At 35.9% G+C, this 144,179-nt stretch overlaps 3 protein-coding genes across 4 annotated transcripts in view; 1 reads left to right on the top strand and 2 right to left on the bottom strand.

The window, feature by feature from the left end:
• Positions 1 to 11,689, top strand: part of LOC142337070 (uncharacterized) — a 12,990-nt gene extending 1,301 nt beyond the window's left edge. The window contains exons 3-11 of the mRNA XM_075386140.1: positions 6,229 to 6,381; positions 6,495 to 6,928; positions 7,395 to 7,681; positions 7,928 to 8,062; positions 8,821 to 9,080; positions 9,686 to 9,762; positions 10,027 to 10,202; positions 10,811 to 10,926; positions 11,332 to 11,689. Coding sequence (XP_075242255.1) covers positions 6,229 to 6,381; positions 6,495 to 6,928; positions 7,395 to 7,681; positions 7,928 to 8,062; positions 8,821 to 9,080; positions 9,686 to 9,762; positions 10,027 to 10,202; positions 10,811 to 10,926; positions 11,332 to 11,605 — 1,912 coding nt within the window. The 3' untranslated portion in view covers positions 11,606 to 11,689. The remainder of the gene's footprint in view (positions 1 to 6,228; positions 6,382 to 6,494; positions 6,929 to 7,394; positions 7,682 to 7,927; positions 8,063 to 8,820; positions 9,081 to 9,685; positions 9,763 to 10,026; positions 10,203 to 10,810; positions 10,927 to 11,331) is intronic.
• Positions 11,690 to 26,800: 15,111 nt separating this feature from the next.
• Positions 26,801 to 55,743, bottom strand: LOC142347574 (sphingomyelin phosphodiesterase 2-like). 2 transcript variants are annotated; one of them, XM_075398942.1, is made up of 6 exons: positions 55,532 to 55,743; positions 41,087 to 41,609; positions 40,443 to 40,466; positions 39,009 to 39,214; positions 29,994 to 30,218; positions 26,801 to 27,260 (listed from the first exon to the last, which is right to left on the bottom strand). In XM_075398942.1, the coding sequence occupies exons 1-6, from the start codon at positions 55,547 to 55,549 to the stop codon at positions 26,829 to 26,831; spliced, it is 1,428 nt and encodes a 475-aa protein (XP_075255057.1). In that variant the 5' UTR covers positions 55,550 to 55,743; the 3' UTR covers positions 26,801 to 26,828. The 2 variants fall into 2 exon arrangements, with proteins under 2 accessions (XP_075255057.1, XP_075255058.1); XM_075398943.1 differs by lacking the exon at positions 40,443 to 40,466.
• A 26,934-nt stretch (positions 55,744 to 82,677) lies between these two features.
• On the bottom strand, positions 82,678 to 103,376 carry LOC142337061 (uncharacterized). The gene is made up of 8 exons (XM_075386127.1): positions 103,079 to 103,376; positions 102,639 to 102,855; positions 101,371 to 102,363; positions 87,691 to 88,150; positions 87,053 to 87,447; positions 86,823 to 86,890; positions 86,353 to 86,546; positions 82,678 to 85,314 (listed from the first exon to the last, which is right to left on the bottom strand). The coding sequence occupies exons 1-8, from the start codon at positions 103,330 to 103,332 to the stop codon at positions 84,719 to 84,721; spliced, it is 3,177 nt and encodes a 1,058-aa protein (XP_075242242.1). The 5' UTR covers positions 103,333 to 103,376; the 3' UTR covers positions 82,678 to 84,718.
• Positions 103,377 to 144,179: the final 40,803 nt, after the last annotated feature.

Here is a 144,179-nt window from a genome sequence, read left to right as displayed (position 1 = left end):
AGGCAAAAAAATTTAAAATTCAGCTAAGGCGGTTCGGGGGCCTTAGCCTCTAAATTCTATCAAGTTTTGAAAATAATTCCTATGTATTGTTTTTCTCTAAGTTAGCCTTACAGGCTACTTTAATTCTCCTCAAGACGTTCTGCCCTAACTAACTTATAAAGAAAGACGGGCACAATCCTATACTTAGAAAAAGTTAACTTACACCAGCTAACTTCTAGTACTTATGCATACTGAGAAAATTATATCAAAAAACAAGCTGAAATCTAACTACGAACTCTCTGTTTAACAACAGAACGGAGAGACTTCGCTTACAAAATTAAGTTGAAAAGAGGCTCTGAATATCTACAAAAATTCAAGCGGTATATATACTCCGCAAAAATAAATAATAGAGGTATAATCATGTCCAATTTCTTTTATAAACTAATCTTAGGAAAAAAAAATAAAAATTCAGCTAAGGTGGTTTGGGGGCCTTAGCCTCTAAATTATATCAAGTTTTGAAAATAATTCCTAAGTATTGTTTTTCTCTAAGTTAGCCCTCTAGGCGACTTTAATTCTCTTAAAGACCTTCTGCCATAACTAACTTATAAAGAAAGACGGGCACAATCCTATACTTAGAAAAAATTAACTAACACCTTTTCATTTCTAGTACTTTTGTCAACTTAGAAAAACATATCAAAAAACAAGCCGAAATCTAAATACGAACTCTGTGTCTTACCAACAGAAAGGAGAGACTTCGCTTACAAAATTAAGTTGAAAAGAGGCTCTGAATATCTACAAAAAATCAAGCGGTATATATACTCCGCAAAAGTATATAATAGAGGTATAATCATGTCCAATTTCTTTTATAATCTAATCTTAGGCAAAAAAATTTAAAATTCAGCTAAGGCGGTTCGGGGGCCTTAGCCTCTAAATTCTATCAAGTTTTGAAAATAATTCCTAAGTATTGTTTTTCTCTAAGTTAGCCCTCTAGGCGACTTTAATTCTCTTAAAGACCTTCTGCCATAACTAACTTATAAAGAAAGACGGGCACAATCCTATACTTAGAAAAAATTAACTAACACCTTTTCATTTCTAGTACTTTTGTCAACTTAGAAAAACATATCAAAAAACAAGCCGAAATCTAAATACGAACTCTGTGTTTTACCAACAGAAAGGAGAGACTTCGCTTACAAAATTAAGTTGAAAAGAGGCTCTGAATATCTACAAAAAATCAAGCGGTAAATATACTCCGCGAAAGTAAATAGTAGAGATATAATCATGTCCAATTTCTTTTTATAAACTAATCTTAGGAAAAAAGTCTCAAAAATCACATGGTTGAATTAAGTTTATCCCAAATTTGTTAAGTAACCTCTATATTGAGACAAGAAATCTTAAGATTCGTTAGAGGTTCTGAATTCGTTCAGTTTAGACAAAGTAAGAACTATCATTAATAATCAAAATCAATATTTGTTCCGATAAACCGAACTGAGAAATGGTTCTGAGAAATAACCCAAGGTTAGTACTTTTCTAAAATTTCATAAGTTTTCATATTTTTCTCAAGATATCTTAAGATAGAAAATCCATTTCTACACCAAGTAAATTAAATGTTTTATCAGGATTGTACCATCTATAAAGAATGAGGCTTTTATATTAAGAAGGGGACTAGGCAATGTGGGTTTGAACATATTACTCTGAACGTACTCTTCGACATTTTGGTCATAAATGTCTACCAAATGAAGATGAGATAGGAAGCTTTCAGAAATTCATATAGTGTTCCAGAAAAAAAATTTTTTGGGTGGAAAAATTAGTAAAATTTGAAACCATTGACAGAATTAAATAATGCGTTGTCGCATTAGAGGGCCAATTATAAATACAGTTTAAAAGTATGTGAAACAAGTAATAACAACAAAACAAAAAATATTTGACAAAAAATTTAATATTTTTCTTTCAAAATGCTATGTAACAAAGTCAGAAAGCCATACAAAAAAATCTACACTACAGCAATTCACTTGTCGTTCACAACAGGACAGATGGACATCTAATTTATGAGACTAGGTAAAATGTCAACAAAAAAGGGGGCAAATTCAATGGTTGGTTGAATTTTTTTGATACTAAATAATTACAAAAGTCACAACGAGTATTTGCTTTCAGCTAATAAACTCATAATCGAATAGCACAAAATTTGTTACCAAACCCATAGGACCTTTATTGATGAGAATAACATTTAAGATTACAAAAAAAAACAAAAACAAGCAAAACTCAAAAATTTAGAAATAATTGAGAAGATTACGAAGTTTTCAAGCCAATAAAGTCATTAAATAATGATCAATTGATTTTAATGTTTACTTTGGTGTCATATTGTCTCATATCTTTAGAATGTGCATGTCATTGAACAGGAATTAAATAAAGTCAATAGAAAATATATTGTTTGTTCAAAAAGCAAGTTCATGCCAACTGTCATTGATGAGACCAAGTTACAATTTAAAGTTAAAATTTAATTTGAACGTTTCTCAAGACTGCGAAAAGAACCAGAAGAAAGGTAAAAACAAAAAAAAAACAATAAAAAACTTGCAAAAATTTTTAGGCAATAAATCTAAGTTATTCACCGATGCTTCATATAAACTTAGTTAAACCCCTTCTCTTTGCTAATAGGAACTTTTATTGTTGTGATAGTTTCACTAGACTTAAAAAAGAATTCTAAACACAATCAAACATTCAATATGTTAATTTTATTTGTTTTCAATAATAATTTTTGAAAGGTATTAGTACCAAAATAAACAAAACCAGAAGCAATAAGCTCACTCACTGAAATATTTTCGACAATACTTCAACAGGAAATCAAGCAGACCTCTAAGCAATTAGAACATGCCACACGAATAACACAAGAGAAACATAAAGAAGCAAAAGATAAAGATCGATTAAAAAACTGCAAAAAAGTGACAAAGCTATTTCATTTATGTTCAACTGTTCTTCCCTCTAAGGAGACAATAATTTTAAAGCAACAAGATATTACTAGAAGAACTTTATGACAAAGATACAAAAACACAAAAGCTTTTTTAATATTTCAAAAAAAAACTTAAAACCGTTGGCTAAAACTTGAAGCTGCTCAACATAATAATTCTTTTTTCAATAGCAATGGAGTAGTCCTGAAATTATTGGAGTCGAACAACAAACTGACAGAGAAATAGAATAAAAAGAATAGGAGTTCAATAAAAAATTTGAAAAAAATTCTCCTCAAAATTATAGCAGCCAATAAGGTAACAACTGAAAATTTAGATAGGTTCATTTACTCATCTGTAGGACGCAGATATTTCTCCATATTTTGATATCCAGTCATTAGACTATATAAGCCCGCAAGAGCTGTAAATAATCAAAAAAACAACTTAAAGTGCGCGATCATTTACTATCGAAACCATTAAAAAATGACTTTTCCCTGAAAACAAAGTTTTGTTTCATGGGGACGCGTTTGATCGTAAATGAGCTCTACCTTTAAAAAAAACTGACATGAAAATTAATTGGACAGCATTTCATGTGAAGAATTTTGTGAATAGATTTGAAAGAAACTGCGGTCCAACATGAGTCAAAGACTTTTCATTGTAGAAATCCATAACGACTAAAACTATCCATGTTATCGCTGCGCGTCCAATAAAAACACTTAAATAGTCAAACATTTTGTGAAATACATAGTTCGAGAGTCCAATTTTAAACAAAAAAATTTGACCAAAAATTGAACATTGGTTAAGCAAATGGTGAAAAAAGTCAGCTGAAATCACACGAACTCTCTCAAAAAACTCAAACCTCAAAAGTTCCCCAAAAACAAAACAGAACGATAAAAATTGTTTTCAATTTCGAGTTCTTTGCTGGTCTTTCAAGTTTTTCTAATGATACTTCTCAAAAAATAGAAATATAAAATCTATCTTTCAAAATACTAAGTAACAAAGTCAAAATCCCATACGAAAGAATCTACCCTGCTGCAACAGAACAGATGTCGTTTGCAACAGAACAGATGGACCTGTAACTTATGAGACTAGGTAAAATGTCGACAAAAGAAAAAAGAAAGGTTGCAATATTCAACAGTCGGTTGAGTTATTGAAACCAAATAATTACAAAAGTCAGAACTAGTATTTGTTTTCAGCTAAAAATTACATAATCGAATAACACAAGACTTGTTACAAAACACATAGGACCTTTATTTGTGAGAGAAACATATAAGATAAAATTAAAGACAAGCAAAATTCAAAAATTTAGAAACAATATACAAAATTACAAAGTTTTCAAGCCAAAAAGTCAATAAAAAATGATGAATTGATTTAAATGTTTACTTTGATTGCATATTGTCTCATAACTTTAGAACGTGCATGTCATTGAACGGGAGTTAAATAAAACCAATAGAACAAATATTGTTCGTTTAAAAGCAAGTTCATGCCAATTGTCATTGATGTTACAAGTGAACGTTAAAATTTAACTTTTCTCAAGAATGCAAAACAAAAAATATCAATGAATACTTGCGAAAATTATAAGGCACAAAAGCCTAATTTATACACTGAAACTTCATATAAACTTCATATAAACGTAGTTAAACCTTTTTTCTGTGCCAAAAGACCTTTTATTGTTGTGATAGTTTCAATAGACTTAATAAAGAATTCTAAACACAACCAAACATTCAATATGTTATAGATATTTGTTTTCACTAATATTTTTTGAAAAATATTGGTACCAAAATCAGCACAACCACAAGCAATTAACTCAATAACCGAAATACATTTGACTATAATTCAATAGGAAATCAAGCACAACTCTAAACAATTAGAACATTTCTTGGGATTAACACAAGAGAAACATAAAGATACAAAAGTTAAAGATCCATAAAAAAGTGCAACAAAGTGACAAAGCTATTTCAAATATGTTGAACTTTTCTTCTCTCTAACAACATGGAGATAATAGTTCTAGAGAGACAAGACATCAGTGGAACAATTATGTGACAAAGATACAAAACCACAAAAACTATTTTACTGTTTAAAAAAAACGTAAAACCGTTAGTTAAAACTTGCAGCTGCCCAACATATTAATTCTTCTTTCAATAGCAATGGAGAAGTCCTGAAATTTGTGGGGTCGAGCAATAAATTGACAGAAAAAAGAATAAAAGGAATACGAATTCAATAAAAACTTTGAAAAAAAAAACAACGTAAAGTGTGCGATCATTTAATGTCGAAACCATTAAAAAATAACCTGTTCCCTGAAAACAAAATAAAGTTTCATGGAGCCGCGTTTGAACGTAAATGAGCTCTGCCTTTTGAAAAAACTGACATGAAAATTAATTTCTGCGTTCCATGTGAAAAAATTTCCTGAAAAGATTTTAAAGAAACTGCGGCCCAATATAAATCAAAGAATTTTCATTCTACAATTCCACTATGACTAAAACTATCTTTGTTATGACAGTGCGTCTAATAAATTGATTCAAAACATAGTGAAATACATTGTTTGAGACGCCAGTTTTAAACAAAAATTTTGTACAAAAATTGAACATTAGTTAGGTTAATGGTGAAAAAAATCGGCTCAAAACACATGAACGCTCACATAAAGTTCAAAACTCAATAACTCCCCAAAAAACAAGAGAGAACCATAAAAATTGTTTTGAATGTCAAGTTTTTTTGGAAAGTCTTTCTAATGATACTACTCACAAATCTCTATGATTAATATATCGAACGGCCAAATTTGACTTAACAAAAAAACCGGTTAATTTTTTAGTCCCTCACCCCACTAATGTTGCGTCAAAACAATAATCTTTGAGCTTTGAACTTTTATGAATCAGGCTTTTTAGTTGCTAATTTTTACTGTGATCCTGAAAAGCGTCCGGAAATATCAGCGAGCATTTTTATTATCGAGTTAGGCTAATTTTTGAAATGCAAAAGACGCTTTTTAACACATCTCATTGTTACCTACCAACCCTTTTAATATAATTCTTGCATTATCAAGTTCGACTACTAACACTTTTTCCATAGAATTATGCTCCAATGCGTTTTCTGAGGCTCAGTTTATACGTATACATAAATGGCAATGGATAGCCTTACTTGTTATCAGGCTAAAGAAATCATTATGAACAGTGCAAAAGCAAGCATCGGTTTCTTCAGAAATGGTAATCACGACAAAAGTTTTGTTCAAGGAAAACGGAAACAGTTCCGACTGTTGTTCCGGTTCCTGCCTTACACACTTCTTTATGTAAAAAATTCTTACGTTCTTGTGTTTCAGTATTGTAAGCAGGGTTACCTCGAATTCTCTGTCGAATGACCTGTCTAAAATAGTGACGACTGTCTCCAGAGGACAAAGGTCAAACATCGATGATTTCACAAAAGGACACCTGAACGAACGACATCTGAACCCGATTGTACCTGCCCAATTGGGGTTAGTTAGCCGCTTAATACATTAGGTTAATACATTAGCCGCTTAATCGTTAGCATTTGGTATCATATTTCGGTGAAGCCCCGCTCAAAATCTGAAGTCAATACTGTTTTTAGGGATGTTGAGTTGAAATGGGGAGAAAAATACGCAAAACCAATCAAGAAAAAGTCCGAACACAAAAAGCCCGTGAAACCGAAGGGGAAACCTGCCAAAGGTGTGTCAGAATACAAAACAATGAACTACGCTTTGCAAGAATTTGTGATGCGCACAGCGGGTGCTAACAACCTACTATCGACAGTATTCGAGGACACAGCAAGCGAACAAGCACCTCCCAGAACAAGCTCAGCTAAAACTAGAAATCCACCGCCTGATCAAGAACTGGAAATTACAGAACTCGAGGAAGATCAGCTCATTTTGGGAACGAATGAAGAGATCCCGGAAAATGAGGAGCGTAAGGGGTCTTTGACGTCGGAAGATCTTGGGATTTACGAAGCTGATGAGTCTACGATCAATGAGATTTCAGTCCTGCAGAATATTCATCCGACTTCAGGTCAGATATCAATAGAGTTCGTTCAGTTAGGGTTTAGATTAAGAGATCTTAATTAAATCAAAATTCAAAGGTGTAGTTGTAAGATTGGTCGTCATCTCTTGTTTTTGACAAAAGTTAGAACAAAATAAAAAGGCAAAATTTAAACTCACTTCTAACTTCCCTTTACCAATTTTTTTGGAGTAAATTTGCTCATTTTTGGTGCTTATTTCCACTTTTTGTCTCTTAATACATTGAAAATGTGGTCAATGTTTATTTTCGGCTCAATCCCCTAATTGTATTATTTATTCAATTTATTCGATATGATCATTTGCGTGCACAATTTAAGCACTTTCCATATTATCTAAGTGAGGTCTTGCAAGCTTCCTCCACCTTCTAAGTAAGCATGTTTAATACGATATCCAATTATTAGTTTTCATATTGAATTTTGGGAGATTTTTAAACCCGTTTTTTTTTCAATTTGTTTCAGGAAGCAACTGGCACAAAGCTCCACAAGTGGAAGAAGTGAAACCAGGGGAAGTTAAGCTACCCAAAATACAATTGATTAAGAAACCCTCTCACACCCCCACTCCTCCAGGCACCCCAGGAGAAGCCAAGACTAAATTCCTCACTTCTCATTTCTATGGAGCTACCAAGAAAGACCAGTTCTCGGGATTTCTGGGATTTCAAAGCCGAGTGTTGAACTTTGAGAATCGAGAAGTGAAATTGGTTTCAAACAATATGGCATCCAAGTACTACAAAGACAAACTCAGAAAGGTTAGCAAAACAAAAACTTTTGGAAAATTACAAAAAAAATTACAGAAGTTGCAAAATATTACAATAACGTCAGTTTCGCCAAATTAGCCAGAAACCAAAAAAAAAATTTGTAAGCAGTGTAATTACTATTTGTTATTTCACAGCTTTTTTGATAGATTATCATGAGATATTCGTTGTAGATGTTTGCAAGACAACAACAGTTTCGAAGTTTGAGAAAAATTCCAAGAAAATTTAAAGTTTTTTCAGCTGCTCACTTCATTTCCTTCAAAGACTATCCGTGCTTCATCCCCGAATCTGGAAAAAGTGTTTGCCCATGGACAGATATGGGACGACCTCGTCAAAGACTTGCCTATTTTTGGACCAGTTCTTGCAGTCATTAAGGTATCCATAATTTGAACAAAATATGTTTTACATCTTTCGAGTGGAAGTCCAGTCTTAAATGACGACGCTCTTATCATACCATTTTGTACTCACTACAGAAAAAAATTCTTTGCTCAAATTACAAGGTCCTGCAACCCAAAATGCAAAGAATGCAATGATCTGGAGTTGGTTTAATCAGAAATAATTTTTTGGGTCTGTGATCAGGTGTTTAGGTCTGGTAAGATGATATCAAAACCGCGCGAAAGTCCAATCATTGGCCATTTCAAGAGCATAAAAAGTCTGATCACAGGCGGATTAGAAGGTAAAGATTCGAGAAGAGAATATTACAAAAACTGATTAAACGGAGATTTCAGCACAAGTAATGTCTGATCAGAGGTCAGTTTTTCTTTGTTTTCAGGTCAATTTGGTTTGAATTTCACATATTATAGCTACACGTTTCACCGTAGCACACTTGGTATCTCCCGCAAACTTTAAACAGACGTGATTCCGCTGGAAAAAAAATTTGGCGGCTAAGTTTTTTTTTACATTTGACCTTTAAGTTTTGATTTTAAATATCAACAATTATTAGTAAATTAATAATAATTTGTGACTGGTAAAATTTAACTCCAGGGTTATATATTCTTAATTTATCTGTTCAAAAACATCACATATTTAACATATTTAACATTGAACTGAAGCGGCATTTAGACCGGAGAAGAGTAGTTGATTTGTTTATTTATAATAAACAAAATCATTATTTGGAAAAACAATGTGTGCAGAATGAGTATGAGAACTACTTGAGACATCTTGCATTGAACGAGAGACACAAACTGGAATCCGGATCTCTGGAGAGCGAGGTGACAGGTCTCCTCACAGCTGGGACTGCTGTAACATCAGCATCAGGAGGAGGCAAACGAGGAGTAGTAGGGGGAGGTGGCGACATGGGCCATGTAATGGAATCTGACGTCATAGTTGAAGAGGAGTCACGTAACAGTGAGATGGAGGCAGAGATCGAGTTGTTAATGGAGGGCAACAGAAGGTTAGCAAAATGGAGTTTATGAGGATTAATCTGATTGCCTGTTTTTTTCTGATGACTTGATTCCAAACATGTAAAGCCATGAAAGATAACCAAATGTTTAATTAATTACATTTTCTCTGATAATTTGTCCGTATACAGTTCTGCAAAGGAATAGAACAAAATTTGTTGACAAAATTTCAAGTTAATACAAGCCAACGCTTTGTTTTTTGGTTAAAAATACAATCAGACGGACGGAAACTGTTTGTTAAATCTTCACACATGTTAAAGGGCTTAATTTAGTTTTTAAAAAGTTACGAACAAAAATTGAATTTCCAGACCTTATTTTCAACGTGCTTATGTTCCTGTGCATAAATATAATGAATAGGAGCGGGAGGCACTGGAATGGGCAGTAAATAGTCACGATCTGAATGAAATTGGTCAATCTGATCCATTTCGGAGTAACAATTATGAAAACAGACAGACCGCCTACAAAATTTTGAAGAACTAAAGGCGTATTGACCCGTTACTAGAGAACTAATTTTAACTCAAAATGCGCTTTTTGAAAATTATTCAGGTGTACGTAGCTTTTTGATAGCATAGTATCTTTATCCATTTTCATTGTTTAGTTTGCACGAGCAAATCAAGTCAGTGAGAAGACGAGTTGAGGCTCGCAAAGAGACACGAAAATTGTCTCTTCTTGGAGGTAATCATCAGTTACGTTTAAATTGGTTGTCACAAATTTGCTGTGCAAAAAATTGCTTGCTCTTTTGTTCGCAATTTTTTTGAATAGTTTTTCTTCCTTCAGCGAAAAAATTAATACTTTAATGATCAGCTCTCAACCAGGCTTATCAATGCAATAGTTTTTGGGTAATAAGAAACACCAGCGCTTACCGTAGAACAAAAAAGCCTGCTCATTAACCAAACTATTTTTTTGTCCCTTAACAAGAGATAATTTTTATGTCTGCAGAAACAGATCAAGTGCCGGATGAGTTGAAACTGAGCAGGAGTGAGATAGTGTTGGGACTGAGAGAGGAGATTCTGTCCACAATGAAGAAGATAGAAGCAACCAAGAGTGAGATGAAACATGACATGGTTCCCAGAGTTCTCAGCCAGTCCATCCACGATTTGGCCAATCAAGATCAGGTAAAGTGTTCAAGTTTTCAAAATCCATTTAGCTTGAGTTACTCTGCTTTTCTCTATGCTTGGTCTATTATTGTTTCAACCCTCAAATTTATTTAACAGTTAGGAATTTTATACTACCCTGGCGTTTCTGTTTTTGTTAAGTCAATCTTGGCCGACGTTTCGTGCGAGATACAAGTGATACAATCCTCGGACAACTATTTTTCGATATTTTGCCTGGTCCCGAAAAAAATAAAGATTAATGAATACATTTTATCAGAATGAAAATTTGAAGATTATTGTAAATTGTTGAAAAATACTCCATGAAACTTTCGATTAAATTTGTGCCCTACATCAAGTCTTGGACCATATTCAAACTTGATCAAAAGATTAACAAATTTAGCAACCGGAAACTTTTTTTGAAAATGCATACATTTCAATTCTCTAATTCAAACGAGAACATCATTTTTTAGAACTTTTGCAAATATTTTGATACAATTTTTCCTTTATAAATTTTTTCTTAACTGTATTTTGTTTCAACTGCCAACGTATGGAACGATAAAGAAGAGTAACCACTGGGTTATCAATGAGACCCTTCATGTCCCATTATCACAAAGTCTTCACATATGTAGAAACTGGTGGAGAGGTACAGTGAGCTGTGTGAGAGAGTGATTGAGATGTCTACACAAGTGGGTAAAGAGTTCAACGACGAACTGGGCAGAGCTGTCATATCACCAATGGAAATAAAGTCAGTTACACTTTCGTTAAGCAGTGGATAATAATCTGAAAACTAAGCTTGTATCTTATTATTTATGCAGTTTTTATTCGGTAAGTAATAATGTTTCACCTATAATTCGAAACCGAAGAATACAAGTTATTAAGCGCTGGTAATTATACCTTTCAGACGCGATCAATTTAATTTAAGAATGTTCTCTACAAGTTTTGAGAAATTCCGATACGAAGGAAACTCATACGACGCAATTTTCGTACAAAATTCAAGCTTCAGATTTTTAGACCTGCATACCGTTTCTCGCAAAAAAAGCGAGTGGCAAAATTGATTTCTGTTCTCTTTTGCAATTTTTTCAAAATTTTTCCTTGTCCAAATTTATATCATGGTGACAAAATGCTTTTTAGAACTCGGTTTAAATTTCAGAATGTTGTGGCGGAAACTGAAGACAATGAATGTCGTTGGGAAATATGTCTTGACTAATGAGAGACCAATAATGTCATCCGAAGGCACTGAAGTCCAATCTGAGTCAGCCAATCAGAATATAGAAGAAGCTGTCAGCATCAACCAATCAGATATAGAGGCAGTGACAGTTGAACAGAAAATTGAAGACAGCTGCAGTTCAAGCCAATCACCTTCTACTGTACATGAACCAAGGCCAGAATCAAGTCGGCGGGAAGATTTTGACTTCTATTTCTGATCATTTTCATCAGAATCGTGATAAACCTGAAAACCGTCTAGAATGTTTTAAATTTAACACTGAATTTACTCTAATGCAAGCTTTTTTGGATACAATAGTGTAAGAGATTTCTATTCAGAAAATTCTTGATGATTCTCGCTAATTCCTCAGAAAAAAAGTTGATTTACTATGTCGCTCATTTATCAGTCGGTAGTTCTACTATTCACTATAATTTTTCATTTTTTTAAGACGAAAAAATGTTTAAGTTGATAAATCTGAAACTACTTTCATGATAGAAAAATTGTACTGGCTTTTATTTGTGGATTGATTGTCATTCTATTAGCGGGACTTTTATGTGCATTTTTCAAAGCAAAAAGAAAAATTGCTGTAAATTAGCGTAAGTTGAAAAATTAAACATCTTTAAAAGTTTTTTCTAAAAAGAAAAGAATACTCTAGGAACTTTCAATATTGAGCAAACCAATTTGCTTACTTGATAGCAAAAATTTAAAAAAAAACTTTTAATAGAAAATTTGTACAAATAATTTAAATTTGAGTTAAAGTGCGGAGTATCTATCACTAGCCATAACAAATCACTAGCCATAACAAAACATTTTACTTTATTTCTGCAAAACTGCTGTAGTTTTTCTGGCGTTTTTAGGAATAAAAGCCCTGAAATTTTTTCAGGAAGTAAATGTTTCATCGGCTGCGCTCAAAAATTCCCGTGAAACTAAAGTAGAAACATATTGAAAATCACACACGAAAACTTGACAAATCGTGGTACGATCTTGGCAAGATTTTTGACAAAAACCGTCAAGACATATAGGAACCCATAAATTCTTGGCATGAAATTCTAAAAACATGATATATCTAAGACAAACCATCACATCTATATATATATTTATATAAATATATATATATATATATATATATATATATATATTTATATATAAAAATATATGTAAATATATATATATATATATATATATATATATATACATATATATAAATATATATATATATATATATATATATATATATGTATATATATATATATATATAAATATATATATATATATATATATATATATATATATATATATCAATGTTACTTAGTAAAATAAATGAGCAATGCGTGGATTGAATTGAACAATTTAAAAAAAAGCGAGAAAAAATTATTACGTAAACTCTTAACCATGTAAGCCTCACAAAAAGATTAAATGCACATAAAATCTCTTCTAATTTACTTAGAAAGGTCGGAAAAAGTTCGTTTAACATAATTTTCGTTGAAGCTAATTGCGCTCATTTTAGGCTTAATAATTTTATGTTTCAAAAACTTCTCGGTCATCAGCCTTAGACTGAGACCTGCAAAAAAAAGTTGCTAGATTTGCCGTTTTGATGTAGTTTGATTTTGCCTTGATACGTTTTGAATACAGCTGCTTACATCTTGTTTATGCGTCCTTTTTTAATACAAAAGCTTCGAAGGAGTGTTTTTAGCACCTTTTTTGTTGATGCCGCGTTATTTTGGCTCCCCACCAGGGACAAACTGCCCACGCTCTCCCTCTCTCGTACGTAATCTCACGCAAGGTATGCAAACGAAACTGTAGACAGAGAAGTGAGGAATGCATCTCAGTTCTGGTGGACAAGACGGGCAAAAAGTGCGAGATGATTGCACAGAAGGGAGCTGCCCTTGATGGTCCCGAAAACACTCTGGGGTCAATCTAAAAGGCAGCAGGCTGCTTCAATGAATTTGACGGAGTAGAACATGATGTGCAATTGACCCGAGACAAAGTGGCGGTTGTGATTCACGACGAAACTGTGGACCGGACAACAGAATGGGACAGCTATGAACAACGGCGATTGGCTATAAAGAGTATTGACTGGCAAAAAAACTGTAAGAACTATCCGAACAACTTGAACGTGATTTTTGATAATTTGATGCTGTAAATTTATATCCGCAACCGACAAATATAGTTAAGCCCCCTTAATTTGCACAAATTTATATCCACTTTTTTCGTGTATTTTTTCCCTGGTCACCGGCAACCAACCCCTTAATTTTTTCTCGGAAAATAGCAATTTTGACAAATTTTTGTCAAAATCCAGAATTAATCAAATTGCGGTGTTTCTTTGCTGTTTTTGACATAAAAAGCGAAGCAAAAAAGTTTGAAAAAATCGATCAAACTTGAGAAAATTGTGCAATAATTTATATAAAGCGTTGATGGATTGCGGATCAAACATTTGTACCAAAAAGAGTAAAAATTACAACATTTTTTTCAACATTTTCATATTTTGAGAAAAAAAATCAGATAAATGATTTTTTCACAAATAAGCGCATAATCTCGGAAAGTCGAGAAAATTGTTCATTTAGCATCAAGGTTCGGAGTCTGAGCAACACTCACATCAGCTATGTTGTAATAATATTATATGGTTTTCATATTAGCTGCCAGTTCACTGCATCACGCCATAAAAACATTGCCTCAAGCGATACAGGACCATTTTAAAAAAGGAGTTTACGCATTATCGGGTCTGAGTTTCAGTCCTAACGCGATGAAAGTACGAAAAACTGCTCAGTTTCAATTGAGTCATTTCTTCCGTGATAAGAAGAGGCTAGTTATATGGCATGATGTGGTGAACAATTCATTGTCCCGTCATCGCAGTAACAACAATAAGCCTTTAACACCTTCGCAGCTTATTGCAGTGTTTGAAACCTATCTGGAGCGTTAGCAGCCATAGTGCATTGCCCCAGAGAGGGAACTCCTGATATTTACAATCAGTTCAAACTTAAAACTCTAGTTACCATCCATATAGTGAAAGACATTTTGGCCAGACGTAAACAGAAACATCCTAGTTTACTTAAAGAGTACAGAGGTTTACATCATAATCCTACGCTTGAGCTAAAAACAGTCACTATAGTGTTAGCACATAAAAACAACCAGCGGTCCTTGATAACACGCTCCCGACCAAAAAAACTTGCTAAGCGCTGTCCTGAAACGCTTCGCACCAGTCATGCGTTCGAGGAGGCGGAACTCACTCAAGCCTGTGATAACCTGAATGTGACTTAGTCTTGCGTTGTAATGGGAGTCTACCGGCTGACTGGCGGTGTGACTTAGTTTACTCACAAGGTACGGTTAGTTTGTGGTTGGTTCTCTCCAATAGCGCTTTACTAAACGTTTCGCTCTCCCCATTTTTTGTGTTATTCACTATCGTCCGTTTTCTGCAGGTTATCTGGTTTCATTTTCCCGTTTCCATCTTTTTTGTTTCCGTGTCGCCGTGTTTCTTTGTTTTCCCCGTTTATCTGTTGTATAATACAGTAATTTGAGTTTCTGCTGTACTATTATTTTTGCTGGTATGCTGGTTGATTTTTTAGTCTCGTTCCTTGCTAGGGTTTGACTTAAGTTCATTCTGGAGTTTCCTGGCCCTTTCGATTTTTGGTTATACTACTTCGTTGCCGTAAATTGTTCTGATGTTAGTAGATAAAGCCCCATAATGTTTTGTGCGAGTTTGCTTGTCAGTAGCTTCTCTCCCTCATTCTAGGGTGTGACTTAAGTTTTTTCTGGAGTTACGGCTAGTTTGATTGGTTGATTTTGTTGCTGTGGTCTGCTAGCATTGTTCTTCACGCCTCCTCGCTCGTGGCTTACCGTCTCCCCACGTGCTATCCCGGCTTTCAGTCCCGTTGTCGTTACCTATTTGGTTGTTGCGGCTCATGAACAGAAAGGTTGGTGTTAGCCTCAACTTGACTATGTGTTTTGAGATCGAAGTGTGAGTTTAGAGGTTGAGTTGAAGAAGGACGTGAGACAATGACTTGGTTGGAAAGGGCGATAGAACCAGAAAAGTGCAAACTCGGTTGATTTGCAACATCTGCCACGTTTCTGGCCGTCGAAGAATTGACACAATCTCGAACAAGTTTCTTACTCTTGACTGAACCTATTTCAGTAAAGAGCTTGCTCGATTTGCCTGTACTAGACCCGTCTAATGATGGTTTAGTCATCAACTCATTTTCTTCAAGGGCTGTAGCAGCTACTTGCTTGCGGCCCTCTTCCTCAAACTGCTGTATTTCCAATCCCCGCAGCTGCGTTTTTGTTTCAATTTCAAAATCTTGTCTGGCAATGCGCAGCTCTGCCTCATGTTGTTTCTCAAGTTTTTCGCTTTTAAGTCTTGATATTTCTAAGTCTCGTTGACGCTGACTTGATCTTTTTTAAGAAGTCATGTGTGAAACTGATCTTGAATGGTAATTGTGAGAGGTATACTGCTCTGCTGTCTCTTTGACTTGGACCAAATTGATGTACGCGCTCGACGTTTCCGTCCCGCTCGTATCGTTTTCTCGCTTCGTCGTGCAGCGTCCGCTCGACGTTTCCTTCTCGTCCGTACTTTTTCCCGCTTAGTCCCGCGCCGTCCGCCCGACGTTTCAGCGCCCGTGCGATTTTCCCGCTTCGTCGCGCGCTTTTTGCCCGACGCTCCTGTCGGTCCGGCCGGTTTCCGGTTGTGTTTTGCGTTACTCGTTCGGCGTCTCTTCCCGTCCGTCTCGTCACCCATTCTGTCCCGTATCGCACTTTCTGCGCTCACCATTCTTTCTTTATTTCGCTGGGTACTACTGTACTCGACGAACAATTTTGCTCTTGGCGTTTTGCTAGGCAAACCGTCACACTAGGGTTTTGTTTAACACATTTGTCTTGTGTTGTTGTATGTAAGCGAGTGTACTTTGGTAATACTACTAAAATAAACTTTTGGTTCCTGTTTTGATAAGATCATGATAACATTGCAAGACAAATTCAACAAACTTTATAGTACGAGGGCAAAATTAGAGGCTGAACGTAAAAAAATCTATGGTGAAATAAACAATGCTGTGGATTTTCCAGAGAGGAAAGTTAAGATCGAACGTCTGATTGTGAAGTGCAAGGATGCCTTTACTAGAGTAGTTGACAAGAATGAAGAGCTCTTTGATCTGGCACAAAAACGGAAGATCCAGATGCTGCCTGTAAGAACCTTGAAAAATGGTTAGAGACTACAACAAAGAATACTGACGAGTTCATTGCTGCTACTCGAAGGTATATCAATTCGGTTCAAGACAAAAAGACAGCAGAGCAGTACACCTCTCACCATTCAAGATCAGGTTCAGATATGAATTCCTCAAAAAAATCAAGTCAGAGTCAACGAGACTTAGAAATATTAAGACTTAAAAAGGAAGGAACTTGAGAAACAACAGGAGGCAAAGCTGCGCATTGCTAGACAGCGTCTTTAAATTGAAAAACAAACGAAATTAAGAGAATTGGAAATTGAGCAGCTTGCGGAGGATCATCGCAAGCAAGTAGCTGCTGCAGCCCTTGAGAAAATTGAGTTGATGACAAAAGAATCAGCCGTTGGGTCTGGTGTTGGCAAAATAAGCGAGCTCTTAACGGAAAGAAGTTCAGTCAAGAGCAAGAAACTTTTTCAAGATTGGGTCAAAGCGACACCGGTCGCGAACATGGCAGATGTTGCAAATGAACCAAGTTTGCACTTTTCTGGTTCCGTCGCCCAATCCAAACAAGCAATTGTGTCATGTCCTTCTTCAACTCAGCTTCCTAACTCACACTCGAATCTCAATAAACTTGGTCAAGTTGAGGCCAACATCAATCTCCCTGTCCATGAGCCATATAAACCGAGTAGAAACAATGTAACCAATGATGCACATAATGCAAACAAAACCATGCTAGAGCAGCAGCCTCAGGCTACACCTCCATCACCACCAATAAACTTTGGAATTCCAACTCAACTAAACGCTAAAAACAAAGCCCAACAACTGTCTCAAGCAACATGTAACTTCGATGGTTCACAGTTATATTATCAATATCCTCGCAGGTTGAGCATGTCGGGACAGTTGAAATAAATCAGCCCTCCGCGTTCACTACCTTTAAATGCACTCGTTAAAGCTCCGCTAGCACCTAATCCGCCACAAGCACACATAAATGTACCAACCTACCATCCCCCGTTTTAAACCCCGTGCCACCGCTTTTCCCGTTAATCCCACCAGCATTCCGCTTTGCTCCTTCACCGCCACAAGCACTCCCACTACACGCCAAGAATCCCGTGGCAAATAATGTCAATCTGTTACCCTATTCTCTACCTGCACCATTTATTTCCTCCGCAAAACTTTTTGTACCAGAATTGATTCATCCACCGCCCCCAAAAAGAGGTTACAGCCCCAAATTTTGTCCCCATAACCCAAGTAGCCCCTGCTCCTCCTGAGCCAAGTGTCTGGTGTTTTCCCGCGGCAGTCCCATCTTATGCATTACCAATTGTAGGTACATCTGTAAACTTAAACACCGTACAACCGGTCTAGCAACCCTCATGCCTCTATATCGCTCAGCTCCTCTTTTCATGTGCAAGCAGCAACAAGGTCCCAAAACTACGAAACATCAGACTTCATGCAACCGATTCCAGTTAGTTCTTCCACAGGTACCACCCACATCTTTGTTACTCTGATCATTCGGTCAACGTATGGAGCTATCGCTTCGAAAACCGTTGTGTTGGGGTGGCCAACACTTTCGGCTCCTTCTTTGGACTCCACAGATTTGATAAAGCAGTTGGCGGACTCAATCACTTGTTAGAAGAACGATCCATTGCCCGAGTGGAAGTTGTCAGAGTACCTGCAGTGTTATGAATGGTTCGGACAATTTAAAAGCGCCATATACTCAAAGACCTTGAATGATGTTGTCAAGTTAACGTAATTAAAAACTCTTGTAACTGGAAGAGCCAAAACCGCCATCGCTGAGTTCGCATACTGCGGATTGATGTATAAGGATGCACTTAAAACACTTGAACGTAAATGTTGCCAACCCCAGGCAATAGTCAGTAAACACTTAGACAAATTCAGCTCTCTTCCACCACTTAATATGCACAATAGTGAAAACATCATAAATTATTCTGCAAAAATTTCAGTTCCTATTGGGTTCTTTAAATCACTTGCATATGACTGGGACCTTAAGAGCACCTCGACCTTTAACAGGGCAGTGAAAAAATTTCCGCCCAATATGAAAGAGTCTTGGTCAATTTCCGCGTTCCAAAAGCATTGGGTAAAACCGACACCCCTTGTCTTCAATGACTGGTTGAAACAAAAAGTCGAGGCTCAAAACCTTTGAATTACAGTTGACGAGCTCTTCTGGTAAGGATACCACGGCTTTAGTTTTGTGCGATACCGCTTGCAGTAACACTTGGCTGTCCACTGATCTTGAAAATAGACTTGGTTTGCACGGTACAGCATTGAAACTAACAGCCAAGATTATAAATACCGAGGAGGTTGTAGACACTAAGTTAGTTGAACTAACTGTAACACCACGCGACAACCAAGCAGTTGAACCATTTAAAGTCAGCCCTTATGTAAAGGAAATTTTGAATGTAGGCGCCGGTGTGATCAACATTAAAGCACTTCAGGAAACATACCTGCACCTAGCAGTTCTATACCCAGTTACATATTGCTACGGAAACATCGAGATGATACTTGGACAGGATGTGTATCATGCCATCCGCCCTTTAGAGTACTTCGCTGCCGACGAGAAGTGCTCGCCCTTCGCTGTTGGCTTACCCATAGGTTGAGTTCTAAGCGGCCTTCTAACATCATCTTCAGGTGTAGTCTCGACTTGTTTTAAAACAAATATGGAGCAGGATTTTGAACTCGCTAGTCAGGTAAAATCTTGGTACGACATGGAGTCGTACGGCGCACTTAAGCAAGTAGACCCACGATCCGCCGCGGATGCACAAGCGCTTGATATTCTTGAAAACACCACAGTAGAAAATGGAAAAAGTACGTTGTCGGAATGCTTTGGGCTGATGATAACATCGAACTGCCAACAATTACTTCTCGGCGCTGGTTTAATTAAAATCTTCGGAAAAGCGGCTAACGAAAGACCAGACTTTAAGGGAAAAGTATTCAAATACCATCAATCAGGACTTAGACAAGGGCTACGTAGTAAGGGTCAAAGACGCTTATAAGGTGGAAAGCCGCTCGGAACGAAAGTGGTACCTTCCACACCATCCGGTTTTTAACCCGAACAAGCCAAGGGCAAGGTTCTTAGGGTACTAAACGGAGCAGCTAATTTCCATGCGCTTCTCTTAATAAGTCGTTACTCACCGGACTTGACTTACTACAAAACCTAATCTATGTACTCCTACGGTTCGGACAACATCCATTTGCCGTATCCGCCGACACCGAGGGAATGTTACTCCAAGTTGGAGAGTTACCATGTGATCAGCCATCAATGCGCTTTCTGTGGCGGGAGGACCCCACGTCAAATGTTGCGGTACACCAGTATACACGCCACATCTTTGGGGCAAAAGATTCATCCACCTGCGCCAACTACGCACTTCAGCCCACGGTAAGTGATAATGCTAAGGAGTACCCAGAAGCTGCGAAAGCCGTCATTGAGAACGACTACTTAGACTCGCCCCCCCTCCCCCCCGAGAAGGCCCTCATTAGGTCGAAGGAAGTGGTACATCTTCTCCATCTAGGTGGGTTCAAGCTCACTAAGTTTGTAAGCAATGTACAAGATCTGGCTGACCGAATTGATGGGTCTGCTCAATCCACTGAACCGAAAATCATCGTTTCATCCAAGGAGGAATCAATGCACGTGCCTGGGCTTAAATGGGATCACAACAACGATACTCTGGTTGTGAGCAGGGGTACTAACAGCACGATCACAAAAAGTTTAACCCAGCGCTTGATCTTAATTCTTCTGTCAAAGGTCTATCGCACTGTCTATCGCAAGGTCTTTAGCAGGTTAGCTAACATCACTATTCGAAGAAGTTACTTTTCAGGACCTTTCCAACATCTTGAAATCCACATGTTTAGTGATAGCTCTCAGGACGTATTCAGTGCAGTAGAAATTCTTGGGGCTCAGGTAACTTGCACATCCGGAGAGATTATGACAGAGCTGCAGTCTGTCTTGTGCACGGCCCATGTTGCACCTATGAAGATAATGAGAGTTCCTGAGCTGGAATTACAAGCCGCTCTCCTCGCTGCCCGTTTAAAAAAGGAAATCTGTCGAGCATTAACGGTTACTGTGGATAAAGTATTTATGTGGACAGTTAGTACCATCGTCTTGCAGTGGATAAACTCAGCAAATAAACACCCTATCTTTATTGCAAATCTTGTTAGTGAAATCCTAGAGAACACCAGCGTTGGCCAATGGAACCACGTTGCCACTTGTAATAATCCCGCAGAAGCAGATGCTGCGTGTTATGTCCGATGAAGGTTTGCAGTGCAGTAGCAATCCTGGGACATCTGGGTAAGAACTAAGCAATTCCATTTCGTACCAAATACTGACGTCGTTTATATCATCAAGCTCGGCGTTGTAACCAAGGGACAAGATGATGAGTCCATCTCATCTTTAGCCGCATCTGTAACCACAAAAGTAACCACCCCTTAAGGAACAAAACATTAATTTAATTCCATTTGATAAGTTCAGTTCTTTTCAAAAACTAATTCGTGTCACCGCATATATGCTCCGTCTTGTGCAATCTCATGAAAGTTACCGTATTGTAGACGGCAACGTAGCGGACCCTGTTGAGCGTGACGAAACTGAGTGTCAACTCCAGTACTTGGTTCAAGGAGAGTCCTTTAACACTGAAAGAAGGGATCCTCTTGACAACAAATTCATTAAGAGGACCAACCCAATTGCTCAGTTTACTCATTTTTTTGGGCCTAATGGCCTCATCCGTTCTTCTGGTCAACTCCGTTCAACTGGTTGACTTTGACACTAAGCATTCTATCGTGCTGAATGCGCGTCATACCTTTGCTAAGCTGTTCCTATGGCATACTCATCTGAAGAACCATCATCAGGGCATCGATTATTACGGTCAAAGGTACAGGAATGTTATGCCATCCTTAAATTACGTTCCACACTGCGTTCCATCAAATCAAATTGCGTCTTGTGTATAAAATTCCATGCAGCAACCATTCAGCCGATCATTGCAGACCTCCTAAAGGAGAGACACGCATAGCAGTCTCCTCCCTTTACCAACTCCGGGGTTGATTACTTCGGCCCATTCTACGTCACTGTTCGCCGGACTAGCGAGAAGAAGTGGGGATTTCAATTCACTTGTCTGACTACTCATGCTGTCCATGTTGAAGTCGTTCCGTCCATGGACACTAGTTCCTGTGTAATGGGAGTGGAGCGGTTCGTCTCCCGTCGGGGTACACCCGCTCTGATTTGGTCAGATAATGGTACGAACTTTATCGGAGCTGAGAAAGAGCTCCGTGAATGTAGCGAAAACTCAATCCGCTCAGTGTGCCGCACCAAGGTGGCATCTTGGAGAGGTTGGTTCATAGTTTTAACAGGTTACTGTACACCATCCTCGGTACACGCCACCTGACAGATGAAGTGTTGAACACTCTTTTTTGTCTTGTTGAACACGCACTAGCACTATACGCACGTCAGTTAACACCCATAATCGCCGACCCGTCCGACTTGAGCGCATTAACACCTAATCATTTTCTAATCGATAACCAAGCAACCGGAATTCCGTCCATCGTTGGCGTCGACGATTTCGATCATCGTAAGCGGTACGCCCGTGCACAGTCCTACGCCAATGCAATTTGGGCACGTTGGTATAAGGAGTATGTACCTGCACTGAACTGTAGATCTAAGTGGCAGACGCCTGCCAAGCAGCACAAGGTTGGTCATTTAGTTTGGATCGTTGAAGAAAGTAACCCTAGGGGTTACTATCAAACTGCTTGGATTGGAGAACTCCGTTATAGCTCCGACAGCATCGCCCGCTCCGCCGTCGTACGCACGTCGTCCGGATAGCTCGTCCGCCCACTCGTTATGCTTGCACCGATCCTCCCAACATTTTCTTCCGGGCCCGAGGATGTTACTGAGTAGACTAAGTGAGCAATGCGTGGATTGTATTGAACAATTTAAATAAAGCGAGAAAAGTTTATTACGTAATCTCTTAACCATGTAAGTCTTACAAAATATTAAATGCACAAAGAAACTCTTCTAATTTACGTAGAAAGGTCGGAAAAAGTTCGTTTAACATAATTTTCGTCGAACCTTCTAATATAATAAACCGATTGCGCTCATTTTAGGCTTAATCATTTTATGTTTCAAAAACTTCTCGGTGATCAGTCTTAGACTAAGACCTGCCAAAAAATGTTGCTAGATTTGCCGAATATTTATATATATATATATATATATATATATATATATATATATATATATATATACATATATATATATATATATATATATATATATCAGGGATTACAATAATTAGCAAGTATTAAGATTATTCGAGACAAAGGAAAAAAAAATGCAAAAAATAAAATTCAGATTTTCATAAATTTTTAAACTGTGATCACATCAAAAAGACCGGAATAAAACAGCAGTTTGTCTCTAAAATCCTGTAATAATAAACAATGGAAAAGAATTTTTCACAAAACATTTACTTTTAAGAACCAAAAATTCTGGAAACGAAATTGTTGTTGATATAATTCACATGGATACATTGCAGAGCCATTGAACAGAGTTGTCAGTCAAAGTTAGTTTTAGGTCAACACATGATTCAATTATTTTAAATAAATAAAAAATTCAGAGTCAATATGAAAAAATTTGTTCATTACATTTTCCGCTGAAAAAATTGTCCGCCTCTCTTGGGTTGGTCAAGAATAAATCCAAATTTTTTACTATTAATTTTTTGCGTCCCCTTATCAATGCGTTAAGTTCTAAGTTTCATAGTTTGGGAGCTCATTTCGGCTAAGAGTGAAAAAAAAATCAATGAAAAGCATTGTTTCCTTGATCACCGAATTAAGAGGTGTTTGGGGAAAAATGACCAATAACTTGTTAACTGGTTCAGAAGGGAAACCTCCGAATTACTGGCGAAGTTTCGAGAAAAATTTAACATACTAGTTTTCGGTTTTTTGTGTTCAAAAAAAAGAGTTTCTGAAATTTTCAAAATTTTTTGAAACATGAACTAATTTTGGGAGAATTTATCTCAAACCGACTAAGGTTGGGCGAAGTGCTCTGTGGTAGTAGCCAGAATGAACTGGCGGAATACAGCTTTCGATGGGCTGGAGTTGGGGGAGTGGTGGGAGAGGACTGGGGGTACGACGGGAGGGGGTGGGTGGTCAAGCGTACGGGGTTCGGGTTGTAATGAATTGAAATCTGGGAGTCTACAGTCAGGTGACGAATGATGGGAGCCCAATCGGCTAACAATTACTTTTTGTGTGATACTTTGTAGATTAGCGACTTAGCGCCCTCCAATTTATACCTGGTTATCCCGTTTTTGAGAACGGGATAACCGTGTTGAACACTCTTTTTTGTCTTGTTGAACATGCACTAGCACTATACGCACGTCAGTTAACACCCGTAATCGCCGACCCGTCCGACTTGAGCGCATTAACACCTAATCATTTTCTAATCGATAACCAAGCAACCGGAATTCCGTCCATCGTTGGCGTCGACGATTTCGATCATCGTAAGCGGTACGCCCTTGCACAGGCCTACGCTAATGCAAATTGGGCACGTTGGTATAAGGAGTATGTACCTGCACTGAACTGTAGATCTAAGTGGCAGACGCCTGCCGAGCAGCACAAGGTTGGTCATTTAGTTTGGATCGTTGAAGAAAGCAACCCTAGGGGTTACTATCAAACTGCTTGGATTGGAGAACTCCGTTATGGCTCCGACAGCATCGCCCGCTCCGCCGTCGTACGCACGTCGTCCGGATAGCTCGTCCGCCCACTCGTAATGCTTGTACCGATCCTCCCAACATTTTCTTCTGGGCCCGAGGATGTTACTGATTAAACTAAGTGAGCAATGCGTGGATTGAATTGAACAATTTAAATAAAGCGAGAAAAGTTTATTACGTAGTCTCTTAACCATGTAAGTCTTACAAAAATATTAAATGCACAAAGAAACTCTTCTAATTTACGTAGAAAGGTCGGAAAAAGTTCGTTTAACATAATTTTCTTCGAACCTTCTAATATAATAAACCGATTGCGCTCATTTTAGGCTTAATCATTTTATGTTTCAAAAACTTCTCGGTGATCAGTCTTAGACTAAGACCTGCCAAAAAATGTTGCTTGATTTGCCGAATATTTCTATATATATATATATATATATATATATATATATATATATATATATACATATATATATATATATATATATATATATATATATATATCAGGGATTTTAATAATTAGCAAGTACTAAGATTATTCGAGACAAAGAAAAAAAATGCAAAAAATAAAATTCAGATTTTCATAAATTGTTAAACTCTGATCACATCAAAAAGACCAGAATAAAACAGCAGTTTGTCTCTAAAATCGTGTGATAATAAACAATGGAAAAGAATTTTTCACAAAACATTTACTTTTAAGAACCAAAACTTCTGGAAACGAAATTGTTGTTGAAATAATTCACATGGATACATTGCAGAGCCATTGAGCAGAGTTGTCAGTCAAAGTTAATTTTAGGTCAACACATGATTCAATTATTTTAAATAAATAAAAATTTCAGAGTCAGTATGAAAAAATTTGTTCATTATTTTTTCCGCTGAAAAAATTGTCCGCCTCTCTTGGGTTGGTTTCTATTTTATCTTAGAATGTCAAGAATAAATCCAAATTTTTTACTATTAATTTTTTGCGTCCCCTTATCAATGCGTTAAGTTCTAAGTTTCATAGTTTGGGAGCTCATTTCGGCTAAGAGTGAAAAAAAAATTCAATGAAAAGCATTGTTTCCTTGATCACCGAATTAAGAGGTGTTTGGGGAAAAATGACCAATAACTTGTTAACTGGTTCAGAAGGGAAACTTCCGAATTACTGGCGAAGTTTCGAGAAAAATTTAACATACTAGTTTTCGGTTTATTGTGTTCAAAAAAGGGAGTTTCTGAAATTTTCAAAATTTTTTGAAACATGAACTAATTTTGGGAGAATTTATCTCAAACCGACTAAGGTTGGGCGAAGTGCTCTGTGGTAGTAGCCAGAATGAACTGGCGGAATACAGCTTTCGATGGGCTGGAGTTGGGGGAGTGGTGGGAGAGGACTGGGGGTACGACGGGAGGGGGAGGGTGGTCAAGCGTACGGGGTTCGGGTTATAATGAATTGCAATCTGGGAGTGTACAGTCAGGTGACGAATGATGGGAGCCCAATCGGCTAACAATTACTTTTTGTGTGATACTTTGTAGATTAGCGACTTAGCGCCCTCCAATTTATACCTGGTTATCCCGTTTTTGAGAAAACTCAATAGTATCAGACAGAAACCATCAAGCGCATAAACGCATAAGAAAACCAACAAGACCAATATAAATGCTACAAGCATTTCCGAGTGCAGTTAGTTATGTGCAAGTGTGGTTAGCTAGCTCCCTCTTTAAAAAATAATCTGTGGGAGCAGAACATGCGAAAATCATTAGTTTTCTTAAACTTCCTTCTAGACTTAAACATTTTTTGTGCTCAAATAACTTAATTCCCTGATATCTTTCCACCGAGTAAAATTTTAGTCCCGGCCATTTTGACCGGAAATTGTAACAGGCGCCAAAATTTGGGGAACTCTGTCAATTGTTATTTTATTCACTGCCCGATGAAATTCATAGTTCTGAAAATGAGTAAATTTGACGAAAATTGCAACAAAGCAAACATGTCGACAAGAGCTGTCGTGGCCCCTTTAAAGAAAAGCTATATGCCTCTATTAAGATTTGTGTTTTGCCTTTGCATTTAAAAATGAATATGCAAGGGACTTCAAATGGATAACACACATACTAGTTCACAATTCTCTCAAAGACAAAATCTGGTGGGGAAAGCTGATATCAGCGCTCGAATGAAGTAACTGAATGTCTCAAAACACGTGCAAAAACTTAGGAACTTGTCCCAGCAATGTGCATGAACGCGACTAAAAACTAAAATTTATACAGATGTACAAATTTTTAATTTATGAACAAGATATTAAGGCATCATTGAGCTGATTATAATGGCAAAATTTTCTGATTAAAATTTTGCAAATATTGCAAAATTCAATGAATATAATAAACATAACAGACTTCTGCTTGAGAGCAACTTGACATTTGAGAATAAATCTAATTTTACAAGATGAACTTTGGCTTCCCATACCTAACTTTCAGAGTAATTCAGTATACTGAATCAGAATGATTCTCAGAAATATATCAGTACTGATTCAGACTCTGTTCATGTCCAATTTAGCTCTGAAATCCACTGATTCAGACTCTGATTCAGTACTGATTCTTTATGGACGTTAGGTACGGGTTAACTTTTATTTACACTTTACCTTTTAAGGTATGCATCGCTGCAGATTTGGTTTAGGCTAAGGCTAGCTTGTAAGTAGGCACTATTAGCACACTTGTAGTAGTAGAAGTGGTAAAATGAGGTACCAAACACTGCACCACAAACAATTTGAAACAAAGAAAGACAACTCATCACAATCATTGGATGTTCAAACTGAATGACATCAGAGCACAAAACTAAGTTAAACAGGAAAAGCGTCACTAAGGTGACACCAAAGCACACTGATATTGCCAGATGCATTTGTTTCCTTGACATTGACACCCTCGCCCGCCGTGCAAAATATTTCTGGGTTTGTGATAATGATGGCAAGTGAGTGTTATCGGTCAGCAGATCCGAGCTGCTACTGTATCTTTCTTCCAATGTTGGAGGAGATGCATCTCCCTTGCTATTCTTTGACCATTTAGTAGACCACTAAACCCAAAAGAACTGTCATTTGTGACACTCACGTGCATTTTTAAAGTTCCGGATCACAGCAGTACCAAACACTAGTTTTTCACGCTAGTTTTCCAAGCGCTAGTTTTTCCTATAAACAGTGCCAAATTTTAAAACTTTCAAAGTTTCAAGTTCTGATGAAGTCACTGAGAAAATCTGGTATTATTCAAGAGCCGCGAAAGGGTTTGAGATGCCAGACAGAATTTAGCAACTTATGCGGTAACATTGCTTGAAACACAAAAAAGTTGCAACTTTGAAAAATAGCACTGCATATAGGAAAATATGGCAATGTATACTCTGGCACTGTGGAGATTTGGCATTCCAAAAACTTGAAGGTTACATAACTCTGATAACGTCACTTCGATATGCAGGCTTATATCTCAACGACGACGTGGTTCTTGATTAATATCAAAGTCACGTAAACTATACATAAAAATCAAGCAAAGTTGCAAAACGCTTTTTTAGAAGCATTTGACTTGCGATAAAAAAAATTCGCGCAAATACCTCTCTGAACAAAAGCTTATTTCGCCGGAATAAACAATTCATAACTTTTGGAGTGTGTAGACTCTATTCAATTTTAGCCACTTTGTGTTTTTCACGATCCCCACTTGCAAATTATGTGTTGTTACCAAGATGTTACAATTTAAAAACATAAACGGACTAACGTTGGATGAGTTGCTCTCATAACACAGGCAAGAGGAACTTAATTTAGAGGGGGTTCAGCTTAGAAACGTTTTACGGGGGTAAAAACGCCTTCCCCAGAGGGGTTTGTAAACCGCCCCTCCAGAATGGCCGTTCAACTATTTAATCACTAAGCTAGAGCGGCGTTAATTCTATTTCGCTTAAAGTCGCTATTATATTGGCAACAAACGTTTCATCGAAAAGAGTAACTCAGATACTGAAAAAATAAGAACTCAAGCGTGAAAAAGTCATTGAAGAAAAAAATGTTCTGGAACAACGGCGCAAGAAACACACGTTTACAATATTTGCTTCAATCTTCTTTCGAGAGCAGCTTAAATGTAGCACGTGCGCCTGTTGACGTAACAAACGTTTTCCCAATAATCGTAGGGAAAGATGGGGAGTTGGACTAAAATGACCAATAATCTGGGGGGGGGGTTCACTTGTTTCAGTGATATTGTGCCAGGAAGCAGGTGCGAAAAAGACATTAACATTGCAACATCAAGTCATTATGTTGATTTTCAAGATGTAATTCAAGGTTGGAGAATGGATGACTGTTTTCAGGTAGCAAAAGAATATTTTGTGAAGTTAATCTCAAGAAATCTTTAACTCTTGCCAACGAACAACACTGGGCAGGCACAGCTAAAAAGACTGTAAATTTGCAACACCAAGTCAAAATCTTGATTTCAAAGATGTAATTCAATGTTCTGCAAACTCATGATTTTGTCACGGTAGCAAATAAGATTTGTGCAGTGCCAAAAGTTTTAACTGTTGCAAAAAAACAACAGTGGACAAAGGGTAGCCCAGGCATTTTGTGCGAAAAGAAAAATAACTCAAGGGTCTTTTTTTGAAACGAAACACCACCAGCACTGGCGTCAGTGATGCAAGCTGATTAGCTTGGTGTTTTGACCTCTAGCGACAACACCACTAACACCATACAATCATTATTAACTGAAGGCGGAACACCACAAAGGTAGGAGCTTGTTTGGAGCCTATAATTCTCTTGAAGATTGAACGATGGTAACTTTTGTTAATCTGGAAAATTGTGCATATTAAAAAATTACGCATCTTTTTTTAAGAGCAGAAAATTCATCGTTAGGTTTCTCAGAAGTTTGAAATATATAAGTAATTGAAGAGTGATTTATATTCGCGCGCAAGTATAAATCTCTCTTCAATGACTTCATATATTTCAATTTTCTGAGAAACCTAACAATAAATTTTGTGCTCTTAAAAAAGATGCGTCCTTTGATCTGAGAACAGAAAATTCATTGTCAGATTTTCCGAAGAATCACGTATAATCTATGAACCATCTGCGGACGGCGTTTTATCCCAATGGGCGTTTAGTAGAATATAAGAAAATGAAGCCGAGTGTTTCCCGCTCTCTCATTGGTCAAGCGAGTTGCATCTATGGCGGTTGAGTGGAGCGCAAACCGACCGCACACCATAGATACTAAAACGATGATAGGTGAATTACTTCGCCATTTCTTACATTTGTTTTTTTATATGACCGATCAGATCTTTTGGCCAATGAAAATCAAGCAATAGGCTAGAGTTCTCATTTTCTCATTTTCAAACATTCGGGAGCATTCCTAGCTCCATTCTGCGCTTTTCTGTGATTAATTTATAATCGTCCATTAACTCTATACTTATGCACGTTTCTTGTTTCAATCGCGCCGACAACAAAATAGGCACTCTATAAATCATAGTTTGAACTATGAGTTCGTCATAAAATTTTCATCATAGTTTATGTCATCTAAAAATAGCTGTCATTTTAGTAGACTGTTTTTACCACCCTCCCTTCTGCAATTTTGAATTTTTAGTGGTAACCGTTATAGGTTCTTATCTAAATCTTTTATATTTGCTGTAATAATTGCTTCTTCGATCTCCAAATATATCTCAATACTTATTGGTTTTAATACATCATATATGCTGCATCCCAATAAAAACAGATCAAAATGAGTAAACACGGCAAGGGCAGTTCTACAATTAGACATTGAAAACCGTGATTTCGAGTAGTTTAGAGTTGGCACAAACCGTTAGTTGAGTATCAACAGCTTCGTGATCAGAGAAAGGCATTTTTGACTCCTCACCCAGCCGACCCCAGGGTCTTACTCGGGTGTGATCACAAGTGATTGAGTCACAAGATTGCCTTGATAAGGATGAAAAGATTGACCGTATTCCAGAACAGTACAGGATATAGTCTATTCGGGCACCAGAGGGGAAATACTTGAGGTATTCAGGTTCCACAAGACAATTGTCCTAAAGCAACGGGCACAACTCATTATTTCGTTCTTTTGCCCCCTTCAACCAAATTTTGTTTTTCTTTGTGTAAAATAATATTCTTCTAACACTTAGAAGCCATGCTTACTTTTAAGTGATTTGTAGAGCATAAAGAAAAGAAGTGAGACTATCCATTACAATTTATATATTCCTTTAAAAAGGTGCAAAGCATCATCAATTATGAGGGGTCATAATCTATTATGGAGAGAAACAATTGAAGAGTACGAATTTAACTGTTAATGCGAGAACTATTCCTGCTTGTAAATCCGATTTTTAAAACTGACCGGCGAGAAACAACTATAAAACATAAACAGACTAACGTCGGAAAAATTGCTCGCGAATGACAGACGGCATAATTTAATTCAGAGGCTGTAGCCTTGATAATTTTTTCTTCATGGGCGCAAAAACATCAGCAGACCGTAGCATTCGAAACCCGACAACCTGCGTTCTCTTATGTCGTCACCTCGCTTGAGTTATTAACCACTAGGCTAGCACGAACTTGTCCTCGAGTCTCCAGCAATCGGTTTTGTTTGAACAACAAACTTTTTTTCGGCCTGAGTGCAATTGAAATCACTCAAAATTCAAGAAGTGCGTGAAAAAGTCACTTGAGAAGATTTTTTTCCTCATAAAGTCCACCATAGCAGGCAGATTGCCAGAAATTAGCCGCAATAGCTTCGTAAAACTCAGGTCTCAAAAACATAATGAAAAAAAAAACAGACTAAAACATAAACAGACTAAAACATAAAACAGAACAAAAAATTGCTCTCGAATGAAAGGCGGGGGCGATTTGATTCAGGGTCTGTAGCCTAGATAAATTTTTCCTGTTGGGTGCAAAAACAACAGACGAAGTTCTGATTTTATACCAATCTCCTGATTCTATTTCGTCACCTCGACAGAGGAATTAACCACTCGGCTATCAGGGCCTTGTCTTCGTCTTCCTAACAATCGATTTTGTTGGAACAACAAACTGTGTATTTCGGAGTGGGAGCAACTGAAATCACTCAAAAGTCAAAAAGAAGTGCATAAAAGTTGTTTGAGAAGTAAAACAATATTCTAGCAGAAATACGGTCAAGCAAAAAAATTGCATTAAAAAGCCAGACACGATTACAATAATTGCTTCTAATTCGAGAACAATTAAACAGAACAGTTCCTCTTCTTTTCATAAAATGCTGCGATGAAATATTTTGATCGAAAATCTTTGCAACCTAGTGTTGCTTCTTTTAAATGCTCTCAAATAACCTTCATTTGGATTAACATACACTCTGTTGACCTTATATCCTTGAGTTAAAGTCAGGAAAAATCTTTTTGAATGCGAAAAGTCTCAGTTGTGAGCGTGAGGTAAGTCACGTGATCTAAAACTTAACAAGTTGATCACACGGATGAACAAAAGGGTAGCTCCACTAAGACTGATAAATGAAATCAAGCTGACAGTTCACTCAATGAACAAAAACGTCACGCGGGCTTTCACTGATTGAATGAATAAACAAGAACCAGAGTTAAGTGAGCGTCAAGTGCACGGTAGTAACAGCAATCTTGGCAACTAAGAAGTCAAACAGAAGCCAAAAATATCTTGCTAGTCGAACTACTAATAAAAGAACTTCAGCATCCAAAAAAAAACAGAAAAAATAGGAGTTGAAGAAAACAGATAAAAGTTCTGAGCACATTGATAAAACCACCAAACGCTGTGAAAAGTAAACAGCAATCAGACTATTCGAATTTTCAAAAAGCTGCCACATACTTTGAGGTTTTACCGCACAAGTCATTGTATTAGGTTAGGCGCTATTATTGCTGACCATTATTAATAAAATCATAAAAACGCATATCGATTTAATTTTAAATACCGACTAAAATGGGATTAATTCCCCCCCCCCCCCCCTATGTCCAACGGTTTGACGGACTGACTTAGCGATTCGGAGTTATGGTATGTTTATGAGGGCTGGAAGAGAAGGTAGTCAAAACCACCGCGTAGAAGAGGGAGGACTGGAGGTGTGCTGCGGTTGCGTGGGGGGGGGGGGTAATTGAGTGGAGGGGGTTGGGAGAAATTAAGGGGGCGACTGGGGGTCAAATTTTCAAGATTAAATATCACCATGAAATTGTCTCCTGAAAGCAGTTTTGGTGAATCGCTTTCTGAGACACTGATTAGTCGTACGGCTCTAAGAAAAGTTAATGCTTTCTGAACGTTACCTATTGATCTCGTTTTTGAGGACAAAATGTCATATGGGTGGGTCAGACAAAAAATTGGTCAAGCCAAAAATTGCATAAAAAAGACCACAGGACTAATATGTTCTTGCAAAATTTGTTTGAGAGCAATTAATTACTCAAACGAATCTTTTGAGTAAAAAGACCTAGTTGGCTATAATAACTGCCCCAAATTACATTCAACAACAGTTATAAATAAAGTTCCCTCGCAATTAAAATTAAAACCCAACATCTTGATTTATTTAAAAATAACGATGAATCTCAGATGAATTGCTCCCAAATGACTGATAATGGACTCTATTGTAGCTTATCGCATCCCATGTGCGTAGTAAGGCCACTAGTAGGACATAAAAAGGAGCACATAACTATAATAATTGCTTCAAAATTCATGAAAAATCAATTAAAATTTGAGCTAAAAACGCATCCTAATAAGGTCCTAATAAAGGAAATGCTTTTCATTTGGTATCAGTTAACAAGAGGCGACAAAATTGCGTTCTCACAAAGCAACATTGAAATTTTCAATTTTTTAAATTACAAATACAATGATTTATAATGTACGCTAATGAAAAATTCAAATACAAAAACGCAACCTCAAGACTGCGGTTGACCAAATAGCAAAATAGCCTGAAGGAAGCCAAATTATCACTTGCATTTTTCTTTCTCAAATTTCTTGTTCTTGTTCTGTATGTTTTCTTACTATTATTTCTCATTATCGACAGGTACGATTGGACTTATTATTTTACGTCAATTTTTATGTGTTTTCAGTCCCGCCAATTATGGTTTTCTGGTTCTTGTTTTTCCTTCTGTGGACCAATTTTGATTTATTCTGTGAAATTATTGCTGGGTCTGAAAACTGAAACAACCACTCTCGGGGCTCTCTATAGAGACATCAAAAAATTTTTATATAGTTAAGGCTTATAGGTTATACTTTTATGTTTTTTATGATTTTGCAATCCTTAGTATTAGAATTAATTCCTTGATTTTTAAACTTTTTTGATCGTTTAATTATATTTTAGTCTTATTCATTAAAAATGCAAGCCGTTATTTATTGAAATCAACTTTATCTTTTGACTGGTTTAATTTGTGATAACGATAGTATTTTTTTCTAAAATGTTTTTTGAGTTTTGTCTGTATTAATTTTTTTCATTGTCTTGTCTCTTTTTCTCAGTAAAAACAGTTTTCATCAGATTTCTATCGCAGTCTCGGTGTCTCTGTGGCGTCATTTTGTAGCAACTTTCATTAATTCCGTTAACTTTTTTATACTCTTGACTTCAAATGATGTTGTCTTCTCTCTCGCTGTGTTTTGTCATTAACTTCGATTGCCGTTAGGAACCGATTCTTGCAGTTTCTAATTACTGACATCAGTGAAGTGGTTACTGATTATGAAACTGAGCTTACCCTTTTAATGTAATTTTACGACACTAGTTTCCAAAATTTTTCAAATTTTGAACAATGTTCGTTTCTTGACGTTTTCGTTATCTTTTTTTCTTACTTTTCTCAAAATATTACTGATGCTGGTTTTAAATGGTGTGAATTTGATGAAAAAATGGAATTTAGTGTGATATACTTATTCTTAATATATTTGAAGAAACTGACGTTTCCCTTTGTCCAGTTTTTTTATTCTTTCATCGTTTATATACGCCTCATATATTTTGCTCGCTATAAAAATATCATAGCCGGCAGAGTGCCGGAAAACATCCGCGATAGACTCTTGTGGCCTTCCGTCAAAAACAACTAATGAAACAATTTAGACAGATTGACCACCATTGTTTTAATAAACCAGCAGACTTTTTGGTTAGATTCGGACCGTAATTTTTATGACACACATACGCTCTATAAGTGAAAATTCCAAATGGAGCTTTTTTAAAAATAATTTTTGAAGCCGAAATCTCCAAACTCTAATACCCAAGAATTAGGGCATATAGTTTTGGCACTGCTTAGATGCACTCTATTGGATAGCGAATGCTCATAAAATGAAATGCTCATTAAGCAATTTTTGAAATACTTTTTTGTGATGTGAGTCACGCAATTGAACTAAAAGCAGAACAAATGACGTCACGCACACAAAATTTAACTTCACAGCAGTAGAAATCAGTGAAATTGAAGAAGTCAATTCAAGAAATCAGGTCCTAAGAATCATCGATTGAGACGACAAATTACAAAAAAGCACGATGTCCCCAATAATAGTCGCTATCGCTTCGCGGCTATCAATAAAAAATTACTGTGAACATTTTGGCGGTCGTCTAACTAAATACTTCTTTTCTTTCAAATATAATTTGAGAAATTTATCCGTATCTCCTTCTAAGCAGTTGTCCTCCTCGATTTTTTTAATAATCATCGTAGAAAAGTCCAGGAGCAATTCTTCGCTGAATTTCAGCTGTCTGCGGCTGATTTTGAGTACTTAAAGTCATTTTTGTCACATGCTGAATGGACACCTGGCCGTTTTTCAAGCGCATTTAATTTTGTTAAAACGCAAAACCTAAACAAATTGAATTTTGGGCTCAATTAATATATATTTGTGTTCTATAGAAAATTGGATAAACGAATCTCACCTTTGTTGTTCGATAAAACTACATCTGGAGTTTTTTATACGAAAAAATTAATCCAACCGGTAATAACCTCAATGATATATATGTATGTAGGTTTTACTATGAAATAACATCAACCTTGAAAACATAACCGACTAACTTCAGGCAAATTTCTCTCAAACGACCGGCAAGCGTTTTACTTTAGCAACGATTTTGTGTTTTAATAAACAAGCAGATTCTTTGGTTAGATTCGGATTATAATTTTTATGACACAAACACGCTCTATCAGAAAAAAGCCAAAATGGAGCTTTTAAAATTGATTTTCGAAATAAAAATTTTAATACTCTAATACCCAAGAATCAGCGCATATATCTTTGGTACTACTTAGATGCACACTATTGACTAGTAAATGTTGATAAAATATAATGCTCATTAATTTGAAGTAATTTTTTTGGGTGATTTGAGTCACGCAATTGACCTAATAGCAGAGCAAATGACGTCACGCACACAAACTTTCACTGCATAGCAGTAGAAATCAGTTAAAATGAAAAAAGTCAATTCAAGAAATCAAGTCCTAAGAATCATTGATGGAGACGATCCACGTCCTCAATAACGGTCGATATCGCTTCGCAGCCATTAATAATAGTTAATATAAACATTTTGGCGGTCGTCTAACTAACTTCTTCTTTTCTTTCGAAACCAATTTGAGACCTTTATCTGTATCTTTTTCTAAGCAGTTGTCTTCCTCGGCTTTATTTATAACCATTTTAGAAAAGTCTAGGAGCAACTCTCCGCTGAATTGCAGCCTTCTGCGTCTGAATTTCTGTTTTTAAAGTCATTTTTTGTCTTTTTCTGTATGGGTACCTGGCCATTTTTTAAGCGCACTTTTTTAAGAACGCAAAATCTAAGTAAATTGATTATCGAGCGCCTTAATAAGTATTTGTGTTCCAAAGCACATTTGATAAAAGAATCTCAGCTTTGTTGGTTGACAAAATTATAGCTGAAAAAATTGTATTAATGTTGATTTCTTGTTTCAACTAAAAATGAAATGTGTTGTTTAATTCAAATTTTGAGTTTTTAATACAAAAAGAAAATAATCAGACCGGTGTTAACCTTACTGTTATGTATGTATGTTTGTTTTAATATGAGATTAAATCGACTTTTAAAACATAACTGACTAATTTGGGCAAATTTTTCTCAAACGACAAGTGAGCGCTTTACTTTAGCTACAGTTTTGTCTTGCTAATAACCCCAGGATCAACAAAAAATATGCTATAACTCTCACTTAGGTTTTTATAAATAGTTTTGAATTTTAATGGGAACCTTTTCTTCAGGATGTTCACGTTTTTCAACTTTCTAACGTCATATTAACGTAGAGTTTTGAACTTCAATCCAGTTTTGTTAATGTGATTTTACTTTGTTTATTGTGATATCACGTCACTAATTTCCAAAATTTTTCAAATTTTTAGCAATTTTCTTTTCTTGACCATTTCGTGATCTCTTTTTCTCTTCTTTCTTGCAATATTTTTGAATCTGGTGTTTAATGGTGTAAATTTGTTGAACAAAATGGGAATGGGTGTGATATACTCATTATCAATATTTTTGAAGAAGTTGAGGTTTCCCTTTGTCCAAAATTTAGAATGTTTTAAGCATTTATCAACCTCTCATCTATTTTGCTCGCTATAAAAAGAACATAGCCGGCAGAGTTCCGGAAATTAGCCACGATAGACGCTTGTGGTTTGTCTTGAATTGAAACAACCAAAAAAATAAGACAACAGATTGATCAACAGTGTTTCAATAGTCCACCAGAATTTTTGGTTAGATTCGGACAGTTATTTTGATGAGACACATACATTCTCTACGGAAAAACCCTAAAGGAGCTTCTTTAGCATTAGTTTTTGAAATCAAGAACTCAAGTCTCTAATACTCAAGAATTATACACACTATTGACTTTTAACTACTAAGTTTTCATAAAGTTTAATGTTCATTAAGCGAGTTCAGAAGTGATTTTTTTATTGAGGAAAGTCAAGCAATTGACCTAAAAGCAGAACAAATGACGTCACGCACACAAATTTTAATTGCATAGCAGTAGAAATAGCTGAAATTGAAAAAGTAAATTGCGTGAAGTCAAGTCGAAAAAATCATGGAGATGACGAATTAGGAAAAAAAAACACGGTAACCCCAAAAGCAGCTTTTGCTTCGTGGATACTATTACAAGTTACCACAAAATTTTTGTCGGTTGTCTAACTAACTTCGTCTTTTCTCTCGAATCTAATTTGAGACCTTTATCTGTATCTTTTTCTAAGCAGTTGTCTTCCTCGGTTTTAATTTTGACCAATTTAGAAAAGTCTAGGAGCAACACTTCGCTGAATTGCAGCCGTCTGCGGCTGAATTTGTGTACTTAAAGTCATTTTTTTGTCAAATGCTGTATGGTTACCTGGCCATTTTTCAAGCGCCTTGTTTTAAGAACGCAAAATCTAAGTACATTGATTATCGAGTGCCTTTAATAAGTATTTGTGTTCTGTAGCACATTGGATAAAAGAATCTACCCTTTGTTGGTTGACAAAATTAGCGGCTGAATTCATGATCTATGAGTCATTTTTTGTCACACGCTGTATGAGAACTTGGTCTTTCGGTCAAAAAAGTTTCAAGCGAACTTAATATTTTTTAGAACGCAAAATCTAATTAAATTGAATTTCGAGCGCATTTATTAAATATTTGTGTCCCATACCTTATTTCTTGCTACATGTTGCATAGAGCCAAGCATGAAAATTAGCAAGCTTCCCAGGTCGAGATGTCACCGCCGTTTCAGCGCATCTTTTTGTAAGAAATGCGCTGATTGCGCTGAAGGTATGTAATACATGCGTTGAATGCGCTGAATTGAGCTGAAATTTCGTGATGGCGCTGAAACTTTAAAATTTCAGCGCACCTTCAGTGCATTTCTTACATAATTTTAGTGCACTTTCTGCGCATATCAGCCCATTATTATGTAAGATTTTTGCGCGGAAATTTTTGAAAATTGAACGCATTTCAGCGCATTTCCTACATAATTTTTGGAAATTTTCTCGACCCGGGTTTGTTTCTCTGAGAACTTTTGTATATAATATTTGTTGGAAAATTGGATTAAAAAAATCACTTTTGTGGTTTCAAAAGTATCAATCAAAACTGTATTAATGTTGATTTATTTTTTCAACTAAATATTAAATGTGTTAGTGAGTTGAAATTTTGAGTTTTCTAACTACGTAAAGAATAATCAGACCGGTATTAACCTCACTGGTATATAAACATGTATGTTTTAATTTGAGATTACATAAAGTTTTAAGACATAACGAATTGCTGATGGGGGCAACAGTGGGGGGGGGGCAACAGTGGGGGGGGGGGGTGGAGCAACAGTGGGGGGGGGGGGCAACAGTGGAGCGGGGGCAACAGTGGGGGTCGTCAACCTCTCTGGAACCGCCCTTCACGCCATAAGTATAGGTCTCCAAAACAGTTTCTGTGAAAAGCATACTTGGAGCCTAGTGAGCTGAAAGGCTCTAAGAGCACGTATTGCGGGCTGGGCGCTACCTGTTTATCCCGTTTTTGAGGACGAACAGTCATATGGGTCAGACAAAAAATCGGTCAAGCAAGAAATTGCATTAAATAAGACCGGCAGGACTAATATAATTGCTACAAACTTTGTTTGAGAGCAATTGATTAAAAAGAATGATCTACCCTTTATTATTTTGTGTTTTTCCTATCTCTACTTAATTTGGTAGGCTTAAGCCAAAATTTGGATGAGTGTGGTCAGAACATTATGTGTAAATACACATTACCGAGCCTCCTTTTTTGACTAGAGTGCTTTGAAGATGTCAGTTCTCCGGAGAAAAACTCGTAGAAAATGGCCTCTGACCTTCCAGCGGTTAAATCCAACAGAAACCTGTTTTACTTTGTTAAAAGGCCCAAAATATACAACACTATGGCATAGATATGTGTCATTAGATTAATGAAATATTTTCGATGTTATTGACAGTTACACTTACTCTCGACCAGATAAAACGTCTACCTTGCATGCGTAAGTACTCGTCCGCTTGGATTTCGTCTCTGAGGTAAGGAAGGTATCCTGCATATGGGCCATGGCAGAGAGTGCTTTGATGCCCAGAAAATCAGGAGTGGCATTTAGGTCACCACATACAACTACCAGGTCACTAAGCGTCCAAAAGTGCCTCGCTAGCTGACCAATTTCCCACAACTGATGAAGACGGACGGCGTCTATGGAAAAAGAGAAATGCAAGTCATGATTTAAGTTACATAGATGCTACGATTTCCCAGTTTAAGGTTTCCTCTGAAAATTATAAGTGTCGGGTTTCAATAGTATTTTTTTCCCAAAAGCAACCGGTAAAATTATTGATTCTTTTCGTGTTGTAGCAGGGCTGCGACGAGAGGCTAGGTCTGTTGAGGATAGCAGCCACTGTTAACACGTTTCAAGATAAGCCGCAATAATTAACTAAAATTCTTTTCATTAGTTTATCTCCCTCACAGCCAAACTGTGCATAGCTTTTACAGCAGCTAATAGTTTCTCGGATGCTCTTTGTAGCCTTTTTGGTCAATTTTACTACTTACGCAAATTTATTCAACATGAATTAGCATGTACTGTTTGAGTCAAGTATGGTCCTGTTCACCACTTTTCCGTCGAGTATGGTCTTTTCATAAGTCAACACCCAGATCTATGGCTAGTGAAAGGTCAACCGACGGTTTCTTAAGTTTGAAACCAAACATACCGCTCAAACCGAACATACCGACGATTTCTAACGTGGAAAGCCGAAGATTTCTTGAGTGGTCTTTGTTCGGTCTTCTGGACTGGACAGTAAACATTGTTTCATAGATATAAAATAACACAAAGATACTTAAATTGTATTTTATTTGGTGTCAGGACAATTTACCCAATGCCATTTTACCCAATTTACCCTATTGCTAAATTAACCAGAACGACCATTTTATTTGTTCTTACAAAGTATATATTAGTCATCAAATGTCAATTGTACATCTTTTTTCTTCTTAATTTAAAAGTCCCAGAGAAAAGTTTTGTTATCAAAAGTTGTTTCATAATTAAAAACTAAGTCAAAGATCACTCGAATTTGGAAGTTCTTGCTTACTGAAAAAAGGAAAGGAAATTTTGAAACGCGGTAAAAACAAGCAAAATTTTTAAAACGAGGTAAAAAAGTACATAATTTCTAAAAACGAGCTAAAGTCTGATCATGGCTGATTATCGTCTGGATGAGTCTGATCATGGCTGATTATCATCTGGATGGGTCTGATTATTAGGACACACCTCGACTTGGGCTGGCTTGTTAAAAATAGCGTAGAGGTATGAGTTAGAGCACACCGTTCAACAATTAGTTAATGTAATATATATAGAACATCAACCATTAGTTCAATCATTAGTTAGTGTTAGTACAACATCAATCATTAGTTAGTGTAATATATGGTACAACATTACCTGACCAGTTTTTCTCAATTAACCCTTGATAAACACAAACGAGGGCAAATGTTATGTTATCTTGAAGGAAACTTCTTGTCTTATCGTTTTATTTTTGTTGACGGACCTGTTGTTGCTCATGCCTGAAGAACAGACTTGATTTGGCAAAAGTGAAGCAATTGGGCACAGCAAATATCGGATCTTTCTGCCCCCCCCCCCCCCGCTGCACACTCCCCATAAATCCAGGGGGGCACACACTAATCTGCTTGGGGGGGGGGGGGAGACGTCAATTTTTTTTGTATATGTTGTATGGTTCCGATTCCAAATTGATAACAAAAGTATTATCTTGCAAAAAGCTGCAAACATGTCAATGGCTGGCATCATGACATCACAGAGGTATACTTAAACGGCAAATTGGCTCATTCTGCCCTCGTGTTTATCGGTTAATATAAATTTGGGACCTCTGGTTGCATCTTTGTCACTGGTTTCAACAAAGTTGTATTTTACCATGTATTTAGATTGGTATGTTTTCCCCTTGAAATTAGCATAATTTGTACACAGCATAATTTGTTCATGTGTATTCAGAGAATAATACAGAACTTAATTGGCTCGGGCAAATTTGACCGTAACGATTCAAGTAAACTGCGGTTTGTTTATCAACTCACCTTTGGAGTCTGTACTGTCTTGTTCACTTTGTGGGTGTGTATTGATCAATGTCACTATAAACCCATCAACTTCAAGTAAACTAACCCCACAACCCTTCCCACAAATCGAATCGAGAGATCCAAAAGGGAACATCTTATCCTCTAACACAAATCTGTGAAAAAATGAGGAAACCATTTTGAATTTGGACATCGTTAACAGCCCGGATCCGGGCAGAAATCCAGATGGAAACCATGCATGTTGGGGGTACTTGGACTGCAGTTGGGACATGATGGCATCTTTGTGATTTCTCATCCAAATTTCTTGCAGACATACGATGTCGTAATCATTCATCAAGATGTTGTTGCAAATATCTCGGATTCGCCTCATTGTCTCTTCTGGTTTTTGTTGATCAGGTACCCCGGGAATGTAGTTCATAATGGGTACTGGTGGCAACAGGAAACAGTTGAGTGTCAAAATCTTTAACTTGTAATCCCGATCGACCATTGTGTGATTGGTCATTGTTCGATGCTTCAAATTGCTAACCTGTAATTTGGCAAATAATTCTAACTCAAATTTTGATTTTTCCGTTTATGTCCCTCACCTTAATGCAACAATAATTTATATTAACTAATTTTTGCAAAATTATTTGCTATGAATCACAAAATTTTTTAGTGGGGCACTAAAACCTATTAGAGAACCCAAGATGATTCCATCGGCCACTAAAATATCGAGACAAAGAGCTTAGTTTGAGAGACTTAGACTCAGTTAGAAATCTAAATTTTAACACTTGAATCAAACCACCATAAATAATTGGCTGCTTTGTTATCGGAGACGAGTACGTTTGATCTATTTCAACTCCTGTATATTTTTAAGTAGAAAACTTTTCTTCTACTAATTTGCAAAATGGTACACTTAACAACTTCAATTAAAAATGAAATTCAACACTTTCTTACTATTTGGTCCTCTAAATACGTTAGAACAAAATCTTAGTCCACTTAGGGCCTCGTGCCCCGCATTCGAGCGCATGCGCCTTTGTGTCAGGGCACTAAGCCCATAGGGCAACTAAGATTTTGTTCTAACATATACCTTGAGGCATGATTGACGCAACTGCCTCTAATGGGCACCAAAAGCTGACAAGTACTCAAAAAAAATTCATTCAACTAAAAGTTTTTATTCGATTTCTTTTTTTCTGTCGTTTTGAGAATTAGAAAAGAATTCAAATTAACTCAAAACTCTTCCGCACGTTAACGAAGATTTTTGCTAAAATCAATTATGTAGCTTCTGAGGGGATTATCCTCAATTATTACAATGCAGTTTTAAACATTTCAAACTTAAAAGGGAATAACTTCATTATCAAGCGCTTAAACAAGCGTATACTTTATATAGTATACTGTAAAGGTATTCGAAAACATTGAAAAAAGTTTTAGGGCACTGTGAATTTCTTCTAATTTGATGCCACTTTTACTATATGGCTGCCATTTTAAAAAAAAACTGAATCTAACTATTCTTTGGGGGCTAAAACTGTAAAAATTTGTTAAAACTGTTTTCTTTGATTTTCTCCTCAACAAGTAAAACGATCCCCTGAATTTTGTCCTCCGAAAAACATACGTGTATAATCTATTATTTCTGAGAAGAAACAATTTGGCCCCAACCGTTGGTTTAATAGATATTTGAAAAAAATGAACAATGAATGATTTGAGGGAAAATAGCGAAAGTGAAGGAATTATTAGTGACTTTGACTTCTGCCATTTTTCTTGTGATGCAGCATAAGCCTTCCAAAAAAGTAATGCGGGTCATGACGATTTGCTTTTGTTGTGACGAATTTTAAAACTATTCAAGGTCTTAAAGAAATATATTATTCGGAACAAAGTTTTACAATTTCTGTGAAAATTGCAAAAAATGCCTCTTTTATCTAATTTTTTCTGGACGAGTACAAGAAGCCCTGATTTTGATTGCTCTGAAAACGTTCATTTTGAACATCTGTCCGCCGAGAAAAAGTAAGTAGTCTCCCAACATATGGTCTTGAAACTTTTGTGAAAAAGAAGTTTTGTGGCTGGAAAATGATTCAGCGGCATCATTCATAACTGTTAATGTGTTTTACCCACCAACCGTTCTTGAACACTACTCTTCTAAGCGAGCGTACAGACGAAATTGTGGTCATTGATAACTCGTCAGTGGTTTGTAGCACGCAAATCGAGTTGATCCTAACAGAGCAAGCAGTCAACCTACCCTTATATTGTTGAAAACCAACTCGACCGCCAAAATAATGATTTTGTTCGTTGTATAATCCAATTTAAGAGACACGTACAGCAAAAAATAGGAACAGGAAAAACGTCTCATAATCTCTCAAGGTCAGAATAATAGTTACCTCACAAATATTGTACCAAAAGTTTCGAGCACCTAAAGTGCGTGCTTGACTGTACCAAAATCACTAATTAAGTTCATTGTCACTTTAAACATAGATCGCCACCGATTAGAGAAAAAAAACAAATATCAGATTAGGTTACTTCAACTGAAGGGGATTTCACCTTTAACATGTGAACGCTAAAAACGCCCTATTATCGATTATATTCGGTCACCTTTCTAGGTTGCACAAACATCAAGGATTCTTGCAAGAAGATAAACTCGATCATCAAGTTTCCTTGTACCAGAAAAAAATTGTGCTGCTTCTTTAAAATTTATTTTTTAGCTTGCATTTAAACAAATAAAAAAGCCTGAATAAAGTTTTCTCATATTGTGCTATGTTTACTTTTGGGTTAAGCAATAGAGAGAGAGAGAGAGAGAGAGAGAAATGATGTAAACAAATTATGTTTATGATGATCGAGTTTATCTTCTAGTGACAATTGTTGAACTACTTCATAATTAACATTTCCAACAATGAAGCAGAACTAAAAATTTGTTGTTGCTGCAAAAAAAGCATATTGGCGAAACAAAATTTGAATTTTTCCCGAAACGTTAGTTTCTATACTGAATTATACATCAGCGCGCAATGCTTTTTGCTAAGTGATGTCTTATTGTTATGTCAGTTGATCGGACTGCTTAAAAAAATTTTTTAGCTAGGAAAATTAATTTAAACACGATCATTGAAACCAATGATAGAGACAACAAAACAAATTATAGGCAACGTTAGTAATTATTATACGATACTTGAAGTTCTGGCACAGATTGTGTTATCAGATTGCGTAAAATATTACAAAAAATGTACTACATTACAAGGTACTACATCTTCAAATACCCAATGACCATTACTAATGTTTTTTAAAAGAATTTTAATACTTTTCAAATAAATTTGGATCGTTTCTGCTTTCCTCTAACTGGTGTGAACTGAAACTTTTCAACCCCATATTTCAAGCTTACTTTCGCATAACTGCCCAGGACGCCGCTTCCTTGGTTCCATACAAGGATCATATATGATGCCATACAAATTATAACGTATTTCCTAGTACGATCCTTGCGCGGAACCAAGGAAATCATATATGATCCTTGCGTGAAACCAAGGAAACCATATCTAATCCTTGCATGAAACTTTGCATGAATCATATATGATTCTTGAGTGAAATCCAGGAAATCATGTATGATTCTTGCGAGAAAAATAGAATTTAATTCATTTTTCACATTTCATAAGGCTTCAAAAACACGCAAAAAACAATTTATGTAGAATTATGAGAGCCAGAGAACACATAATTCTGGTATGGAACCCAGGAAATCAATTTATTACCGGAAAATCATACAAGTCAAATATGACCTTGTATGATTATCGGGGATATATGTTTCTTGAGTGAAATCGAGGATATACCGGTAGTATATGATTCTTGAGTGATATCCGGGAAATCGTGTATGATTCTTGCGAGAAAACTAGAATTTAATTCACTGTTCACATTTCATAAGGCTCAAAAAAACACAAAAAAAAACAATTTATGGACAAATATGAGACAAGCGAAATCATACATGATTCTTGTGTGAATCCCAGGAAGTCATATAAATTTCTTGAATGAAATTCAGGAAACTATATATAATCCCTGCATGAAGTCGAGGAAATCATTAATGATCCTTATGGGAAATGAAGGATTTAAATAACCTCTCGCATTACCTCAAAAAACGCGGAAACTCATTTTATGTTGAAATATGAGAACCAGAGAACACATGATTCTGGTATGAAACCCAAGAAATCATATTATTACCGGGAAATCATACAAGTCAAATATGACCTTGTATGATTATCGGGGATCATATATGACCTTGTATGAGATCTAGGAAAATTGCATGATGAGCAACCCGGGTGAAGAGTTATGGAATAACAGCGAGTGACATATTGCCACAAGGATCATGAGGTGGTAAAATCATCAGGTCAGCGAAAAGAAGATGTCTAGATGTGTTTTCATTGGTCTTGCATATTTGAATTGCAAACTCCTGCTTCAATAGAAAACTATGATATTGCTAAATATCGTCAATACGTTTTATATGACCCTAACTTTTGCGACCAAAATTGCATTCATTAGTTAGTGGAATTCACAAACAACCTTCATACATGTATTCTTAATTGCCATTGGTGAACAACGCTCTTGCCATGATTTTTTTTCGTTGGTTTCTGATTTATGTATGCGCGAAACAATAAGCAGAGTTCACAACAAAGAGTTTTGAAAACGCTTACGGAACGTTGCATTGTAATTAAAATCCACACAAGTAGTAGAAATTTACGCTTAATTAATGTCCAAGCCTTTGTTATTTACAGCTTTAATTCAAGCAGATTTTTGAAAATTAAGGTAATTAAAATTCGCATATTTCGTAACCGAATTTTACACGGTTTGCAAATAAATTTCACGTTTAGTGGAATTGTAGTTCACATTCCCCCTCTACCAATCCATTGAAAGCCATGTGAGGAAAATACTCCTTCATAATTTGAAATGGGTTTGAAAACGTAAAAAGTGATTTGAAAGATTTTAGGAAAAAAGTGTTTTCAATGATTCTGGATCAATAAAAAAAACGTAATGAACAACATTGGGAAGTGAGCAACATCACATTTGTCATATTGCGACTATTGACTATCACTAAAATAGTGAAGTTACAGAAAGATACTGTAGAGCTGTAAATTTCCAAATATTTGCAGAAAAATGATTCAAAAATGATGTTTGTTGGAAAAAAATGATTCAAAAACTGTACGAAACAATTACGTAATGGAAAGCAAAGAGACTGTGTATTGAAAGCAAAACGCTAAAGATTGGCAAAGTTGTCCAAGCAATTAGTTTAATCTCAAATGTACATGTAGCAAACCAAACGACGTTTTTAGGCAACTAATAGAGGCTCACAAAATATCCCAATTAATCGAATTCCAAATTGCTCAAAACAACAACAACCCCAATAACAACCCCAATTACTCAAAACAGTTTAATGATATTTTTTTGCCTGTTTGTCTGCCCCAAAATGTTTTAAAAAAAGATGTACGTGTCAACAACAGTGGTGAACACTATTATAGAGGAGTGAATGCATGTAATTTGTGGTCAGCTGGAAGAAATAAAAAAAAATTACGGTCCAATTCGTCACATCTTGAACAACTACAGTTGTGAAAGGATTTTTCAAATGTATCTTAAAGACAGAGACGAGTTCCTTTTGATACTATTTTTTTCTGGTTCTAGAAAATGCAAAAAATTTTTGAATTTTTGTTTTAAATAACTTTTAAGTTTTGTGTGGGTCCAAGCCAAATATTGATTCCAGTTCCGTATATTCCGTGCAACAATTCAAGAGTTTAGTTTGAAATTGACTAGTCGAGAATTTCACTACCAGTGGTAGTTTTTCCTCCACCTAGTGGAAATTGAATAGTCCGTTTATCTATTGTTTGTTAAACAAAATGCAGTTGCGAAAGAGCACTCGTAGCTTTATAGAGATTTGTGCTGATTTAGAATTAGTGAAAAAATGATTAAAGTTTTTTTAAACACTGCTTGAAATTCGATCCAAATTATAGTCCTAAAAATTAGTTAGAAAAACTGTGAAGCTCAACTTATCAGTTAATGAGACCAACATAAATTGATTCAAGTCACTGAGTTGATATGAATGAAACTTCAAGGAATGGTGCTGTGAATCAATATTTGGTTCAAGCTAACGGTTGTAGATAGTTATTAATAGAGTTAGACTACTTGATATAAAAATCCCCAGCATTAATTAAATGACTATGGTACAATCGGAAGTGTGATTGGATTCTTAGAAAAGTGCAAATGCATTCTATATATGGTGTCATGTGCGACTGATTTTTCAGAAGCAAAAGCATATTGAGTAATCCATGCGACCCGCACTCTAAATTTTGTTGCTAAGTTTAGTTTTGTCAGTAGACTTTTTCAAACCGATAATGGGTAAATATACAGCTGTTTTTAGAGTCTTTAAATCCAAAAATCCAAATCATCTTGTTCTATTAAACACATATTTCCCGTAAACCTTTAAACTATATTGTCAAATGTTGTCCTGTTGTTCCACCTCCAAAAGTTCGTAAGCCAACAGGTTTTGTGCCCAAAATTTTTTTGTCACGAAAATAGTTTCTAAAACAAAACACCTTTGTTTTTGACAGTCTTTCTTTTCTACTTAATTACTTTTCTTATCGCGAGCCAGATTTGCCAGCTCTTTCTACGGTGGATCAACGGACAGTAAAGCTGCTGACCTACTCAGGAAAGGCACATGACTTTCCGATCAGCAGAACTCGATATGTGTTGGTCGGTGATGCAGACAAAGGGCCTCTACAAATCACTACTGGGAACGGAGGAGAAACACAATGAGCCTGCACCACTGGCAAATGGAGCAAGCAATGTTGGGACAAACCAGAAAGTGATACAGAATGCATATGAGAAGACATCAAGGAGAAATTAAACATTGTGTGGTGCAATCTGTCACTGAGTCTAGACGCTAAAACGTTCATTCTGATGAGACATGAATGTGTGCAAGATTTCGGCATAGGAGACGGAGCAAAGGCTTGGAATATTTTGCAAGAGAGATTTCGGAGTATAGAGACGCCGAGATTAGGGTTTCTAGTGCCATAGGTTGTTCGACTGCAGCTCAAGGGTTCTGAGGATTTGGACATATTCTTCATCAGAGGACAGGAGCTGCTCACAAGGCTATGGGAAGCAGGGCAAGCAGTCTTAGAGACCCTCTTCAATGCCTTGTCCTCAATGGTCTATCAATGGGGTATGAAATATTCGTTATTCAGGAAAACCCCAATCCTGCAACAAACTTCACTGAATTGAGGAAATGTTTGCAGAATTTTCAAGAGAGCGCGGCACAGAGGAAGAACGGACGAAGTGGTTCAGTGGCTCTAGCAGTGAAGTGCGATTTAAAGAAGGCACCCAAGGACGAAAGCTGTTTTTTGTGCGGGTTCCCACGACAATGCCAAGGACTGCAGGAGGAAGGTGACAACACAAAAAAGCAAGTGTGATGAGAAGGGTCACTTACTTAGAGCAGGCAAAAACGAAAGAGATGGAGGTACACATGAGTCATTGGCAATAGGTCCAACATTAGCTACACCCGACCAAAAATATTGGGATGCTCTTACCCAGTGAAAAACAGCGCAGCAGTCATGCTGGTGGAAACTTGTACAGACCACATAGAGACAAATATTGCTGCTCTCCTGGACGTTGTGCCCATTCAATCAGTGTCAAAAATGTCAATGGAGAGGTTTCCAGAGTTGTAGGCAGAGAACGTGTAAGGACCAGATTTACCTCAAACAGAGGGTAATTTCAATGCAAACTCAAGACAGCTTTGCATGTGCTTAACCATTTTTCAAGTCTCCCACCAGTCTCAAGATTTACGGAGTGGGAACATAGCTTCATTTTGGAGAAAAGAAACAGCTGTAAGAAAAATCAGCGGGAAACTCGGGTAAAACTAACTCGAGAATAAAAGTTGTTTTACTTACACTGCAGCATTCTACAGTTCGAGATGAGTTCCAACAGCGTGATACTTGACATTGCGGAGAATTGGCACAGAGGATTGGGTCCTTTGAATCAAGTTGATGTCAGGAATGCACCCGGGATAGTGGTTAAACTCAAAGTTTTGTGCAATGAGTGCGCAATGGCCAAAACCAGAAAAATCCAGTACCACGAGTGAGAGAAACCAAACAGAACAGAAACGTGAAAGGGAGTTTACAGTTGAGAAGGGATCATTCAGAGTAGTGTCACTATCAGTTTTGCCTTGTATTTTTATATCAGAAAATAAAGTTTGTGTTCGTGGAATTGCTTAAGGCAAAGTGAGAAGCACTGGACAGCCCGAGGAAATTTTTTCTCAGTCCCGGGGAAGCCCATGAAACTGATAAAAGACAATTTGAAGCAGTTGTTTTTAGAGTCGTTCAAAACGTGCTGCTTAGACGTATGAGTTCTACAGATAAGACCAAACCAGTGACGCCACAACAGAACGGGATAGCTGAGAAGTGCAACACTACATTGAAACAGTATTGAAGATCAGGAATTTGGTTGTGTGAAGAGGCGTAGACAGATGACCACCAGTGCTTATGTGATATAAAAACCCAACCTTTTAATTAGTAAAATATACATTTTGACTTTTTGCAATGATAAATGGTATTTTTACAGCTAATTTTAGGATCTTTTTCATCCCCCAATCCAAATCATTATCTCGTTCTATTGATCACACCTCTTCTCCAAACTCACAGTATTCTTGAGGAAGAAGGACAGAGATGTCCGCAAATTTGAACCAAGGCACCGGAAGGAAAGTTTGTGAGTTAAAATGAGGGTGACAAATGATACCCCCTTTCCATACCCAACTCAGGCGGGGAGATGGCAGCTCGAGATGCGATCATCGAGAAGTTCGAAGAGGGTTCAATCCCTGACAACACAGAGACACCTGACGGACCTACTAGATGATTGGTCACAGCAACTGGGGATCTGACACGCAGATTATGGTAATCAAGACAATGGGCACAAAGAGAGACAAAGCGCTCATCTACTGCAATAGGAGTGGCGCGACAAGAGATAATGAAAATTCACGGAAGGACTTTCAGACGAGATGCCTCGTTTGATGAGGAAAGCATCGATGAAGAACTTACTGCAACAGGAAGGACTGTTAGAGACTCAGAGTCACTAGAAGATAATGATAAACAATGCTTCCCACAGTCGGTGACAGTTAGTTTCTAGGAATATGTACTGGAAACTGCGAATAGAGCAGATCCCAACAAAAGACACGAGCAAAGAATATGCATCGACTTTTTGAAGTGAGAACCCATGTTGCTCTGATTGAGAATGACTATGAAGAACCCAAAACAGTCTACGCAGACCAGCAAGTTGATGTGTGGGACCAGTGGCACCGGCAATGAAGAACGAGGTCAGGCACTTCAACTTAGCACCTAGTGAGAACTTTCACCTACAGGAACGTCGTACAGGGCAAAGGGGACTACAAAAGGCTATTTCAACTTTTTGATCAAATCGACAAATACAAAGCAGACTTTGCTGCAAAAGGCCTCAGACAAGTCGAAGGACTGGAATATTTTGAGAATCTTGGGCCTATTTGCAAGCCAGAGACATTCAGTTTTCTACTTCAACTAACAGTAAAGCAGGGCAAATTGATGAAGGAATTTGATGTCGAGAGGGCTTTTTGCGCTCACCAATAGAGGAGAACGTGATTCTTAAACAGCCACAGGAGTTTGTGAAGCAAGAATCAGATGAAGAGAAGTTGGTATGCCGCCAGAATAAATCGTTTTCTGGTTTGAAACAAGCCGCTAACAAGTAGCTCATGGAGTTGGCCGACATTTTACTGAGACAGGGGTTCACCGGAAGCGAAAACGATCATTGCTTCTTTCGCACGAGCAGGGACAGATGGTCATACTTCCATTTTGTTTTCGGTTGACTGCATCATGTTCAAGGAGCATGACAGCAGCATCAAAAAGCATGACCGCAATCTCCGATGTCAAGAGAGCACTCAAGACAACATTCCATATTGAAAACAGAGAAAGATTACACTGTTTTCCGATCCTCAGAATCAAACAAGAAGAAGGCAAAGTCACAGTCGACCAAGGTTTCTACATAGAAACAATGCGTGAGCGGTTTCAAATCAATTTAAAGCTTCGAGGATTCCAGCAGATTTGAAATTGAAATCTCAGACAACACAGAACGGAGACAAGGAAGTGGATCAGGAGATTTAAAAAAATTTGGATGGATCACATCTTTTTATTGCGAAACAGACGAAGCCAGGCACAGTCAGTATTCTGTCCATACACATGAAGGCACCCACCAATAAAAATTTGCCATGTGAAAAACAACTTTTTAGATATCTTCAAAGTTCAAATGGTTGAAAATTTCCTACAGAAAAGAAGCGAGTTATGATTTAGTGGGGGAAAGTGATGCAGACTGGTCTGGTGAAGTGAACGACATAAATTCAACAACGGGCTACTTTTTCAGGCTCAACTGATGTGACTCAGCACTCAGCTGAGGTGTCAAGAAGTGCGCCATAAATGCTCTTTTTTCATCAGAAGCAGAATACCAGGGCATGGCTGCAGCAGTTAAAGAAACGCTGTACTTGAAGCTACTTCAAAAAGATTATGGAATCGAAAAGAAACATCCAATAACAATTAGACAACCACAGTTGTATCAGACAGTGCCCAAACTCATCATGCACAAGAGGAGAAATCACTTCGAATCAAAATTTCACTTCAATTGAGAGAAGACAGAAAATAGGAATTTTTCAATTCACTTGTTCCTACTGACAAAATGGCAAGGAAATCTTCACAAAATCCTGACCGTATAGAAAGTGGAAACAATCAGAAGAGTTTTGATGGGAGCAGACTTAAAGCTATCAGCTCATGTTTTAGATTTTAACTCCAAGCTGTAGTCCTGAACTTAGTTAGCATTATTAGAAAGTTTGACTCACCAGTTAATCAGACAGCTGAAAATAGATTCAAGTCACTAAACTGAGATATATGATTTTTCAGGAAAAGCTGCTGTGAATCAATACTCGGTTCAAACTGATTATTCCAGATAGTTATTATTAGAGTCGGATAATTCTATTTAAAAACTTCCCAGATTGTACTTCTCAGCATATTGGGTAACCCTTGCGACCCCCGCTATAAATCTTTGTGCTGAGATCAATTTTTTATTTTGACTTTTTGCACTGACAAGTGGTATTTTTGCAGCCATTTTTAGAATCCTTTTCACCCCCTAATCCAAATAATCATCTTGTTCTTTTATTCAGACCTCTTCTCCGGTTTCTACTGTAAAATATCATTTTGTTGTTCTCTCATTTTAACTAGGTTTAGTAACGCTTTTATTCCGCTTGCAAAAGTCCATAACGCAACAAACTTATCTGTTTGAAATAGCAGAATGAGTAATTTTTGGGCATAACGCTTTTCACAGTTTTTATCTTTTAACAAAAACGGCGGACATTTTTAAAAACTAGGAGCAAACCGTCTCCTTGTCGCACTTTTGAGTAATTTAACTGATCAAAAGTTTCTCAACCTTAAATGTCGTTGTGATTAGAACAAAGTTCTAAACGTTTCTTCAGTTTTGGCGTAAACAGTATTTTGATATGCTCTCCTCTCAAAAACAACAAAGAAAAAGGTAATGTTTGGAACTCTTTCAGACCAATTTGCGCAAAATTAAATGTCAAAAAAATGTCACTATTTTGACTGACAAATTAAATTTTTTAGACCGAATTTATTAAAATAAAGAATATATTGAACATTTAACTACACTAAACTGCTGCTCCAAAATAAAAAACTTCAATTTATGGTTGCAGAGTAACCGCTTGAACGTTTCACGATATAAGCTAAACTTTATTGCACTTGATACTGTTGAAACAAAATTAAAAGGAAGAGCATATATTTAGAGAAAATTTATGACAAAACAGTAAAATCATTGCGATCCTCGAATTCCGTTCCTTGTCACAAGCTCAAGGATGATCACTGAAGGTTGTTTGTTTAGCTATATACAGTCCGCACAATTAACTTAGAATTTTATTGTACCCTCTGAAGTTAAAGCGACGTTTTTTTTTCATTTGAAAAAAATTTCAACCATAACTTTAACAAAATTTCTGAATGAATAGCGCTTTTTTACCAATAATTTGGTATCAACGCTGAAAGTCACCAAAAAAAATAAAAATTGGAGGTTTCTTCCCTGCACGAAAACAAGTCAATTTTTTCAAATGTAGTTTTCATTTTAATTTCCTTGTAGGATGTAACGTGATCAGCTTTATAACTCGTAACCCAACTTTTTATTGAATTGTTTTCTGAGATATGTTATCTTCAAAATTTTTAGAAACTCATCATTACATCGATACTTTTACTAATGCAGCAGAATTTATTGATAATGATCTTCATATTTTTAGTAACTGTTTTCTTTTGTTGAAATTTTATGCCCCGCAGAGTTTTGTCAGTCCGAATCAGGTATTTGGCATTTGTCAACATTTCATTGTCGAATGATTTCACATTCTGCACAAAAATATGGAAAGTATTCTTCAACGCTGTGTTCTTTTGCTTAATAATACAATTACCATGATTGGGGGTACTATAAGATATCTGAACACTAAGCTGGGGGCGGGGGAGGGTATTTTGGGAAAGACCCCTTAAATGGATATATAGTTATGAACTCGTCTCGAAGATAAGTTGAATTGCTCTTTATTTTAATAGCGCTGCGATTTTATTTATGCAATTTTCGCTTGACCAATTTTTCGTCTGACCCTTTCGACTTTTCGTCCTCAAAAACAGGATAAACAGGCAAAACCTGGATATCAGTAAGCTCTCTTATAGTATTATGGCTCATTAACCGTACCTAACCCTCAGAGAGTATCATTACTGATTCAGAACGATTTCAAAGACATTTTGATTTTCAGTACTGATTCAGAATAGCTTCTGAAACCTTTTGATTCTGGAACTTTTCTGAATCAGAGCAAAATTCAGAATCAGTGTTCTCTGAATCTCCTCTGAATCAGAGGAAAATTCAGAGTGTGTTTCTGAATTGCCTCTGAATCAGAACGAAAATTAGAAATTTTTTTCAACCCTACAGAGAGACAAAAATGAAGTTTTCATCAATTTTTAACTGTTTTGGAACAAAATGCCTACAATTTCTACAGGTATTGTATAATTTTAATTTTTAAGGACCTGAGAGTGAAAGCAATAGTAAAACCTAGCTTGGCTTAGGAACATACTTATGAATTTACTCTAATTCAGAGAAGAATTGGACCTGAATCAGACTCTGAATCAGACTCTGTGACCTGAATCAGACTCTGAATCAGTACTGCTAACGTTCTGAACTTCGCTTTGACTTAGTTCTGAATATGCCTTGGCGTTAGGTACTGGTAGCCTCTAAACATGCGATTCAATCCCCCACCCACCTCATTCCACCCTTAATCCTGAACACTCGCCCCTACACGCTCCCACCACACCCAAACACCCCCCCCCCCCATTAAACTAAAGCCAGCCTCTGACGAAGAGGCAGATACTTAATGACGATGTCAACTGCTTGCCAGTCGTTTGAGAGCAATTCGAAAGGCGGTAGTCGGTTTTGTTTTATAAGCAGTAAATCGTGGACGACTTTAAAATGACAGAAAACGAGAAAGATTTATTGAAAACAGTCGTTGAATTATTACAGTACATATTCAACTTCTCTAAAAGCTTCTGAAGACAAATTTTGGTAGCAGCCTGGAATTTTTATTTACAGGTAAAATTCTAGGAGGGTAACACTGCAATTTCTAGGTACATTGCAGGCAAATTTACCTAGAATTGCAGGTGTTTGAGATTGCGTGCACGTAAGTTGCATTAAAGAACAATTTACTTGCAAATTCTGGGTAAATTTACATGCACTTTATAATCAAATTAACTGCAAGTTTCTTAGAGTGGATAGCTGTCTGCTGTCTGCTGGCCACAATTGCGACTCAGTTTTTATTATATGACACAACTCTTTGACGTTAGAAAGTTGTTCTCTTTTATAACAGCAGGTGAAAATACCGAAGAAAATTTGAGCTCCGTTTTCGCAATTTTACTTACCACTTTCCCGCCTTTTATTAGCTGAAAAGTCAATTTCAACCATACAAACAAAAATGAAAAGTCAAGTGGAGCATGCCAAAAAATATTTATAAACAGCAGTGCATGACCAGATAAGGCATAATTTCTGCTGAATTTTTTAGTTTTCTGATTGAACTTACTTTGTATCATTCTAATTGTCCACTGACGAATATTATTGTAAGCAGCGTTTTTGAATGTTTTTTCACGTCAAAATCTACAACCCTAATATAAATATTTTTGTTTGAGCTTGCAGGTAAATTCTAGGTAACGTATTCTAGGTAATTTGCACGTATCATGTTTTACCTAGACATTTGTTTAGAGTGTAGTTGGAAAATTTTACAAAAATCAACGAGCCAAAATATAATTTTAAAGAGATAAGGAAATAACTAACTCAGTTCAAGCGCAAGTAGCGTAATGAATCAAATGAAGTGACGACAAAATCGAATGTAAAAACACAGGGTGCTTTGAGGGAGGGTGTTTAAATTACCTGGTTGAGCGTGTCCATGGATTCGGGAAAATGATGATTATGACAGCTCTAATGGTAATGATGCTTCCAGAATTGGGAGCCAGAATTTTTGCTCCAGAAAACTTAAAACAATTGTAAATTCATTTTATTTTCGTTGACCAACAACAACTTGAGTTGACGAAAAGCACAAAGTACAAACAATTAGATAAAAAACTTTAAAATGTACATTTGTCTGCGTAATCAGTTCATTTGTTATTCGTTAGAAGCAGTGCAAAATGCAGTTTAAAACGCCATCAGTCACATGGCGCAGATATCAGAACTATGGTGAATGTTTTTCAAACTGTACTTTTACAGCTTAAGCATATATTTTTCTGGTGCCACCATAGTGTGACTGTGCTTGAGCGTGTCTGTTTATATATATATATATATATATATATATATGTGTGTGTGTGTGTGTATGTGTGTGTGTGTGTGTGTGTTTGTGTGTGTTTGTGTGAAATTTTACGGCTCGAAGAGGAGTATTGTACAGGTTATTACAAATCGAACAGAAGTATCGAACAGATTTTCGAACATTGCACTTGAACAGTAAATTAGGTTCTGATATATAGTAATTACGAACTTCCAGTTTTATTCAAGGTCGAAAGATCATTTCGAGAAACTTTCTTCTCAAAACACCTCATTCTCATTCAAACTGCAGAAGCTTTTCCCTCCCAGATACTTGCCCCTTAACTAGCTAACTTTCTAACCCCACCCCGCCCATATAAACTCCCCTAGTGATGAAAAAATTTAAAATCTTGCAAGAATCTTGCAAGAAATCTTGCAAGGGAATGCATAGTTCTTCCATTTTTCTTGCAAGATTTGTATCCATCTTGCAAGATTCTTGCAAGATTTGCATCCATCTTGCAAGATTCTTGCAAGATTTTGAATCCATCTTGTAAGAATCTTGCAAGATTTTGAATTTACATTTACCTTTTTGTCCTGGTTACCTGGCCGCTTTTTTGCTGTTGGTTGAGCTGAAATAGTTAATCAACTGTCGGAAAATCTTCTGAAGTCAAGTTAAAACATGACTTTTTTGAGACTTTCCAGTTTTATTTTTTGGCCTTGATTGATATCTTGCAAGATTCTTGCAAGATTTGAATCCGCTCATCACTAGGGTCATCAACACCCCCCCCCCACCCCGCTCCCAGGCTACCTACAAACCTACGTACCCCTACCCACGAAACCTACCAAGCCCCCATCGCCATGACCCTCTTAAATCCTCCACATCAACTCAGATACCTAAGTTAAAAACTGGGGCCTTTCCCATTATAGCCCCCGCCCCCAGCTTAGTGGACAGATAACCTATAGACCCCCAATCATGGTAAATATACCATAATAGGGGGCTATAATTTCATGGGTGGGGCTATAATGGGAAAGACACAAAAACTCTGCATTTTTAAGCAACCCATATCGTTCCATTAGGATATTAATTTTTTCGTTCTCTCCATTTTCTTTGACAATTTCATTTACGGTAAGGTTAGCTTAGCGATTGCATTGGACTAGTCTTCGAGTGGCCTCTAGAACTCTACCAGCTGCGTTTTTTTTTAATCTCATGCAAGTTTCTTTTTTGATCATTGACTTTTTTAGAACTTAGACTTCGTTTTCGAACAATGAATTTTAACGGTAAACTAGGTTCTAAAATATAGTTTCTGGGAGCTTCTAGAACAAGTTTATTTTAAGAATCAACCAACCGCACTATACTTCCACCTACCCAACTAACACGCACCTAACCTCCAGCTACCTCTGTAAGTGTGTTTATGTTTCGGTGTTGTTGTGTGTAGCGGGGGGGGGGGCAATTTTATGCACAAAGTACTCGTCGGCAAATAAATTTTTCGTCCAACAAAAAAATCTCATGAGAATTTTTGTACAAACAAAGGGAAAGGTCTTTTATAAAAAATTAATTAGAGAAAGATTTGTAGCCTGAACAAAACGCACAAAGCGTGACCATTTTGGGCTCAGTTTGTTTCTATTTCTGAGTGCATCGGTTTATAGCGTTTAAAAAATATTTTCATGGATTTTTTTTACATAAATGCTAATTTGCCAAGAATTTAAGGCCTTTCGAATGATTCTGATTTCTGAAGAATCAATATCCTGCCCAATTGTCATTAATTTACTGAATTAAAAATTATTTTTTTAAATGAGGTTTAATATGCAGAGATGAGCTTCCCCGAATTTTATTTTTTATCCATTTGAGACCAATAAAAAACAGTAAAAAAAAGTTTTAAAAGTACAGTTCGATTAACTTTAGATCTGGCTCCATGTGTATGCTTGATACAATTAAGATGAAGAGTAAAGGGACAAATGAGAGGTAAAACTACCAAAAAAATGAGCTGCAATAAAGTTTCTCTAGATTGTGGGATATGAAAAATCCTTTTGTTTCAACGAACTACGAAGGGTATTACAAACTACTGAAAAATTAGGACACATTCATGTTCTGCATCAATTGGCACAAAATTGTGTTGTAATTCGTTGAGATTCAAAGCTTTTGGGGATTGAACTGAAGTACTGCGAATCCGTGAAGCTACTGGCCAATTCCACACGGCTGATGCTAAGTTTTCAATTGTCAAGCTATAAACTTCAGATAAAAGTTCCTAACAAAATTGTGGGCTTAATCTACGAGAAACCTGTCATCGAAGGATTCAGAAGAAAAACTTCTGTAGGAAAATATTAATTCCCCCCTGTGTTAGGAAGCAGGAGATACCCAATCACCAGGGGACGAAATTTAAAGAAACAGGTGTATACACGCTTCAAAATTATGGGTGCGGGGAGTCGCTCAGCAAGCGACACATGTTGACGTCAGGGCAAGTTGAACGTAGATGTTGCCCAAGAACCCAAGTCAAATACAGCCGGATAGCAACGTCTGAGAAAATAATCATTAATTAAGGACATCCAGAAAGTATATATGACTCATGGTTTCCCAGGTCTAGACCTAGACTTATGAAAAAACAATGCTCGACCAAAATGTGCCATGAAAAGACCATAATCGACTTATTTGAGCTCCGAGGAATTCCGGTTGGGTTAATTGGTAGTCAGATTGGAAGCTTGGATTCATTCTTGGGATTCACTGAGGTTGCCAGAATAGGTTTTGTATTTCCCTTTTAGGTTTCGACAACGCAGCTTTCCGATCCAAAAATAAAACAAATACATCAAAATTCACTTGATTTACTTAAAAAGAGGACAAAATGGATGTAGAATGGGAGAACAGAGTTACCAATCTTGAATACAGGATACAAGAGCAAGAGCGCTATAGCTCCATGGAATGCTAGGTGATACAAAATTCACCCTTGAACACATGATGGCGTATGGAGGCAGATTGCGGCCTTTTTTGATGTAAAATATATGTGGACTACCGTTGGCACCCGGTGAACTTTAAAGCCTGCATTCTGTGGGAAACTTCTCAAATCACAGCAAAAAAAAAGATTTTACGATAAAAATTTATATTCTCATGCTAAAAACGAGCTTAATAAAACGAGAGCTATTCTAGAAAAAAAGACCAAACAAAAAGATGGGTTCCCAGTTATATCATTGAACGTCTTCCCAACTATGACTCAAATATTCATAAATTTGCTGAATCAAAGGGGCTGAAAACTACTACGCTAAACTGGGAACAACGCTTTTCCCCCCTAAGACAATACCGGTAGCACACAGCTTTGTCCAGTCAATTCTATTTCAAGCGTTCGCAATTGGCCATTCAGCGATAAAAACGCCACGAAACAAAACTCACAGTGGCGTCATCAAGTGACAAGTTAAACATTTAGAGTGACAATTCTGAAAAAAATAACAAAACTGATTTATGGGGTGCTACTGAAAGTAACTAATTCGGAGTTGAAAACACTAATAGCAACTTGTGATCTTTAAAAGCTTTTCGGATAACAAATATTGGTGACTGCGTTAAAGAATAGATGCTTGCTGCACATTCACTTTGGAAGTTCAATTTAGTACTATTACACAGATTACAAAAAATAGAGTTGGCTGCGTATTCGGACTGCAACATCGACCTTAATTACCTCATGCAGGTTTTCATATCCGTCTTAGATCATAAGTGCCCATCCCAACTCGCAAGTGAAAAAAACATTGAAAATTGTCCTATAAGATACTGTACTTGGACCTCTATTTTTATCATCTCAATCAACAATTTAGCTTCTGTGGTACAAAAAACTTTTGTCTTTGCTGACGAGACAGAATGTTTAAATCCTTGATCGTAAGCCATGATATAACAAATTTTGATTCAAATTTGAAAAAAGTACAAGAATATTTTGCTGAAACGTTTTAACCCTTGATATTGATAAAACGCACTTCTTTGTCATTCTTAACGCAGTGAAATCACCAAACGATAACTTGACATTTTATTGAGAAACAATGAAGCCTGGTCAAGAAGTGAAATATTTTGGTGCTGTATTAGACAAAATATTGAATTTTGAGAGTCGCTTATCATGCACGTGTACAAAGTTATTAGGATTTAAGGGAATTTGTTATGTACTAAAGAATTTACTGTCTCATCAACAGCTGTTGAAATATTTTCAAATTTATGTCAAACCTGTAAATCAACAAAGCGTTTTGGTATATGGATGCGCCAGCATGATGGCATTTGATCCCATTTTTAAACTGAAATGCAGCATCACCAAAACTATTCTTTTCAATAAAGAGTTTTCGTCTCTGATCTCTTTAACGCCGGCACTTTGAAAGTTTTGGAACTCCATGTATATGAGTTTTTCTACTATTAGTTTTTTCATTACGACAACAAATATCAGAACTTTTTGATAACAATTTATGTTAAAGCACAGTCATTTTATACTCTGAGAGGCAAAAGACCAAGTCTAGTCAGAGCTCAAAGAAAAATAAAAACGGTTTACACTACATAAAAATGGTAAAATTTTTATAATTTTTGAAAGACTGGGATTACCCTGTGGACTTTACAGTATCAGATGGAATTCAAAAAAAATTGAGATAGTCTTTGCATATCTTTTGTGATACTTACACTCATGGAAATAACCTACCTACTAAAAAGCAGGTTGCTTACAATAAAATGAGAGCAAATCCTTTATACTGTTTTTTCAATGGCGTGTGACAAGCAACATTTTCCATGAGATGAACATCGCGAGTTTCAGGACTCTGTCACGAGAAGCAATGCCCTTTTGCAGAGTCTCTCCCGAAAGCAAAACACCTTTGTACATCATTCGTTAAAAGCAAATAAAGAGTTCTTTGATATTTTGCTAAATTCAATTAATATTATTATTATTAATATTATTTTGATTCCTTGAAGGTTTCAAATCCACGGTTGATTTATTTATTTGAAGCGGTCTCTTTGTTAAATTGAGGTTTAGACAGCAAACTCTTGCCAAGAAAAAATATCGAATGAGAAGTTTTAGTGTGCCTGTAAAACAAAAAAAATTTTCTCTATTTGAAAAAATGAACTTATGAAGATAATGATCTAAATTTTGAAATTGCAGAATGTCTCCATAAACAAAAAAATTGGCAAGGCATTTTTGGATCACTCAGACATTATTAAAGTGGATAGAGATTTTTCTATAAATCGCTGAAAAAGAGCGCTAGCTAACTTTATAATTTGTTTACTAGAAAATCAATTGCTAAAATGAACAGTAGCCTTTCGTCATTTTTAAAACTTACCAGGCGAATTTATGCGTAAAGTAGAAAGAGATGATAAACTAATTCACTACTCTGTTAATGAAATCTCTAACTTGTCCTTTAAATAATTCAACATCAATTGATGTACACAGAGTGAATGATCTTGATTCACCTTATAAATAAACTAATTGACCTGGAAAAAACGGAAGCTCCATTTGAAGTTTTTGCTTCAATTATACATAAGGACTTAAACAGCAGGCTTTCATAAGAACTTGACGCTAAAAATTACTAAACATTAGCTTTTAAAAGCTCAATTCTTTTCAGGCCGCTTTCATATAATTAAGTTTTTCAAATGCATGTTCTATACAAAAACAAGATCTCTCGTGAAAAGTATCCTGTAAAAAGGCACCTTTTTTATTATTACGTAAATTGAAGAAGATAAGAAAATTTCTCTTACTTCTTCCAAAAGATGTTTTCTTCTTCAATTTAGGAGTCGTTCAATCACTGAACAACCTGGTTTATATATTTACTGAAACAACAAAAGACTGAATGAGCTCATTTCAAAGAACATTTTCAAAATACAGAGAAGTGAAAAATATTTTCTCTATTTAAAGAAGTGAATTTGGGAAATTAATGATCAAAATTTTGAAACTGCAGAAAGTCTCCGAAAACAAAAAAAAATGGCAAAACATTTTGGATCACCCAGATATTTTTTACAATTGATTGAGATATTTTTTTTTAAAAACCGCTGATAAATAAGTGCTAGCTACTTTTTAAAATATTTGCTCGAAAACCAATAGCTAAAATGAACAGTAGCTTTTTGACATTTTCAAAACGTACCAGGTTAATTTATGCGTAAAGTAGAAAAAGATGATGAACTAATCTCCGACTTTGTTAGCGAAATCTAAAACTTGTCCTTTAAATAATTCAGCATCAATTGATGTACAGAGAGTGAATGATCTTGATTCACCTAATAAATAAACCAATTGACCTAAAAAAAAAAGAAAACTCCGTTTGAAGTTTTTAATTTAAATATATTTAAGGATTTCAATAGCAGGCTTTGATCAGATTTGGATGCTAAAAGTCACTAAACACTAAGTTTTTTTAAAACTTAACTAATATCCGGCAATTTTCCGTTATTAAAGTTTTTAAATACCTGTTCTAGACAAAAACAGGATCTCTCGTGAAACGTATTCTTTAAATAAACAAATTTTTTTATTTTTACGTAAACTGAAAAAGATAGGAAAATTTCTCTCTATTTTTCCAAAAGACGGTTTTTTCACATTAGGAGTAATGTAATCAATGAACAACCTGGTTTATATATTTACAGAAACAACAAAGGACTGAATAAGCTCATTTCAAACAACATTTTCGAAATATAGAGAAGTGAAAAAAAATTCTTCTATTTAAAAAAAAGAACATGTGAAATTATTGATCAAAATTTTTAAATTTCAGAATGTCTATATAAACAAAAAACTGTATGAAGACAAAAAAATTGCAAAATGTCTCCATAAACAAAAGATTGGCAAAACATTTTTGGACCACTCAGACATTTGTTACTGTTGATAGAGATATATATATTTTTAAAACACCGCTGATAAAAGAGTGCTAGGTAGTTTTTAAAATGTTTGCTCAAAAATTAATAGCTAAAATGAACAGTAGCCTTTTTTCACTTTCAAAACGTACCCGATGAATTTATGCGTAAAGTAGAAAAAGATGATGAACTAATCTCCGACTTTGTTAGCGAAATCTAAAAATTGTCCTTTAAATAATTCAGCTTCAATTGATGTACAGAGAGTGAATGATCTTGATTCACCTAATAAATAAACTAACTGACCTGAAAAAAAGAAAACTCCGTTTGAAGTTTTAAATTTAAATATATTTAAGGATTTCAATAGCAGGCTTTGATCAGATTTGGATGCTAAAAGTCACTAAACACTAAGTTTTTTTAAAACAAAACTCTTTTCCGGCATTTTTCCATATATTAAAATTTTTTAAATACCTCTTCTAGACAAAAACAAGATCTCTGGTGAAAGGTATTCTGTAAAAAAACAAGTTTTTCATTTTTACGTAAACTGAAAAAGATAAGGAAATTTTCTCTCTTTTTCCAAAAGACGGGTTTTTCACATTAGGAGTAATGTAATCAATGGACAACCTGGTTTATATATTTACAGAAACACCAAAAGACTGAATAAGCTCATTTCAAAGAACATTTTCAAAATACAGAGAAGTTAAAAATATTTTCTCTATTTAAAAAAAAGAAATTGTGAAAATATTGATCAAAATTTTGAAATTGCAGAATGTCTATATCAACAAAAAATCGTATGGAGACAAAAAAATTGCAAAATGTCTCCCTAAACAAAAGATTGGAAAAACATTTTTGGATCACTCAGACAATTGTTACAGTTGATAGAGATATATATATTTTTAAAAAAACCGCTGATAGAAGAGTGGTAGGTACTTTTTAAAATGTTTGCTCGAAAACTAATAGCTAAAATGAACAGTAGCCTTTTGTCACTTTCAAAACGTACCCGATGAATTTATGCGTAAAGTAGAAAAAGATGATGAGCTAATCTCCGACTTTGTTAGCGAAATTTAAAATTTGTCCTATAAATAATTCAGCATCAATTGATGTACAGAGAGTGAATGATCTTGATTCACCAAATAAATAAACTAACCAATCTAAAAAACAGGAAACTCCATTTGAAGTTTTTGCTTTAATTAAATCTAAAGATTTCAATAGCAGGCTTTGATAAGATTTGGATGCTAAAAATCACTAAATACTAAGTTTTAAAAACAAAAATTATTTCGGGCAACTTTCCATATATTAAAAATTTTTAATTACCTGTTCTAGACAAAAACAAGATCTCTCGTGAAAGGTATCGTTTAAATAAAACAAATTTTATATTTTTTACGTAAACCGAAAAAGATAGGAAAATTTCTCTCTCTTCTTCCAAAATACGTTTTCGTTTTTCACTTTGGGAGTATTGTAATCAATGAACAACCTGTTTTATATATTTACAGAAACAACCAAAGACTCAATAAGTTCATTTCGGAGAACAAATACAAAATATAGAGAAGTGAAAAGTATTTGCTCTATTTAAAAAAAAGTGAACTTGTGAAATTAATGATCAAAATTTTGAAAGTGAAGAAAGTCTCCAAAAACAAAAAATTTGGCGAAACATTTTGGATCATTCAGATATTTGCTACAGTTGATTGAGACATTTTTTAAAAAAACCTCTGATAAAAGAGTGCTAGCTACTTTTTAAATTGTTTGCTCGAAAACCAATAGCTAAAATGAACAGTAGCTTTTTGACATTTTCAAAACGTACCAGGTTAATTTATGCGTAAATTAGAAAAAGATGATGAACTAATCTCCGATCTTGTTAGCATAATCTAAAACTTGTCCTATAAATAATTCAGCATCAATTGATGTACAGAGAGTGAATGATCTTGATTCACCTAATAAATAAACCAATTGACCTAAAAAAAAAGAAAACTCCGTTTGAAGTTTTTAATTTAAATATATTTAAGGATTTTAATAGCAGGCATTGATAAGATTTGGATGCTAAAAATTACTAAACACTAAGTTTTAAAAACAAAATTTATTTCGGGCAACTTTCCATATATTAAAATTTTTTAAATACCTGTTCTAGACAAGAACAAGACCTCTCGTAAAATAGTAATCTTTAAAAAAACAAATTTTAAATTTTTTACGTAAACTGAAAAAGATAGGAAAAGTTCTCTCTTCTTCCAAACGACGTTTTTGTCACATTAGGAGTAATGTAATTAACGAGCAACCTGGTTTACATATTTACAGAAACAACAAAAGACTGAATAACCTCATTTCAAAGAACATTTTCGAAATACAGAGAAGTGAAAAATATTTTTTCTATTTAAAAAAAAGAACATGTGAAATTATTGATCAAAATTTTGAAATTTCAGAATGTCTATATAAACAAAAAAGTGTATGAAGACAAAAAAAATTGCAAAATGTCTCCATAAACAAAAGATTGGCAAAACATTTTTGGACCACTCAGACATTTGTTACAGTTGATAGTGATATTTTTTAAAAAACCGCTGACAAAAGAGTGCTAGCTGACTTTTTAAAAAGTTTGCTCGAAAACCAATAGCTAAAATGAACAGTATCTTTTTTTGTCATTTTCAAAACGTACCAGGTGAATTTATGCGCAAAGTAGAAAAAGATGATAAATTAGTCCCCTATTTTTTTAGCGAAATCTGTAACTAGTCTTATAAACAATTCAGCATCAATTGATGTACACAGAATGAATGATCTTCATTCACCTAATATATAAATAACTGACCTGGAAAAAAGGTAACTCCATTTGAAGTTTTTGCTTTAATTACATTCAAAGATTTCAGCAGCAGGCTTTGATAAGATTTGAATGCTAAAAATAACTAGACACTAAGTTTTAAGAACAAACTTCATCTCAGGCCTTTCTCCATATATTAAAACTTTTTAAATACCTATTCTACACGAAAAAAGATCTCTCGTGAAAGGTATTCTTTTAAAAAAGCAAATTTTATATTTTTAACTGAAAAGATTTTAAAATTTCCTTTACTTGTTCCAAAAGATGTTTTCTTTTTCAAATTAGGAGTCGCGCAATTAATGAACAATCTCGTTTATATATTTACAGAAACAAAAAAAACTGAATAAGCTCAATGCAAAGAAAAATTTCAAAATACAGTGAATTGGGAAATATTTTCTCTATTTATAAAAAATGAACTTGAGAAACTATTGATCGAAATTTTGAATTTGCAGAATGTCTCCATTAACAAAAGATTGGCAAAACAATTCTGGATCAGTCAGACATTTGTTACAGTTGATGGAGATATATTTTTTCAAAAACCCGCTGATAAAAGTGTGCTATCTAACTTTTTAAAAGGTTTGCTCGAAAACGATTAGCTAAATTGAACTGTAGCCTTTTGTCATCTTCAAAATGTATCAGGTGAGTTTAATTATAGCTTTAATTATATTTAAAGATTTCAATAGCAGGCATTGATAATTTTTGGTTGCTAAAAATCACTAAACACTAAGTTTTAAAAACAAAATTTATTTCGGGCAACCTTCTATATATGAAAATTTCTTAAATAGCTGTTCTAGACAAGAAAAGATCTGTCGTGAAAGGTATCGTTTGAAAAACAAATTTTATATTTTTACGTATACCGAAAAAGATAGGAAAACTTCTCTCGCTTCATCCAAAATACGTTTTCGTTTTTCACTTTGAGAGTAGTGTAATCAATGAACAACCTGTTTTTTATATTTACAGAAATAACCAAAGACTCAATAAGTTCATTTCGGAGAACAATTTAAAAATATAGAGAAGTGAAAAGTATTTGCTCTATTTAAAAAAGTGAACTTGTAAAATTAATGATCAAAATTTTGAAAGTGCAGAAAGTCTCCAAAAACAAAAAAATTGGCAAAACATCTTGGATCATTCAGACATTTGTTACAGTTGATTGAGACATTTTTATAAAAAACCGCTGATAGAAGAGTGCTAGCTGCTTTTTAAAATGTTTGCTCGAAAACCAATAGCTAAAATGAACAGTAGCTTTTTGACATTTTCGAAACGTACCGGGTTAATTTATTCGTAAAGTAGAAAAAGATGACAACTAATCCCCTACTTTGTTAGCGAAATCTGTAACTGTTCCTAAAAATAATTCAGCATCAATTGATGTAAACAGAGTGAATGTTTTTGATTCACATAAAAACTAAACTACCTTAAATGAAAAAATGAAATTCCATTTGAGTTTTTTTGCTCTATTGATACTTTTTCCTCTAAGAAAGGTATTCTTTAAAAAAACAAATCTAACATTTTTACGTAAACTAAAAAAGATGGGAAAATTTCTCCCTCTTTTTCCAAAAGACGTTTTTTTCACATTAGGAGTAATCTAATCAATGAACAACCTGGTTTATATATTTACAGAAACAACAAAAGACTGAATAAGCTCATTTCAAACAACATTTTCAAAATACAGAGAAGTGAAAAATATGTTCTCTAATTAAAAAAAAACTTGTGGAATTAGTGATCAAAATTCTGAAATTGCAGAATGTCTATATAAACAAAAAAATTATGGAGACAAAAAAAATTGCAGAAATTCTCCATAAACAAAAGATTGGCAAAACATTTTTGGATCACTCAGACATTTGCTCCAGTAGATAGTGATATTTTTTAAAAAAAAAACCGCTGACAAAAAACTCAATAAGTTCATTTCGGAGAACAATTTAAAAATATAGAGAAGTGAAAAGTATTTGCTCTATTTAAAAAAGTGAACTTGTGAAATTAATGATCAAAATTTTGAAAGTGCAGAAAGTCTCCAAAACCAAAAAATTTGGCAAAACATTTTGGATCATTCAGACATTTGTTACCGTTGATTGAGACATTTTTTTTAAAAAACCGCTGATAAAAGAGTGCTAGCTGATTTTTAAAATGTTTGCTCGAAAGCGAATAGCTAACATGAACAGTAGCTTTTTGACATTTTCAAAACGTACCAGGTTAATTTATGCGTAAAGTAGAAAAAGATGATGAACTAATCTCCGACTTTGTTAGCGAAATCTAAAACTTGTCCTATAAATAATTCAGCATCAATTGATGTACACAGAGTGAATGATCTTGACTCACCTAATAATTAACTAACTGACCTGGAAAAAAGGAAACGCCATTTGAAGTTTTTCCTTTAATTATAATTAAAGATTTCAATAGCAGGCTTTGATAAGATTTGGATGCTAAATATCGCTAAACACTAAGTTTTAAAAACAAAATTTATTTTGGGGCAACTTTCCAAATATTAAAATTTTTTAAATACCTGTTCTAGACAAAAAAAGATCTCTCGTGAAAGGTATCGTTTAAAAAAATAAAATTTTATTTTTTTACGTAAACCGAAAAAGATAGGAAAATTTCTCTCTCTTCTTCCAAAATACGTTTTTATTTTTCATTTTGGGAGTAGTGTAATCAATGGACAACCTGTTTTATATATTTACAGAAATAACCAAAGACTCAATAAGTTCATTTCGGAAAACAATTTCAAAATATAGAGAAGTGAAAAGTATTTGCTCTATTTAAAAAGTGAACTTGTGAAATTAGTGATCAAAATTTTGAAAGTGCAGAAACTCTCCAAAACCAAAAAATTTGGCAAAACATTTTGGATCATTCAGACATTTGTTACCGTTGATTGAGACATTTTTTAAAAAAACCGCTGATAAAAGAGTGCTAGCTACTTTTTAAAATGTTTGCTCGAAAACTAATAGCTACTATGAACAGTAGCTTTTTGACATTTTCAAAACGTACCAGGTTAATTTATGCGTAAAGTAGAAAAAGATGATGAACTAATGTCCGACTTTGTAAGCGAAATCTAAAACTTGTCCTATAAATATTTCAGCATCAATTGATGTACATAGAGTGAATGATATTGATTCAACTAAAAAATAAACTAACTGACATGAAAAAAAAGAAATTCCGTTTGAAGTTTTTGCTTTAATTATATTTAAAGATTTCAATAGCAGGCATTGATAATTTTTGGTTGCTAAAAATCACTAAACACTAAGTTTTAAAAACAAAATTTATTTCGGGCAACTTTCTATATATGAAAATTTCTTAAATACCTGTTCTAGACAAGAAAAGATCTGTAGTGAAAGGTATCGTTTAAAAAACAAATTTTATATTTTTACGTATACCGAAAAAGATAGGAAAACTTCTCTCGCTTCATCCAAAATACGTTTTCGTTTTTCACTTTGAGAGTAGTGTAATCAATGAACAACCTGTTTTTTATATTTACAGAAATAACCAAAGACTCAATAAGTTCATTTCGGAGAACAATTTAAAAATATAGAGAAGTGAAAAGTATTTGCTCTATTTAAAAAAGTGAACTTGTAAAATTAATGATCAAAATTTTGAAAGTGCAGAAAGTCTCCAAAAACAAAAAAATTGGCAAAACATCTTGGATCATTCAGACATTTGTTACAGTTGATTGAGACATTTTTTTATAAAAAAACCGCTGATAAAAGAGTGCTAGCTACTTTTTGAAATGTTTGCTCGAAAACGAATAGCTAAAATGAACAGTAGATTTTTGACATTTTCGAAACGTACCGGGTTAATTTATGCGTAAAGTAGAAAAAGATGATGAACTAATCTCCGACTTTCTTAGCGAAATCTAAAACTTGTCCTATAAATAATTCAGCATCAATTGATGTACAGAGAGTGAATGATCTTGATTCACCTAATAAATAACCCAACTGACCTTTAAAAAAGAAACTCCGTTTGAAAATTTTGCTTTAATTATATTTGAAGATTTCAATAGCAGGCATTGATAAGATTTGGATGCTAAAAATCACTAAACACTAAGTGTTAAAAACAAAATTTATTTTGGGAAACTTTCCATATATTAAAATTTTTTAAATACTGTTCTAGACAAAAACAAGATCTCTCGTGAAAGGTATCGTTTTAAAAAAACAAATTTTAAATTTTTTAAGTAAACTGAAAAATATAGGAAAAGTTCTCTCTTCTTCCAAACGACGTTTTTGTCACATTAGGAGTAATGTAATTAACGAGCAACCTGGTTTATATATTTACAGAAACAACAAAAGACTGAATAAGCTCATTTCAAAGAACTTTTTCAAAATACAGAGAAGTGAAAAATATATTCTCTATTAAAAAAAACTTGTGGAATTAATGATCAAAATTTTGAAATAGCAGAATTCCTATAAAAGCAAAAAACTTATGGAGACAAAAATTGCAGAAGTTCTCCATAAACAAAAGATTGGCAAAACAGTTTTGGATCACTCAGACATTTGTTCCAGTAGATAATGATAATTTAAAAAAAAACCGCTGACTAAAAAAAGTGCTAGCTGACGTTTTAAAATGTTTGCTCGAAAACCAATAGCTAAAATGAACAGACAGTATCTTTTTGTCATTTTCAAAACGTACCAGGTGAATTTATGCGCAAAGTAGAAAAAGATGATAAACTAATCACCTATTTTGTTAGCGAAATCTGTAAGTAGTCTTATAAATAATTCAGCATCAATTGATGTACAGAGAGTGAATGATCTTGATTCACCTAATAAATAAACTAATTGACCTTAAAAAAAGAAACTCCGTTTGAAGTTTTTTCTTTAATTATATTTAAAAATTTCAATAGCAGGCATTGATAAGATTTGGATGCTAATAATCACTAAACACTAAGTGTTAGGAACAAAATTTATTTCGGGCAACTTTCCATATATTAAAATTTTTTAAATACCTGTTCTAGACAAAAACAAGATCTCTCGTGAAAGGTATCGTTTAAAAAAAACAAATTTTAAATTTTTTAAGTAAACTGAAAAATATAGGAAAAGTTCACTCCTCTTCCAAACGACGTTTTTTCACATTAGGAGTAATGTAAACAGTGAGCAACCTGGTTTATATATTTACAGAAACAACAAAAGACTGAATAAGCTCATTTCAAAGAACTTTTTCAAAATACAGAGAAGTGAAAAATATATTCTCTATTAAAAAAAACTTGTGGAATTATTGATCAAAATTTTGAAATAGCAGAATTTCTATATAAACAAGAAGTTTATGGAGACAAAAAAAATTGCAGAAATTCTCCATAAAAAAAAGATTGGCAAAACAGTTTTGGATCACTTAGACATTTGTTCCAGTAGATAGAGATAATTTAAAAAAAAACCGCAGACAAAAAAGTGCTAGCTGACGTTTTAAAATGTTTGCTCGAAAACCAATAGCCAAAGTGAACAGTATCGTTTTGTCATTTTCAAAACGTACCACGTGAATTTATGCGCAAAGTAGAAAAAGATGATAAACCATTCCCCTATTTTGTTAGCGAAATCTGTAAGTAGTCTTATAAATAATTCAGCATCAATTGATGTACACAGAGTGAATGATCTTGATTCACCTACTAATTAACTAACGGACCTGGAAAAAAGGAAACGCCATTTGAAGTTTTTGCTTTAATTACATTTAAAAATATCAACAGCAGGCTTTGATAAGATTTGAATGCTAAAAATAACTAGACAATAAGTTTAAAGAACAAACTTCATCTCAGTCCTTTTTCCATATATTAAAACTTTTTACATACCTGTTCTACACAAAAAAGATCTCTCGTGAAAGGTATTCTTTAATAAAAGCAAATTTTATAATTTTAACGCACATTGAAAAAGATTTTAAAATTTCCTTTAATTGTTCCAAAAGATGTTTTCTTTTTCAAATTAGGAGTCGGGCAATCAATGAACAATCTCGTTTATATATTTACAGAAACAAAAAAGACTGAATAAGCTCAATGCAAAGAAAAATTTCAAAATACAGTGAATTGAAAAATATTTTCTCTATTTATAAAAAATGAACTTGAGAACCTATTGATAGAAATTTTGAATTTGCAGAATGTCTCCATTAACAAAAGATTGGCAAAACAATTCTGGATCACTCAGACATTTGTAACAGTTGATAGAGATATATTGTTTCAAAAAACCGCTGATAGAAGAGTGCTAGCTAACTTTTTGAAACGTTTGCTCGAAAACCAGTAGCTAAGTTGAACAGTAGCCTTTTGTCATCTTCAAGATGTATCAGGTGAAATTAATTATAGCTTTAATTATATTTAAAGATTTCAATAGCAGGCATTGATAATTTTTGGTTGCTAAAAATCACTAAACACTAAGTTTTAAAAACAATATTTATTTCGGGCAACTTTCTATATATGAAAATTTCTTAAATACCTGTTCTAGACAAGAAAAGATCTGTCGTGAAAGGTATCGTTTAAAAAACAAATTTTATATTTTTACGTATACCGAAAAAGATAGGAAAACTTCTCTCGCTTCCTTCAAAATACGTTTTCGTTTTTCACTTTGAGAGTAGTGTAATCAATGAACAACCTGTTTTTTATATTTACAGAAATAACCAAAGACTCAATAAGTTCATTTCGGAGAACAATTTAAAAATATAGAGAAGTGAAAAGTATTTGCTCTATTTAAAAAAGTGAACTTGTAAAATTAATGATCAAAATTTTGAAAGTGCAGAAAGTCTCCAAAAACAAAAAAATTGGCAAAACATCTTGGATCATTCAGACATTTGTTACAGTTGATTGAGACATTTTTATAAAAAACCGCTGATAAAAGAGTGCTAGCTACTTTTTAAAATGTTTGCTCGAAAACCAATAGCTAAAATGAACAGTAGCTTTTTGACATTTTCGAAACGTACCGGGTTAATTTATTCGTAAAGTAGAAAGAGATGATAAACTGATCGCCGACTTTGTTAGCAAAAACTGTAACTTTCCTAAAAATAACTCAGCATCAATTAATGTACACAGAGTGAACGTTTTCGATTTACCTAAAGACAAAACCAACTTAAATGAAAAAATGCAATTCCATTTGAGTTTTTTGCTCTATTGATACTTCCAAGTTTTTACAAGCAGACTGATAATAACTGGATGATAAAACTTTTTAAACACTTAGTATTAAACACTGAATTCTTTTCAGTCACTGTTTATATATTTAAAATTTCAAGTGCCTGCTCTGTACAAGCACAAGATTTCTCGTGCGAGTCTGTGAAGGGCACAGCATGTTCAAATATACATTTCTAATTTGTAAAAAAAAACACTGATCAAGCAACTTATATGCAATGGAGCAGGTTAGTTGTACTGTTTGATCCAAAAAAAAGATGTGCTATTTTTTCGGCTGACAAAAACGGAAACTCTTTTAATGTTTAATCTAGAATGATAATTGCACTGCAATATGAAAGACTGATCTTTGCGAACTGATCTTTCCTCAGGGCCCTCTGATATTTCGGATTATTTGGGCCTTCTTTTTTGATAACTAGCTATAGACATTTCAGGCCATTGTATTGGTTAATTGTGATTTTGGCACTAAACTTTGAATTGAAACTTTCTCGTGTTTTCCGGAAAGTTTTGTCTTTTTTGATGTTTCGTTGCATAATGAATCATTTACTATATTTTTAAAAAGTCCAATGTATGACCGGCCATTTGTATAAGCACGATTTGATTTTAAACAGTTGTAAAGCAGCAGTTTGTGGTAAATATCAATTAGTTTTTAGAATTTGTAAAGACTTTTACAGTTTTCGTACTCCGCCTCTACTTGTGTCTAACAAGTAAGAGAATTTTTAAGGCTTTTCCTAAAGGTTTCTATTCAGGAACCTTGAGGTATATTGGTTGTCAGTACCACTTACAATTGAGTTTTTCTCTCTTACAAGTATTTTAAAAGAATTAGAATATTCTCATATTCTTATGTGAACTGAAAAAGAAGATAAAATTACCATTTTTTTGTTTTACAAAAAATTTTTGTTTTTATGAGCATTTCCAAAATCAATGAATTACTTTTTTTTTCCAATTTACAAAAACCCCATAGACTCAAAAAAATTTGTTTCGTGAGCAATTAAAAAAGAAGTGAAAAATAATTTTTTTTTAAATTTAGAAACATTTGTATTAAGTTTTTCAACCTGGCGATTGATAAGTTCTCTAACTCCAAATTTTTCTCTATTGCATTAAGCTAGAGGAGTTTAGTACCATAAAAACAATTTTTCAAGTAATCCCGGTTTTGAAGTTACTCAAATGGTTAATTGTGATGAAATAACAGAAACTTTTCGCAAGAACAACTCTAGAGTTTAGAAAAGAATACTTTTTCTTCTTTTTATTGTTCCATCTTCAAAGTTGTCTTTCGCTATTTTAAGAGCTTCAAATTGCATTAAATCTTTTTTCCAAAGAATCTGTTAGATAGAGAGAAACGTTGGTTTTTAGAATTTATTTCTATCGGCAGAAAACAGCGAGAGATATACGAATGTTTCTTAACGAGAGAAAAATAAATGCATTTTTTTCAAATTTTGTGTAAAATGATTTTAAAAACAGTTAACTTTTAGGCTCGAAACAGTAATGGTTACTTGTGACAATCAGAACTCCATTCAATCTAACAAAAATTACTGCAAGTTTCTCGGTTTGTTATATCTTAAACATCAACGCAACCTGTCACCCAACCCCCCGAGCGATGTTCTTCCTCTTTTTCGAATTTTTCTTCGATCTTTTGAATTTTAGGTGTTTTTTCCAAATTTGGGATAATTTTTTGTATAAATGAAAACTAGATCGTGAGGGCTACAAAATGCTGTTTTTCCTTTTTGTCTGCGATGCGTAAACAAAAAAAAGTTTTTTAGGTCCGCGGCACTCTAGATTTAAAAAACCCGAATGTGCACCTTATCTGTGCGCCGAATCGTACAATTGAAGCACCAGTGGTACCAAAAAGACTTCAGTGAATCAAAGTAGTGAAGAACAGCTTGAACATTGAAAAATGACCTGCACTAGATTGAAAGTTACTTAAAAGTTGTTCACTGTGTCGAGCACCTCTCCCAAATCTTGATAATTATTTGCATCACATATTCAACCCCAATAAGTATCAGTCGTCTCATGGTCAACCGTCAAGGTTTTGCTCAATTAGAGTTGCAAAACTTGTCCAGAGAGCACCAAAAAGGTATCAATCACCATTCTAAAGCGTGAGAAATTTCATTAAAATTTTCAACACGATTCAAATCTTAAAAGACTCCAGATTTTAAATCATTTCGCAGAATGGGATCTTCTCAGCAAAAGAATATTGCATTTAACAGCCTTTGGCTGGTAAAGCTCTAATTAATAATGGAACCATAACCCGAAAATCGAAGGGTGACAAAGCCAAAAACAGACTATCAAGTTTACCCTGTCGATTTCATAAGGGAACTTCAAAACATACAACCAGTTTAAAACAGTACTCCGAATATTATAGAAATAGAAATAGGGAGATCAAGCAAGGGGTCAGCATTCAACTAAAAAAAAACCAAACAAATTTAAAACAAAGCGGAGCACAGCACGTCTATGAAAATTAGAATTATATTATACTATTATAATATTATATTATTATATTATTAGTAAAAATGAATTATACTATATAGTACAAATACAAATTCTACGCACTAAATAAAGTTACTTTGTTTAAACTATAAACGGCACTTAATTCAACCGAAAAAAAAGAACAGTTAATTTTTCGGGTTATCAGTATGAAAACCCCAGATTTTTCAAATTAGAAAATTCAAGAAGCCCTTCTTTCAAAAAAAAATGAAATTTTTCCGGAGTCATTTTAGTTTGAGATCAATTAATCCTTTGTACATTAGAAAAAAATCCTTACTAAAAATTCTAAGCTTTATAAAAAATCTTTAACATTAGTTCATATGTATCAAAACCCAGTGACTTATTAATGAGACCTTTTGCTCAATTTTTTTAGCAGAAAAATGAAATTTTCTCTTTAACAATCATTTCAGTTTTGCAGGCACCGTCCATTTGAACCATTCTCTCTATAAGACTAAAAAACAACCAGACTACTATTATGAAAACTCTAATGAATCCAATTGAAAAAATGTTGGCCACTTACCAAACATGGAATTTTATGCAAAATTTTGCGCAGCACATAAAATTTGAACACAACTCTCATGCTTGAAAAATACTGTTCTGTGCCGAAAGAAAACAGTATTATTAATCAATTAACAATTTGAGGTAACTTCGCAAGAGAAAGCTTTTTGAAATCTAAGCTTCAGTTCTGAAAACTGTAGCAGCACACAATCGATCTCTTTCTCGCTCGTGAAACAAGACAAACATTTTTGCAGCTAAAATTATTAGTGTGCAGTTTATTAAAAAGCGAAGGCAAAATGAGAGGCAGTCGCTTTCAATTTTTAACTTTAAATCTTTCGATAGATGAAGGCTGTAAGGATATAACTTGAAAACCTGTTGTTATCCTAATAACCCACTACTACCAACCCCCCAAAAAAACTGTTTGAAATTACAGTAGAATCTAGTTACCGTTGGTGGGAACAATTCAAACGGCATTAGTCTGTTGACTTTCTATATAGTTCGGAAAAATACTTTACTGTGAATCATGAAGTTCAGCAGGAGCAAGCAACACACAAAAATTAAGAGTGATGAAGCTCAGACAAAGCAGCAACCAAATTCCTGAAAAAATTGTGGGTTATACAATTAAAGCAGCAATTTGCAAAAGTCTTGCAGTGATCAGTTTATTGACTGAAAATTTGAACTAGAAATTAGGCCTTGAAACTGTTATATTTATTTTAGAGGTCAAAAAACTTTTATACATGACTTTGATGATAATAAAATACTTGCCACTAATAATAATGAAAAGTTTTTATATGATGTCAGTTTTTTACGTCACGTATTTCATGCTCATGCTTTCTGCACTTTTTTAATTGAAAGAAATATCTGATAGGAAATTTGTAAACAAGCAAAACAACTGGATATTTAATCAACAGAAAATCAACAACAGTTCAGATTACAAACTTTTACGTCCTCCTATTAAATATTTTTATCACTGTGCTACTATCTCAAGAGTCTTCCTATCACTCTGCTATCTATCTCAAGCGTATCGAAAATCAGTTCGAAATGAATCCAGTCGAAAACTTTAACTGACTTTGCACATTCTACAGTTGAGAGGTCGACTTTATGAAAAGACTTATAAAGTCGACCTAGGGGGGGGGGGGGGGGTATTTCCCTACGTTAAATAGACAGTCGACCTCCTAGTAAGGGTCGACTTAAAGTCTTTTCAAAAGTCGACCAACGGTCTTTTCATACCCAATATCTGTCGACCACGGTATTTTCATAAATCGACCAACGGTCTTTTCATATCCCATATTGGTCGACCACAGTCTTTTCATAAATCGACCAATGGTCTTTTCATATCCTATATCGGTCGCACGGTCTTTTCATAAATCGACCAACAGTCTTTTCATATCCCATATCGGTCGACCACGGTCTTTTCATAAATAGACCAACGGTCTTTTCATATCCCATATCGGTCGACCACGGTCTTTTCATACCCAAAATCGGTCGACTATGTTCTTTTCATAAATCGACCATCGATCTTTTCATATCCGGTACAGTTGACCTAATGTCTGATCATAGGTCTTTTTACCAAAACGATTTGGTCGACGGCGACCAATATTGGTCGACCTATAGTCTTTTCATATCTGATGTCAAGACGACCTAAACTCTGATCCTTGTTCTTTATGAGCATTTCCAAAATCAATGAATTACATATTTTTCCAAATTACAAAAACCCCCATATACTCAAAAACATTTTTTTTGTGAGCAATTAAAAAAGAAGTGAAAAAGAATTATTTTTTTTTTAAAAATTTAGGAACATTTGTATTAAGTTTTTCAACCTGGCGATTGATAAGTTCTCTAACTCCAAATTTTTCTCTATTGCATTAAGCTAGAGGAGTTTAGTACCATAAAAACAATTTTTCCAGTAATCCCGGTTTTGAAGTTACTCAAATGGTTAATTGTGATGAAATAACAGAAACTTTTCGCAAGAACAACTCTAGAGTTTAGAAAAGAATACTTTTTCTTCTTTTTATTGTTCCATCTTCAAAGTTGTCTTTCGCTATTTTAAGAGCTTCAAATTGCATGAAATCTTTTTCCAAAGAATCTGTTGGATACAGAGAAACGTTGGTTTTTAGAATTTATTTCTATCGGCACAAAACAGCGAGATGTATAAGAAGGTTTCTTAACGAGAGAAAAATAAGTGCATTTTTTTTGAATTTTTGTGTAAAATCATTTTAAAAACAGTTAATTTTAGGCTCGAAACAGTAATGGTTACTTGCGACAATCAAAACTCATTCAATCTAAATAAAAATTACTGCAAGTTTCCCGGTTTGTTATATCTTAAACATCAACGCAATCTGTCACCCAACCCCCCGAGAAATGTTTTTCTCCCTTTTCGAGTTTTTCTCCAATCTTTTGAATTTTAGGTGTTTTTTTCCAAATTTGAAATGATTTTTTTGTATAAATGAAAACTAGATCGTGAGGGCTGAAAAATGCTGTTTTTTGTTTTTGTCTGCGTTGCGTAAACAAAAAAAATGTTTTTAGGTCCACGGCACTCTAGATTTAAAAAACCCGAATGTGCACCTTATCTGTGCGCCGAATCGTACAATTGAAGCACCAGTGGTACCAAAAAGACTTCAGTGAATCAAAGTAGTGAAGAACAGCTTGAACATTGAAAAATGACCTGCACTAGATTGAAAGTTACTTAAAAGTTGTTCACTGTGTCGAGCACCTCTCCCAAATCTTGATAATTATTTGCAACCCATATTCAACCCCAATAAGTATCAGTCGTCTCATGGTCAACCGTCAAGGTTTTGCTCAATTAGAGTTGCAAAACTTGTCCAGAGAGCACCAAAAAGGTATCAATCACCATTCTAAAGCGTGAGAAATTTCATTAAAATTTTCAACACGATTCAAATCTTAAAAGACTCCAGATTTTAAATCATTTCGCAGAATGGGATCTTTTCAACAAAAGAGTATTGCATTTAACAGTCTTTGGCTGGTAAAGCTCTAATTAATAATGGAACCATAACCCGAAAATCGAAGGGTGAGAAAGCCAAAAACAGACCAAGTTGACCCTTTCGATTTCATAAGGGAACTTCAAAACATACAACCAGTTTGAAACAGTACTCCGAATATTATAGAAATAGAAATAGGGAGATCAATCAGGGGTCAGCATTCAACTAAAAAAACCAAACAAATTTAAAACTAAACGGAGCACAGCACGTCTATAAAAATTAGAATAGTACAAATACAAATTCTACCCACTAAATAAAGTTACTTTGTTTAAACTAAAAACGGCACGTAATTCAACCGAAAAAAAAGAACAGTTAATTTTTCGGGTTATCAGTATGAAAACCCCAGATTTTTCAAATTAGAAAATTCAAGAAGCCCTTCTTTCAAAAAAAAAATTGAAATTTTTCCGGAGTCATTTTAGTTTGAGATTAATTAATCTTTTGTACATTAGAAAAAAAATCCTTACTAAATATTCTAAGCTTTATAAAATATCAATAACATTAGTTCATATGTATCAAAACCCAATGACTTATTTATGAGACCTTTTGCTCATTTTTTTAGCAGAAAATTGAAATTTTCTCTTTAACAATCATTTCAGTTTTGCAGGCACTGTCCATTTGAACCATTCTCTCTATAAGACTAAAAAACAACCAGGCTACTAGCATGAAATTTCTAATGAATCCAATTGAAAAATTGTTCGCCACTTACCAAACATTGAAGGTGTTGCAATTTTTTGCGCAGCACAAAATTTGAACACACCTCTCATGCTCGAAAAATACTGTTCTGTGCTGAAAGAAAACAGTACTATTAATCAATTAACAATTTGAGGTAACTTCGCAAGAGAAAGCTTTTTTAAATCTAAGCTTCAGTTCTGAAAACTGTAGCAGCACACAATCGATCTCTTTCTCGCTCGTGAAACAAGACAAATATTTTAGCAGCTAAAATTATTAGTGTGCAGTTTATCAAGAAGCGAAGGCAAAATGCGATTGAAAACCTGTTGTTAACCTAATAACCCACTACTACCCCCCCCCCCAAAAAAAAATAAAAACTGGTTGAATTTACAGTAGAATCTAGTTACCGCCGGTGAAAGGGAACAATTCAAACGGCATTAGTATGTTGACTTTCTATATAGTTCGGAAAAATACGTTACTGTGAATCATGAAGTTCAGCAGGAGCAAGCAACACACAAAAATTAAGAGTAATGAAGCTCAGACAAAGCAGCAACCAAACTCCTGAAAAAAATGTGGGTTATACAATTAAAGCAGCAATTTGCAAGTCTTGCAGTGATCAGTTTATTGACTGAAAGATTGAACTAGAAATTATGCCTTGAAACTGTTATATTTATTTTAGAGGCCAACAAAATTTTTCTAGATGACTTTGATGATAATAAAATACTTGCCACTAATAATAATGAAAAGTTTTTACATGATGTCAGTTTTTTACGTCACGTATTTCATGCTCATGCTTTCTGCACTTTTTTAATTGAAAGAAATATCTGAGAGCCAATTTGTAAACGAGAAGAACAACTGGACATTTATTTTATTTATGAATCAACGGAAAATCAACAACAGTTCCGATTACAAACTTTTAACGTCCACCAAAGAAAAATTTTTATCACTGTGCTAAAATCTCAAGCATATCGTAAATTCATCATAAAGTCTAACCTCTATTCTCTGTAATAAATATACTAGTGAATCATATGATTTTTATTTCAACCTCACTTCTTGTTAAAACTTTCAGTTTTGACAATGTGGAAACAGTAAAGCATCAATTATGGTTGTGGACGTTTTTACGCAAGAATTGATTTTTTGTTCATAGTTTTGTAGATGAAGCTGGGCTAATTTGGTCAATAAACTTCAGTTTTAACAAAAATTCAAAACAGTCAAATAAAAAAGGCGCAAAAAAATTAATTGAAAACTGAGACATAACGCTTCGCAACAGATTTTAGCGCCATTTGTATTAGTTTCAAGATCCCATTTTTTGATGAAAACTATGTGTCATGTCAGTTATATCAAATTCCAAGTGTACAAGAAATAGCTTATCAACCAGACAAGAAACATAGCTGGCAGATTGCGAGAAAATAGCCGCAATAGCTTCGTAGATCTGCAGTCTCAAAAAACAGTAAAGACAGACCAAAAAAATCGTCTTTTCATTGAAGGTTATGTTATATTTCGATTAAAAATCTGTATATGTTTTTGCTGCCTCTATAAGCTGCTCTCAAATAACCTTAATTTAGTGTGACACACACATCCATTTGACCTTATCTCTTTGAATTAAAGTAAATGAGAGTCAATTTCAAAGTGAGGAAGTCATTTTTGAGAATGAGGTAAGTCGTGTGATTAAAAATTTAATCACGCAAAAGAACCAAAAACTCGCTCAACTAAGGGTGAAAAATGACGTCACACACGCACTTCAGTTGAAATTGCATGAACGAATGAACAGAAAGCAGATTTGAAGTGGTTGTGACGTCATACGGTTGTAAAAAAATCTCGCCGACGAAATAAAAAACATAGCAGGACAAATCCTGACGTACAATTCAAAAATTTTTCATTGACTAAACAAAAACGCTAGACCTAGAACGGACTATGAGTGAATTAAAAAAAAAACATTTCCAAAAAATCAGATAAAAATTTAAAAAACAAAAAATCAATGTCAAAATGCTGCATGTGAATTAAAAACCACTAGAGAGAAATGGAAAATTAGTTCAAACAAAAACGAGGCCCAAAATGAACTATGAATTGATTGCAAAAACCATTTAGAAAAAAATCTGATCCAAAAAAAAAGAAGAAAACAAATAAAATCAAAGTAAAAACGCCTCATGGGAACAAAAAACCAATAGCGAGAAAGCGAACTTTTGCTCAAACACTGTTTTCGCACTATACTTAAAAATTGGAGCGAAACAAATTCACGCCGCAAAACCACTCGCTTTTTCACTCCATTTCCTGTTTCGGCGTGACCAAAATCACCGCTCCAATTAGACTTAAAAAATCATAAAAAGCGTGAACAGATCTTAAAAAAAACATAGGACAACTCTTGACGTAGAATTCAAAGAAATTTCATTGTTCATTGCGAATTTTTGTTCAAACACCGTATTCTCACTCTGCTTTAAAATTAGAGCGAAAAAATTTCACGCCGCAAAACCACTCGCTTTTTCGCTCCACGTCCTGTTTCGGCGTGTACAAAATCACTACAATTTGACTTCAAAAATCATGACAGCTCTTCTTTGAATTGTAAAAAAAACCAAGAGAAGGCCAATAATAGCCCCAGCTATCGCTATGTGGCTATTAATAAAAAAGAAAGATTAGTGGCAGGCAATTCGCTCCATTTTCTCTTTTAGAAAATTTAATCAGAAGACTGTTTTTAATCGAAATTTGTATGAGGCAATTGAAGCATTTTCTGGCGCATTAAAAAGTTAATAATCTAGGAAATAACAACAAACTTTACCAGAAAGAACCTGACTGCTATATATTTAAATAATTTGAAAATAATTACTCCCAAACAATTAGCTACAGACTTGGTTATATTAAATTAAACCCAAATCAATTCAATAAGAGGAACTGCTTGGAGAGATGAGCGTGCAGCCAAAGGACAGGAATAAACTTTTAGATCGCAATCGAAACGGTCAAATTTGCATAAACGGTTTAATTTGCAAAACGACTCATTTCATAATGGAGATATTGCTGCTTCCAAAAATCCCTAATTTAATTCTGTCATACTTCCTCACTTCCACAAACGGACGAATCCCAAACGGTAACGAGACGCCTTTTTGTTTGAAAGACCTCGAAAAACTAGCGATGAAATATTACTCAATAGGTGATAGAATAACGTTTACAAATCTGTCGTACACAAAGTCATTCTTCGTTGACCTTCAAGCATTTGAGATACATATCACCTATAAACATTAGAAACATCTGCCATACCATTGCAGTTATTACGCAACCACTACTGCAGCCATGGGTGTAGGCAGCCAATGAGAAATGGCAAGCTGATATCCGGATCTTTCAGCTCAGCGATTTGACATTTAATCAATTAAGAGTTGCTTTTTCCCTCAAACCGCGACAGATGAAGGTTTATTTGAGAACTAAAAATTTGCTCGTAACCAAATCTGATATCAAACTCTTGTTTGAAACAATCACGCAATATTTTACTTAAAAGAGGAAAGTTAAAGAATTTATTTAAGAGTAAATAATTATCAGAATTAAATGATCAGTAGTCATTTGAGAGTCATTGGTCCGTACCCTGTTCAAGACATCGAGCAAAGGTCAAGCGCTGTTCTCAACTATCAGTTAAGATGTTCCTAACGTTTTCATCAAATTAACTAATCAAATCCATTAAATATGTTGAGATCCAGCACATAAATTTATCATTAAAATTACGTAATTACACCTCTTGGATAAACGATAGAGAATTGAATCTCAAAAAATGTCAACTTGATCACTTTTTATTAATATTTGAGATTCAAATCAGGTATATTTTAGAAGGTATATTAGCACGACACTGAAGATATCAATGCTAACTGCATGAAAGTATCAATGTATGCAAAGGATGAAAGGGGAACAAGGTGTTGTTGTTGTTGTTGTTATTGGTGTCGTTAGACTGGTAGTGCAGCAAATCATCATACAGATGGTGTATGCAAATAAGGAAGGTTGAGAAAGAAGAAGAGTGAATGAACAAACAGAATGAGCCTTCACAGAAGGTGTGATATGTTATCAGTTCATCATCAACAGCAATCATCACATCATCAATCAATCAATCAATTAATTAATTAACTAATTAATAACATTACCAACACCATACCATCAGTCAGGTTAGCTGTAGTTTCCAAGAAAAGAGAAAAGAAAGGTGTATGTGTGTACAGAATGTGTGTTGTTTACGTATGTATGCATGTAAAGTGCGTGAGATTATAATGAAATAATCAACCTATGTGACAAATACCGAGAAGTTAATGATAAGTTATACATTTCTAGAATACACTAATGCAGGAGAGAGAGAGGGAGAGAGAGAGAGAGAGAGAGAGAGAGAGAGAGAGAGAGAGAGAGAGAGAGTGAGAAAGAAAGAATTGTAATGAATTATTGTAACAATCAACTGTATATAGTATGTACAAGAGAAGAGAAGAGATAGAATGAGATCAGAATAGATAGATAGAGTAAGCTATTAGTGAATAAAGCTATGGAGAAGAAAAGCTATGATTACAAAAGCTCCAATCAGTGAGAGAATTGAAAGACAAAAAATACATTAAAAACCAAGAATTGTGGTGAGTAATCTATGTGATGAACAAAAACATATACAAAGACTCTGCTGACAAGACCCTGTGGAACACCATAGCGAGCCTTGCGGTCCACCATCATTCAATTCAGCATTTGTTCTGATTATTAGGCAGGCTCGCTACGGATACAACGGAAAGCTCGAGAAACGGACCCTTAAAAGTTCTGCACCCTGTTTCAATAGCAACAAAGATTGAAGCTCAAATTAATCCAGCTCATTATTTATAATTGGAAACTAAACTCATATCAAAACTAACTCATTTACGTTTCGAATTGAAAATAACCCTGTATAGAATACCATTATTGAAGTTTTACAAAATGAAAGAGCAGTGTGTGTGTGTGAGAGAGAGAGTATAGAAAAGAAAGCTAATTTGAAATTCGAGAGAGAATATTGGTTACGAAGCAATTTACTGCGCGGCTATTTAACACGAGCAAAGAAGAAATTGAAATTTGGTACGAATAAAGCTTTTTCCAAGAAACAACTCTGAGAAAGACTGAACAAACTCGTAGCGAGTTGGGGGAAAGTTATACTCTGATAAAGCTATGCTAATAAGGTCCGAGGTTTTGGTTCAAAGTTTGGTTGCGATATTTGAACACATCAAATTATCATCTATCATCACTATGATGCTTTAAATAATTTTTATGGTAACAATAGAAAAGAAAGCAGGAGTTAAAGTAGTCGCTTTTAGCGATGAATTTGGGAGTTGATAATTAATTATATCATCCATTTATAATAAAAGCTTTTGAAATTCAACTACACCAAGAGAAGGTTGAAGCTAAAAGTAAAGCTTCACTTACGAAGAGGAGAGGAGAGGAGGAATTATAATAAGCTACTCTGGTAGGTAAACTATCAATCTATAAAGCATTATTTTTGATACAAGTTTAAGAGTTTAAAATACTGTCTCTCGCATCCTTTAAAGCAAATAGAGAGAGATCAGTTTATTTGCATTGGAGTACAATTTGCAAATGGCGAGGAGCTGTCTTGTTTGTTCTCGTTAATGAGACACTCCAAATCCGCCAACTGGGATTTGATCAAGCTCTCGTTATTCAGAAGGGAGAAATTATTCGCACTGTCCGATCCAATTGTTCGTGAGTGAACCCTGTTAGTGGCCGATGCCTCATTACACTGCAAAGTATCCATCAAACTGAAGTTGCCACCGGTTCCCGCACCTCCAATATCACCCACAGAGCTCAGGCAAAGTGGAGGCGAATTATTGTTGTTCACATTTGACCTTTGCTGTCCTTTAACGGGTGACAAGGGATGGTGAGTTGATTCTAGAGGCGAAGAAGCACCTCCAGTCCCTGCATTTTTAGGGACCATTTCAGAGGGTGCGCTTACCACACCACTAGTAGTCAAGGTGTTGTTTGTCCCGGTACTGTTTGCAGACGCGTTGTTACTAGGCGAGTTCAGGGGTGACTTGAATGGGAACGATGCCTTACGAGGCTTGCTATGTGTCTTTATGTGCTTGGACAGGTGGTCACTGCGCATGAACCGTCGGTCGCACAATTGACACACGAACTTTTTCTCTCCTAAATGGAATCATGCCATTAAATTCAGCTCAAACCAGTTGTTGCTCCGTCATAACCAATTTTTAAAAGCAGTTTCCGCAATTATGTTACCGACTCATCTTTGTGCACCACGATGCTTCAAACATAAACCAAAAAACTTTGTATGAATTGCTTTCGAACAAAAGGAGGGTGCAATTTAATTTAGAGGGGGTGTACCCTGATTCACCACCCAGTGTATCGCAGTATTGAACCATTGCAACACAAGAATGTCGCAGTACTGAATCAGTCTACTTCAAATATAAATTTTCATCAATATGCACCGTCAAAAACCATAGTATTTTTGGTCTACCTAGTATAAATTCAGAGAATAAATTCAGCATTCCCAAACTAACTGTCATTTCCTAAACCATGTGGATGTGACAAACTCAAAAATAAGGTGGTCATTTCATTTTCGTGGAGTTTTTAGGAAAATTTATAACTCCTTGCTATATTAATCTACGCGTTCAATATATGATTTTGAAGTGTAGTGACATATAGCTTTTTTCTGCATTTTTTCATTCTACGCAAGTCTCTCAAAATTTCAGATCATATGCTAAATACTAATGCCAGGTAATTGTAAAGTTGATCTTTCGTTTCGCAAAGGCTCTCTTGGGTGTGCCGTGAAACACAAGTTCTTCTTTTTGCTCAGTTAGTAATGTAAACTTAACTGTGCTATGAGCTACATTTGGGCTTCTGAGTCAGTTTCTTAAAAGTGATCCACAGGCCCAGATGTAGATCATACAACATTTCAATTTACTTTGCCTATTTACTTTGTGTAATACGTAAGTTCTTCAACCACCACAGGGTTCATTTTCAGATCAACGAGCTCCTCGCGTGGAGTTTGTAATGAAAACTAATTTGAATTATTTTATGATCATAACAAAATCAGAGTAAATTACTCTGAAAATTAGACCAACTAGTCAGTATTTCGACATGATTAGAGAATGGACAAGTCTAAAACAGTCACTCGCTGTACACTGGTGCTGTACAGTGAATATAATTTCCACTGTAGATACTGACCAGTGTGTATTCTTTGGTGTCTCTGAAGTTCATCTGATCGAGTGAACCTCTTCCCGCAGAAGCTCCACATGCACTCGAACGGCTTCTCCCCAATATGCCATCTCAAGTGAGCCCTCAAGTGGGAAGTCTTCCCGTAAGTCTTGCCACATCCAGGAATGTGACAGATGTGCGTCTTCTTCTTACCATCCATATTCCTATAACGGTAACAACGCTAATGTCATTATCAATTCATAGCTTTTTGACGACTATATTTTTGCAGCTCAATGAATGAAAGAATTAATTTTCTTCCATTGCCCCTCGTTTCTAACTCCACTTGCAAATTACAGCTACTACTTAGTGCTGTAGTACAAGTTATAACCACAGGTGTGATTGTGGTTGCAAATTTTCTGCACGTACTGAGTCGGGGGGGGGGGGGGGGGTTCAATTTTTGAAACATTGTTCAGATAGTTATCAATCAGTGTATGACTTACTTTTCACCGTCAATACAATTAGGACAGCTGCAAGCAACTCGGCGCACCTTTCTCGACGCCACCTTTGGCTGAAACAAAAATGTATCAATGTCAATCTCGAATATTATGAAGTTTTATCGCTTTTCAAATCTCGGTTTTTAGATTCCGTTACACGCTAGTTTTATGAGTTACAGCAAAAAATAGACATCTCTGTATTGAGTAAGTTGGTACACCATTGTACGAATAGTTACCATGTGAAAGGACACTGGACCACTCAGGTGAGACGTGGGCGCCGGGGTGCTACTTGTATCAATGGCCAGTGCCGAATGTACATGAGCCACCGAATGCATAGCCCCAGGCGGACTTGTGTTCACCACACTCGCTGCCCGACTATGCAACACTCCAGGAGTTGGATTAGCCCTCGGAGGCACCATACTTGCAGGACACTCGTGGCCCATCACCAGGGGTCTGGTGCCTGGGGAGTAAAGTCCACCTGCTGCAGCTCCTGGAGTCTGAGGGTGGTGCATCTGTGTTGCTTGATGTGGAACTCCTCCAGGTGGAACTGGGACATGAGTTCCATTCACCAGATGCTGCATTCCGCCTTGTGGGCTACTGTGTTGCTGGTGTTGCATCCATTTTTGCATATCTAAATGTCAAGAGACAATTTCAGTGGATCTTAAGTTAAATTGAATTATTAAAGTAGAATCTATAGCTCCTTATATTATCTTTTTTTTTTCGAACAGCACTGCTGACTGACTGCCATTGCTTTAAAATCTAAATAACAAAAACGGCAACTTCCAGACACTTCAAATGCAAAGGCTGAAAACCTTCGAATGAAAGCTCAAACGCTAATGGGATAAAACAAAATTATATCAAATTGTTAACAAACCCAGATGTTGCTGCTGCTGTCCACTCATAATGCTGCTCGGTCTCCTCTGACAAGCTGCGGGAGGAGTAAGGTTTGGATTGCTGGGACAGATTGGACTCTGTTGCATATTGGGCGAAGTGGTAGAGGCGCTATTGCCATTACCACCAGTAGCAGTGGACATACCCTGTTGTACTGTCAAAGAGGACCCTGCATTGTTTGCGCTGCCATTACTGTTTCCACCATTATTACCACTGCCTACTGTACTACTGTTAGTAGTCGAGTTGTTATTGGACCCTGTTGCAAACGGTGACGTAACCGAGAGACCAGTGTGTTGTTGTGCACCCTGCTGTTGATTCGAGTTGGTGGGAGAGCAGTTATTATTAGTGTTGTTTGTCATGTACGACGGAGATCTATTCGCATGCTGAGCCGAATTTCCAGTGTTGCTATTGTTCTGTGGAGACAAATGCATCCCAAGAGCGCCCTAAAAAGACCAATTTGTCATTTGAGACATTTCGAGCTCTTCCTTTGTAAACAGAAAATTGAGAAATTTAATTGTTGAACAACTTGTTTATCAAAGCTCTATTTTCTTTGAGATGATATAGAACGCCATAGCATAAACATTATCATCACAGTTGATAGAGATCTCTCGGACGCATAAAGCGGATCGGTAAGACATCTTAAGAACAGTTTGGAAGAGTATTACTGAGATGAGTCTAATAATAGTGGGAAGTTATGGAACTAGGAGCATTGATGGGATGAGAAGGGGGAGAGAAGACACCATTTGGCTGTGTCCATCCTCGCTCTGTTTGCTCCTGGACACTTTCCCCTCTCGATTATTAATATCCCACCACCACAAAGCACACGCAACACGGAGGAGGAGACACAAAGCGAGAACAAGGCAAACATCCCAACAAGCATGCATACAAAGCCATCATCCATACAAAGATTGAGACTTTATCCACAGGAGCGTACATGAAAATACACGCACATGTGTGTCACTGCCAAACAACACCGGCACTCGAGTGCGGGAAAAAACACGTGAAGAGAATTGCTAAGTGTCATCGTCGCAACTCATTAAAGCGCCTGTTTAAACCAAGTCACAAAAAACACAGGAGAGCAACTCATCGGGTCAAGGTGAATCTCCAACAATGTTGAAGCAATAAAGAAAGCACATTCAACCAAATAAATAAGTATTTAATGACAGTTCATTCAAATACCTCAAGAGATTTTCTTTCCGTATTTCCAGTGAACTAATATTAGAATTTTATCAAAAAGTGAACAATAGAAGCAACGAAAACATGAATTCTTTATCAATTTTAGACCATTTTAGGATACATCTCATAAATGGTTCTAATTCTTTTCACCCCGCATTCATTAACACCGCCTAGCTTAACTCCATATGAATTCACCCCTCTATCATTTCTCCCTGTAAATGAGGAAACGACCACGAAAACTCGGTCTAATTCGAGATATTTGTCAAATCATGATGTTAAAAAGATCGCGAAATAAAACACCTTTACATCTTTCAAAACACGTTCTGAGAAATCCTAGGATAAGCCATAAAAGAGGGCTTCCCCTTTCACAATTTCAATCAATCACACTTTTTGACATCTGAAAAAATACGTGCATTTATACAGTCAGCTCACCATGCACAAGATATTGATGCGCATCATATCACGTTGTTTTTATGGTCAAATCGCGTCACGTCGCTTCAGGTTTATTTGGCCTTTGCTCCACAGTTAGAAAGATTTCAGTTGATTAAGTTGAGAAGATGAAAGGGGATTAGGAGACATTTTGCTTTAACAAAGTGACAAAAACTTGTCCCTGGCGCCAATCTTCATACTTGATTGAACGTAATCGTCAAAATGCGCGGCTCAAACAAGACTTCCCCGCTTTTGCTACAAACATGAAACGACAGGGGACTGAACGCGGCCAAAAATTAAGAGGCAATATTTTAATATTTCTCGGAACAATAGCGCATGAATAATTTTTATCAATTTTACGAAGTGCTTTTATTCCTTTCATTTCAAATTGATTTTTGTTCAATTTCTCAAACACAATCCTCTCTGCTGCTGCTACTGCCGCGACTGTGCAGTCCCTGAGCACTATTTCAATATGTGCGTAGCGGCACAGGAGCAGAGCACCGCGTATGCATAAAGGTAGCAGTAGTAGTAGGGGAACTGTAGCATATAGGGACCAAATGTAAATGATCAATAATTGAAATTGCTCAGCGAAGCAAACAAAAAGCACAAAACAAATACAACACGATGAAATGATGTCGAATTGGAAATCAAGCGTCTGTTTGCGAAGGAAGGAGGGAATTTGCAATTTCTAGAGACCCTTTATTGATTTTGCTTAATGATTTTTTTTCAATTTAATCTAGTCTCAACAAAACCTAGCAACCCACATCCCATCCCATACCTTCCCAATGCATCCCATCCAGCCCCTCCATTTCTCTTTCTCTCTCCCGCGACACAACTCAGGCCTCCTCCGCTCATCTGAGAGCGAGCGGCGCCCCGCGATGAGGCCCTGCCCGCTCTTGATGCTTTCAAATTAACAAATGGAACTTCGCCTCCGTTTAGTCAACCTTTTAGTCCAACTTGTCAAGCAAGGCAGCACTCTTGTCAACAAATTCCTCCAATCACTGAAGCTCATTTTCTTATCACGCTTTAACACTTCTCCCTGTTTTGAAGCGAAGATTAAAAATGATGTTCTATAAGTCAGAAAAACAAACAGTTGTCCGCAAGCAAATATGACGTTCACGCCTTTAACATTATTTCATAAAGTTATTTCATAAAGTTTTTATATCTTGCCGTTTTTTGAGGTAAAAGACGAAAACTTGAACACAGCCCACTACCGTGGATTATGTTGCTCTCGAATGAATTGCTTTCAATTGAAAGAAGAGTTGGTTTTTGTGGTAGCTAAGTTTAGTAAAACCAGCTGCATCACTTGGGGTTGGAGTGGAGGTCTCGAAGATACCAAATTTTAAATTGTCTTTCACGCCATGATGAAGTTCCTTCCTCATCAGCTTTGCTATAGCGAACACTTTGAGCCTACTAAGGCTTCAAGAGAGCTCGAGTAATTTAACGCCATCGGCCTTTACCAGCTTATCCCATTTTTTAACAAAGCCATATTATTCAACATTACGCGGCCAATATCCGCAAAAGCAGTGGGTAATGGCAGTGATATGGGCGATTTCAAAACCACTAAATGTCTTTTGAATCTAACAATTATTATCGAAAGGGAGATTTCCGAATTCACTACCAAACATAAACCGACTAATGTCGGAAGAAATGTTCTTGAACGAAGGCGAGGCAATTTAATTTAAGGGCTGTAGCTTAGATCTAATTTCTTTATGGGTGAAAACAGTCGACCACGCCAGGCTTCGAGCCATTGACTGCCCAATCCCTCAGTAGAAGCACTGCCCACGGCTATCAGTCCCTGCTTTTTGCCAGGCTGCATTCGTTTTTATTAGAGCAACAAGCTTTAATTCGGAGTGAGAACAATAGAGATCACTCAAAAATGAAGAACAAAAGCGTGAAAAATTCACTTTAGAAGTCAAAGAATGTTCTAGAAGAAAAGCGCAAAAACGTCAAGCGAAAAAATTGCATAAAAAAGACCGACACGTTTACAACAATTGCTATGAACTTCGTTCAAGAACAATTAATTAGGCTTTCTTTCATTTTGGTAATTAGATACTGTATCAGTGGGAAAGGTGTAACTTTTAGCAAAATTAGTCTAGCTTCACTTTTTCCTACACACGCAGGTCAGTTTTGCTTTACTTATCAAAGACCACAAAATTCAAAAAGAAAAACAAAAAACTTTGGTAAACTTTATTTGACTTTCAGTAGCAAATTGACCTAAATTATTATAGCAGCTTAAATATTGAATTACTGCACCTGAGATCACGCAACATTAAAAAGTCAAGCTTCAAAAACTCAATCGAAAAAAAAACAAATTGATAAAACAAAAAATCTTATTTGAAAGACCGACAGGACTAAAAAAATTGCTACGATTTCGTTTGAGAGCAATTAAAAGAATACTGAACAATGAATCCTAAAAACTGAAGCCCGAAAAAAGAGCTTCTAGTACTCCGCAGATCTTAAAAAAACTAGACCTCTCGTCTATAATCAAGTTTCAGTACGTGAGTCTATAGGTGTACGCAGAGGCAGGATATGCTAGCGGTCTAGGTGCGAGTAGGGAATAGAAGGTTGTGTTGGCATGGTGGACCAGTATGGGTGTTAAGGTTAAGAGAAATGAAAAATGAAGTCAAAATGGGTAAAAACCCCAAATTTATCTGTTACCCTCGAAAATTACTGAACGTGTCCTCATCTTTACCTAAACTAGTGTGTGTAAAGGCAATTTTTTAGTGAAGTAAGTCGAGATCAAACCGCTGAAAAAACAACCCGTAAGAAAAAAAGGTCGACAGAAAACCAACACAAATGGGTTCGTAAAAAAGAAGCACACTACTACAATGAATGCTCCAAGCATCATTTGAGAGCAATTAATATTCGCCGAACGCCCGGCGAATTACCGAAAAATCAAAATCGTTCGAACGATGGGTACTACAGCTAGTCAGATGACTTTGTCTGGGAGCAATTAATACAAATGGCTATCAAAGACACACTAACAGGGAAAGAAAACTGTTTGTAGACTGAATCAAAGTTCATTTCGAACGATACAGCATGATAATAACTACAATGAGACAGATTTGAGAATTTTTAGAAAAGCTGGCTACCCAATCATACGATTTTCACTATGTTTTTAAGAAACAAAAGATTTAATATTTCAATATTTGACAGAAAGACTAATTTTAAAGATGTAAACATAAGGAAATAATAGCTCAAAGACCACTCATATGATATGAACTTGGATAAAAAAAGCCAGAACATGAAAGAATCGTTATCACAAAAAACAACAGCAGACGATCAAATCGCTATAATTGAATTTGATCTATGCAGAAAAATACTTCGTGGAGTGTATTTTTAAATACTTGACATAACATTTCAAGCACCTCAGTCCAATAACTCATCTCGAAACAAATTATTAATGAAGAAACTAATCTGGAAACTAAATGCGGCTAAACGAGTCACCCTAAGGGTTTGCATTTCCATGTCTCAATTTTTCTCATAACAAACTTCAGTTTTCGACAATTTTGTGAAGCTGTCTTGATCTAATTTTAGCATGTTTAGCGATCCCATTAATTAGTGCAGCTAATGCACAGCTTGATTAGTGCATCAAGCAACTGGTTACTACTCTACCATCACGAATGATTGGCTGAGAAAATTGACTACATCATTCTACAAAATCAACTAGTATTTTATCAGTATCCAGGGGAACTCTAACCCATCACCCTCAATCTGCCCATCCTGTCTGGCACCCAATAGGGGGACGTCTTCCAGTAAAATTAGGTGGACAGGTTTTTGCCATTACATTTATTATACCGCTCAGCCTGAGAGACACTACGCAAGAAGCCGCAACTCATCTCCCAAGAGACGCGAGACGAAATTGAGGACAGAAGATTGTAGATGAAATGCAAATGAGGTGTTATCCAGCGGGACTTGCTCTCCATACTCGCTATCATTACACAGACTAGCGGGTGGTAAAGGGAAAGACATCACATCTTTAACTGTATTGCAATTTCTAATGGAAGGCAGCCACAGTTCAATTTGGGCAGATACTGGGGCTATAATTTAGACAGGGTGGGGTAGTGTTAACTGTGGGGCGGTGGCCACAACCTTTGGCATCACAACATCGAAACAGCACTTAGCCTAATCTTCGAAAACCTGTCTAACTTCTTAATCAAACTTAACTAAAAATAATTCCAGAAAATTGGTTTTAATTAATCTCAAGAAGTAAAGATAGGCCATGCTAATATTGTTTTCAGGAGTTATCGAATCCAAAAGAGTCCCAAAATAGAATAGCAATTTTAGATATTGACTTTTAGCCAGGAGGGGGAAATATAGCAAGGAAGCGACGATAAAAATGTTTATCAGTAAACGTTAAGTGAGCAACAGAAGGCACAGGAAGATTGACTTCCAGACTCTTATCAATATTTTGCCATAAAATTATTGCTTCCAGCCCACTGAGTCCAATCATCTAACTTCGAAATTCGCACCTAAAAATTACCCTCCGATCTGGAAAAACTTTGAGACATATAGAAAGGGTTTTTAAAAAGGGATCATGCAAAGGTACTGCGCTATTATATATTGGACTATTCCGTCAAATGATGTCAGGAAAATTAAATTCGTAATTCAAACATACACGGCTACTGGAAAATAGACGCGGTTGCTTTGCCTGGCCACAAATGGGACTGAAAATCCGACTTTTAAGCAGGTACAATTGACGGTGATTTTTTGAGAAGGGTAGAGGGTTTACTCCTTATACAAAAAGAGCTATAACCAACGCCAGATAGCAGTCAACCTAAAAATTAAACAACCCCAAAAAGTCGGACGACTGCTCCCAAACTTCAGCCATAGAAAGTAATAAAGTTTTAATACAGATTGCTTAAAGGGGCGGGGCGTTTAAAATACATACTCGCTCTTATTTTTAATTCCTTTTTCGACCTTGGCTGGGTGTTGATTGGATTGTTGTGCTCAAAAACTGCTTGAGCTAAAACGCTAAAACCCTGAGAACAAAGTTTAGTTGACACAATGTTAAGAAAACTTTCAACTGCCACTTCAAAGCACCAGAAGTCTGATAAAGGGTCACTGCAATAAACTTATCAAAAAACTCTAAATCAAAGTCAAGAAAAATTAAACACATACAAACAAATTAAACAAATAAATAAAATTTGATCCTTTATAAAAAATGAAATTGGTATAAGCACAATCTAATTGCAAATAAAGCACCGACCAAAAACCAATACTCAAGCAAACAAAAAAGCGTAAAATCCACAGCAAAATACCTATCCAGAACCTAACCACTGCCCTTTACATATTGAGCTTTTTAACATTCCGACTATTTTGATTAAACAACGCGTTACGATCAAACAAATTCTTATTCAAATTTGAACGTAAAAACCAGATAAAAATTAGGCCGGGGGTGAGGGCAGCAATGGGGGGGGGGGGTGTGACGTTGTGGGGGTCTTTGGCTGCACAGGGACCTTACGGCCTCAACGATGTGCGGGGGTGGAGATTTCGGGGTGTGAAGTGAGGGGCGCTGATATGCGGGGGGGGGGGGTGATGGGTCAAACTCTAAGAACCGCTCTTCACACCATGAGTATACGCCTGCAAAAGTTTCTGTGTATCGCTTACTTGGAGATTAGCGAGCTCAAAGGCTCTAAGAGAAATTAATGCTCTCTGGGCGCTACCTGTTTACCCCGGTTTTGAGGAGGAAAAGTCAAATATCAGCGCCCCTCACTTCCAGACTCTTATCAATATTTTGCCATAAAATTATTGCTTCCAGCCCACTGAGTCCAATCATCTAACTTCGAAATTCGCACCTAAAAATTACCCTCCGATCTGGAAAAACTTTGAGACATATAGAAAGAGTTTTTAAAAAGGGATCATGCAAAGGTACTGCGCTATTATATATTGGACTATTCCGTCAAATGATGTCAGGAAAATTAAATTCGTAATTCAAACATACACGGCTACTGGAAAATAGACGCGGTTGCTTTGCCTGGCCACAAATGGGACTGAAAATCCGACTTTTAAGCAGGTACAATTGACGGTGATTTTTTGAGAAGGGTAGAGGGTTTACTCCTTATACAAAAAGAGCTATAACCAACGCCAGATAGCAGTCAACCTAAAAATTAAACAACCCCAAAAAGTCGGACGACTGCTCCCAAACGTCAGCCAGAGAAAGTAATAAAGTTTTAATACAGATTGCTTAAAGGGGCGGGGCGTTTAAAATACATAATCGCTCTTATTTTTAATTCCTTTTTCGACCTTGGCTGGGTGTTGATTGGATTGTTGTGCTCAAAAACTGCTTGAGCAAAAACGCTAAAACCCTGAGAACAAAGTTTAGTTGACACAATGTTAAGAAAACTTTCAACTGCCACTTCAAAGCACCAGAAGTCTGATAAAGGGTCACTGCAATAAACTTATCAAAAAACTCTAAATCAAAGTCAAGAAAAATTAAACACATACAAACAAATTAAACAAATAAATAAAATTTGATCCTTTATAAAAAATGAAATTGGTATAAGCACAATCTAATTGCAAATAAAGCACCGACCAAAAACCAATACTCAAGCAAACAAAAAAAGCGTAAAATCCACAGCAAAATACCTATCCAGAACCTAACCACTGCGCTTTACATATTGAGCTTTTTAACATTCCGACTATTTTGATTAAACAACGCGTTACGATCAAACAAATTCTTATTCAAATTTGAACGTAAAAACCAGATAAAAATTAGGCCGGGGGTGAGGGCAACAATGGGGGGGGGGGTGTGACGTTGTGGGGGTCTTTGGCTGCACAGGGACCTTACGGCCTCAACGATGTGCGGGGGTGGAGATTTCGGGGTGTGAAGTGAGGGGCGCTGATATGCGGGGGGGGGGGGGGGGTGATGGGTCAAACTCTAAGAACCGCCCTTCACACCATGAGTATACGCCTGCAAAAGTTTCTGTGTATCGCTTACTTGGAGATTAGCGAGCTCAAAGGCTCTAAGAGAAATTAATGCTCTCTGGGCGCTACCTGTTTACCCCGGTTTTGAGGAGGAAAAGTCAAATGGGTCAGACGAAAAATCGGGCAGGCAAAAAATTGCACAAAAAAGACCACAGGTCTAATACAATTGCTAAAGACTTCGTTTGAGAGCAAAATGATTCACAAACTTTAATAATGATTGGAACAACTGCTCCTAAAGTCAAACATTTATTGTGCAATTTCGTAAAAAATTTAAAGTTGCTTTAAAAAGTTGTAGAGAGGATAGAAGCATCAATCGTACAAAAAAAATTGTTTTGTCTTCAGAAAATTTTCCCAAAAAATATGGAAGGGTAAATGGCAAACATTACTTCGACTAAGCAATCTATAGCACGCAATAAAACATTGAAAAATTTCGGCAACTTGTCTTAGCCATGAAAAAATCTCAAAATTTTGGATTTTGCAGCATTTCTTGTTTACTGACTGTTTATGCACCTTTAAGTCAAATTCTCGGCAGAAAGTTTTACATCTGGAATAACTTATAGAGCAAGCCGATAGAAAAAACCACCGCAAAGCTAACTTAAGTTTTACAAACAAATGGTTTCAAAATTTACTGCCTCAATTATTCATTATTCATAGAATCAAGATTCGGACACCCTATTTTCAAATTTACGAGCTCAGAAACAATTTTAAACATAACCCACTAACGTCGGGCGAATTACTCTCGAACGACCAGCGAGCATCTGGCTTCGTCAGAAGCAAGATACGATTTAGTGCGGCTAGCCATAGCTTAATTGAAGGGGCGAGAGGTAAGAGCAGCGAGGGGCGGTCGACCGGGGGGATTGATGGGGGCAAAGGTGGGGGGGGGGCTTTGCCTGCACGAGGTCATGTCCTTGCGGCCTGAACGATGTAGTGCAGGGGGTATGAAATGAGCGGGACTGATTTGGGAGAGGGTGAAGTGGGGGGGGGGGGGAGTGCGTGTGTGTGTGTATGGGGGGGGTCAAACTCTAAGAACCGCTCGTCACACCATGAGTATTCGCCTGCAAAAGTTTTTGTGAATCGCACACTTGCAGACTAGCGAGCTCAAAGGCTCTAAGAGAACTTAATGCCGTCTGGGCGCTACCTGTTCATCCCGTTTTGGGACGAAAAGTCAAATGGGTCAGATGAAAAATCGCATGAAAAAGAAGACCACAAGACTCATATAATTGCTGCAAACTTAGTTTGAGAGCAATTAATCAGAAACAAAAAACTATTACCGGAGGGGTTCTCATCCTCGACCTGGATGGTTTTAGCAACAGAATTAATTTATGACAGGGCAATTTAGATCACGCAAAAATTTAGAAGTCAAGCATTAAAAGATCACTCGAGGGCAAAAAATGCATGATTTTGCATAAAACGGACATTGTTTTATGATCATTGCTTCAAACTTCAGTCAAGAGCAATCAACAATATTTCTTAGTTTACAGTAAATATCCATTGGTATTGTCAAAACAGAAGCCGCCAAGATTTCAAACTTAATTAACTATAGTTTTACATCTGGAATAACTTATACAGCAAGCCGATAGAACAAACCACCGCAAAGCTAACTTAAGTTTTACAAACAAATTGTTTAAAATTTACTGCCTCAATTATTCATTATTCATAGAATCAAGATTCGGACACCCTATTTTCAAATTTACGAGCTCAGAAACAATTTTAAACATAACCCACTAACGTCGGGCGAATTACTCTCGAACGACCAGCGAGCATCTGGCTTCGTCAGAAGCAAGATACGATTTAGTGCGGCTAGCCATAGCTTAATTGAAGGGGCGAGAGGTAAGCGCAGCGAGGGGCGGTCGACCGGGGGGATTGATGGGGGCAAAGGTGGGGGGGGGGGCTTTGCCTGCACGAGGTCATGTCCTTGCGGCCTGAACGATGTGGTGCAGGGGGTATGAAATGAGCGGGACTGATTTGGGAGAGGGTGAAGTGGGGGGGGGAGTGCGTGTGTGTGTGTGGGGGGGGGTCAAACTCTAAGAACCGCTCGTCACACCATGAGTATACGCCTGCAAAAGTTTTTGTGAATCGCACACTTGCAGACTAGCGAGCTCAAAGGCTCTAAGAGAACTTAATGCCCTCTGGGCGCTACCTGTTCATCCCGTTTTGGGACGAAAAGTCAAATGGGTCAGATGAAAAATCGCATAAAAAAGAAGACCACAAGACTCATATAATTGATGCAAACTTAGTTTGAGAGCAATTAATCAGAAACAAAAAACTATTACCGGAGGGGTTCCCACCCTCGACCTGGATGGTTTTAGCAACAGAATCAAACTTCGGTCAAGAGCAATTAACACTATTTCTTAGTTTACAGTAAATATCCATTGGTATTGTCAAAACAAAAGCCGAACATCCAAGATTTCAAACTTAATTAACTATAGTTGAAATTCAGAAGCATTTGAACGATTATTAAGCCATAAGCTTTTAATTACTCGTAAAAAATTTGATCGTTTTAAGGTTCAGACTTAACCAATAAAAGGTGTTTTTTACACTTCACCTTTCTGCCTAGAATAGCCAGCTGAACCGCTATTGTAGATGTTTAAGTTGTCGTTGGGCAACCACTCACTATTCAGATAATACATTTCGTACGTAAAATTACTGTCAATTTCTCCGATTCTTTTTTTACTCAGCATTATGAAGCCACGGAACAAGTCGACACACAAGTCACTAATTTGTTTGTGACATCAAAAAACGATAACTGGTTCATTTAAAAAAAACATGTGTGAAGATATGTTAAATGTCTTGCGAAAATCATTGGTTCATCTTTCTTGGAATATCCTAAACGAAGAACATGATTAAGATCGCATTTTGCAAGTGGGACTTGAACCTCGTCCAGTCAGTGCTCCAGTTATTCCCTTCTTTTCTACTCACACTCTTTTTCTTCTATCTCGATGCCCATTCATTCCATCACAACTCATTACTATTCGGAGCGGGGCATTATTTCACGCTCAAAAACACCGCCTCATTCCAATACTTCAGGGACATTCATATACAAACGGGCTACACGGCGAGATGAAAGGAGAGCGGGAGATAGAGCACTGCATTAGGAGAAAAAGCCGCCTATTCTATCGCCTGGACCAGTTACAACAGCATCCGTCTAGCTGTGGAGCAACGCGCGTAACAGCAGCAGTAGCATTATCATCAGCGGCAGTAATAGTATAAAATGAACATGAGCAGAAACTTAAGTTAGTAATCCGTCTTTAAGTAATAGACGACAGATTGATCGTTCAGCAGAAAAAGTTAAAGTTCTAAGGTTTGCCACGCCTCATTTTTCACTGAACACAGAAGCTTCAACGTACAATTTCGAAATAACTTCCATCCGAACTATATTATGCGCTCTTGGAATTTTTTGATAGACGAATAGTTCCATCCAATTTTAAATTAACGAGCCCACTTTTTATCGAAATACAATGGAAGCAATAAGAAGCATGACAAAGATATTCCTCAAATTGAAGAGCAATCAAAGCTATCAAATACTTCGGCTAACGTGACCTACATTTTGCCTGGCGCAGCTGATGCGATTATACACGATATCTTTTCTAGCCGGCCGGATAGCTGAATATCTTGAGCTGATATAGCCTTTCTCCTTGTTTCTTCTGCTCAAATAGGATAAATAGTGAACGTGTATTAGTCGCATTTGTGCCACTTGGAGTGTTGTGAGTCACAATACAACAAGAGATTTGTATCAATAGGAGAATAAATTTTGCTCTCTGCTTAACTCCACTCTACAAATGGGCGCTCCTTTATCCAACAAACAAACAAATAAAAACAAGCCTTTCCTTTTGTTCAAACTCCCAAAATTACACAACTCTACACAATAATCATGACAAAAGACTAGGCATTTGTCGCACTTAAACACAAAAATCCCGGCCTTTAAAACCGCTCCAAATTCTACGCTTAATATTGAAAACACACTTGCTTCAATTTAAGCACCAAATGTGGACCGGTCCCAACTACTATTAAGATTGCTAATTAATTTCCCAAGTACATCCAACTCCATTTTTCATTACATTAAATTTATCTATTCCAAATTTCAAATATTCATTAAGTACACATGACCTATTAATATGCTCAAACTTTTTTAAAGGCTTACAAATTAGAGTACGCGAAAAAATATCAAAAAAGGACTAGAATCGAGAACATTGAGCACGCTTCTCAACAACCAGAGACGCATCGTTAAGTTCATTCTGAACCGACAAACACCAGTGTTTTCAAATTTTTTTAAGACCAATTCGGTGAAATATTGCACGCTTTTGATTGAAAATTCGTTGGGCGTGCATTATCAAAGCAGCAATTATCTAAACTAAAACTTCGAAAAAACCAGATCTTAATATGTTAGTTACTGCCTCACTTTTACACATTTGAACTTGAACGTGTGCTCTATATATGAAATAACTCGAACGAATGTTCTGGTTTCTTTAGAGATATTTAAGCTTGATGTTGAAGAAGGAGGAAAATGAAATAATTGAATTATGAAGAGGGTAGTGTTGCTTTCCTCTGTTTGTGACCATAAATTGCATCCCAAGAGGAAACCGCAATCGCAAATTACAATACATGAACGAAGAGAACCAGCACAAGCAAGTGAGCGAACTAGTGCAATTTAATGAGCTATAAAATGAAAAATTGAGACCATAAATATGAATTAAACAACAATGTTCAAAGAATCCCAACTGTATAAATGTGTCAGCACTCGCTTTATGGGCTAAAACAGATGGGACGGGAAACTCCCTCCCTCTATAATTCCCACGTTCTCTCACTACCATCACACGCACACACAATCATGCACACGCAAGCACCTTTACACAAGAAAAGGAACCTCGAATTCAATCACGTAATCAGCATCCATAAACAAACGAAATGTCATTAAATGTCCTTGTTAAAACAAGTGTCTCAGAACCACTGCAGACTCTAAAGAACTCCTCGATATTGTACTCGATGATAATAACCAGGTACATTGGGTTTCAAACCAAGCAGTTTCATCGAACAGACGATTTATCTAGTATAGCCAGGGCAAAATTGTTTAAAGGCTTAACAAATACTAAAATGATTGTTTTTGCAAAGTTATCTGGGTTAGTCTTACCGGACGTGGATTCAGCGGGCAAGTTCCATTTGCACCCTGTGGAGAAAGCAGAACACCATTCTGAGTTTGAGCTTGCTGTCCACGCAACGCATCCCAAGATGGACTGCAACTACCAGCTACTGCCGCACCTGCTGACCTTCCTGTAGGTGTCGAAAGGTGACCCGGGTTCGAGGCAGGACATGTTGAAGTGTTCATTCCGCTGTGATCACCAACAGCAGCCGTGGCAGTGGATACCGCAGCCATCAAATTGGCCATCGGGTTGAAATCAGTCTGATTTTGAGTGATCGCACTGTTTGGACAAGAGTTGTTTTGAGTACCGAAGCAGCCAGCTGCTGCGGCTCGTAACAACTGCTGCGTCATCAAGTCATTAGCTACATTGTTTACACTACCCGGCGAAGTTTGCTGCGTTGCATGATGTAAGCTATGCTGATTCTGCGATGAGAGATCATTGAGTGCAGACACTGGATTCTGCGGACACTCCAGTGACCCAGTAGAAGGCAATCTGTTCGCTACATGCTGCGCATGTTGGCTATGAGTTAAAGCTCCAACTGAATTGACGTTGATATTAGGCAAAGATGCCAAATGTTGGTCCTGACGTTGCAAGATAGACTTCGAAGATTTTACCGCCGCATTCGACTCTATGGAACTGTTCATGTAGTGTACAAAGCTATCGTGGGCATTTTGGGAGTTATTTTGAGAAACGACAGATGCGGCCTGGTGTCCCATAGAGTGTGGATTAGGTAGAGTAGAGTTGACGGACTGGGGTGAAGTAAAGCTATTTAACAAGGAGCACTTTGAAAGCTGTTCAGCGGCAGACACATCTACCGAAGGTGTTGGGTTACCTCCTCCTAACCCTCCCGTGACAGAAGCTGCGGCGGCGCCCGAGCCCACCTGGCTCATCAACAGCTGTTGCTGAACAGGGCAGGTGTTCAGGGCTCCCAGGTCCATGTTGGACAAGGCGCCACTTCCAGGAACTGTCAAGTCTAATATGTCCTATAGTACACAACAGAGCCCTTTTAAGGAGAAGTTCAGGACGAACAGTCCGCTCATAACTAGTTCACAAATGCAAGTATGTACAGTACACGTAGATAAGATTGTAAATTACTTCGAACGACTTGCAAACCGCAAAAACTGAACACAAAAGCTGACATACAGACTGTTTTCCTGCCGTATATTTTCCCTACAATATCAGACTGAAGATTTTTTATGCTTGTTTTACTCTAACTTTTGAGTAAAAAAAATATCATATAGCTTTGTGAGTGACTTACTTGTTGATAGCCGACAGTAGATAAAGCGTTGTAACCATTGGCGTGGGCCGCATGAATGGCAGCCGACTTGTTTAGGTTCGGACAGTAGGAAGGCGGCGGTTCCTGTTTAATATAGGCTGGGAATATGTCATTTATGCCTCCGAAGAATCCCTCCTGGAAGTTGAACACGTCTGCAGCTGCCGCTGGTCCAGACTGACAATGAATCATTCCTGCGGTCCTGTTAACATCAACTCCTCAATACCAGTTATCCAAAAAAAACAAATGCATGGAAATGCCCTTGAAAAGAAATATTGTGTTCAGGGGGTGTAATAGATCCCGCAATACCAGAAGTCGCCAGTATCCCAGAGCTTGACATCTGAATATATAGTACCAACAAAATGACTTCAGCTTCTTTTGACCACGAAATGTCTCAAGCAACGATATATCCAAAATGCAATTACCTGGACGTGAGGGAGGCAGCTGCGGCGGCAGGGGACGTGGAGTCTGCGGAGAACTGCTGGTAGCATGAGAAGGGCTCCTCGAACTTGGGGAAAGCGTTGAACCAGTTGGAAGCAACTGCAGCTGCCGCAGCTGCAGGGTTCAGGGCTGCTGCGGAGGGGGGAGGGGAGCCAGAGCCTATTTTGGAGCAGTGGGCCGCCAGTAAAGCTAATGGACTACTCTTTGCCATACCATCTACTAGCCTGAAAATTATCATTTACCAAATTATAGATAATCTGGCAAAGCCGCACTCAAACTAGGCATCATCGACACTAAATTATGCAAATCAGAATGCATCAACATATAGAAGACGTTGTTAAGAACAACCTCGAGAGTTCATTAATGGTAAGCTATAACCAAGTTCTATAATGCGATGAGTGCGTTGCCGCAAATTGAGATCTTACATTGAACGCAGAACGAATCAGACTGCAATTAAAACGAACAACAAACCAAAGATGCTCAAAACGCTAAATTGCTCGATCCCGATCTTATCTGAAATCTCGATGAACATCTCTGAACCTTAAGAAGCACAAAGGGAACTCAAGCATGATGCATAAATGCCAGGATACTGTCTCAATGTAACTTTTCCATTTATAAAAAACGATATACAGCTGCAAAATGTTCGGCCATCTACGACCCACTGAGTCCACGAGTATCTCAATAAATTCTCTAGATGTTCTAATAAAGTACATTGAAAAATGAAAATAATGACCAAAATCTTGTTAAAGAAAATTTGAGAAATTGAATTATGACGTAATGGTGGAATCTGCAGTATTTTTCATTTCAATGGAGACACAGATCACTAGAAACAATTAGTTTTCTATACAATATTTTTTTCATCGATTATAGAAATTATAGAACTTAGCTTACTCAAGACTCCTTAAAATTTTCTCTGCAGATTGAAAAATTATATAGAAGAAAATGACCAATAGAGACTTCAGCGAAATTCAAACATTCATGGTTAATGGGAAAAACATGGCAATACTAATTTAGAGATGTATTTTATTTTGAAGAGCAATGATGCCAGAGATAAACATATACCGAACGAATAGCTCTCGAACAATAGATGCGGGTTCCAGTTAAATGCGGCCTGCAATAACGGAGGCGCGGAGGGAAAGCCTGGTAGGATTTCATTAGAGATTTCTTTAGACCCCAAGATTTGGAATGGATACAATGAGACCCATTTTGGCGCACTTCTGATAAAAATTTTAGAAACTGCCGCGAATTAAGTATGCGGCTTAAATTCTGAAAGATTACGCAAATATCAATAAGTTAAGCGTGCAAAAGTCACCCGAAAAATCAAATATCTCGAGCGAGCGATAAAAATTCTCGAACAAAAACTGTCCAAAAAATCTTTTTTTAAAAAAAAAACAGACACGACTGCAATAATAGCTTCAAACTTCGTACGCGCGCACTTAAGCAGCAAAATATTTTAAAACGGTGAGCTAATATTGGAACATTAAAAACAGGAGACGGTGAGGGGAGGCAGTTTTGGCCGCATTAGGCAGGAGTATTCTACCGCAGGTTAGGGGAAGATAGCTATAACACTCCGAAGTATCGAGTTTATAACTGCATGAATTCTATTTGATTGTTAAAGCTATATTTGGCCAAAGTTTTATCAGAGTTTCAACAAACTATTGCGTGCAATATAGTTCAACGGCATAAAATTTGCGAGAAAAAAATTAGCCGGAATTAGGCAATCGTGTGGGGAAAAGGCCATTTGCTTAGTGAATTATGCAAACGAGACTAACCTTCCGATTGAGAAATTAATTAATCAAATTTGATTGCGCATTAAGAACATAAACAAAACAAAAACTAACCGAGTATAAAGTTTGCGCTTTTTGCATGCTTAAATATTTTTCATGTTAACAATGAAGCCTTATCAAATTGCAAAAAAAGCTTGAAACAAGCAGGAAAAAATTGTCCGATCACTACCGTAAAATATTCTACAAAATTTTATCGAATAAAAAAGCTTACGCTGCTAAGGTGAAACAGTAGGGTGGAAGAAGCAAAAAAAACTCCATGCAATCAGAAAAAGAATGGGTTGCTTGTAGTTTCAATCTGAGCAAACTTATTTCTTTCGCTTTTAAAATTCTCTAGCAATTTAAACGTTTATGAACTTATTGCAAGCAATACACTAAGGCCTAACGTTTGACCAAACTTTATTAACATCAGAAAAAAAGACAGCTGAGATCAATCAAAATCTCATCAGCTAGCAAATATTCAAAATACTTCACTCTCATTCATGAGTGTAGTAGAGCAAGAATGTCAAGTATCGAAGATATCATAAGTTTAACAATATTTAACAATAACAGTAAGATAACAAGCTTATACGTGAAGTTACATCAAGCTAAAGAGACGCCAAATAATTTATTCACGTGGAAAATTCGGATCGCCATTGATTATATCTATATTAACGGGAACGCAGGCAAAAACCATTTAGTGAAATAACAAAAGGCACCCGAGATCTATTAACTGGTGATAAATTTGAGGACATTCTTGGGGATATTTTTTCTTGGTGACATCAGTTGCGTTTATCTTCTTGTGCAAGCCTCCGTCATAAGACTAATTATAATTGGAAAAACAGCTATTTAATTTATAACCTCAAGGGTATAAGCTAAATAATGATTATATTATCGTAGGTTCAACAAACTGTACCAATTTTCCATTTTTCAGGAAAATTTCAGGCACTGGAAAATGTAATTACAAATAGCCAAAAGCAAAAAATTTAACAGTATAATGGAACTCTTTAAGCCAAACTAGTCATGTTTTTTAAATAAAAAGTTAGTAAAAACAAACTAATCAATTTTGCCGAATTTTCCTCAATTTCCACGGGAAACAAAGGGTTGTGCGCGTCTTGCTTCCACAGTGAAAGCATTGTAATGGCAAGAATAAAGAAACAATGGTGCTGACAGTGAAACTTGATAACTTCTCAGCATCGTCGCCTTCAGGAGCATTTGATGTTGCGGCACAAAACAGAAGAATATTGAAACAAAGGGTGAAGGGCGTAACGTTCGAAGTGAGAGCTCTCAGTTATGTAATAATGATGATTTAATGATGATCAATTTGACATTTCCCCTTCGACATACCTGGACAGAACACAACACAATCGCATCTCGATAGGAAGTCAAGTCAAATTGAGTATAACTAATTAGCCAACATTTCAATTCAATTCAATTTATTGCATTCCAAGTCATGACTTGTACACGTCACAACTTGTTGACAACAAGGACTAACTAGGGTCGCGTTGCTAATGAATTTCGCCAATACACAATTAGTGAATGCTGCAGAAAGTGTGTGTCTTTTTGAAACGTGAGTAAGAATAGAATGGATAATGTAATCAATATAATGCACAAGACAGGAGCAGTGCTAGCTGGACATAATTGAGAGGTGATCAATTTCAATTTAAAATGAGGCACAAAGCAGTGAAAATTATGGGAAAATAATGATGGAACTCGGGGATCATCTTCTGTTGCTGTTGTTATTACCTCTCGTGCTTATGAATTGGAATCAGGCGTGAATTCTTAAGACTTTCTCATTCTACACTTGGTAATTTTCACATTTTCTATATTTCTTTTCACTATTTTCTATACACTTCTCTTTATCTGTCTCTATCTATCTATTTGTGGGCTCTCAGTGGGGAATAGTGTTAAATTAGATGCTTAATGAGAGAAAGGGGTCGAAATTTTAGCCCCGTTTGGCAACAGACAAAGCGAGACAAATATGGCTATTAAAAAGGGGAGTGGACACACTGCTGCTCTGTCGAGTTGTAATTAGATCAAATCACACCCCTCTTTCCCTCTCCTCCCTTCTCTCCATGGAAACCCAGTTGACAACAGTTGTCCAACACAATTGCAACAGATGCCAATGTTGAACAAGGGCCAAAATGGGTTGTTTTCCCAAGTCCCAATTCTTATCAATTATATGTTCCTTACAAAATAAGGTTTGAGGTCAACTCTGACAATTTTTCAACTTTATGGTTCATATTCACAAGCTGCAACGAAGAGATGTCTAATCAAGGAAAGAGTTGTCTCTTAAAATGGGTCAAATAGATTTCAGAACGCAATCTGTAGCTAAAATGAAAAAAAATTTGACAAACTAGAATTACTTAAAAATAGAAACAGTATAAAAATGGTCCTCAATAAATAACTTGAAATACATCAATAATAAGGAAACTTGTTACTAAAAATTTTTCGAAGATAACAAACGCCTCTGCACTGAAATAGAAAAAAGCTGCGTTGAAGCGCTAGAAACAGGTAATTTCAGCTTTATTGAAGCGTTAAAAACTGTTCAAAAAATAACATCCTTTTGTCAATTGTAAAAATTATAATAATAAAATTTCCTCAAACATCAGAAACAAAACAATCTAATTGGTCGAACAATGTTTGTCCCAAGCCAATTGCCGCAAACTAATTAATTTTCTTCCAATATTTTCCTTCACTTTTATTATTAATATTTACAGGTACGTTCAAAGAGCAGGATAAATTTTTAGCACGCTCGGATTAAAAGCAGGAACATTTTGAATGAAAGATTAAGCTCCACATAGGTGAAGTAATAATCTAAAGTTATTACAGGGGTGGCAGAAGATTAATGTAAAAATACCCCATGCCCAAAATTACCCACAATGTTAATCACACCAACTCAGCAACCTTACGCCCTCCATCGCTCACAAATCTCGAGAAAACACTAAAACTTTAAATTAGATAACACAATTCTGGCAGAAAGTTAATAAAATCGCTCAACTTTGCGTGGCAAAATTCAGAGCCGTTTTAAAAAGCAAAAAAATAAATGGAGTTGGAGGTGAGAAATACGTAAAAGGAGCCGGTGGAATATTGTTTGCAGCAAAGAACGGCTGAGGATAGACAAAAATAAAATACGGGGAGTGATATTTGGCTTCATAAAATCTCTCGCCAAAAGCGGAGCTCAATAAACTAAGAGGATAAAAATGAAATGGAATGAAGTGAAGAGCGCTATATCTTACGCGTTTATCCAATTCAAGCGGAGCCGAAAAGTCTTTCAAAAAACACTTGGCCAAATTTGCGCATTTGGTTTACGTTTTTTCAATTTAATTTCAATTCATTTATTCACAGAAGCAGACCGTAGCTCAATGTATGGATTGCGATTGAATAAAATATGAGTAAATAAAACTATACAATCCTTTGATCAACACTAAATTGCCAATTAGAGAACGCAATACATCCAAAAAAGAACATCTAGATGTTTCGACACAGCCTAAAGCGCGCGACTGCAACTTTCAATCCTTCGCAATTAACATTTTGACGCTGCTGCTGCTGAGTAAGTAATCAAGGTACAGACGGAAGCTATGATACGCAATACAAGGTTATCATTCAACTAAATTTATAACGATGACAAATGGCCAAAAATTTGGCCATTAATATTCCAGAAAAAATGACCAGGATGTAGCAGCGGGTACGCAGGGGGAGGGGGGTCGTGAAATAAATGATAGGAACGATTATGGAAGAAAAATATATAAAATATTACAAGCAGCATTTGCATAGATATTAGGGTAGCATAAAAACAGTGCAGTAAAGATTAAATAAAGAGGGCAGGTAATGTAGAAAAAAATAAGACATTGGCGTGGCTGTGCTGGAGTTGAAAGGGAGGGGAGGGCGGGGGTAGAAACACAGCGACAGCCAAGCAAGTTAAGTTAGCAGGCTACCTATCCCGGGAAGGCAATTGAGCAGGGCTGTGATAGAGAGGTAAATAGCGCTACATGAAAAGGGGAGCGGCGCACTGTTGCGTATTAGCAGTAGTAAAAAGCGTTGAGGCAAATTGAATAAAAAATCAATTTGAGGGAGGTGAATGTAACAAGTGTAATTCAGCATAACAGCAGTCTTACTGTTTCTACTTTATCATAACCAATATCATGATCAATATCAGCTACTTACCCACAAGCTTCCCACTCCGCTGAACACCGAGAAGCCTCTTCAACACTATGTATATTAACTTTCTCACTCTAAGAAAAAGCATGCTTCCAAATTAAAACATTTCCTTCACTACCAAACAAAATCACAAAACAATTCTGTATACATGGATAGTAAACATAATCCGACTACCATCCAAAGAATTCCTCTCGAACGACAACTGGAGGCGAGCGAAAGAATGTTGTAGAACAAATAATCAAAACGGTGAATTTTGATATGAAGACACGCTGCAACAATTGCTTCGAACTTCGTTCGTGAGCAATCATTACCAACTTCAGCATTCACTTTGTAAAGAGTAGAACTACTCCTTAAACCAGTAGAAACACGATCAGAGAATGGAAAAACGATACACGAAATATGGCAATTTAAATCGTGTAAACCTAGCATTTCATAGGTCGCGAAAACCCAAAGCAATATCATTCCAATCTGAATATTGTAAATTTTAACACCATAAATCACTTAGCTTGTTTAAGCATTAGGAAGTGCAACACACATCAAGACAAAACATTAAAAGAGAGATGGAGAGAGATGATCACATATATGCAAGTGCAAGGTTCTCAAGACTAGAAAACAAAACGAACGATTTGAATGGAAGGAGAAAAGAGAAGTCAGGTTGTCCCTCAAGTTGTGGCCCATCGCATTTGCTGTGATGTCATGAGCAGGCAGCAACTTTAATCACAAACGCATATTATAGATACTATAAAGGTAACATCTTGCAATCCAACACAGTTTAAAAAGCTTCCCATCCAGAACAACAGATGCAGAAAGCTCGTCGTACCAAAAACTGCACTTTACCCATTATAAATCTGCTAAATACCCAAATTTTAAAAGGGCAGCTGGTGGAATAATTACCAACGGCCACTAAAACTGAAGTCTCCCTGACTCCTCCCGTTAATCGCAGTCTATTACTATAGGCAGGCACTAATTACAAATTCAAATGAGCCAACTATTTTAATTATTATTACAAAAAGAAAAGTTTTCAATTTTTCCCTGTAAGCAACTTCTGGTATCAACTGGAGTTCAAAGGGGAGACGGTTCCACTCAAAATTTAATGCATAACTAAATGCTCTTCTAAACGACCCTATTTTAAAAGTTCTTACTCTTGTATTGTAGGCATACTTCGTCGGCATAACAATGTAGTAACTTTGACGGAATATGACAGAAATATTTGAGGTAGATGAACTACGCGATGCCAAATAAAAGAACTTTAAAGAGAATTCGCTTTTGAAAGGGCAAGCAACGTAGCTGTTGGAGAAAACTTAACAACAGTCGCATCTGGTGACAACACAAAAACAAAAGAATAATAATACCTGTAGTCCATAATACACTGTAGCTTCAGTATCTGATAGCTGGGAAATCTGCAATGAGTGAACTAGCAACCATCAAATCGCAACATTAGACCTCTAGTTAGTTCGATTAACGAGCCTATAAATTGCGGAGTTCGAATGAAACAAATTTTGCGTTAAAAAGTTGCGTTCATCAACAGAATATAATCAACTTAAAATCTCAAAAACAAATTTTCCGCAAATTTGCAATCCGTGCATTTTAAGGCCACATTAAAGATCATGATTTTCTATCAATGCAAAAAATTCAGTTTTATCGGTGTTAAACCGCGAGTTTCACAACATAAAACTACTTCTGCAATGTTGCTAGAGTCCAGTCGAAGGTCTCCTGGGTCACAGCTCTTGCAAACGAAATAAAGAATATAAATACAAAAAAATAAAATTACTAATATTGCTGTGTATAAATATTTAACAAGGAGGCCCAGAAACAGGCGTTCAGACATAAAGTTCCCACCCTACTCAAACACGTCTTTGACTTAATTGTCGACCAAATGAGGAAGAGATAGAAAACATTAAAAAATCGATTATTTTTCAAACAAAATTCGTGCAAACATCCAAAAACCGCTTTAACCTCTATCTACGATAAAAAATTAAACAAAAAACATAAGAGGGCTGACAATTACAGACATTAAGGAGAGTAAGAGACAAGCCAAACAACAAAATCAAATAATAACAACAAGCATTACTCATGACCAAAACTCAATGTCTAGCTATTTTTTAAGAACTTAAACAGGAAGTCAAAATAGCACCCGATAAAGAATAAACTACACTCAATGGCTTGCAATTCACAAGAAAAGAAATGTGACATGTCTATATTGAGAATGAACAACAAATAGACAGAAAACAAAAAGGGACAAACTTAGAAAATACGTTTACACTTTTTGAAAACAATTAAATTCAAAGTCTTGAAAGCAATTACACAGAAACTGAAATCATTCCATGGCTTCGTTCATAACTTCAAAAAAACATTGAGACTTGTCACTATCCCGACTGGCATACGACTACAAAAAGAACAAACAGGCAAGAGTCAAAAGGTCAATTCAATTTTGAGAGAAAACGGTCGAAGCGAAAACGGTCGAAGCCTATAAAATTACTATCTATTAACAAAAAAATTGCAAAAAAATCAAATGAAGCTTCATTCAAAGCCAATAATTCCAACGCGCTATTTATGTGATGATCGGATAGAACAGCAAAAGCGAAGCTCAACAATTGGAAGTCAAAAAAAATTTAAAAAGTTATGAAAACTCTCAGCATGAACGCCAAAAACCATCATGGAAAAAAGAAAAGAGCAACAAAGACTAAAATGAAATTAATTTGACAAAAACAATCTCACTTTGCCAAGATTACGCTAAAAGGCGACAGAAATAAGATTTGAAGTCAAATCTCAAAAATACTTAATTTTTTTAAAAACCAAATATTTTAATATCGCAACAGATAACCACAAAGAGCTTCCAAATTGAAAAGTTAAGAAGGCTACCTTGCTACTGCTTAGGAAGCCAGTGAGACATGTCATTAGTGAGAGTGAGCCAAAAGACTACACATTAACAACGAGTACAGGCAGAAATTTCGAACAATTTAACGCGAACGGTGTTGAAGCCAAAAAAAAAACGATATGGTTTCCGCTGAGATCATTAAACGTATGTTTATTGACCTTCATCTGCGCGTAACCTGACTTCATGATAAAAGACGTTTAAATTGAATTCTGTTTTTCAACTATCATAAACAAAAAAAAACAAAGGAAAAGTCATTTTTAAATATAGAGCGCGCAATTAAGAGTCCGAAAACTTTTTAAACTACAAAATACTACAATCGGAACAAAACTGGTTTTGCTCTCCCTGATTCTGCGATTAAATAATTAAAAGTTCCAGATGTCAGCGGAATAGCTATATTTACCAAAAAGTCAATATCAAAAATGATGATTTTGGATACTTAGAGAGTTATATTGACTAAAAACCCTATTGTATCAACTGCGAGCATTAGATAGTTTCTTTAATAGCTACTCAGACACCAAATTAGCCATTTTAGATTAATTAGATTCAGTCAGACTATAAAAAGAACATCAAATGCTAACAAAACTCAAGAATTCATCAAAATATTACGAAAACAACTTGTCGGAGCAAGAAAAACCATGCGCTTCACCCAAACAAAAAAATACTTACTCAATTAAACCTCATTGCAACGTGTATGAGACCTGTGTTTAATTGAATGTTTGAAAAAAGACTTGTAGATAATTGTGATGAAAAAAATGCAAAATATTTCAAGGACACCAAAAACCGAATTTAAGTACCCAAAAATCCGAATCCTTATTCATTGCAAAGCTCAACGGTGAGACCGAAACTGCCCTTCGTATTGATGCGCGGCTGTTGAAAAATGCTTTTCTAAAACGTTGAATGGTGTTTTTTGGCAAATGGAAATCATCATCAAAAATAAATTGCATTTTAAAAATATTGGTAAATTGGCGAAAGATAGCAAAACTGTTATTCCAAGAAAACTTTCTCTTGAACAGGAGGTACAATACGCCCATATCTGAGAAAAAAAAAATTGTGACAGCAGTTTATATGTCCGCACTACCCGTAAAACTGAACAAAAATGCAAACAGGCACATTTTCTGCCATTTTTTATGAAAGAGAAAAAACTGCTGATTGATTTTTTGAATAATAAGCTAAAAAATTAGCAAAAACAGTAGGTTCAAACAATTCACCAACTCCCTTTCATCTTAAAATTTGAAACCAATGAGACTATCATTAACAATGTCATATTTTTAGCAAAAAATGATCAAAATTATTGCAAAAACTGAGAAAAATGTGAACAAAAATGCACGAATGTTCACAAAAGTTTGAACCTCGATAACTCCTGTAAAAAAATAAACTCAAAAAATCTTCGCTGGACGTGCTTTTAAATGATACCTTTCATAACTCTCTACAATTAATATAGCGATCGGCGAAAATTGACTGAAAAAAAACCCATTGAGCATGTAGTTCCTCCCCCCATTTAATGGTGTCGGAAAAAAATACCGATAAATACTACATATAAAGACTGGTCAAGTCCTATTCAGAACGAGCTCAATTGAGCTCTAGATTAATGAACAAAACATTGAAAAAATTTAATAGCGCTCTCACAATTCTGTAGGAAAATTTCCATATTAACAATTTGAGTTAAAATCAATCGTTGAATTGAATGAAACGGCTCTTTCTATTATCATTACGCTTTGGTACAAAAGTGAGGGTGGACATTCGACGATAACTCTAAATTGTTGACAGTCAAGAATCGCTTGCATATTGTAAAGTTTTTATAACTGACTTTTCAAGACGCGAGGGAAAAACAACTAGCTTTGGAGGGAATGAAAACCGAGAGCAAACAAATTAAGAGCTTGGAAATCTGTAGATAATTTTGGAACATTGTCCAGTGGTGACGAAGAACTTAGTGAATTCACTTCTTCCAGGGAATTTAATATCTATTATTCTCGTCATGCTTTCATAGTCTGAAAAATGCACCTGATCATTTGATGTAAAAGATAACATTAACATAAAACAAGGAGGCTCGGTAATGTGCGATTGCACATAAGGTTCCGACCCCGGTCATCCACAATTTTGGCATAATTGTCTACCAAATGAGGAATAGATAGAAAATCCTAAAAACTCAAAGCATTTTTCAAAAAAAATGGTGTATGAACGAAAAAAAATGTGGAGTAATTAGATTGATGAGATATGCCAATATTAAGAAAGCGAGTCAAGACGAACAGCGAAATCAAACAACAACAACAAACATTAATTACATCAAAAAATTTATGTCCGTTTAAAAAAACAAAACCTAATTACGAAGTCAAAGTAGCGTCAGATAAAACTGAAATTAGACAAAATAACTTGTATTTCACCAGAAAAGATATGGGACCAGTCCATAATAAGACTTGGAAACAATTAGACAGTAAAGAACAAAAACAGTAAATTTGAAAAATTAGCTTTTTAAAATCAATTAATTTCAAAGTAATGAAAACCATTGGAAATCAACTAAAATTTGCCATAGGTTTACGATAAACCGTGTTTCTAAAGATGGGAATTAAGAACCGTCGATATTCAATTTTTACTAAATTTTGCTGGAAAACGCTTTCGAAGCCGTAGCGCCATACGTTGGCCCTCAAAATATGTTCGATTGCACCTTCTTCGAACACCAATTAAGTATTTTGTGACTTCTCATTAATAAAACAAGGTAACAAGTAGACAAAGAAAAAATAGACTAAACTAATTAATAATTTTTTTTTCGAAAATTGCAAAATGTAATAACTAAATAGCTTCGTTTAATCTTCCAAAGGAAGCCCCGAGACCTGAAATTATCCAATAGTATCAAAGCCAGAAAACCATAATTAAGGTAAAAAAACTCCAAAAGATTTTGAATTCAGTAGAAAGAAGAAACATTCTTCATTGCTGACACTAAGCTACTAGTTGTCCAAATTAAGAGAAAAATGGAGGCAACGTTCATAAACCATTATTTATTTAAAAATCAAAAGTTTTTAGAAGTCAAAACGACCATAAGCATTCAAGTAATAAACTAGACAAAATAATTTGGAGCTAATAAGGAAACGAATAGGATCATTAGTGAGCTTTAATTTGAAATGATATGTTATTTAATTAATATATAAAAAAAGATCGAAATTATCTTTATAAAAAAGATCGACTGATTACAATCTGAATTAATTTTGGATTGCAACAGTCCACGATTGGTCCAAAACTAGCTCTGCTAATACTGTTCATCCATTAAGAACACTTAATTTTTCGAATGTTAGATATAGATTCTTTGTTAGTCAAAATATCAAAAATGCTGCGTTTTTTGACAATCAACGAATACAGTTAGCAAAAAACGGCAAGGTTTTATTCACAGAGCAATCGCAAAGGAAGTTAAAGTGGAAAAGAAATAGCGCCCTTTTGAGTCTACAAAGATTATGTTAGTGGTGTTTGGGTGTGCACTTCCTGCAAATTTCGTCAAAGTGAACTAAAGAAACTTATTTCGTGCTGTTTTTGATGAAAAAGTCTGAATATTGAAATATTTAGCCAGAACTTTTGACAAAACTAAATAAAAATAGCCGACAATATTTTTATGTCTTTAAAAATAAAAACAACAACACTTTCTTTAAAACTTTAGTCAAAAATTCCGGAAAATGTGAATAAAATCAACGGAATTCACTCTATTTTCTCAAACCTCGACAACTCACTGTAGAAAACAAAAATCGAAATCTTTTTAATTCCATATTCTACGCTGGACAAGCTTTCTAAAGATACCATTCTCAACTCTCTACGATGAATATATCGATCGGCCAAAATTGTCTGAACAAAAAAAACCATTTGAGTATATAGTTCCTCCCCCATCAAGAAGGGTCGATCAATAAAAAATAAATATTTGAGCGAGCTCATTGATATCACTCTCATTTTGCTTGTTGTGACTATTCTTTCTCAAGAAGTGAACAATTATGGCAATTTTTTGACAATTTGGGGTTGTATTTTGAATATAAAGAACACACTTTCAAATGTGTCAAAATATAATTCGGTTCCAACAAATTTCTATTAAAATCTGAAGCCTGCTGTTTCCTGAGGAAAAGTTCAGATCTTTTATTTTGTTTCAGGTGGCAATTTTCGAGATCGAAAAAAGAACAACCATGAATCGTTATAAACTTTGTTTTAAATGTGAACAGTGAATTCAGTATTTCTTCATGCAGTGATTAAAAAGAATTATATACATTATTTACAGTTGGTGCATCCTCTAAACTTACTTTCGAAACGGGTGAAAAAAACGGGCTTTCGAAACGGGCTTTATTTTTTCCAATTTCAATGGCAAAAAAAACTCGAAAAAAAATTTCAAAAAAAGTTGCCCAGACCACTGATCTCCACCGCATAACTAATTCTTCGCACATCTGAACCTTTATTTTTTTTTAAAAAAGTTCTCGTTTTTTTAACTTGACAGAAAGAAAAAAAATTGTGTAGTCAACGCTGGTATCAAAGTCGAAACAAAAAAGATTCCATCAACACGGGACATCAGGCTTAGTGGAAACGTGTAATAACAGAGTACCGTAAACCATTTGAAAAAAAACGCCTTGTCACTCAACCTGTAGCAAAACCTAGTCTTCAATTTTTAATCCAGTGCTTCACATTATTAAGTTTTGTTAGCTTCTTGGGGCTTTTGTCAATAGTTCTAATTAGGCTTAATAAAAGTTCTTCAAAAGGCAGTCAAAACAAACCATGCATTAGGATGTAGATATTTTTAAGTTATACCGATGTCAACTTGAAGACAAAGTATTGAAGTTAAATTTTGCTTTTGATTTATTGCTATTTTTATTCAATTGTATAAGTGGGTTTTTTTGTGCTAACGTTGTCTTTGATGGTGAGCTCTTTTGTAGACGTTGTCTAAATAATGTTCGTCTTCAAGAAGTCTTTCTACAACTTTCATTGATCAACGAAGCTATCGGTAGCTAGGTTTGTGATATATTCAAAATTGCTCAAAAATACCGAAGCGCCGAAATGATAGGGGGTTAAATAAATAGGGGTGAAAAAGCGGGATACCAAAACTTTAGCACTTCAATTCAGACACAATTCAAGAAACTAAAAAGCGAAGCCAATAATAGATAGTTGGATGAATGTAGAACGGGCTGAAAAATAATGTTCGCCTTCAAGGAGTTTTTCTACAACTTTCATTGATTATCAGCAATCAAATCTATCTTATTTTTAAGAATCGGCCTTAAAGGTAAACTATAAACTAAGTATTCTAGAAAAAGCCAAGCAATGACACCCACAAAGAGGCAATAGTTAACACTTTCTCTAAAAACATTTACATTTTCCCACAGAGTAGACAGGACAACAAAAATGTTTGTCTTGCATATGAAATAGTCCTCATCTTTTTTAGATCGAAAACCATGCTGATCAATTTTTGAACAGTGAGCAAATCAGATCACAGAGTGTCGACACAATCAAGAAACTGCTTTTTTTTAATTTGTACCTATTTTTGATGAAAATATTTTACTGTTCACGCTGTATTAACGTTCCGAAGGTAATATCCTATTAAAGGTAACTGAAGTCATTCAGTGATACTACTATTTTTAAAAATTCAGTTTCTTTTCCTATCTCTACAAATACGTCAATTGTCCATTGCTTTTTCAGATATTTGAAAAAGATTCAACAGTAAACTTAGAAAAATCCGTGATATATAAGCCCGACCAGAAAAAAATTGCTGCTTTGAGGGCAAAAAGCGGTATGAACTCGCTGCAAAGATCAGATGACTCCTCTGAGAATACTTTGCAAGGCAATACTTTGAGAAAAAAATTAGTTTTCTTTTTGTTTTTCACCTCGACAAGTAGTGACATACACTTTTGCTTCAAAAAATTTTTATTCAAACTTTTAACACTGGCCCCAGCCGTTATCTTTTGGGATTCCTGAGGCTATAAAAACCCACTTTAAGTAATGTAGCAGTAGTAGTAGTGGGAGGGTCTTTAGGGGTATCCACGGGTGTGAACCCTTTATTTGTTACTCGGCAAAGGGTTACAGTTTTCACAACTGCAAAGTACTCTCCAGCTGCAGGTCTTCAGTTCATTGCAGCTCTGTTGATACTGTTGCGTAAGCCGCTTCTTTGTGAGTGGTTTCTCAGTTGTCCCCCTCATGTTGTCGTAAAGTTTCGCTACGAGAAAATTTGTCGAATTTCAGCAGTCCGTGTTTTGAAAATTCGAACTTGTGCTTTTTTTCTTGTGTCACTAAATCTAGTTTTGGTAGTCGCTCTACGTAGTAATTAAGTTCAAGTATTGATAGACTACAGATATAATGTCATGTAATCCAAACACATCGAGAGAAGAATTAGGTTCAACTTTTCAAGCTTTTCGGGATCTTCGTCGAAATTTCTACATATCCATTTGTCTTTCGCTGAATTCTTTCAACTGCTTTCATGTCTGTACTTGCACTCCATGCGACTCCTTGACATGAGGATTCCAAGATCCTTCTGGTTGGTGACTGCTTCCAAAGTTTTTGTGCAAGTCTCCTTTGACAACTACTTTGCGATCCATGTGCTCTTAAGTGCTTCTTTTTTGATTTTGCCAAAACTTCCAAACACTCGCTGAGGCCACCGGCAATGGCTTTGAAATTATTAGCATATCCAAAAACGGATCTTTTCCGTTTGTGCCCCTTCCACCTTCCCAGTACGTTATGCGCCCCCCAGTTACAGATCCGTTTCACTACATGATAAATTATTATGTAAAAATATTGCACGTGCATGTGGGGTGCAAATAATTTGTACTCACTAGGCTCGGGGGGGGGGGGGGGCACAAACGGAAAATGTCCCCAAAAACAGTAATGTCTGTAACTCATTCAGGCAGATCGTTGATAAAAACTTTTAACATGAGAGGTCCCAGAGTAGATGCTTGAAGTAAGCCAATTACTTTGACTGCTCCTCGTTTGTTCATGGTACGGTTCATAAGGTAACTTTCACAATGATGCGTTTCAAAATTTTATTGGCAAAAATGATGCGCTGAAAGATAACGGACAACCTTTTTCTCAATCCATATGAGGGATCTTTTCCGTTTGTGCCCCCCCCCCGCTTAGAGGGTGCATATTATTCCCAACCCCCCCCCCCCCCCCAGCTTAGAGGGTGCATATTATTTCCAGCCTCCCCCCCCCCCCCCCGACGCACGTGCCGAATTTTACATTATGATTTACTGTGTAATGACCCGTGCTCTTCCACTAGCGGACACATTCGTCCAAAGAGCAGCTTCTCAAAAGCCTTTGACGTTTTTCAGCAAACTGTCGAATTTGTGAGTGAGTTGATGACTTTCTGGAGATCTGCCATTCGTCTGACTTGAAGAAATTTTTCCTGGTAAAGTGTTTGATCAGTCACGATTTGTTCATTGTTTCTCTTCTAGGCGTTATACTTCAATTAGCATTTTAATTTCGGTCCTACTTTTTATATTATTATCATCACGAGAATCTTCAATTGATGGGGCGTAGAAGTAATCCATGGCTGTCGAGTGCGTCAAGGTTTTCATCGCACGGGGTACGAGAAATTCATTTTTTTTCTAAACCTACTGATACCACTGGTCTACAAGCTTGTCAATATTACTGTGATTAAATGGGTTCTTTCTAATGTCAATGAATTTGGTCCAATCAGCCTTGTGATAAGTCAATTTCACCTTATGAGAAGGGTTTGCATATGTGTTAGTCGCGATGATTGTCCTGAATGCGTGATGATCGGTGCGATTTTTCCCCCGACTTCACCGCATCATCTTCCTAGGGGATTGCAAAGCTTGACATTGGTCCTGGAGAGACTCGAAGTACACTTTACACGGGCAAATTTATAAACATAGCTGACAGATTGCCAGAAAACAGCCGCAAAAGCTTCGTAGATCTGTAGTCTAAAAAAACAGTAAAAAAGAAAGACCAAAAAAATTCGCCTTTTCATTGAAGGCTGATTTATTATATTTTGATTAAAAATCTGCATAAGTTTTTGCTGTCTCTATTAGAGGCTCTCAAATAACCTTCATTTAGAGTGAGTGACACACACCCATTTGACCTTATCTCTTTGAATTAAAGTAATTAAAAGTCAATTTCAAAGTGAGGAAGTCATTTTTGAGAGTGCGATAAGTCACGTGTGACCAAAAATTTAATCACGCTAAGGAACAAAAAACTCGCTCCACTAAGAGTGAAAAATGACGTCACACACGCACTTCAGTTGAAATCGCATGAACGAATGAACAAAAGGCGGATTTGAAGTGGTTGTGACGTCATAAGGTCATAACAAAAATCGCGAGCGACGAAAAAAGAAGGCCAATAATAGCCCCAGCTATCGCTGTGCGGCTATTAATAACTTCAATCATCTAGTTACAATACTCAACGATGGAAAACCCACCTTTCTCTTCCAAAACGACAACAGTGAAATCGACTTATGCATTCTTCAAGGCAGGATCAGCACTTCCAATAACTTATCCTTGACCACCGATGATGAAACGGAACTGTTAACGGACTCTCCCTCAAAAGGGGCATGTCCCAGTAATAGTTACGATGCACAGAAAGGTAGAGCAAATCAGAAAAGTTACAAAACCATGTTTTGAAAAAACCGATTGGGAAAATTAGTCAGCGACACTCGAGGTTTTGACAGAAAAAGTTCCATTCAATGGCGACGTTCTCCATTCTTCGACACCATCAAGGATGCTATCCAGACTTCAACAAGTGAACACAAACCCAACAGGCAACTTCACAAACATCAAACCGTTCTGGAATAAGCCAGCAAAAAGTTGAGCAATTTACAGAAAAAAATTTAACTACAACTCCTCACCTAGGAACGGCATAGTTTTCTTCTGCATCTTTAAAACAAATGTTGGCAGAAATCGAACAGGCACTGGATGAAAGCAAGTATCAGAAATAGGAAAACCGAGCAAAACATACTGCCTACTCTGTTCTAGCTTCAGACCTCTGTTTTATCAGCAGTCATACTGGTAAACTTTTAGAGAGAATAACTGAACACAGGCTGAGTGAATGGCTCAAAGCAAACAACGGCATAAGCCCTGCCCAAGAAAACCTCCGACCCAAGAACAGTACATTGAGTCCACTTTACCATCTCAAATTTCTGATTGAAAAAAGAACAACTATAAAAGTGGTATGATCTAACAATTGAAAGAGAGGGGAGTGGTTGGAAAACTACGTGACATCTTGCGCATTTTTCTGAAAAACCGAATTGCTTACATTCGGATCAATAAAAATGAAACTTCTGAATACAAGATGCGACTGGATTACTACAAGGCTCACTGGATCACTACTCTCAGTTGTCCCCCTCATGTTGTCGTAAAGTTTCGCCACGAGAAAATTTGTCGAATTTCAGCAGTCCGTGTTTTGAAAATTCGAACTTGTGCTTTTTTTCTTGTGTCACTAAATCTAGTTTTGGTAGTCGCTCTACGTAGTAATTAAGTTCAAGTATTGATAGACTACAGATATAATGTCATGTAATCCAAACACATCGAGAGAAGAATTAGGTTCAACTTTTCAAGCTTTTCGGGATCTTCGTCGAAATTTCTACATATCCATTTGTCTTTCGCTGAATTCTTTCAACTGCTTTCATGTCTGTACTTGCACTCCATGCGACTCCTTGACATGAGGATTCCAAGATCCTTCTGGTTGGTGACTGCTTCCAAAGTTTTTGTGCAAGTCTCCTTTGACAACTACTTTGCGATCCATGTGCTCTTAAGTGCTTCTTTTTTGATTTTGCCAAAACTTCCAAACACTCGCTGAGGCCACCGGCAATGGCTTTGAAATTATTAGCATATCCAAAAACGGATCTTTTCCGTTTGTGCCCCTTCCACCTTCCCAGTACGTTATGCGCCCCCCAGTTACAGATCCGTTTCACTACATGATAAATTATTATGTAAAAATATTGCACGTGCATGTGGGGTGCAAATAATTTGTACTCACTAGGCTCGGGGGGGGGCACAAACGGAAAATGTCCCCAAAAACAGTAATGTCTGTAACTCATTCAGGCAGATCGTTGATAAAAACTTTTAACATGAGAGGTCCCAGAGTAGATGCTTGAAGTAAGCCAATTACTTTGACTGCTCCTCGTTTGTTCATGGTACGGTTCATAAGGTAACTTTCACAATGATGCGTTTCAAAATTTTATTGGCAAAAATGATGCGCTGAAAGATAACGGACAACCTTTTTCTCAATCCATATGAGGGATCTTTTCCGTTTGTGCCCCCCCCCCCGCTTAGAGGGTGCATATTATTCCCAACCCCCCCCCCCAGCTTAGAGGGTGCATATTATTTCCACCCTCCCCCCCCCGACGCACGTGCCGAATTTTACATTATGATTTACTGTGTAATGACCCGTGCTCTTCCACTAGCGGACACATTCGTCCAAAGAGCAGCTTCTCAAAAGCCTTTGACGTTTTTCAGCAAACTGTCGAATTTGTGAGTGAGTTGATGACTTTCTGGAGATCTGCCATTCGTCTGACTTGAGGAAATTTTTCCTGGTAAAGTGTTTGATCAGTCACGATTTGTTCATTGTTTCTCTTCTAGGCGTTATACTTCAATTAGCATTTGAAGTCAATTTCAAAGTGAGGAAGTCATTTTTGAGAGTGCGATAAGTCACGTGTGACCAAAAATTTAATCACGCTAAGGAACAAAAAACTCGCTCCACTAAGAGTGAAAAATGACGTCACACACGCACTTCAGTTGAAATCGCATGAACGAATGAACAAAAGGCGGATTTGAAGTGGTTGTGACGTCATAAGGTCATAACAAAAATCGCGAGCGACGAAAAAAGGAGGCCAATAATAGCCCCAGCTATCGCTGTGCGGCTATTAATAACTTCAACCATCTAGTTACAATACTCAACGATGGAAAACCCACCTTTCTCTTCCAAAACGACAACAGTGAAATCGACTTATGCATTCTTCAAGGCAGGATCAGCACTTCCAATAACTTATCCCTGACCACCGATGATGAAACCGAACTGTTAACGGACTCTCCCTCAAAAGGGGCATGTCCCAGTAATAGTTACGATGCACAGAAAGGTAGAGCAAATCAGAAAAGTTACAAAACCATGGTTTGAAAAAACCGATTGGGAAAATTAGTCAGCGACACTCGAGGTTTTGACAGAAAAAGTTCCATTCAATGGCGACGTTCTCCATTCTTCGACACCATCAAGGATGCTATCCAGACTTCAACAAGTGAACACAAACCCAACAGGCAACTTCACAAACATCAAACCGTTCTGGAATAAGCCAGCAAAAAGTTGAGCAATTTACAGAAAAAAATTTAACTACAACTCCTCACCTAGGAACGGCATAGTTTTCTTCTGCATCTTTAAAACAAATGTTGGCAGAAATCGAACAGGCACTGGATGAAAGCAAGTATCAGAAATAGGAAAACCGAGCAAAACATACTGCCTACTCTGTTCTAGCTTCAGACCTCTGTTTTATCAGCAGTCATACTGGTAAACTTTTAGAGAGAATAACTGAACACAGGCTGAGTGAATGGCTCAAAGCAAACAACGGCATAAGCCCTGCCCAAGAAAACCTCCGACCCAAGAACAGTACATTGAGTCCACTTTACCATCTCAAATTTCTGATTGAAAAAAGAACAACTATAAAAGTGGTATGATCTAACAATTGAAAGAGAGGGGAGTGGTTGGAAAACTACGTGACATCTTGCGCATTTTTCTGAAAAACCGAATTGCTTACATTCGGATCAATAAAAATGAAACTTCTGAATTCAAGATGCGACTGGATTACTACAAGGCAGCGTACTCTCATCTATGCTACTCATCTTTTACATCAAAAACTTCTTTAAAGACTGGAAGTCACACTTCCAATTTGCGGAAAACATCTTGGTACCAATAGAATCATACACAACTGAAAGACTAAACGGACAGCTCAACAATGCCTGTGGTGACATTGAGAGGTTTTGCTCCAAATGGAGAGTATTTGAAGGAATTAAGGCGGAGTAGATTCTACCAATTGCTGAGTAGCTTGAAAGAAAGAGCGGAGTAGCGTCTGCCAATTGCAAATGTAGATGATCAGACGTAAATGCTTATCACTTTTTCTTCACTTGCATGAATCACGAACATGCTGGCCCCTCGCAACCACAGTTACTGGTGTTCTATCAGTACTGTCAACAACTTGTGACCTCTTGTGTCAAAATTAGCCCCTGATTTTCCCCCATCCCAAACTGATTTAAATTTAGGGGGGTAATCGGCTATGTGGGTAAATTATGTCAGACTAGGGGGTTAATTGGTGGAAATTTTAGACATTAACCCCCAAACGATGTGCTATTAGGGGATAATTCTAAGGGGGTAAAAAGATGTAAGATGAGGGTGGTAATGCAAGGATGTTTAGATTTCACAACCCAAAAATTTCCCCTAAAAGGATGTAAGATTAGTGGGGTTATTTGGGGGAATAAGTGGATGTAAGATAAGGGTGGTAATGTGGGGGATCCTTAGATTTTACATCCCAAAAATTAACCCCAAAAAGATGTTAAATTATGGGGTAACTTTAGGGGGTTAAAACAATGTAATATTAGGGGGTAATGAGGAGTAATGGGGAATCGTTAGATATTTCTCCAAGAATACAATCCAAAAAGATGTAAGATGAAGGTGAATTTAGGGGCGTAAAACTATGTTAGATTAGGGGAAGAGGGGTGTAATGGGGGAACATTAGATTATAACCCCCCCCCCCCAAATTTAAGCTTAGGGCATAACTTGTGGGAGGCAAAACGACGTAAAATAAGGGGGTAATGAGGAGTAGGGAGGGATTTTAGTATGAACCCCAAAAATTAACGGGAAGTAAAACATGGCAAGGGTGGAACAACTAAAACATCTGACCCCCTACACTTGCGTCTTTTTACCCCTCAACAAACCCCCTACACTTGCATCATTTTGCCCCCTACTTGTACACCATTTTACCCCCTCCCCCCAAAAATACCTGATTAATCCCACTCTTGGATTGAATTAGCCCCCAAATTGATGCAGAAGACTTGGGGAGAATTGGCTAAAAATTCTTCTGATTAACCCCTTAATCTTACATCATTTTTGGGCTGAAAATTCAACACAGGCTTTCTCATTAACTCCGTTAATCTGCAAGACTAGCCCTACCCTTCTACTGATGCCGGTAACGATACCGAGCGAGAAGTTCCCCTACAACAGACGAGTCAGCTGGAATTCTCGCCCGCAAGGAGGGGCTCAACAAGCGACAACATATCCCGCCCCTTTATAAATCAATTAAATTTTGACGTCAGTTTTAAGAGTAATGAACGTTTTCTGGCGATTAGGAGAGGAAAACGTCGAAAAAAATGTTGTTTTTCCGTAGCAGGGACTGATACAATTCAAACTGAATGAGGTTCAAATGGGTTTTTTTACATTTTAATTTGTTTCTTATTTACTATTCTAAGGCCTGTCATAAAAATTGGTACTCCACATTTGGAAATGTGGCAAGAAATTAATCAAAAGTGACAAGAACTGGTTAAACAGAAGGAAATCATTTTGTCAATAGGGGCGTGCTGCATTTCGTTTCGAGGCCTAACTGTAATCCATGATTTCTATACCTCACCTGCTTATGGATGCACCCTCCAGTAATAAAAACAAGAATGCTCGTGCGGATCTGCGCGTAGCACAGAATATTCCAACATACCTCAAGGTTGCAAAAACGACGTTTAAATTCTGTGAACGAAAATAATTGTACAGTTTGAACCAAAAAGGCGTCCTTTTTCGGCCGAGAAAAAAACAAAAACTTCAACTAATTCAGGAAATGGATCTCTTCCGTTTGTGTAGTAGTAGTAGTTGGAATTCGGCCAGGAGATATCTTCATCTGCTGGCACAGGGATCGTCTCCCTTTTTCGTTCGTGATGGTGAATGATGGCAAATTACACTCTCCACGTCGCACTGACAAGTTCGTTGTAATTTGCGTTGAAAAAAGTCCAGAGAACACGTAGTAGTCGTTCTTTTAGGCCAGTGGGGTTGTGATGTCGATCGTTGCTGGCAGTCTGTTGATGAGGGCACCGGTACGGAACAAAAAGCTCTGCTCGCTTTGGCTTTTACGTGTCCCCCAGCTTTGGTGCATTTTGCACCCCCTAGACAGGGTGCTAGGAAAATTGGCCGACAGGGCGTTTAGCCGACAAGGAAAAAATGAGAAATTTAGCCGACAGTTTTATCATAATTGGTCATAAACTTTACTTCAATTGGTCATAAAAGTCTCATTGGTCCATAAATCAATAGTTCGGTTGTGATAGATTCATATCAAGTCCCACGGGTCGCTGAGGCATGGCCATGGCCCGCGAGACATGGCCAGATGCGGTAAAATACGGTCCGACCACGGATAGACCTTCGTTAATTCCACTAGTTGATGAAAAAATTGCGTTATAAGTGTCCGCTTATGAAATCGTGTTTTAAATTGGCCAATTGCAGCTTCAGAATAAGTTTTATTGCTCATTTTACTTAAATTTTCGGTTAAATTTCTCATTTTTTGGTTGTCGGCTAAACGCCCTGTCGGCCAATACGGCGGCCACCCCTAGACAGACGTGCCATTTTTAACAGAGTTATTTACTATTTACTGGCCGTGATCTGTAACTGAGGATGGATAACGGATTAGGGGCACAAACGGAAAAGATCTTAAACTTTGGTTTTATTTTAAAGGTAACTGAAATTCACAATAACGATGTACTGTGTTATGATATGTGCTCTCTAACTGGGGGGATGCATCACATACGGGTGGGGGCACAAACGGAAAACATCCCTGGAGAGATGTCTAGTACAATTTGCATCCAACAGACATAGAAAACAGACACACCACAGATTACACTAAAAAACACAAAATAAATACAAATTGCACCTCCAAATAACACATTCTTCGCCTTTGTTCATGGAAATAGTTACATACCAAAATCTCCTCACTGTTCAATTCGGTCGTTTTTTGGGTCTTTCCTATTTTAGCCCCCCAGCTTAGTGGTCAGATAACCTATAGCCCCAAATCATGACAAATATACCATAATGGGGGGGCTATATTTTTATGAGGGGCTATATTGGGAAAGACCCGTTTTTTTCTGTAAAAAAATAGGCGTAAAATTTTTGAAGCAAGTGTATCGGTAACTGAAAGTTTGCCACTAAACTTCGAATTGTAATCTTTTGAATGTCGCAAATATTTTTTTATTGATATTTCATAAGCATAAAAAGACAATTTTTTTAGAAAATTTTTCAGATTTGTCATCAACAGGGTGTTGTTAGCTTTCTTTTATAGCAATTTGTATCAAATATTCAGCAATATTTCTACTTTAATCATTATTTCTGATAGTTTCTTCCTTCTGCCTCTATGTTTGTCCAACATAAATAGGAATAGGAACTAACTATATTAGACTAATCCACTGTATATCACTCTCCCTTTACCAAGCCCAAACACCTCGCATGTTACAAACTCAAAGAAACTTAGATAAATCAATAAAAACGCGCTCACACAAATATAATTACATAGAAAAAAGCCTAAACGTTGTTTTTTGGCGTCCAAACTTTACTCAAGCTTCCTCGCATTTGATTCATCTCTTAACAATTTTTTCTGGGAAATCTTTTCTAGACCTCCATAGTCAACATTTCGTTAGTTATAAAGTTAGTACTAGATACTGAAGCGAAGTGTTTGAAATTTTCAAAATATTTTTTGTTTTTTGAGTTTTCGTGACTACTATAATATCGGTGCACTTTATTCTGATACGGTTTTGGGTTGGAGGTTGTGTACAAAATTTTATTACCGAGGTGAATATGAAGGAGTGTTATTGCATAAGTGAAACACAGCTAAATTTATTTGTTGAGGTTTTAATTATGATCGTTGGTTGGGATCATATCAGAGGTTAACTTACTTTAATTTATTAATACAATTTTCTCTAATCAGTTTGGTTTTTTCTCATGGTTATTCTTACCCCCATAGATCCCTGCTAGATAAACTAACAGATAACAAGTTTATTTGCTCGACAAATCCCTTCTGGAACAAACATTCTTTGACGTATCCCACCAGTGTCAACATCCGTGATGATTCCAAGCAAAATATAGGACGCTTTCCCTTTTCCTTTGTTAGAACTAAGTTTACTCTTGATTACAACCTGTTTCTAGCGCTACAATCGATTTTGAAAATTTCGAACGCTGTTTGTATTTTGTAATATATAAGCATGTCATACGTTCTGTTCTTAAAGGCTACTACACTGCTTCCTTGATTAAAAAAAGTGAGTGTTGCTCTCATTCAGAAATTTTTTAATAAGTCGAATTTGAGATCAAATAGTTCTGCTTTATCTATTCCGTCCCCTTTATAAATGTTCAGGACTTTCTCGTCAGGAGAGAAGGAGCTCAAAAAGAATTGGAGGACGATTGAAAGCGCTGGGTGCCTTTATTTCTTCCGGCTTCCTCTGGATGACTTTTCTTGACCACTGTTGCGTTTTCACTCTGCTTTTATGCTTTCTGATATCTTCCCTGACATTCTCCAGCTCCTCAGGTAAACACTCTCCCTCATCTACCAAAGCAACACATTCCCTTGTGTAGCTTTCTGCATGGTTTTTAGTCTCTTTCAACTCCCGGTTCAACATTTCAACAGGCCACCTGCAGGACTTCCGATGATTCCCAGTGTTTACTAATAAATTTCTTGTCTTCAAAATTTGCTCGTGTATTCATTCAACTTCTAGCTTTAAATGCCAAGGCTTATCTTTGAACCGAGCCCCAGCAGTTTCCAGAATTTCGCGGTTGTTTATCTTTCTCTGCTTCTCTTCAATTTACACATGCAGCTGATTCAGCTTCATCAAACTGACTGGTGCTCTGTCCAGGATATTTGGGGCTAAATTTGCATCAGTCGTACCACTCATCTTTTATTGGACGTCTCGCCGACAATCCGATAAACCTGGTGCTTGACTATTGACCCAACTTCTTGCAGTTCGGGTAAGTTCTCGTAGTAGTGTCCAATTTTTGACTCTGCCATTCCTACGTATTGCAAGTTACAATTAATCGAGTATATCAATTTCAATTCTGGCTTTTTTGGAAAGAGTTTTAGTCTTTTTGATTTTTTTAACTACAATAATTGTGTAACCGTCACACAGTTCAACATTGGTCCCACTGCTTATCAGAATTTTTTCCCTAGAACGTTGATTGAGATTATGAAAATATCCTGACATCCCCATCGGATGAATTAGTTGCAGTGCAAGTACAGGTTTAGTGCCACTGCTTAATTCTTCGCCTTGACTTCTTTTGGTTGCTTCCACCAGGCCATCTCGCTTCCAATGTGTGGCTGCTTTGGGCGCAAGTATCTTTGTTCTTGTGTTTGGTGTTTGTGTTATTAGTTATTGATTCTCTTGCACTCCAATCCTTTGGTGTTTCAAAAAAATCCTCTTTAACTGTCTCTGTGTTGGTTTCAGCACTAGGATTAAATTGACTATTTCACACTTCCGGAACAACTCCTTTTTTTCTGAGTCAATCAGTGTTTGAGTGACTATTTCAGTTTTAGCAAAATTGTTCTCCCCGAAAAGTGATTTTGTGGTTTTCTTGGTTCACTCTTTGGTTTGTTAGTTTCTTTTTTATCAGTGGTTGCACTTCTATTGATAAAACGTTTAAGTCGATCGTTGTGGATCTTTGTTGTTTTTTGTTTTCACGTCTTCAAAAACAATTTCAAGATCGGTGATTTTTTCACGTGTTTTATGTGGTTCACGACAAAGGAGTATGAATTTCTCTGTCTGAGCAGTTTTTATTTTGAGGTTTGAATACCATTAATAAATCACCTATTTCATATTGTGGTCGAAATGTGCTAATGACATAGTAGCATTTTGTCTTTCTTGTCCCCATTCCATGTTTTGTTCGTACTAGTTCATGGCATGTTTGTTGTTCGTCTTCCAAGTAACCAACATAATCACACAAGGTCGGGTAATTTTTTGTATAGTTTGATACATGCAATCAGTTGGCAGAGCGAATGATTGTCCAAGAGGGAGATAAAAAGGGTTATACTTGTTTTAGAGTGAATTGACGATCTGTAGGCCGTCATTAATAGCGGAAGGTAGTCGCTCCATGTGCTGTGATAATCAACCACATAATTTGCAAGACTCCATTGATTGTGCAATTAGGACGCTCTATCATTGCCTTTCCTTGAGGCTGATATGCAGTTGTTGATGTCCCGTTAATACCCAGCTCTTTACATATGTTCTTGAAAGAAAAATTTAGAGAAAATTTATTGCCCTTGTCACTATGGAGTTTTGCCGGACAAACAAATCTTAAGACTAACACTTTTAAAAAGGCCTTAGCTACCGTTGAAGTTTCTTGGTTGCTCATGGGAGTTGCTTCATACCATTTTGTAAACTGACTTCCAGTTATTAAAAAAAATTTCCTCTTTGATTCGAATAAAGTTCTCATAATGTCCAAAGCAACTTGCCAGAAAGTTTGGCTTGGTTTGCAAGGTGTCAGATTGTGTATTTGTTTCCGGTGTGGTGACTTTTTTGACAGCATACATCGCAAGAACCTACTCACTCGTGAACATTTTTTCTCATCCCGGTCCAGACAAATCATTCTCGAAACCGATCAAATGTCTTAGCCATAGCAAAATGTCCGCAGTGTTCATGAAGGAAAGATACAATTTCATTTAAAAGTGATGTTTGAATAACTAATTGCTTTAGGTTGTTAATTTCTTCAATAGGTTTTTTTCTTATAATTAACTCGTTTTCTATTCATACGTTTCCGAAATTATTCCAAAGCTTCCACAATGCCTCGAAGGCCTCCGCCATTTTTCCTTAGAGGGCGCTTCCCACTCTCAGTCCAGTTTCTCAGTAAAGTAAGTTCAACTGCATATTTCCGATGTTCAACTAGTTGTTCCACAGACTCCGGAAGTACAATGGACGAGATGTTTTTGTGTTTCGTGTTTTCTGGGGTTCACTTGATCGCAGTCTATGACTTCTTCTTCTGTCTGAGGGACTCTTGACAAACAGTCTGCGTGAGGCACCTTCTTTACAGCTTCATTATAATAAAAAATTGAACTGTCCGAGTTTTTCTATCACTCTGGCCAGTAATTCGTCCGGTTTCATAAAATTATATGACCAATTGAGAGCCCTATGGTCGGTAACAATTAAAAACTTTGTCCCAGAAGATAGTTTCTGAAGTGTTGAGTGAAATAAACAATGGCGAAAATTCTCGTTTTTTGCCGGGTGGTTTTGCTGACCTTTTCTGAGCGTTGCAATAGTTCTTTTACCCCAGTGTTGTCTTTGAAAAATAATTGCGCCAATTCCAAACAGAGGCGTTGGTGGTTAACGTATTGGTGTCAGGTCCACGTCATTCGAATAACCAAAAATTGGTGCTTTCTATAGTTTTCGTTTTAGTTTTTCAACTACTGATTCACGCTCTTTGCTGGAAGAAAAACGTTCTGTTTTGTTTATTAGCGTAATGCGGCTCTGCTATTTTTCCAAAATCTTGTATGAATCTTCTGTAAAACTCAAATAGTACTAATATAGCTCTAAAGTTCTTTAATGTTCGTTGGCTTTTCATTTTACTGACTACCGTTTTTTCCTCCGGATCTACTTCTAGGTCTTTATTTGATACAATGTGTCACAGAAATAGATTTTTTTTTTAAAAAAAAAGCTTAAATTTTGAGCCGTTGATTTTCTATCCAGCGTCTTTAAGGCGTCCAAGTACTAAATCTAGACTGTTGAAATGCTCCTCCAAAGGCCTATCGAAGATTTTAATGATGTCCAGGTATACTAAAGCCATTTCATGGTAGAGTCCCGTCATGATCAGCCCCATTAAATTTTGGAAAACTCCTGTTGCTGACGACAAACCCATGGGAAGTCTCTTCCACTTGTAGATTTCAATAGGAATTACAAAAACGAAAACCATTCCAACCATTCCGATACCAGCTCCATTTGATATCCCGATGTCAAATTGATGTTGGAAAAATAACAATATCCGTCTAGAGTCAATAATGTTATTCATTCTTGGTAGCGGCGAAATTGTTTTCTCAATTTGTTTTTTCAATACTCTGTCACTTGCGACTAGTTTTAGCTGCCACCTTTCCTTCGCCAGTGTTGTTGGTTGTGACCATTACGAATGGGTTGCTTCTATTAGCGTTGCAGCCTCTAAATCTTCAAAAAAAATTCATTGCGTTTCTTATATTAAGACTCACACCGCAAAAACTTCATCTGAACGTCTGTATCTTTGTTGACTTTATTTTAACTCTTAATTTTGTCACACTAACCTAATTATCCCGAGTTGCAAGAGAACAACTGTTGATGTCTCATGAACAAATCCTGCACTTTCTCGATTTGCTGGTCAATTAGATTAAAATTTTTGCGTATTTTCCCATTTGAAATATTTCGATTGATTTTGGTTCAATTCTATTCCTAAAAACTTTTGTTACAACTATTTTTGTTTGTTTCTGAGATAGCTTTTAGCTTTTGTGCTCCTACACACGGTCATAGGTGCGTCTGTTAGATTTAGGACTTTTATCAAACAAGAACCATTTTTCATTGCTATCAACCAGGCGGCTAAAAGCAAGCCTGTATTCAATTCAAAATCTTCAAATGCATTCACTAATCTTTCCATTCCAAGAATTTTTTCTCCATTTTTATCGGTTAATCTAATTCACCTCAGGCATTCGTTTTCAATTTTTATAAAAGTGTTTTATTCGGCAGTTTCTCAAACCTGAACACTTTACTTTTTCTCTGTTGTAGGGCGTATTCAAAATTTTAATTGACTGCTTTGTAACTTCTCTTTGTGTAAGTTCAATTCACAATTAATGATTTTCTGGAAGTCAGTTCCTGGCAGACATTCTATGACGTTGTCTGCCGTTATCATGAAATCCTGATCAACTTCCGATAGTCTTAGATGTAACTGTACCAAGAGCGTTTTTCTTCTTATTATTTTCAGACCTGAGTTATTGGCTGTTAACACTCGTTTTCTGTACGTTTGCACAACTACCGTTTTCCCAGTTTTTGGTATGTGACCAACTCAAAAGCGATACATTACTTCCACTGTCTATTAATCCAGCCAATCTGTTGCCATGAACTTCTCAGTGCTTTTCTTGTTGGAAGAGCACTTTCATTTCAAGTGATGGGAATTCCACATAGTAATATTTTTTAACCATTACTCGATATGTGTTTATCTTGGCCACAGTCTTTGCACTTAATAGGTGTTGTTTCCCCTGCCTGATGTTTCCCCTAGACGATTCATCTCTTCCAAAAGATCTGTCCTGTGGCTAGGTCCTGGCGTTGGAAAACGAAGACTATCGCTGAAATCGCAATATTGTTGCTGTCCTTTATCACATCTCTTGTAATTTCACCGTCCCTGTGAATTGCTTCGTTCCTTCAATTGATCCCTGCTGTTTTGACGCTGTTTGTCATCTACTGCCAATTGGTTCACCAGCTTGTTGTCGGCCTCCACTAGGTGTTTCGTTTCATTCCGTCTAACAACCGCAATTTTTAATTTGGTCTTCCTCTTCCATTCTTGTATCAGCTTGCAGATGCAACGCTCGTTCCAAAACGTTATCAATTTTTGTATCCCTGTCATCGGTTTGTTTCCTGAGATCTCACCTAAACTGACTATGGTTAATTTCATCAAGGGATCCCCCAAAACCAGATGATCTCTGATATCTTGCGACTCGTTTGATAAGCCTTCAAACTGAACTGCTTTAAATCTCTTAGACAATTTGTCAGTTTTTCCCCTGTCTGTTGTACACTGCAAGCTAGTCGTCACCGGAGAAGCACCGGTTTTTGCCATAGAGTTCTCAAAAGCTTTTAAAGCACTCATCATAGTTTTCTCTTGTAGCTCACGGTAAAGTAAAATAGAAATCTATGCAAGATTTTTGTAGACTAAGTGCAAAGTAATGTGGCCATTCATCAATTTGGCTGGCTAGTTAAATGTTCGCTTTCTTGAATTATACCCTTTTTATAAATTTTTGTTATTTAAAAGACTAGTGTCTTTAAGATACTCTGAAGATTTGATTGTCACTAAAATTTGCTCTCTCCTTTTGTTTTTTTTTGAAAAAAATTCTATTAATTGATATGATTTCCTATTTAAAAATTTAATTATTTAGTTTTTTTATTTTATTTCTAAAAACTTTTAAAACAGTCGTATTATTGATAACTGACCCAACTCGATTGGTATAAATATCAATCTACTTTCGAGTAGGCTCCAATTTGTCTTTCTTTTAAAATTTTATTTCTCTGTATTTGCTTTAAATACTTTTAAAAAACACTAGGTGCAAGAATTTTCAATTTTTTTCCGTTTTTTTTATGTCTGATTGATTTAAGAAACTCTTTAATTATCATTTTCCGCAAAATTATCTTTCAATTTTGTGGTTATGGTTTTTTCTTTTCGCCGTTTGTACTCAACCACTCACAATAACAAATAGGATAGCAATAAAATTTTTGGAAAAAATAAACAAAACGACTGGAGTAAACAAAAACAACAACTCTGTGAGTTTTTTTCTATTCACTTGATATGTTTTACTTTTTCCTCACACTGTGGTTGTATTTTCCGCAAACGAATATAAGATAGCTCTCACACGGGTAACTTCTCACTAGGGCTTTGAAAGCGCAATTGATATTCGTAGAAATATGGTCTTGAAACATATGCGACAACAATGAAGGGTTGGTTTGAATTCTGACTTGTTATCCCACATCGTGTTGTTTTTCAAATTTTATTTTAATTCCCGAGTTTTTTCTCAAATAAAAGTGCATCCTTCCTACAAACGTTATTGAAATTTTTAGTTGATTCTAAATCTCTGTCGATTGTATAATATCCGTGCACATTTTTCCGATACGGTTTTGGTTGAGGGTTTTCCAAAAGCATTTCACGTTTCGGGTGTAAGCTGAAGAAAATGTTCCAAGTCAAAAACTTCATTTGAATTGCAAAGTAAAAAATACAGCGATTGAAATTAAGTTTTAAAGAATAACTTTATGAGAAGAATTGTTACGGAAGTGAAAATGAAGGAGTTTTATTGCTTGAGAGAAAGGCAGCTCAATTTATGAGTAAAGGTATCAATTGAGGTCGTTGGTTGTGGTCCTATGAATGGTTAATTTTTCTTTGTTAATTTTACCATTTTTCTTAATCGGTTTGGGATTTTCTGATGGTTATTCTTACCCGCATGAATCCGTTTTAGTTAAACTAACAGATAAACATTTACCTGCTTGACGAATTCCTTCAAGAACAAACATTCCTTGACGTATGCCGTCAAGGTCAAGATCCGTGATGATTCCCATCATAAATTATGATTCTTTTTCTTTTGTTTGTTAAAATCAGGTTTACTGGTGTTTACAATCTGTTTTTGTCGCTATTATTACTTCTGACTTTTTTAAATGCTGTTCGTATTTAGCAATTTACAAGCATGTCATTAGTTCTGTTTTAAGGTGTTACTCCACTATTATGGGACAATTTGTTCTCAAAACTCTTGCACGCTTTATTGTTTGTGCTCAATCAGTGAGGTCAAAATCACAGTCACGATATTGAATATAAATGAAGCCGCAATTTGCAGCAACTATTAAATATTGATTTCAGGTTTTCCTGTTTCGAGAGTAGTTTTGCACTTTGCCTTTATTTCTAACTAACGTTTGAAGTAACTATCTCTATCACACTAACTCTTTCTTTCTCTCTCTACCTCTTAAATACACATAACCCACCTCACAAAACGAAATCCATACATGCCCCCACAGAAGCTTGCTTGCACACAAACTCAAAAACAGACCTCAACACAAAACAAACATTTATGATTAAAAAATTGCATCTTTACTCAATCTCAGTCAAAATTAAATTCTGTCGCGATTGATTTTCTAAAAATTATACGGAAAATTACTACGACAAGTTTTTAGATAAGTTTGAAATTGACACTAAAATCAGAAAATTTTGACGTTTTTTGACATTTGTTCTCAACTTCGACGTTTCATGAGACTAATGGGTCAAATAATTTTTCAAAGTCTTGCAGACGTGCTCTCAGCAAGATTTCGAAACACACAGTTTTGTAATTGGACTTAAATAAAGCCACAAAACTAAATAACCGTTTCAAAACTAAGTAATATTTCAAAAAATTGTAAAGCCACAAAAACAAAGTAAGGTCATACCTAAAGCCACAAAAACTAAGGAAACACACTCACCCATAAAAACAGGAACATGAGCGCGAACACAAACACTACTATAGACCTCGCCAACAAAAAAAATATTTTTAGGTTTTTTTTGGAGTCTGATTTTTTACACCATGTTTGCCACAATTTTTTATGGCTTGGTTGTTTTTTATGGAAACCTAGTTTTAAAAACTTGAAGCAATTGTCTTTATTAGTAAAATAAATGACACTAAAATCTGAAAAGCGCTTTTTGATGTTTTTCGAAACCTTTTGTCAATTTTGATGTTAGATGAGCGTAATGGGGCAAATATTTTATTTAAAATAAACCCGCAGGCGTGCTATCATCGAGAATTAGAAACGCACAAATTATCCAGAGTTGCTTTTATTAGCAATAAATAATTAGTAATTTTTTCGAATTGTTCCTGTTATCCGACTCTCAGCTCTGACTCTATCAATTTTTGGGCTCTGCCTCTAAATGATAACATATAAAAGAGCAATTTCTCTCACACTAAAGCTAATTTTCTGTCTCCTACACGCATACCACAAGCCTACTACAAAAACTCACAACAAAAAAAACACTCAATCAGGCGCACTTATAATTGTTCCATAAGCGAAATCGGCCTGTTCGGGTTTTTCTCTCTGAGATCTGTTTACAAAAATATGTCCAAAAACACTTTTTTGTTTTGAATACAATTAAAACTGCAATGTTCAGTGAATTTATCTCACGCAAGGAACTTTTCTCATTTTTAAAACTTCATAAATTGGAAATCTGTCAATTTTGGTTTTGTCCTTTTGACTCTTTAGGTAAGAGCTTTTTTAAGCGAATAGGAAATGTGAATAATTTTTACAAAAAAATGAAAAAGAAAAAAAAATCACCCTCGTCTCTCAAAAGATACAACTTTTGTTAGTTTTTCATACAATCACAAAATCATTAAAATTTGATTTTTTGATAAACAGAAAGGACAAAAAACTGGAAAAGATCAATTCGAAGAGCAATTTCCAAATACAGAGAAAAAATAATCTTTAAATTTTGAAAAAAAGATGAAGATTGGTATTAATTTTTTTCAAACTGTCCATCTAAAAACTCCCATGCTGTCAAATTTATGTGGTTTTCTTTTTACTAGAATAGTGTGCCTGGAAGCATTTGCATTGACACAAAAAAGAGATAAAAAAGGTTTCCTTTTTTCAAAGAAGAACGAGGTTGATTTGAAAATGATTTTCTTTGCAAAACAACTCTAGAATTTAGAAAAAATTAAATTTTTCTACTATAGTTTAACTTTTTTAAAGTAAATTTTTGCTATTTTGAGCAAAGTGCTCTAAATTGCCCGAAGTCTTCATTTTTACAAATAATATATTCAATGCAGAGGGAAAATTTTCCGTACAATAGACTTTAGTCAGGAGAAAATAAACAGACGCATGAAATGGTTTTTTCAACAAATTTTTGAGAAAAAAAACCACAATAAAACATTTTTTTTATCAGATAGTTGGAATTGTTCATCTTTAGGCTTCTATGAACGTTATCGATCATATAGTTTAATTTAATCTTTTTTAGGCTTGACACAGTAAGGTATTGCTTATAAATTCCCATTTAGCCTATATAAATAAATAAACTTTTTCCTTTTGTTTCCGTTTTAGATTTCAACACCATATGTCCCTCTCCCAAAATAAAACCAGAATAAACTCCCAAAATAAACCAAAATAAAACATTTTTTTTGATCAGATAGTAAAATAAACTCTCTCCCAAAATAAACCAAAGAAAAACATTTTTTTTTATCAGATAGTTGAAATTGTTCATCTTTAGGCTTCTGTGAACGTTATCGATCATATGGTTTAATTTAATGTTTTTTAGACTTGACACAGTAAGGTATTGCTTATAAATTCCCATTTAGCCTATATAAATAAATTAGTTTTTTCATTTTGTTTCTGTTTTAGATTTCAACACCATATGTCTCTCTCCCCATCGCTAGTTTTTTTTCCTTCTCAATTTTTCAATTTTTTTGATATTTTACAGAGTGTCCCATATTCCAATTTCTGATTGTTTTTTATAAATATATATACATTAGATACTAAGAGCTACAAAATTTTGTACTTCATTTTTCTCTACGAGGCGCAAACAAAAGTGAAATTTTGGCCGACCAAAAAAACATGCCTCACATATATAAATTCCCATTTATAAGCTCATAGCACAAGCCTACTACATGAATGCACAACCATACACACACGCACACAAATAAAAAAACAAACACACACACATACAATTATCGCCACGTTTTTTTCAAATTTTCCCCCATTTTTACTCAACTGTCGCTGATGTTCATTTATATCCTGATTGTTTTTCATGGAAAACTGAGCGTAGAGTTTTTGAGGCAATAAAATCAGTAATCGTAAAATTGACTTCATAATTCTAAACGGACTTTTTGAAGTTTTTTGAAGTCATTAGTCGTTTTTGATGTTTCATAAGTGTAATCGGCTAATTTTTTGTTTTAAAGAAAAACGTCGCAGATGTGTTAACAAGCAGATTTCTTAAACAAAATTTTGCTGCTGAACATAATTAAAACAGCAATTCTTAGCAAATTCATCTCACTTAAGAACTTTTTCTCATTTTTTATATTTTCTGATTATTTGCATTCTGAGTCTAGCTGTGTCCAACATGTAAATGAAGGTTAAGTGCTGTTATTAATGCTCTTTTTAGTAGCGTTGACAAAAATTAGTTATCATTAAATTTTACGTTTTGATCCTTTCAATATTTAAGTAGGGGCGTTTCGAAAAATACGGGAAAAAATGATAATTTTAATTTGAGCTGAGAAAGAAAAATTTTTTTCATCTAATAATTTTTTTCGTACAATTTCCTACAGCTTCAAAATCAAAAAATAAGTTGGATTTTTAATATACAGAAAAGACCAAAGAATGGAAAAGAGATCAGTATGACGAGCACTTTCAAAACACAGGAAAAACAAAAACAATTTTTCAGTTTTCAAAAGAAGATAATGAACATTATTATTGAATTTCTCTACCTGGCAATCTATAGACTCTCTTTCTACCAAAATCATCTGTTTTCAATTATGCTGGATGAGTTTAGTCCGAACCATTTGCATTGACACTTAAAAGAACATAAACAAAGCAGATAAGAAAACCTTTCCTCGTCTCTCAAAAGATACAACTTTTGTTAGTTTTTCATACAATCACAAAATCATTAAAATTTGATTTTTTGATAAACAGAAAGGACAAAAAACTGGAAAAGATCAGTTCGAAGAGCAATTTCCAAATACAGAGAAAAAATAATCTTTAAATTTTGAAAAAAAGATGAAGATTGGTATTAATTTTTTTCAAACTCTCCATCTAAAAACTCCCATGCTGTCAAATTTATGTGGTTTTCTTTTTACTAGAATAGTGTGCCTGGAAGCATTTGCATTGACACAAAAAAGAGATAAAAAAGGTTTCCTTTTTTCAAAGAAGAACGAGGTTGATTTGAAAATGATTTTCTTTGCAAAACAACTCTAGAATTTAGAAAAAATTAAATTTTTCTACTATAGTTTAACTTTTTTAAAGTAAATTTTTGCTATTTTGAGCAAAGTGCTCTAAATTGCCCGAAGTCTTCATTTTTACAAATAATATATTCAATGCAGAGGGAAAATTTTCCGTACAATAGATTTTAGTCAGGAGAAAATAAACAGACGCATGAAATGGTTTTTTCAACAAATTTTTGAGAAAAAAAACCACAATAAAACATTTTTTTTATCAGATAGTTGGAATTGTTCATCTTTAGGCTTCTATGAACGTTATCGATCATATAGTTTAATTTAATCTTTTTTAGGCTTGACACAGTAAGGTATTGCTTATAAATTCCCATTTAGCCTATATAAATAAATAAAATTTTCCTTTTGTTTCCGTTTTAGATTTCAACACCATATGTCCCTCTCCCAAAATAAAACCAGAATAAACTCCCAAAATAAACCAAAATAAAACATTTTTTTTGATCAGATAGTAAAATAAACTCTCTCCCAAAATAAACCAAAGAAAAACATTTTTTTTTATCAGATAGTTGAAATTGTTCATCTTTAGGCTTCTGTGAACGTTATCGATCATATGGTTTAATTTAATGTTTTTTAGACTTGACACAGTAAGGTATTGCTTATAAATTCCCATTTAGCCTATATAAATAAATTAAATTTTTCATTTTGTTTCTGTTTTAGATTTCAACACCATATGTCTCTCTCCCCATCGCTAGTTTTTTTTCCTTCTCAATTTTTCAATTTTTTTGATATTTTACAGAGTGTCCCATATTCCAATTTCTGATTGTTTTTTATAAATATATATACATTAGATACTAAGAGCTACAAAATTTTGTACTTCATTTTTCTCTACGAGGCGCAAACAAAAGTGAAATTTTGGCCGACCAAAAAAACATGCCTCACATATATAAATTCCCATTTATAAGCTCATAGCACAAGCCTACTACATGAATGCACAACCATACACACACGCACACAAATAAAAAAACAAACACACACACATACAATTATCGCCACGTTTTTTTCAAATTTTCCCCCATTTTTACTCAACTGTCGCTGATGTTCATTTATATCCTGATTGTTTTTCATGGAAAACTGAGCGTAGAGTTTTTGAGGCAATAAAATCAGTAATCGTAAAATTGACTTCATAATTCTAAACGGACTTTTTGAAGTTTTTTGAAGTCATTAGTCGTTTTTGATGTTTCATAAGTGTAATCGGCTAATTTTTTGTTTTAAAGAAAAACGTCGCAGATGTGTTAACAAGCAGATTTCTTAAACAAAATTTTGCTGCTGAACATAATTAAAACAGCAATTCTTAGCAAATTCATCTCACTTAAGAACTTTTTCTCATTTTTTATATTTTCTGATTATTTGCATTCTGAGTCTAGCTGTGTCCAACATGTAAATGAAGGTTAAGTGCTGTTATTAATGCTCTTTTTAGTAGCGTTGACAAAAATTAGTTATCATTAAATTTTACGTTTTGATCCTTTCAATATTTAAGTAGGGGCGTTTCGAAAAATACGGGAAAAAATGATAATTTTAATTTGAGCTGAGAAAGAAAAATTTTTTTCATCTAATAATTTTTTTCGTACAATTTCCTACAGCTTCAAAATCAAAAAATAAGTTGGATTTTTAATATACAGAAAAGACCAAAGAATGGAAAAGAGATCAGTATGACGAGCACTTTCAAAACACAGGAAAAACAAAAACAATTTTTCAGTTTTCAAAAGAAGATAATGAACATTAATATTGAATTTCTCTACCTGGCAATCTATAAACTCTCTTTCTACCAAAATCATCTGTTTTAAATTATGCTGGATGAGTTTAGTCCGAACCATTTGCATTGACACTTAAAAGAACATAAACAAAGCAGATAAGAAAACCTTTCCTTCTTTAAATAAAGGATGTGGTTGATTTGAAAATGAATTTTTTTGAGAGAACAACTCTATAAATTAGAGAAGATTACGCTTTTGCTCTGTGTTCAACATTTTCAAAAATAATTCCTGTTAATTAGAGAGCTTTTAATTGCCCGACTTCTTCTAATATCAAGCAATTTTCCAAGTAAAATTTTCGATGCCGAGAAAAAAATTACTTTTTATAATAGTTTTTATCCAGTAGAAAACAAACAGACCTATGGAAATATTTCGAAAACAAAGTTTTGAGGAAAAACGAAATATTTCATTTTGCTAGAAATTATCGTAAACGTAAAGAACAAGGCTTTACCTTTTAGCCTAATTATAATAATAAAAAGTTTTCCGTTTTCTTTCATCTTAGATTTGAACACCATCGTTCTCACTCCCCCTATTGTTATGTTTTTCCTTCTCAATTTTACTAGTTTTTCTTTGAAAGTTCAGAGAATTCCCTTTTTTCTCCAAGATTTTTGAATCAACTCTCCAAGATTTTTGAATCAACATTAGATCCCACGGGCTACAAAATGATGTACTTCTTTTTTTTCTACGAGGCGCAACCGAAAATTGATTCTTTGACTGAAGCAAAAAGCCACCCTCGCATGTATAGTACCCCATTGTGATTCCTTTTATTTTGGAGATATGCAATTGAGCCACGAATGTGTAGTAGATTATCGAAGTTGGATTCGAGACGCGATTCCACTGCATTTATTATTTATCGGAATACCACTTTGATTTCTATTCTGTAATAGTGCTACAAATGCAGCTCTATTGTGATGACGTAGTATTCTATCTCGAATCCAGATAGAGTTATTCTGAGTGTAAAACTGAGGAGATTGAGAACAACAAATTTTCAAGAATTAAGATAAGGGAATGAATGTTAATAAAAGGGGAAAGTATGAACTAACTGAAAACTAGATTTTTAGTCGGCGGCTAAGATTTACTGACGTGAATATAATATTGATGACTTCTGACTAATGCAAGGACATCTTAAGATAATTTATTACAAATTATGAGATTATGGTACAACCGTATCATATGTCCACCACTTCGAAAAGTTTTGAACTGTACAAATTTAAGATTTCATATTATAAATATAATATGTATGGTTAATATAAAAAAATACTTTTAAATTTTTTCTTGAACAACAACTGATTAAACAGATTTAATGCACTGGAATTGTAATGACAATCCAACTTAGATGAAGTGAAATGTGAATCCAATACATTTGCAAAGAAAATTAAACGGTAACAATAATTGCTGCATAAATGAAGCTCAAATTCATAAGTATTAAATGAATTATTGCACAGTATTAATTTTCCATCTCAGATAAAGTGCGGAGTCAACCAAATGAGTTTACCAAAAAGCTTAACAGACAACAGAAAATATTACCTAAATGTAGCACAAATTCAGTATCATTTATTTTAAACAGAAAACACATGACAAATTATAAGAACATAAAATATTATGACAATATGATCAACTATCAAATTAAGATTAATCAATTAAATTATTCCGTTTTTTGAAAAGAGAGTTAACATGAAGGAAGCTTAACTTAGTTGAATGGCAATTTGATTTTCTGCGTCAAATACGCTCATGCTTATTTCTCTCTCGTAGTTTTCATAATTGTACTCTTCAGGAGACCAAGTGCCAATAGGCTGGGGTGCAGGAGGACTTACACACGGCAATTCGAAAGAAGTCTCTTCAACTGGAGGTTGCATAGCTTCTTCTTGTATTACCGGCTGGATTACTGGATTGATTTGTTTGGATCTCTTGGGTGCTGGGATGGAATCGTTCTCGCTGACTGAGCAAATTGATCTCTCAAATCCAAAAAATTCAGGTGCTTTGCGGGTTCTTTTAAGTTTCGAGGTGGTAGGAGAAGCTGTTGAGGAGATGACGGAAGATGCAGCAACAGACGAAGCCTTAGACGTATTAGGAGTTTCTGACGATCGACAGGAGCGGCCTTTCCCTGCTTGGGGTTTCTTAGGTTTCTGGGAGGACATTGTTTTGGAGATGTTGCTGTTTGCGGAGGAAATACCAGAAGCAAAGTCAGCCGTTGTCGGACGGCGCCGAATTTTATTTTCACCCCAGTATTTCTCTTTGAGATGCTTTGAGTGCTCAGCTATTTTCTCCTCAGTCGTCTTGTCGTAAGAGAGGGGCCTTCTTTGTGCTTACTGCCAAAGTTCGGTAGTCCTTTCGGCTCGTGTTCCAAATTTAGTGGTGTCTCTGTTTCGAACTGTGACCTCAGGGACGCCAGGTCCCTATATAGCAGTTGATGTGAGCAACATCATGACCACTGTGCTGTCTGGGGACAATGTCTCCCAAAGCCCCCTCAGATCCCGCATAGAGCGTTTTAGCACTTTTCGAGCAAGCTTGAGCTCGAGGGATCGTTATGTTTTCGGAATGGGGTTAGTCAATTTTGGGTGCAGGATAAATCTAGAGATAGATTTGTTCTTGTCACCGCTGTATTACTTCGGCTTTTGACATAGCCTCCTCGACGAGGAATATTGCTGCGTTCGCCAGTCACCCAACCATTATTGTCCAAGTAGTTTTCGAAGGTACGGTATCAGCGTCTAAATAGTGGTGGAGAATATTTTCATATGACAAATTAGATGGTTTTGGTACTGTGCTAATGTTACTCAGTGGTGTATTTGGCTTTCTTCCAACGTGTGCTTGGAAACGTGTTACGTTTGTTGTCTTTTGTTTACATATACGTAATTCATATACTTTTGATTTTATTGCTCCTTTAATTGTGAATGTATTATTTCTCTTATCTAATTTCATGCAGCTTAGTCGCCT

Source organism: Convolutriloba macropyga, chromosome 1 (genome assembly GCF_964194025.1).
Source record: "Convolutriloba macropyga chromosome 1, txConMacr16.3, whole genome shotgun sequence".
NCBI classification, from domain to species: domain Eukaryota; kingdom Metazoa; phylum Xenacoelomorpha; order Acoela; family Convolutidae; genus Convolutriloba; species Convolutriloba macropyga.
Note: the sequence above shows the minus strand (reverse complement) of the source record. Positions and strands in the feature narration are given on the sequence as shown.

Coding starts and splice junctions, on each gene's coding strand:
- LOC142347574 (XM_075398942.1), bottom strand. Junction 40,467..41,086: donor AGACAGTACAGACTCCAAAG/GTGAGTTGATAA, acceptor GTGTTTATCAAG/GGTTAATTGAGAAAAACTGG. Junction 30,219..39,008: donor CGAGTACTTACGCATGCAAG/GTAGACGTTTTA, acceptor CCGTTGCTTTAG/GACAATTGTCTTGTGGAACC.
- LOC142337061 (XM_075386127.1), bottom strand. CDS start 103,332: ATGATAATTTTCAGGCTAGTAGATGGTATGGCAAAGAGTAGTCCATTA. Junction 102,364..102,638: donor CTACTGTCGGCTATCAACAA/GTAAGTCACTCA, acceptor TGTGTACTATAG/GACATATTAGACTTGACAGT. Junction 85,315..86,352: donor ACACCAAAGAATACACACTG/GTCAGTATCTAC, acceptor GATTCCATTTAG/GAGAGAAAAAGTTCGTGTGT.